The 121,896-nt window shown below is 43.1% G+C and overlaps 1 protein-coding gene across 1 annotated transcript; it reads right to left on the reverse strand.

Moving 5' to 3' along the window:
- Positions 1-8,318: 8,318 nt before the first annotated feature.
- On the reverse strand, positions 8,319-109,620 carry VCAN (versican). The gene is made up of 16 exons (XM_053969042.1): positions 109,510-109,620; positions 101,670-101,745; positions 96,563-96,934; positions 84,465-84,639; positions 83,789-83,916; positions 74,118-74,411; positions 60,714-63,626; positions 37,028-42,523; positions 34,771-34,884; positions 33,200-33,313; positions 25,422-25,580; positions 23,930-24,012; positions 11,070-11,214; positions 10,398-10,580; positions 9,454-9,594; positions 8,319-8,714 (listed from the first exon to the last, which is right to left on the reverse strand). Exons 2-15 carry the CDS (start codon positions 101,737-101,739, stop codon positions 9,464-9,466), a joined length of 10,377 nt encoding a protein of 3,458 aa, XP_053825017.1. The 5' UTR covers positions 101,740-101,745; positions 109,510-109,620; the 3' UTR covers positions 8,319-8,714; positions 9,454-9,463.
- Between the last annotated feature and the right edge of the window lie 12,276 nt (positions 109,621-121,896).

Here is a 121,896-nt window from a genome sequence, read left to right on the forward strand (position 1 = left end):
TTTCCTTCCTGGCCCTGATCCATGTCAGATCAGATTGCATAAAACTGGTAATGACATAAAGCTGGCATTGTAGCCAGCCAAAGCAATCCTTTCGACAGCAATATTAATTATCAGTGAACAAAAATGTATGCTACAGGTTTTGCAAGACGTCTCAAAATTAAATCTCATCTTGAAAACCTCCCAGGAATTAAAAGTCTCTTAAGTCTCTTGGGAATCTATCATCAACAAGAATAATATTTAATTCTCTGTAAAGATATAAAATATTTCTTCTGTTCAGGTATTTTTCTTCACCTTGAGATTTTGGGGGAAAAAAACCCTGATTAGTTTTCCTTTTTTCCTGAGGTTTTTGTCTCACTTTTGAATTTTCAGTAATTTCATTTTTTAAATAAATAATACAGGGAAGCAAAAAGGGTTTTTCACATTCAACTCCCTGAGTGAGAGTATGTCAGATGTTGGGCAGCTGCAGGAAGGGTACAAAACAGAGAGGTACAGCCTCTTAAAATGCAAAAAATTTCCATTCTGCTACTGTCACCCCACTGGTTGTTTCACCCAGAGGTGTTTTACCCTTGGGCACAGCTGTATGGGTATGATTTTTTTCCTCACGTGTGAAGTTGAAGATGTTGTAGTTGTGAATAAAATCCATGTTGTTCAATCCTTCCTGCAGTTTATCTCGTTCTTGAGTGTGGCTGAGGCTGATCTTGGAAGGACACATACCAACATCCACCGAAACTTAGCCCCAGAAAATGAGCTTTTCATAAAATTCCTTTAGCCTTCAGCTCCTCCTCACCTACTCATGATTCAGATATGTAATATATTAATAGATGCGTATGATCTGTTGATAAAGTTTGTGCTAAACTTGATGCTTTTCCCCATTTTTGAGGAAAGGCTGCAAAAAACACTTCCTTGTGCTTGAATTCTGTGATTTCACGGAACAGATTCCACAGAATCACTGAGGTTGGAAAATCCCTCCCAGCCCATGGAGCCCCAGCTGTGCCCCATCCCCACCTTGTCCCCAGCCCAGAGCTCTGAGTGCCACCTCCAGGAATTCCTGGGACACCCCCAGGGATGGGCACTCCAGCCCTCCCTGGGCAGTGCCAAGGCCTGAGCCCCCTTTCCATGGGGAAATTCCTGCTGCTGCCCACCCTGAGCCTGCCCTGGCCCAGCCTGAGGCCGTTCCCTCTCCTCCTGTCCCTGTTCCCTGGAGCACAGCTCGACCCCCCCGGCTGTCCCCTCCTGGCAGGAGCTGTGCAGAGCCACAAGGTCCCCCCGGAGCCTCCTTTGCTCCAGGCTGAGCCCCTTCCCAGCTCCCTCAGCCTCTCCTGGGGCTCCACTCCCTTCCCCAGCTCCGTTCCCTTCTCTGGCCACGCTCCAGCCCCTCCATTTGTTGTTGTGAGTGGCCCAGAGCTGCCCCCAGGATCTGATGTGGTCCTTTCAGTGTAGGAATTGTTCCTAATGCCTCACGCAAACCTTTTCTGAGTGGTGTAGGGTGTTGGAGCCCTGGCTGCTGAGAATTCCAGATTTTCTGTGCTGCCAGGCTCTGACCCCCAAGAGAACACTGCACTGACCTGAGGCCGTGGAGAAAGCTTCCAAAAGGGAATGACAGAACTGGGATTGTGGGTGTGGAGTTTGGATAGAAGTGTGTGATGTCACAGGGTGGGAAACTCAGAGTTTAAGGGTTTAGAATGCAGGAATAGATATAAAGCAAGATGGAGGTTTTGGGTCAGAGGCTGGTCCCTCTTCTTCACCTTCTTCTCCATGGGTTTGGGTGGTCTTGTGGAATTGGATAAAAAAGCCCCAATTGCGGGTATGGGTGGTTGGTTCTTGGCTTAAAAGTGAAAATAATTGAGGTGTCATTTCTTAATTGGACAGTAGAAGCCTTGTAGAGAGAGAGATGGGGCTCCATTTTTAGTTTGTTGAAGTGCTGCAGAACTCAGAGTCTGTGAGACTGTGACATAGATAAGGAATAACAAACATCCGAGTCCCAACACGAAACGTCGTCTCGCGATTTAATCCTAACCTTGGCAGAAAAGAAGGAAAAAACCCAGAAAAAGAAATGAGTTTCCCTCACCACAAAGTGCCAGCAGTGGGTTTGAGGGAAAAGGGGAGAAGAGGTCTGCATTAGACCTCGGTGCTGCTGTGCCCCAAGATCAAGGAACACACAGGAATAGCTCCCAAGGTGACCCCAAGGCACTCCACAACCTGTGCAGGTAGGTCAGACTCTTTGCTGTGCTTGCTCAGAGATGTGAAACTGGGCACTTCACATCCAAAATCAAGTGGGTATCTGTCCCTGGGTTTGGGGCCGATCTAGCTAGCCAGTATCCAGTACATTGCCAATTTCAAAAGACTTTTGTAGTCTAAACCCCAATTTTCTCCTTAACTTTCACATCTGGGGTCCCTTCTTCAGGAAGAATCTCTCACTCCACTCCCAAGAGCAGCATTAAGTGATGCTAGATGTGCAAAGCCATTATCTTTAGAAGACATTTCACTCTAGCAATATCACTTACTAATGATAGTTAATGTCACTTCAACTTGAAAAATCCCTGTGTTCACACGGCCTGTCATTTTAAACTCAAATGTTTGGATTTACAAGTGCAAGCAACTGCTTCTATCAATTTTCAAGGACTAAAGAGGGACAGGAAGTGTAGCCCACTTGAGCAAATATGGGCTAAAAGGTTTTGTCTTTAAAAAAGAGGTCCCGAAAGATTGAAGTAGATTTTTCTCTTAAAAAACACCTGTCATAATAGAGTGCAAACAAAACACATTTAAGCCACTTTATCAATCTCAAACTCAAATAGCATATGCTTTTTATCATATATAGATGCTCTACTGATGTGCATTTCCTGGGGATGTCACTGTCTGGTTGGTCTAAATTCATTGGCATAAATTCAAATTCCTGCCTAATACCAAACTTGCCCTGACTGATTTTCCATTTTCAAACCAATACCCACAAACTTTTCTTCCCATCACCCTTCCTGCATTTTCTTCGCTGCCCTCAGAACTCCCTTTCACAACAACATTATTTTCTGAAGATTTTCACCTTTCTTACTCTGCCTCCGTCAGCCTGGAAATGTTTTCCACAGGGAGTGAGCCAGGCTGAGGGCACGGGAAGGACGTGGGGGAGAAAATGAGTATTCCAAATGGTATCTCTTCCCTTAAATCCTCATCCACTGATCTGTGGGTGCTGGCAGAGCGCAAGGGGACAGAACTTTGCTCCAGATCCTCCTGCAGGGATAAGGGAGATGAGTTCTCTTTATAAACTGAAAGGGTGAGGAAACCAGCACAACCTGACGGGGCTCAGCCCCAGATTGGGGTGACCCCGGGAGGTGGAAAAGTCTCTCCTCCCACCCAGGCCTTCAAAGAAAGACTCAGCAGTCTTCATTTGTCCTGTCTCAAGGCAGTTTATTGTATGTTATCTGAAAGATTTTCTTCCTGAACTGCTGTGGTCCATTCAGCAGGTCAGACAGAGGCACACACACACACTGATGCTGTCTCTGACTCCCTCTGACTGCCCAAGGGCTGGTGCCATCTTTTATATCACACATTACCTATTAAATGTTTATAGTTTTTCCCCAATGCCTATCACCTATATTGAACAGTGGCTTTCTACTCTAAACCAATCTGTGAGTGCCAACATCACCAAGAACATGGGGAATAGGAAGGAGAAAGAAGGAGGACAGGGCACGCCCAAATCCCTCCATCTTAGAACCTCTGACCCCATGTACAAAACTCAGACCCCTCTGTACAAGGCCTAAACCCCCCTGTACAGCACTCAAAAATCCTACCTTTGACTTTGTGACTTCTTCTATTATAATATCTAAACTTTTGTGATTTCTTGTTCTCTGCAAGGTTGGTAAATTGTTCCATGGGTCAGATTCAAAACCACAGGGGTTTCCGGCTGCCTGCCAGGGTCTCAAATGCTTCTGACCTGGGCCAGGACATCCAAAAATGTCTGAGGGACACCTTGGGTTCCGACAACAACCTGTTCAGGTTGCTGGGGGGAAAACATCTTAATTTCTCCCAAAAGCAAAGGGGAAAGTGTGGCATTTCAGCCTTTTGCCATCAGCTGTTTTCAAGCTGCAAATATCAGCCCGGGTGCAGAAATTCACCAAAATCCACGTGTTTTGTTAGCAGAACACATGTTCCTGTGGAAATGCACTTTTGGGAGACACAGGGGATGTTACCCTGCCGTGTACTAAAAAAATCCATCTACTTTGGAATTTTTGGTCCTTGGTAAGACTTTTTGATCTTTGGTAATCCAAGATCCTTTCAACTCCTGGATTTTGGATCTTTGCTAAGGATTTCAGCACATCTGGAAGCTGCCCTGGTTTAAGCAGAGGTGGAAGAAGTTCCCTTTTAGGGGGAACCAAAGGGATTCCTCATCCAGCCAGCAAACAGTACCATCAGTAATATCTGGCGCTTCCTTCTCCTTTCCCAAGTTTATTAAAAATATCTATTTTAACAAAGTCATAATACTTGAGTGAGCCTAATGTTTGGTCCAGCTCTGAAAAGAGTAAACCAGGATCCTGCTGCCTTTTGCAATTAAATCTTCCCATCATCTGCTTAGAAAAGTCAGTTTTTTTCCTTTTTCCTCTTTTTATTTTTTTTCAAACCTGTGGAAGAACAGGGCCTTTAGTGAACACTCAGGTCTGCCACAGATCTTTTTGTGCAACCTGTGCCAAACCTCTGCTTTGCTCTTTTTCCCTACCAAGCAGGAACACTACGTGCAATTATCACCTCGAAGAAACACAGGACCCAAATTCCTGCCATTCTCCTGCTACCAGAGACAACCACGCCATTTATCCCCTTCCCTAAACTGATTTCCCTCCTGTCTCAAAGAGGAATTTTACTGCCACAGGGCTGCTCACCACTGCCTGATGTAACTTCCAGAGCTTAATCCCGGCAGCCTTGCTCCTTACACTGCTGCATCCATGCAGGACCACCAGCAGTGTTTGTCCTCCTTTTACTTTCTCCTCCAACCACCACAGAAATGGGATTAAGAAATGGCTGCTGGGCCATTTTCAGCTTCATTTCATTTGTCCCACCTTTTGGTGTCTGGAAATCTGGAGGCATTTTGGTACTGCCACGAATCCATTCCTGCCCCAGCAATGAATTCCTCACTCGTAGAACTCAAGGCTCTGCTTCCCTGTTTTATCAGCACTTACACAGTGACTGAGCCTCCACTGCACTAACAGCTGATGGCTTCCCCACCTGGAAATATTTATTTGCTATGGAAAACAAAATTTGCCATCACACTGCACTGTACAAGCCCTTAAGCTTCCTTCCAGGTCTGCTGCTGGAGGGCTGAAATGACACCCCTTCTTCTGGATGATGTTTCTGTCCTTACTTCTTTTCTCTGCCATGCTAACAGCTTTCTGTGGCCTTCAAGCTTTTGACAATGTTTCCTCCAAGCATTGTTTTCTCATCATTCATCAGGAAGAACAATGTGCTCATGGAGTCCTACACACATCACTGCTTAAAATCACTAACACAAGTTTTGTGTTTTCTCTGGAAAATAATGGATTTGCCTTTTTGCACCAGCTGTTTCAACTCCCATGGCCCAGGGATGGTCTCTGCTTGCGCTCAGGGCAGAGATCTCAAATACAGAAATGAAGAATTTTCTCTTATAAAGGGTGTCACATTGACCTTAACCACACCCACGTGGTGAACCTCAGTGTTCCTCCAGCCACTGCCCTGGCAAAGCAATTTCTGATGCCAAAGCAAATCCATTCCACTGGCAGCCCCCTGCCAGCCTGCTTGCATCCTGCTGGCCCCACTGCTGCAGTTCCAGAGACTTTGTGTTTTCTCCTACAGGGCTCCTCCATCCCCAGCCTCTGACAAGCTGGGGTGTCTCAGGAGATCCCGTTAAACCAAGGTTCTGCCGTCACGGAGATGTCTCCACCTAATTTCATGAGGCTGTGCATCTGTTAAGAGTGTGGCTGGAAAACTGGAATGTGTGCCCCAACCAGCACCTTCTCTTGCTGTTTGAGAAGGTCTCCCAAAGGAGTTGTCCTGGCTGATCTCTGCCCTGTGGGGTGCCAGCCTGTGGGGTGCACCCCAGGAATTCAAACACTGCTGGTGTCTGAAGGGAGAGGAGGATGCTCAGAGCAGCGCTGGGTACTCTGCAGAGACTGCCATGGGCACAAAAAAATGCAAAATCTGCATTCAGATCATAGAACCACACAATAGTTGGGGTTGAAAAGGACCTCAAAGCCCACCCAGTGCCACCCCAGCCACGGCAGGGACACCTCCCACTGTCCCAGGTGCTCCCAGCCCCAGTGTCCAACCTGTGTCCAATCCAGGGATCCAGGGGCAGCCCCAGCTGTGCCAGGGCCTGCCCACCCTGCCAGGGAACAATTCCTGACTGCCAATGTCCCACCCAGCCCTGCTCCCTCTCAGTTTGAAGCCATTTCCTTTTGTCCTGGCACTCCAGACCTTTGTGACGTCTCTGGTTTTTGTCTTCTATCCCTCCACTCCAACCCCAGCATTGTTCCCCAGAGCGGAGTTCAGGGATGCTCCAGGTGAAGGAATGATGGCATTTGTCATGGGAGCACCTTGGCTTCACAGCAGAGCCACCCCTGTGACACAGGTGAGTGCATTTTGCAGGGTGTGGGTACAGAAACATTCTGGAGTTTACATCAGTATTTGAAAAATTCTCCAGAGCTGAATAACTTATTATTCCCTGTCTAAATAAACAAGCATGGGTGACAGGTTTTTTTAGTGGTTTTTTTTTTGTTGTTTTTTTTTTTTTTTAATAAGGAATGTTGTCAGTCCTATTTTATTATGCGTAATAGAAGGAGGTGAAAAAAAAAATCAATATAAGCACTGCATCTAACCTAATTAAAACTACAATCACAATGTTATCTGAATGTCTTACAACATTGTTAAATCCAACAAGTAGACAAGAAAACAACAAATCTATGCAGGGTTTTTTTTTTATACATATGGTGAGAAAGTTTGCAAAGTGTTAAAATATATTTTCTGTTCTGTGTGTTTCTGGTACAAGGAAGTGATGTGTAGATTAGTGTATATTTATGAACAGAGCCTTGACTTTTACAAGCAATAATCGACTTCAAAACATACAATGTATATCTTAAAATATCCCCTAAAGCTGCTCATATAAAGTCAAATCCAGCACCTACTAAAGTTCAGCCAGCTGACTCTTTGACTCCAGTGGGCACTTGACCAAGCCCATGGTAATTGTGAAGTACCTGACAGTCTAGTTGTATTCATATGAAAAAAAATCACATTGCATAGATTTAAACAGGAAGACATGCAATAACAAGACAAGTCACAGTATAGCAAAACCTTGTTTCTTTGGTGAAACAGAAGCAGATATAAAAGTTACAAAGATTTTAGACTTCCATTCACAAAAAAAAAAAAAAAAACAAACCAAAAAAAAAAAAAAAAACCCAGACATTCACATTATACACTATACAAGATAATAATATAAATAGAGAAAAGTATTATGTGCATTGTTTGGGGGTGAGGGGTGGGGAACAGACCAGCCAACGCAAGGAGGTCCTGCCACAAGGGTGGGGAGCAGCCCCTGCCACTCCTCAGGGTCAGGGGATGTTGTCTGAACTCTGGTTTCAGCTGTGGCAAGGTCACCCCACGGGCAGCTCTGCCCTGTTGGCTGGGCTGGGTTTCAATTCTTCTCCTTTCCCTCTCAGTTTTTTTGTCCCCATCACCACCCCACGCGAACACAGAGGCGTAAACCTCGCGCCTGTGTGCGTTTTTCATGTCACTTTAAAAGGTACATCCTAAGGAACTTATTTTATTTTTCAGGGTGTTGTTTTTTGTTTTTTTTTTTTACCTGTTATTGTTATTTTTCCCTTTTTTAATTTTTTTCTTTTTTAATATTTTTTTTTTACTTTTTTTTTTTTTTCGTCCCGTGCCCAAAGGTGTGCAAGGCACTTTGCAGGAGCAACAGTCCTTTCCGTGGAGAGGCCGTTTCAAACGTCACCTCCTACACTCACTGTACACACCCAGGTCAGTGGTGGCACTGACCAGGGCAAGAAATCATCACAAGAAAACTCCTACGTACACACTGCACCAAACTACAACCTAGAACCAATCTGTGCACACACCTCTTTAGAGAAAGCCAAGATCCTGATTCTTCTGTGGGTCACGCACAGTTCTCACCCATCTAGCCGCCAACAAATTATCCTGTTTAGCAGGAATTTTTGTTCTCCGGGGGAAAAAGAGCAAGCTGAACTGAAAGATGGCTCCAAAAGTGGAGCTCAGGGGCTAATACTGCACTGGTGAGCTCTTTGAATCTTCTTTGTATGGGTAAAATAACATCCAATAAATTAAATCAGTATGGCTTACTTCATTTATTTATGTACGCTTCACAGCTGCAGCATTCATACACAAACATTCATTACTTTATAAAAAGATTAAAAAATGGTTATATATACAAAATTATTTACTTTTTTGATTTTTGTTTGTTTTCTACAAAAAAAAAAAAAAAAATCCCCCAAACACCAGGTCTGCCTCCATTTTAGAATGCAGAGACCTGTAATATAGACCTTGTGGTTAATATCATGAAAGTAATTTTTTTTCCTTGTTTCCTTTTTTTTCTCTTCTCTTCTCAAAAAAAAAAAAAAAAAAAGTGGCTCTGGTTGATAAAGTTAATGTATTAGCACTTGGAATTTTACAGGCTCTTCTTGTCTTACACAGCTCCTCCACACAGTCCTTTCTCACATGTGCTGAAGCTGGAATGGAGAGCAGAAAAAACGTTCCATATTACAGTCCCTAGTTCATGCTTCATGCCACTTTTATGTGCTCTGTCTAATCTTTTCATCTCATGGGACACAAACTGTACCTTGGGTGGGAATTGGCACAGCTCCCATTAAAAAAAAAAAAAAAAAGAAAAGTCATGTCACTTGTGTGTTTATCTTCACCTGATAATTGCAAATTTCAGTCAGTGAAGTCTTTATTTCAACCATTTCCAGCCTAGGTAAACAACACAGAAACAATGTCATAAATGACTAAAGACCTCTGAGGCCGTTCTAACCATAAATATGCCTGAAATTAGTGTGACTTTTCATTTTATATACAGGATTTTAAAAACAACACACAGTCAAACAACATTAAAATCATCTTATTTACATTTTCATTGGTGCTAAAATTGAGCTGCTTAAATATTGCAGAAGGCTGGTACATATCATAAAATGGTCCACACCGATGGCATATAGAAAACTAATAATCTTTATAGGCTGGAAATGGTTTCCTTTTATCCCCATAAGCACTTCTCCTCTTTTTTATTTATTTCTTAAATTTTCTGATAAAACACCGTAATTTTTTATTTTTTTTCCTTTTTTTTTTTTGCAAAACGGGTCGTGAATACTACAGTCCATAGTTTCAAAACGATTCGGTAATACTCCTATAAGTGATAGAAAAAGGCACAGAAAGTTATGACTTTGGCTGAAATGGTGGAAATCCCCAATTCACCATTTAGCTCTCAGCGCCTCGAGTCCTGCCACGTCCTGATCCAGCGGTGGTAGTGCTTGGAGGAGTTTAACGACGTCCCCTTGCCTGATGAGGAGTGCTTGTAGTAGTATTTCTTAGAGTAAGTCCTTTGGTATGTGGAGGCTGCAGGGAGAAGGGGGAAGGAAAAAGAAAAAAAGGGAGATTCATTGAAAATGGAGCTGCGAATGGGCTGGCTACACTTGCTACACTTCGTTTACCCTTGGTTAATTAAGAGTGTAAACAAATTAACTGGAGCTGTGGCAGTGTTACAGGCATACACACACAGCTGCAGAAAGAAACATTAGCATTACTGGGAACCTGTTGATTCCCTGATTTGCTACCTTCAAAATAATCTTAATGTTTTCTGCAGAATTGCTGGAGAAGCTTTAAGATTTTAGCGTTTGTGTTTTTCAAATCCTGTACTGGTCTGGGGTATAACTCTGAACTCCATATGAAGTGTTAGTTACTGTCTTCACGTTTTGGTCAGACAACACAACTCCTCTAGGCCTGAGGACAGTCTCCGGGCCTGAAAACAAATGGGGGGGGGTAAATTACTTCATTACCTGAAGCTGTAATTGGAGGATTAACCCCTGAAATGTAAATGAACCAAACTTATAATTGTCTGAAGAACTCGTGACCATTGTCCATTTTAGGTGTAGCCTCTGGGAGGCTTTTGACTGCCCAAGGTGTACCATTTGAAGGCCATTAGTAAATATCTACTCTTGTTCTCTTAATCTTGCCTAGCCCCTGGTTCTAGGCAGCCACTCCAAGGCATCAGTAAACAGAGAAGAGGAAAATTTCCATTCGTTTAATGGAATCTGTCCTGCCAGACCTGCTCCTCTCTTAAAACACACATTCATTACTTATTAATCTTAAATTAGCCCGCTGTTTCTGAGTTGCCAGTGGTTTGCTTTCAGAGAACTCACGATTCATGCAGGTAATTTTGGGCATATCCCATCGTCCGTTCCCCTGGCACCGGATGGTCGGGATGTGGCGCTGGATGAAGCCATCCTTGCAGTGGTATCTGATGAGGGAGTTGATCTCGTAACGAGGCTTCATCTTCCCAAAGGTCTTTGCATTTTCCACGACAGGAGGCTGGCCACAAGCCACTGGAAGGAAGAGAGAGCATCACCCAAAACTTCAGTTTGTGAGCCCAGTTTGAGCTGGGACTGGCCCCTGAGCCCTGGCCAAGGGAAGGTGACAAGGGGACCTCAGCTGGACTCCCAAGAGGAACATCCAGACAAGGACAGGGGGATCAGTCTGCCCTGTAGATCTCCTGTCTTGCAAACCAAAGCTAATAGTGTTGGAAATTGGAAAATGGCAGATATCGTGGTCAGTGTTGCCTTTTTGGTTCAAATTGTAAATGTAAATTCAAGCCAAAAAGGTGGCATACTCGCACAATGAAACCTGAAATCCAGTGAAGTTACTACAGGCGTTTAAGGAAGAAGTCCTTTTTCCAGGACTCTTCGTCTCATCCTCAGTGACAGTCTGTTAGAAAGCACTGAAAACTGATGGATCCATCAAGGTCCAAAGAACATGACAAAAAGTACTGAGTGGCAATTTAGCAAATTATGCTTTTGTCACTGCAAAGTTTGTACCTGTTCCTTTCTTGCAGGTATAAGTGAGGTGGTAGTTGCAGGGGACATCATTCCACTGCCCGTTCTCGTGCCAGATTATAACAACACAGTCTTCTCCAGCAGAAAAGAAGCTGTCTGGCTGGTTTGGCCTCCAGTTCTCATATTGCTGCAGAAAAGAGAAGCAAAACCATCATTCCCAGTGCTGGGAAATATTTACATTAACAAAAGAGCACATGATATCACCTGTGGCAAACAGCAATCTCAACTGTTTGATTCAGGCTGCTAAGCATGGACTAAACAAAGGTAGATTTATAATATCCTCCCACTATATTAAAGATTATCTCAAGGGGAAAAATATTCTAGTCTAACTTCTCATTTACTGTAAACTGATGTCAGGAGAACAAAACAAAGAGACACAAGCAAAACTGGATCCTAAATCTGTCGAAAACACTCTTTCCTCCATAAATATCATGAAGTAAAATGCAAGAAAATAGTGTAAATATCCCATGACCCTCATTAGAGCACATCTAATAATTACAGAGAGAAATTACAGACTAACTTCCCAGACTTGGATTATTTATGACACTGGATGATTTGAGTCAGTTAATGAAGTCATTCCACAAGATGACACGCAGAATTAGGTGCAACATAAGTGAGAGAGTCAGACTGTGGCCCCCAAAACCACTGGAGATTGGCATTTCTGCTAAAAATGCTAGGTGGCAGTCTGAGCCCAGACAGCAGCCTCTCGGCTTTAGAAATGGTGATTCAAATTCTGCCCTCTGTTGAAAAAACAGCCTCACACATCTAGGAAAATATATGAACGAAAGCAGAAAGTGCTTCTTCAAAATGCACTACATTTAGAAGTAGAAATATGGGTTTTGCTATGTGCAAAACAAACAAACAAAAACTCACAAAAGAACCTTCAAATGGCTGTGAAATACCAGCACAGCGTGTCATTTTCGGGTGAAAATTCGGGAGGATTCAGTCTGGTTTTACAATCAACCAGCAGGAAAAGTAGCAACACTTTTGTCAGACTGATTGAAACTTGTGCAGCAGTTCTTGTCATGGGACATACAGCCCCCTGTCCTGGCAGCCAGCAGAGGTGGAATAATCCCTCATTTTGCTCCCAAACAAAGCACAGGAATCTGAGATTTGCATAATGTTATGTCAAGAAAAGTGGGAGAATAGTTGAAAACCACTCCTAACGTTTTTCGCTGGGATTTCTGTTCTGCCACTCCAGGAAGAATTTAAGGAAGGGTAAAAATAGATATCTGTAAGAACTGGAATTCACATAAATGCCAGACATTAACGAGGCAGCTAGCCCCTTGTATGGGCAAAATGACACAGTTTCTACAGTGCTTATATTTTCCTCAGTGCTTACATCTTTCTGACTACAGCTGGCCCGTACAAATGTCATAAAAGTTTAGCTTTCTATTTTCTTAACTTTGTGAAATAACCCCTATTCACTGCCTGGGTGAACACATTTTAGAAATAAAGTTAACATACCCCACACAAGTAGTATTTACCTTACAATGAATCAAACTATGAAAGGAAAATGAGTTAAATACTTAACCTTTTCCTACCACGTGTCATCTTACCCATCATAGGATTTAATTATCCAGGCAATTTAACCAGCACAGTCTGAATAAATTTGTTATGCACTGAATTTATTACCTCTAATAAAACATCCCCCTTTTCAGCTGGAACTAAATTAACTCCATCTCAACTTTTCAGTGTTTAACAGTCCTAAATTACAGTGCACACCAACTAATTTACTCAAGTTTAGGATCCATTTGCTTTCAAGAACGTGTACATAGGTACAAAAATTAAAGAAAACTGTAAGGTTACTGGCAGAAAGTTTCGTCAATAATGTCCTGAGAGCCAGGGAAAGATTTCAACAAGCCTTGCAGCTGTTTCTTGTGGAAATAATACTGCAGAGCTGCTTGCTTCCATAGGGATGAGAGTGTGGGAATGAAGGATATTTAGTGGCTATTTGGGGGTGTGTGAGCTGGAGGTGCTCAGCAGCCTGCCAGCTCCCACCCTCAGCACACAGACTCCATATGCTCTTACGTGCCTTGCCAAAATGACTCCAAAATTTGTGTTTGCTTAGCTGGCAGGGCTGCAGTGTAGTGGCAAAGTATTACATCTAGGCCCTGTGGTTTGTTCAAGAATGTCTGATATCCTCCAGCATGACTTGCTGTTACCTCACATCTGATACCGTCATTGCACAGATTTATTTTGGCTGAGGAGCTCTGATTTTGCCTGGGTCTGGTGCCAGAATTGCTTAGCAGAGGAAGTTCCAGACTGCTGAATTGCTTTCTTAGGTCCCCACCCAGCCCCTCTGTAGTTTTCCAATTCCTTATTTAGACACTGATAATGGGACAATGATACAGGGAGATTCTCACAGTTTGAGTGGAATAGGCTACTAGACAAATAAACTAATATTTTGAATTTCTCTTATGGAATAGATCTTTGCTTGAGCATAGGCATGAATCTGGCTTCCACTGGTATGGATCTGGGTGATTGCACCATCTCCAGTAAAACCATATCAGCAAAAAATTAATGGGAAAAAACCTTTGGCAATGCTCTTAGCTGTATAATTCGTAAGACAAAACCTAAATAGAATCAAATACTTAGTGAATACATGGAAGAAAAGTTGATGTAAGGATTTTAGTCCTTATCAGAAATATTGACGCTGGGTGATTGCACAGAGCGACCTAAAAACCATCACTACTCTGTTTTTTAAGCAACATTACTACAACAGACATGATTTTTTTTTTTTTCCTCTGTATTAAAATGCAAAGCACTTCCAGAGTGTACACTTCTGGACATATAATCTTAATCATGTCCGAGACTCTAAATGTACTTCAGAGGAGGTTTGGCTGGCCACACTTCTCCTCCAGCTGAGAGGTGGCTGTGGAGAGGGAGGTCCAGAGCAATCACAGAATCTCAGCATGGTTTGGGTTGAAAGGAACCTTTAAAATCATCCAGTCCCACCCCCTGCCATGGGCAGGGACACCTTCCACCAGAACAGGCTGCTCCAAGCCCCGTCCCACTGATAGCAAAATCGGCTGAATTTTTTTGTTCTCTGTGCTATTTACCACAAGCCATCTTTGATCAAGCACAGACCTCAGGCTCAGGCAGACACCACTGCACCACCCACTCTGAAAAACTCTCAGTATCCTCAGTGGCAGGGTGGCTTTTTCCTCAAAAACCTGAGGTTTCTGTGTAGCCAGGTGACTGCAGGACCTAGCCTCAGGGACAGGGGTTTGGTGCCTGTACCTTCATTTGGTCTTGGGGGAGTCTGCCTGGCCATCGCTTCAGGATGAAAAGTGGAGTTTATACTCTTTGTGCTTTTAATTATACTGTAATAATTAGTTGATCTTACTTGTAATTTTTTGGTTTTATTGTTGAAATCAAAGCCTTCTCTGTCACACTGGATTTATTTGTTCTGGCTTTCTCTGCTATAAGGCCCTGAAAACTTTCCTTCAGAGAGTGGATGGTCCATGACTTAGAGCTGGAGCTGAGTTGGGATTCAGCTCTCCAGGCTTCCTACGTGGCACTAGATAATGCACTTGGCTGGCCATTCACAGCCCACAAAGCAGGGAAAAATCTATTCTCTTTCCTCACAGGAGGAGTTTGGATATGATGGCTTCAAAAGCCCATGAGGACATTTTATGAAGTTCCACATTTTTGGGGAGGATTTCCTTATATGGCCCTGCAAGAAACTCACAGCTGTGTTGGGTGGCAGGCCGACTTGTCACATAAAATGAGCTTAAAAAGCCAGGACTGTAGCAAGAGCTGTAAAGCAGAAAACATTATTAGCCAGTCACTAGCTATTCTCATTCAGATGGCTGCTAATTAAACAGAAGGAAGGGGCATAATCTTCCCATCACGGACGTGATCCCACCTCGTGGGAGATTTGTTATTTAAATTCTCAGATAAGCAGCCCTTCTTGACGGGCTCATTTCCTTACTAATGGGTAATCCACTCATCTCTTTCAGGTGCTTGCACTGCCCAGGTGGATCCAGGAGTATCTCAGCTTTGAGATACTCCTTTGGAAATTTCGGGCGTTCTTTGTTCTTTTATCTCCAAAATGCTCATCAAGTGCCTGAGATCAATCACTCGTATTTTGCATTCCAAAATAGCCAACAAGCATTGTGTTTAAGGAAGCACAATAAAAAAGTATTGATGCCAACAAAACTTTGCTCCTTGACCTCGGTATTGTGTAAAGGCCAATAATCTTCTGCACAGGACTGAATCTAGGAAATCATTTACTTGAAATACATCTATTTAGATTTACAGGTTAAGGCTTTTCCTTCTGGGGAAAGGAAACATGTTTTCAGCATGTTTAAATAAACTGTCTTTACAAATCTGTCTTGGCACTTTTTGGAGCTTGCTGTTGTGATTTTTATTTTCTTTCCTTCTGGCTACTTCCCTATCTGATTCCTCCTTAATGCAGGACTACTGAGGCAAATTAGAGAAAAAACAACAATGGAAGAGGTAGGGGCTGGCTGATTGGATACTTTCTGTGCCATTTCATCTGAAAGTGAAGCAACATTTCCTGCCTGGTATTTATCACTAAGCTGAAACCACCACTGCAAACCTTACTATCACCGCTTTCTTCTCCTGCCATAGCTCTGATAAGTACAGGAATACACTTTTTATTTTTTCAACACAATAGCAGACAAAGTCTTACGAATCTTTATCAGGAAAGGCCCTGAATGAGTCCCTCACTGTGGGGGTTGTTATAATTGGACAGCTTAAGTAAAAATTACATCTCACTTCCAGTGAGTCTAGGGAATTACTCAGTGGCTGAACTTCAACAAGATCAGCACGAGGTTACAATGAGCACATGCATCAGTCCAGGAAACCCTCATTTGGGACTGTGTAACAGCACTGATGCTGTTACAGGAGTTCCTTGGGAAGTTTAAGCAGGATTGCGTTTCTTTTCCATATTGAAAAAAAAAAAAATCAACCGGATTTCTGTGAAGATTTGGCAATGTATGAAATATTTCCAGTAAGATCACCTAGTATTTAAATGCATTTTTACATGGGAAAGACAATAAGTTACCTTACAGTGCAGGCTCTATTCCACTAAAATTCCCTCCACTCCTGCAGAGGATATTTCTGTTTAATTTTATGAAAGGAAGCAGACTGACAGAACTTACCAAAAGCATTCTTTAGATTAAAAACTCCATTCAGGGAGAGTTTAAGCACACACCCTGATTTAAAGCCATGGGTCATGCCTTAAGGGGGATGATCACAGGGAAGATCACATGGAGATTCATACAGATGCTAAAATAATTGCCTGAAGGAGGGACCAAGTGTGTGCATAAATCTTTGCTGGGAGAAACTCAAATCAATTTGAAGACAGCTCCTACATTTAAACCTATCTACAAGTATACACAAAAATCACATGTCATGATCCTGATTTTTTTTTTTTTTTTTTTTTTTTTAGGTTCTGGTTGAATGCCTTCCCTTTAGCTCCTAATCTGAGTTTTATTTGCATAGGATTTGGGAAACTGGCAGGGTTTGGACCAGGCAAGAACCCAACACTCCCCATGACTGAGTCACACTGTGAGCAAGACAAACTTCCAGGAGGAGCTTTGCTAAGTACTTCTGGGTTGGGTTTCTTGGTTAGAGGGAGATGGAATGTATTGAAAAACTTTTTTTAGTCCTGTGCAGCAGCTTGCAAAAAAAGAAAGGGACTCTGGAAAACATACATTCATGTGCATCTACCCACAAGAAGCGACTGCAGATTGAATAAGCAGGAAGAGCTCTGCAGAAAGAAATAATTTGGGAAAAGAAATGTAATTAATTGAAATTCAATCAGAGGAAAAAAGGCTACCTGATGAAATTGAAACATAAAAGCACCGTCAGCCCTATAGTTTTGGGAAGAAATGATTGTATGGTGGAGCAGATGACAAGCTCTGGGATGTTTTTAAAGCAATACCAGAGAATGACGATTTTTCCACGAGAAGCAGAAAAAAGTGGGAATGGTAATGAAACCCCACTAGGTGACGCTGTCTGCTTGCTCCAAAGCCCAGAGTTGCCCCAAAATTATAATTATTCAGAATTATAACTTTCATTAACTCTTTCAAAGCTAAATGAAGCCGTGGAATTTTACCTGCTCTTTACCATGTGTTGTTTTCATAATAACAGCTTTCATCACACCCTGTACGGTTCAATTTTGAGGGTATGCTGTGTGTGATGGGCTCTCAGAAGTCACTTTAGCAGCTGAGAAATCACGTTAAAAATGAGTGGCAAAGAAAGTAGGGTGGTAAGTGTTGGTTTGGTGTAATTCATGTTTGTTTTGGAGTCACACTGACATGTATATATATTAGCAGTGTGATGCAAATTGTGTGGGGTGTGATTTAATCTTTTTGTGCACAGCTACCAGGAGAGCCACTGAGTGGGGGCAGGGGGGGTGGGAAATAAAAAGAAAGAAAATCCTGCACTTTGTCAACAATTACTGCAGGTTTGAAGCTGTCCAAGAATTTTAGCCCAGAGTAACGAGTAATTTCAGCCCAGCAGTAACAAGTCTCTGAAGTAACTCCTGACCCCCCAGGTAAAAACAAGACAAAACCCCACTTTGTCCAAGAGGCCCTCGTTACGACATCCTGAACCAAAAATATGCCTGTCATTAATAACATTATATAGTTCTCCTCCATTTAAACGCGGGTCAAATGAGCATCTTAAAAAGAGGCCGTAATGACTGACTGCAGCACAGAACCAAAACATTTGGTAGGTTTAAAATCTCCTTCTCCAAGGATCCTGTGGGACATGGGCACAATGAGCTTTTTGTTTGCAGCTGACTGCAGCACTTTTTTAGTTTGTTTGCTTTACTTAACCCTCAGAGGCAGGCTCCTTCACTACAATACTCCATGCCTTTTGAAGGTTTTGGGGTTTTTTTGTGTGTGTGTGTGTGCTCAATGAAGTTACTCTTTCTGAGAGGAGTGCAGTTACAGATTTGCTCAAGTTAAAGCCTTCTGATTCACCGACCAATAAAGGAAGGAAAAGAGAGGGCTTTGTTTTTTGCCAGAATTAAGTTTCTGGGTTGTTTTCCTTCTTCTTCTTAATTTTTTTTTTTTAATTTTTTTTTTTTTATTTTAATGTAGCTACCTAAAACTGACAGCCTGAGGAACCAGCTTTGCAGAACACAAAGCATAAACGCCCCTGTGCTGAAGGGGAGGAAAAACCAAGGCAGGGTCTCTGTACAGCTTTAAAAGTGGCGATATTCCCCATCCCTTTCCTGGCTGGCAGCACTCTCCCAGTGACAGACAATCTGGCCACAGACGCTGGCCAGCTCCTTATTACAGCACTAATCTTATGTAATGGCAGTGAGCTCACCGCCCTACAAAGCACTAATTATCAGCAGCGTTTTCCAGGGGATGTGAAAAACCCCCCTCGTGGGGCGGGGGGCCCTGGGCACAGCCCCAAGTTGCTGTATGTGCTTAATCCATAACATGAATAGCTCCAAAGGGCTCCTTGTCTGCTGTGCCTGCTCACAAGGGTCCTTAGCAAACACAAAGGGGGAGCTGCCAAAAGCAACACCAGTTTTTTTTTTTTTTTTTTCTTTTTTTTTTCTTTTTTTTTTTTTCCTGTTTGGATGTGTGTGCTTTACAGCTGTAAAAGTTACCATTCACAGAGCTAAGTGAATTATTTAAATTAGATTTCGCTGGTGTATTTTCAAGCTTCCCCTTGTGTCCTCTCTCCCTTTGATCAATTATTAAATGCCTCAGCTGATAATGTTAAGTTTTGTTGTTCTGTAGTTTGTATTGCATCACATTTAAGGTATAAAAAGATCCAAGCAGGCAAATTCCTCTGCTCAAACAGTTGTGTGAGTGTTTGGGCCTTGCTTCCTTCTCCTGCAACACTGTGCTTTTTTCCCAAATGTGTTTGTTTTCACTGCTCAGGGCCTTATAGGTAACTGTGGGATGAAGATTGTCCTTGATACATACTTAAAAGTGTTCACTGTTGCAGAAATGCTGGGAGAAAAGCCTACAGTAAAGTGCAAGAACAATTTAGATTCTGTAATTTTCTAAATGTAAATAAAGACTACACGTAGCCATTTTCATTGCACATCAGAGGGAAAAAATAATGTTCTCCCACACCAAAGCCAACAGAACAGCCCTGTAACTACCCTGAGCAGAAGAAAAGCAGAGCTACCAAAACATGCTCTAAAAAAACACCGTATTATTCTCTCCTGCCTCTTGAATCTATCAATGTAATCATACCTGAAACGTCCTGAGCAGAAATTGGCTTGATTTTCAGGAAGTAATGACTAACAAAGCTCTAAAAGAGCCGGGGTGCTGCAAGTTCTCTGAACACACCTCAGGGGCTGCTCTCACCACCTTCACTTTCGGGACAAATCATCTGAAATCAGGGACCAGGCAGATTTGCCAAAGTTTGCAGCTCCCTGCTGGGTCCACGCAACCTCAGGTGATGCTCCCAGCCCGGTGTCAGTGGCCCCGGCTCTCACTGAACTTGCCCCACGTGTGAGGGTCTGGGTTTTCCGAAAGGACAACCACTTTTCATGCTGTGCTTAACACAGCTGCCAACAACCCCTTCCCCTTCACATAAAAAAAAAAAAGGTGTCGTCGTTTTTGCCCAAAAAATTGTTTCGTTGTGAGGCTCACTCATCGGCTCCAGAACATGAATTCCACCTCTCCAAACCAAGATAACCACTGAAAAGTTATTGCTTTCAAAAGCAGAAAAATAAATAAATAAGAGGAATTAAAAAAAAAAAAAAAAAAGAGAGAGAGAGCAGGGACATGATGTAGATAAGAAAAGATTGCTCCCTGCCACCCAGATACAGCACAGCAAATCAGAAAAAAGCAGATACTTGTGAGCAGCCACTGGATCCCACAGCTTACTGTAATTAAAGCCTATTTTATTCTGCTTATTGGACAATGTGCCCTAAGCCTGGCCAAGGAGCACTTTGAAGATAAGTTCTGGCCTCAGCCAAGAAGATCCCAAATTGTTTTTTAAAGAAAATACCAAAAAAAAAAAAAAAAAAAAAAAGGAAAGACAAACATAAGCAAATTCATTTGCCCCAAAAAATAAAAAATCCTGTAATGATAGAACAGTTACCTGAAAAACATTTTCTTTATGCAAAGTGCCACCTGAGCTGGCAATTAAACTGTAGGGCATGAGAGGTGGGACAAAACCACTTTTTTCAAGTAATTTTGCTTCTCTCAAGCCCAGTCTGTGTTTGGGTTGCAGTGGGTACAACAAGCTGAAAATGTGTGTTTTACCAGCAGATGGTGAGCCTTTATCTGCACAAGATTGTGCCATTTTGCCTGAAAGGCAGGAAACTGCTAACTAGTTTTGAATTAAAACCACTTTACAGTTAAGGAATAAACTTGCCAAATTCCTCTGAAGTCTCACCGATGATGATGCATCAGACATTTCAGTGAGGCAGATCAAAAAGCTTCCTCAAGGTCCCTGTTTAGGAGCAGAACCTCCAATACTGTGATTTAGGAGTGGGCCTGTTTCTATTTTATTAGGATAGTTTTTCTTGTCCTAAAAGTTGGGGTTTTGGTGGTTTTTTTTTTGGTTTTGTTTTGTTTGTTTTGTTTTGCTTGTTTGATTTTTTTTTATGGAAAACAGGCAGACTCAGGGTTTGGACAGAATATGGACAGAAGTCATGTGAGCCGAGAAGATCTAAACACTATTTCTTGCTTTCTCACTGAATTTGATTGTATTCACTTCGTTATTCAAGACACCAAGATTTTCCTCCAGGAGCTCTGAGAGCCAGAGCGTGAATTTACAAGATCACTTTTCATCTTTTCCAAAACTTGCTTACTGGCACCATTTTTCCAAGTTCAACATAAATTCCAGTTGAAGCACAAAAAACATGTGCACGGGAATACAGGGGTTTTGGGGTTCTTTTTCTGACTGCTGCTGCTGGGAAAAAACTGCTTCTTTGATGAATTGTTAACAGAGAATATTTTCTGTAGGGGTGAAAAAGGAAGAATTCCAAGGTATCAAAAGTGGCTAACTTAGTCCACTATTAGGCAATAAACAGTCTTTTTCAGAAGGGCTGAGAGCCTGTCAAAGCTACTTCAAGTTCAGTGTAGATTTCCCAGTAGGAACCTTAATTCTGTATTCTCATTTACATGCTTTGCCCAAATATCATGTTTAATGGTGGCTGGCTCCAGGCCTTACTTTAAAAAAATCTGGAAAAACACAACTTGACATGGGCTGAAAATGTCAAAAAAATTAATGATTTCCTTCCATTGAACCCATTGGTTGGAAAACATTTTAGGTGCAAATAAAGAAAAAAAAAAAAAAAAAGGTATTTTATCCCTTTTCCCAAAATTGCCAATAAAATATCTGGCAGGAGAGCTGCTGTCAGTGTGCTGCATATTTCTGTTGGTTTACTTGTGTTGGTGGGAAATGAGTACCAAAGTAATATAAACCTTTTTCTGTGTCTCCAGTAGTGGAGCCTGTGTTTCAAGCATTCCCAATTCCCAGTTCCAGGGGCTTGTTTTGGTTCAGAAGGAAAATTCATGTGAAAGAGAAACTTGTCACCCACAACACATCTTGATGTTGTTGTTCTTGTTGTTGTGAATTTGCCTTTTCTTTTAAGTACACGAAGCATCAGAACTGTTAGGGGTTTATTTTTAATCCACAAGACCTCATAAAGCCATGCAAGCATGATTTTTTGGATTGGACCAAGATGTTATTGGAAAAAATTCAAAGAAGTATCAGGATAAAGATGAATGTGCACCACTTGTAGCTGCACAATCACTCTTCTGATCGTATCTCCAAGAAAACTGATATCAGGGGAATCCCCAGCACACTTGACAAATTTTCCCCCGTGCCAGAAGTGTTGAATAGAATTGTGGATTGACCATATTTTCTTGGAGAGTGCATAGAGTTGGGAAAAAAATTTAGGAACAGCTGAATACACATGCACCCTGATACAAAAAACATGTCAAGGCTATTTAAATTTTGGCTATAGGCAAGAATCACCTCTAAACTCAGAAATTCAATTTAGAACCTGAGTGTTGGTGTAATAATGCTGATTTTTATGTTCACAAATTATGTTAATGCATTTAAAGCCATCACTAAATCTGCTTACCTGCACACATATAAAAGATGCAAATTTTCTACCTGCATAGTATTTAAATTCACTGCAATTTTAGAACATCATCAGGGAAATAGATTGGATACATATATTTAATTATGTTGTCATACCTATTAATTATTAGAGAAGTAATAAATCTCTGTAATAACAAGAGTGGTTAGAAAGTATGAGAAATAAGTTAAAAGCCAGAGAAAAAGGAACAAATGAGGCAGCTGCTCAGAACCATGGGATCCAGAAACCATATGGAATAAGTTATGAGGAAAATGTATTGAAGCAATGAACATAAATGATTTCAAGAGACACCTAAATTGTTTCCGAAGGAAGAGACAGAGGGAAGTTGTTAAAAATGAAAGAAAAATAAGGTGGGAAAAAAGATCAATCAAAGCAGAAATCTGTTGGACACATGCTACCATTCTGTTCCTAGAATATCTTAATTTCTTAAAATTGAAAATTACAGTAAAAATATCATGCCCATTTGGTCAGTAGCCTGAATTTAAAAAATAGGATCTCAGCTCCAATTTTAATTTCCTCAAATTCACAGAATCATAAAATGGTTTGGATTGGGAGGGACCATGGGCAGGGACACTTTCCACTAGGCCAGGGTGATTAATCAGTGGCACAACAACCCTGTTTTTGGAATATATAAGCATTATATGTTATCTTATATATATTTTTATTTTACACCTGGTGTCTGGGATCACCAGTGGGTGCCTTGGTACCACCCCAGATACCCTGAGCCACAAGAGAGGCAACAGAAAGCTTCACCACCATTCCCCACCCCTCTTTGCTGTCACTCTGCCTCACACAGCCATGTCCCCAAGAAATGTCTCATTTATAAACCATTTCAGAGCACTTTTAGGCTCTGGTTGTTTACATGAAGTGGCAGTAAGTGAAGCCTGCCTTGCCCCAGGTGTCTTTCTACACCAGCTGCAGCCACATGGTCTGCAGCAACAACAGGTGTGTCCAGATGCTCTCTGATCTAAAAGTTCACTACTGGAAGGGAAAATAATAACCAGTTTGGGCTTTTTCTTAATGTAATTTTCTTCACCGGGTGCTCAACAGCAAATAAATCACTTGTTCCTCCTACAAAAGAGATTATTTAAAATGGGGAGAAGTTTGATCATTTCCTATGTCCATCAGCTCTTTGATTTAGGTTCGTTGATGGTGGGTGAAGATGTTTTCCCTCTCCTTCTGCTGATTTTCCTTTTTGTTTTAAGTCAGGAGGTATCAAGAGCATCTTGAAATTTTATGGCTGAGTTATGGGTTACAGTCCTCCTGAACCAGCTAAGGACAGCTGCTGCAGAGCTGCCCCACGGAGCAGGCTCCAGAAATACTTGTGAGGCCCCTCTGTGCACCCCAGAGACCCGGCAAAGGCAAGAGCTTCAACGCCAGATCATCACCCAAAAATGCATCCTGGTCAGTGAGGAGAATTGCCACACACGGCCTTGAGCAAGGCAAGAAGATCACAAACCAGCCCCAGCAGAGACCCTTAAATTACCACAGTCTCAGCTTTTTGAGCATTTCTATTTGAAACCTTAGAGAGTTCCCACACATACAATAACAGGAACTAAGAACGAGACCTTAGAGCTAAACCACAAAATATTAGGTATCCCAAAATGAATTTACTGAGTGTTTTTTTGGGTCCATATTTAGTGACGGGGGGGTGCGGGTTGGCTGGTTTTTTTGTTTTGTTTTTAAATGCAGCTTCCCTCGTTGCTAGTGGGAATTTGATAAGCCACCAGAAAGAGAACGAGTGAGTGATTTCAACTCAAAGGCATCTTACCAGTGGGCTACCATCAGTCCAGCGGAAGTCACGCTCAAACATCTTGTCATTGAGGCCAATCCACTGGTAGTCATGGCCAATACCTAGGGAACCAGAAGGGCATTTTTACTAACCTTCCCATAAATGGAAGAGATTTCACCAAAGAAAATAATTTTATGCTGAGTGAATCAGACATCCCGTTCTTAAGATTCTTCTGCTCTTTGCGCTAAGACTGGTTTAGAGGCTCTTTTTCAGCTTTTTTGGTTTCAATTTGGGATGTGTATAAAAAAGCAGATTCTCATATAAGAGTTTTAAACTACCCTGTCTCTTCACTCCCAGTGATATCTACCAAGGCAAAGAGAATTAATTTCCTACCTGAGAGCATATGATGGGAAGAAAAGAAAAAAAATTAAAATCACATATTCTAATCCACATTTTTCAAGTTTTGGTTAAGCTGTGACCAGTGTTGTCTAAATTTTACAGTACAACGCAGTAGCTATTTCTTTATATGATATATGGTGGCACTGGCTTGATGTCATATGCGCAAAATACCTTAAGTCTGCAGAAAACAAAATGTTTCAAAAAGTTTCAATGCCATAACAAAAGATTTTGTTCTCATCCCTCTCCACAAAAAGTATTTTCTATTTAACAAATAGTGATATTAACTTGATAGTGATAGAGAACTTGTATTAACTGCAGAAGTAAACAATTTCAACACAAAGTGTGCCTTTATTTAACATTTTAAAGCATGTTTTAAGTTGGAGATGTAAAAGCTGAGTGGTCAGGAAGAGATCTCACCATCTCTGAACCCTCAACAATCTCTCTTGTTTAGAGTCACAAAATATGCTGAGCTGGATGGGACCCACAGGGATCATCAGTCCAGCCCCTTGCCCTGCACAGGCACCCCAACAATCCCACCCTGTACATCCCTGAGAGAATTTTCTAAATGTTTCTGGAGCTCTGGCAGCAAAGGCTTTGCCTTTGCTTCCTGGAGCAAAGGCTTCGCCTCAAATGCGCTTGAACAGAGCGCTGTATGTTTTAAATTTGTTAAATAGCTCTTTTGCAGAACCAAATCACCAATCATCAGACATTTTTCCAACACCACCCAGGCAAAATTAAAGGAAAATCCTTTCGTTTTATTCAGAAATCTAGAGCCCTGGGGCCTTGCTCATTCCCATGGGAGCCTGGGCAGCGCCCAGCACCCTCTGGGGGAAGAACCTTTCCCTAAAATCCAACCTAAAGCTGCCCTGACACAACTTCAGGCCATTCCCTCAGGTTCTGTCCCTGTCACAGGGAGCAGAGATCAGAGATGCCTCTCAGAGGCTGTTGGACACCACAATGAGGTCTGACCTCAGTCTCCTCTTCCCCATCTGAGCCGTCCAAGTGACCTCAGCTCCTGTCTAGACCCTTCCCCATCTCCACGCCCCTCCTTTGGACACTCCCTGACCCCTCCAGATCTCCCTGGTGTGGTGGCACCCGAGATGTGAGGCAGAGGAGCCCCGTGGACACGCACGGTTGACGAAGATCTGCTCCTCGTGGGACAGGATGCTGGTCAGGTGTGCTCCCTGCAGGCGGCACTCCCGCTCCGCCGTGTCCCACGTGCGCCGGTGCGCGAAGTACTTGTAGCACTGCCCCTGGAACTTGTGCCAGCCGTAGTCACAGGTCTCCGTGTCTGCAGAAAACAGGAAAAGCACATCCCTGTCAGCGCACAAAAAAACAGGAACATTTGGCCAATGCACCAAAACCAGGCATGTCTGATCAATGCACCAAAACCAGGAATGTTTGATCAACCAACCAAAACCAGGAATGTTTGATCAATCACCCAAAATCAGGCACATTTGGTCAATGGACTAAAATCAGGCACATTTGGTCAGTGCACCAAAACCAGGCACGTTTGGTCAACACACCAAAAACCAGGCACCTTTGGCCAGTGTACCAAAACCAGACATGTTTGATCATTCAACCCAAACCAGAAACATTTGGCCAATGCACCAAAACCAGACATGTTTGATCAATCAACCAAAACCAGGAATGTTTGGTCAGTGCACCAAAACCAGGCACATTTGGTCAATGGACCAAAATTAGGCACATCTGGTCAGTGCACCAAAACCAGGAATGTTTGGTCAACACACCAAAAACCAGGAACATTTGGCCAGTGTACCAAAACCAGACATGTTTGATCAATCAACCCAAAACCAGAAACGTTTGGCCAACGCACCAAAACCAGGAACGTTTGGTCAATGCACCAAAACCAGGCACCTTTGGCCAATGCACCAAAACCAGGCACATTTGGTCAATGGACCAAAATGAGACACATTTGATCAATGAAGCAAAATAAGGCACCTTTGGCCAATGTACCAAAACCAGACATGTTTGATCAATCAACCAAAACCAGGAATGTTTGGTCAATGCACCAAAACCAGGCACATTTGGTCAATGGACCAAAATTAGGCACATTTGGTCAGTGCACCAAAACCAGGAATATTTGGTCAACACACCAAAAACCAGGAACATTTGGCCAGTGTACCAAAACCAGACATGTTTGATCAATCAACCCAAACCAGAAACGTTTGGCCAATGCACCAAAACCAGGCATGTTTGATCAATGGACCAAAATGAAGCACATTTGGTCAGTGCACCAAAACCAGGAATGTTTGGTCAATGCACCAAAACCAAGCACGTTTGATTAATGCACCAAAATGAGACACATTTGATCAATGGAGCAAAATGAGGCACATTTGGTCAGTGCATCAAACCCAGGCATGCCAGTGGATTTTCTGTGGCTTCAAGAAAAAGCCATATCTGACAAGGTATGCAAAATCAAACACTCATCATGTGAACCTCATTTTCAGGTAGTTCTGCTTACCCGGTCTCAGTACACCCATCCTTGAGACCTCACCTTCAGGCAGTTCTGTTTACCCATTTCCAGCACAAACTGCAAGACTATTACTTATCTAAGACATATAACTGCAACTGGAAACTTTGTGGGTTTCCACTGATTGAATTAAGTTGAATCTGGGCAATTTCAGGAGGATATCTTCATCCACAACCCTGGATGGATGAAATGCCTGGGTGTTGGACTGCAGTGAACGTACATTTAATTAGTTTTCTGAGCCTGTATGTGGGGATGGAAATTTTCACTTGCAAGGACAAATGGTACTTCAAGTCACTGTACTAATTAAAGTTTGGAAGAGACTGGTAACTGAAAATTGTATGAAAGGAAATTATTGTGATTGTTCAGTCTGCAGAAGCAAAGCTCCAATATTATCTTTCTGAGCTCACGCCTCCAAATCCTCCCCCAAAGCCCATCTTCCTTGATGAAGTCAACTTTAGGCATTGATTTGTTAGGAGGTTTGCAAAGCTGAAGTACAAAGTAATGAAATTGCACTTTGTCTGTGCTTGCATGAGGCATGGTGCTGATAAGAATGCTTCAACAGAGAGGGTTCACATCAGCCACTATGTCCTTTCAGCTCAAAGAGAAATAAACACAGGCATTGGAACAGGAACAACCCGTGTATTTGACGTTAATTATTCTGTCAAGGTTAGGCAGCTGTAAACAGAATAGATGGCAAAAAAAACCCCAAGAGTTTCAGTTCCAAGTTTGGTTCTGCAGGGGTGAATTACAGGAAAAAAAAAATCAGCATTAATAAGATGGGCAAAACAAGTGTGATGTCTGAATGTGTGATGTCTGAGCTGTGCTTGAGGATGGGAAGGACCTGCCAGTGATAAGAGGGAGTTTTAGGGAGGAGTGGGAGAAACAACAGGGGTAAGGCGGGGAGTTTCGAGCCATGAGAGATGCAGTGGTATCATAAATGACATTTCAGCACAAGATTACAGAGTGTTTCAGCCACAGCCATCTCAGCATGGGATGGCTCACCCTGAGGGGCTTCAGGATGCTGAGGAACAGAAACACAAGGCCTGGCCTCCCCCACCCCACCAAGAATCAGCCACTTCCCACCAAATTTTATCAGGCCCCTGAGCAAAACGGGGTCTGGAGCCAACTGCTCCAGCCTTTCCAGAGTTATGGAGGTGTTCTGGGCTGGAAACTGGATTTTGCACTTTCAGTAAGTCAATGCAGTCAGTGGTCAATAACACGCTTTGGCTAAAAAAGGCTCTTTTTGCCTGAGTACAGAAACAGCCAATTATTGCACTACATGCCAAGGGCTGATGGCTGCAAATACCTTAACTAAGGGATTACTTAGGTTTGAGCTGCTACCACCACTTAAAAAACAGTTTTTCACAGTACAGGTTCTTAATTCACAGCAGGAAGAGGCCATTTCCATCCTGACACACCAAATTGTCTTATTTTTTGAAAAAACGGGTTTAAATCCCCCCCAACACAAACTAGATTTTACATGTACATAAATGGATTTCAAAGTGCAAACAAAATGTGGCTAAGCCATGTCAGAGGCTTATCAGAATTTCTCTGACACTAATAATGTAGTCATTGTCTTAGGAGTCTGATATCAAAATAGTTTCCCAAAAGTCATCAGTATTGACATAAATGTACCAAATGCAAAGACATAATCAAGTTTACACTGATTATGTCCCTTCTATTTTCAGGAAGTTGAACTGTAGAAAACTGCTTGTGCCTTGAGTCATCCCAGCTATGAAAAAAGGAATGTAATCTACATAACCAAATTGTTAGTTTTTTTATCTCTTCCCTCTTTGTATTCTGTGTGAGGTGCAGGCTGCAGACACAGCTTTAATCTCTGGCATCTAGGTAATTTTTAAAGTTTAGTCTGCCTTGGGCTTTCTAGAACATTTGTTAAACCACACAAGGCTGACTAACAGACCTATGTCCTTTGTGAAAGCACTTAAGATTTTATTATTTATCTTGTTCAGGGACTCCTTTGTCCCACAGGAAACAAGCCAGATAATAACAAGGAGCTGAGAAAAACGTGGCCAGAGAGGATTTCCAGGCTATTCTAATCAAACCTTCCCTGGCCTCTGCTAGGGAAGAAGTGAAGGATTTGAGAAAAGATCTGCTCAAAGGCACATTGGGCAGGTAAAGGGGCTTGAAAATAAAAAAACTGGGAGGATTGTGTTTACTAAGTTAGATATAATGGCCTGAGCATGAATTATAGCACAATTTCTCTTTTTACAGAACATCACACAGTTTCTTTTCTCAAGGCAAAAGGTGCCAAACACTAAAAAAGGAAAAAGTTAAGTACCTTCTGCACCTGTGTGTATCCCAAATCTTAAAAAAAAACCCAAAAAACAAAAAAAACCAAAACAAAAAAAAAAAAAAAACAACAACAACAACAACAAAAAAAAACACCACCCAAAACACAAAACAAACCCAAACTGATGGCTATAAAATACATGAAGTTTTTAGATGCTGGAAGAGAGGATTTTTTGTCTGGGGTTAAGGGAGTGGTTGGGGATTCTGGGGTTTGTTTTTTGAGGGATTTTGCTTTTGATGCTTGTTGGTGTTGGCATTTTTGGGGGTTGGTTTGGGTTTTCTTCGGAGGAGAGGTTGACAAGAAGAGGGGGAAAAAACATATAGGGGAAAGGAAGATCCGAGATGGTAGAGGATGAAAAATGCAAACCAGGCAAGTAAAACTGTGGAGACGGTTTCATCTTTGCAGAGCTTTGTCCTCAGTGTGCAACCCTTACTCAGTGATGAAAGCTGAAAGGGTGACAAAAAGGTAAAAGGGTTCCATATGGGTATAAATTTTCAGTGCCCTTACTGAACCAGTAGACACTAATTGCAGGTAAGTTTTCTGACCCAACCACGGTGAGCAGAGTAGGTGCAAGCACTTACTGAATGCAACACTTCACATTCATTGTGTACCCAGTCACAGACTTCTGTAACCTTATTCCAGCATGTGATGGAAGGACTGAAACACTGCTCACCATATTTATGGCGTTTTAAAACTTGTCAAGGGTTTATGACAATTTACAGGGGTTCCCAGTGGTGTGTGCAGGGAGTTACTCTCACAGCTTCTGTTCTCTGTAAGTGCAGTTGAACGTGTGTAACCACATCCCTTACCAGTGCATTAAAAACAGAGTTCTTGGTAGGTTTGATACATAGGGACTGTTTTTTCAATGCTACTGTCAATAGGTCCATTGTCTTTAAAGAAATTCCAGAAGAGGCTTAAAGGAAATAAAGATTGACACAGGTACCAGAACATAATGAGAGTCTTACTCAGCTGTGAATTTTATCAGTGACTGTCTGCCTTCAGCTAATGAGAAAATGCTGGAGGCCACTTAGCCCACACATCTCGAGGAGAAACCCATATCTCTAGTAAATATCAAAAATAATCCCTTTTCAGGTGCTAGATATCAGTAAGAGACCATCTGTTTCCAGAAAGCACCTTTTCCCTGAGCCATTCTCAACTACTTCAACCCCAACCAACCAAGCTCTGGGAACAAGGTGAATTAAATGAGACTGGAGTAATTGCAGACATTGAAACAATGAACTTGGGTTATAAGAGCACATGACTCCTGATAGGGTGGTTAAAACCCACAGTTGTTTTGTTTTCAGAACCTGGAAGAGAGCAGCTGGGTGAATTATCCCAAGGAGGCGCATTCTGTTACAAACACACATGTGCCATTTTTGCACACATGTCCAGCTGCAAGCAAGCCAAACCTTAGGCTTAAAGCATTCCTTGAGAGCAGGTAGACACCAGCTAGAGCAGAAAAAGGAGAAAAAGAAAAGGAAACTCTAGCCAGCCAAGGAAGGAAGAGGAAAATCCACAGAGGTGTTCATCCTGTTCTCATAAGAACTCACCCTTAAAACTGTGGTTCAAATTGCAAGTCTCTACCATTTCCTGAGAGTTGTCATAGGGGCTTTTCACAGAGGGATGACAATGGAAAGACTGATGGCTCTCCCAGAATAAAACTCACACCAAGATTTACTGTGATCTCCTGTCACTCTTTGGGAACGTGTCTTGGGGATATTTATGAATTTTTAAGGGGCGATGTTCAAATGTCAGAAAGTGACAAGCAGAATATGCATCTTTCCTTTGAAAAGAGGCAAAGGTGGTGGGCACAAGAGGATATTGTCCCTTTTAATCCCACCTGCACCAGAAGTGATACTGTCTTAACTGAGCTAACAATCTAGTCTAAAGGCAAACTTTTGAGGGAACTTTCAGCTGCACTATTTCTAACATCTGACAAATTCAGCTCGCTTCAGGAAGATGTTCCCGGGCTCAGATTGCTGAACTCTTTCCACCTGGCAAGAGGAAGGGCTGTCAGGGAGCCAGCTCCAGCTCCCTGAGTTTCAGGACTGATTTGCCTCAGCCTGGATTAGATCACCCAGGAGGTTCCTTTAACTTCACCACCTGCCAGAGCTCCCTGGCGTGCAGCTGTGCTGTCCCCTGGTCACGTCCCCTCCAAACGCTGACACAAGCATGATACCCCTGTCGAAGATCCCTTAGTCCAGAGCAGTCCCACGGGGGCATTTGGGTGAAATTCTGAGCTCTGCTTTTCCTTCTGCACCAGTGCAGTGGGTGCAGATGTGGTGACCTCCTACTCTGAGCCTCATTTCCAAAGGCAGTGCATGCTCCCTGCTCCCATTCCCTCCCACGGCACTTTGAATGCTCAGCACTGTGCCTAAGAAATCCCTTCAGCCTGTGGTTTTTTTTTTTTTTTTAAGCTTTCTGAAATGAATAGTATATTTGAAATTAAAAAAAAAAAAAAAAAGAAAAGAAGTAAAGAAGTAATGAAATATAATCTCGGTGTGCTGAGCTCCACCTTTCCTGTGGCACCAAGGTGCACATTCTGTCATCCTGGCTGGTCTTTAAATCTAGTGAGGTCAGGACTGATGCCTTGAAATAAAGCCTGCTTGCCAGACAACCATGTCTGAATCGCCAACACAGTTTTATTTTGTCTGGTGGAGTGGAAATTTGGCACTGAAACCTGTTCCCAAGTCCCAAACCACTGCAGGACTTTAAGTGGAGGAAATTTAAATTCCAAAACTGAGAGAGCACAGCTCTGGTTCTGATTGACAAACTAGGAAATGTTCCCATTAACCACCTAAAATGCACTCTCAGGTTGGTCATAAAAAGCAGCTTAAAGCTACCATGGCACTCAGAGCCACTCACTGCTATGGATTTGCTGGAATGAAGGGGAGGAGGAAGGGAGTGAGAACATTTATTTCTTTTGGTGTGAAAACATTGTCAATTTTTAATTTGGGAGGCAAGATTCAGAAAGCCTTCTCAAGTTACAAGGTTAGCCAGACTGCTGAAAAGGTTAAACAGTAAAAATGCTGGTGCTGATCAGCTCTTGAGATTTTTCATCTCTAACAAACCGATCTCTACAGGTTGAGCTGGAAGAGTTTGCAAACCACTCTTCACTGAAGCTGAGAAGCAAACATGAAAATACACAACATTAATTGAACAAATCCAAAGGTTTAGTTCATTCACCTGTGACCAAAATCATTCAGCTGAAGGAAAAGGAAAAAAATATTTTCATAAGTTTAGCAAGCACCATTTATTTTTCATTTCTTTTTCCCACGGAAATGCCTTCATTAATTTTATTGACAGAACAAATGTTGCTACCCTAGTCCTCCTCCCGCATATTGAGTAAGAATCTTGCACTGCAAATGTTTCCTGTAAATGCTGTGGAGTTTCTTGCAGGCAATTTTCTAACTACAGGCACTTCATTCAATCTTATCTCAGCTGTCCAGCTTAGAAAGCCTTTTACAATCTCCTTGTAATGATAATCCTGCACCTACTTTTCCTAAAATAATCCCAGAACAAATAATTTTGAAAATTGTAGGATGAAGCTGTCAAACCTCTGGTCTCCAGTGGAGGAATATGTAATCTGTCCTATTCACTGAAGTATTCCTGCATCTCACTGATGCTTTTTGGAGGTGATGGGTTCTGTCACACCACATGTAATTTTTTAAGAGAGAAACTCCACAAAGTAACACTGCTCCCACTCATTAAGCATCACTACAGTAATGAGAGAGCCTCGTTATGTGTCTTCCCAGCAGTTTAAGGCAGCATAAGCAAAACCTGAAAACTGTTGCTGAAAAGCAACACCTGAGAGCTGTTGTTTTGACACAGAAATTGCCCCATATATCAGTTTATATTTTGCACATGGCTTCCACTCATGTTAGCATGTGGATTGTACAAAGTGAGAGACGGGAAAAAGCCCTGAACCACAAGGCGGGGAAGTCTAATGAAAATTAGGAGCTCTCCTCACCACGAGTGTCTTCCCGCAGATTTTTGTTGGTTTCTTCCACCTTCTCATCTTTAGGAGGCCTTGCCCTGTTACTTCCAGAAGGATTTTGGGCTGGAAATGAGTGTCCAGCAGCACAGGTGAGGGAACAGCCCTTACCTTGCTCACAGAGAGCCCCGATGTAGCTGGGCAGGCACAGGCAGGTGAAGGTGTTGAGGCTGTCAATGCACGTGGCTCCGTTCCGGCACGGGTTGGACTGGCACTCATCGATATCTGCAGCAGAAAATAAAAGTGGTTTCATCACCCACCCAACTCCCAGGAGGGAAATGCTCTGCAGCCTTAGTCAGGCTGGTGACTGGGACCAGTTCAGAGCAGAAGGAGGAAGTATTGCAAAAGATCCCAGTGGTGGCTGTGTGGATGAGAAAGAGGAATGCCATGCAGCCTTCTCCTGGTGGAAAAATCTGACTTGTGTGTGTGGCCCCGGCACAACAAAAATTCCCATTAACCACCAGGGACCTCGAATATCTTCACGAAACTCAAATATTGGAAATCTTATCATGTAGCATTAAACAGACTGCTAATTTCAGTCTGCAGAGCAGCAGGCTCTGGAGTCTCCTTGGTTTGCATTTCTCATTTCTTTCTTGTCTAATCTTATAGAGATAAGGACAAAACATCATAGCACTCATGGTCTTGCACAGTAAACAAATAACGTGTCTGTCCCTGCCTCCTCTAGCTGCTAAAATACCTTGTCTTCACCTTCTAAATTGGAGCACAACTTCATTCTATGTAATTATTTTCAGCACGGGTTGCTTTTGCACAGGTTATAAACTAGTGTGTCTTTTCATAAAGATTATCTTAAGTTTCCTAAAGAATGCTTTTCCTCTGAAACAATATAAACTTCAACACAGACTTTGCAAACATCTCCATTCAAAAATGAACTGCTGGTTGTGGTTCACTCATTAAAAAATAAGAGAGAAGCTGGACATATCTACAAACAAACCAACATCCAACTAGGAATAATTGCTGCATCATGTAGAAGGCTTAAAAATATATATATATTTCTATTTTAATATATGCTCTGATCAAATTTTATGCTAGGTCTTACTTGTTCCAGTCATTTCATCATACTTTGGCTGGCTTTCTGGAAGGAAAATTGGTTATTCTGAACCACATAGGTGACTCTTTTGAAATCTACAGTTACAGGAGGTGCAAAGATGTCACAGGCAACTAGAAGAGGTTCCTCAGCTGAAATTGTTACCAAAATACTAATTTGTACCAAAGATGCATATGATTATGATAATGTCTAAAATTTCCTGCAAAAATTTTCAAGTTTTTGTTCAGTTCTCACCTTCCCATTCACAGTTTGGAATATTTTATCTTACCAACCTTTCAAGTAACTATGGGAAGCTCTTAGGGAAGTATCCCAAATATTAATGTCTATTTTTTTTAAAAATTTGGTGTGTTTTTGAATTCAGTGCTGTAGAATCCAGCTCCTGCAGTTCATTTACAGTTCCCTTAACCCCTGTGTGTGGGCACCAATCTGTGCACTTTATGGGGAGAGGGAAAAGAGGAGAGACAACGGGGAACTCTCCATTTCATTGCCCCAAAGTCAGGCCTCGGTGTAGGATTTTCCAAATGTCCATGCAGCCTTCAGCCTTAAAGCACACCAGATCTCTACGTACAAGAGCTTTAAATTCGAGTTCATCAGCAGCCAGATGGCACCAGTTTACCTAATTCACACTGCTCCCCGTTGAAACCTGGCAGGCAGGTACAGATGTAGAAGGAACCACGTGGGTAGCAGGTACCACCATTGAGGCAGGGGCTGCTCTTGCACGGGTCTTGGCCTGTTGAACAAGTAGGAAAAGGAATTTGACACCCAGGTTTCAAGGAAATGGTGTATTTTTGATTTCTCAGGAGGAAAAAAAAAAAAAAATCTTTCTTCGTTGCTGCATTGGTGGTGCAGGCTTTACTGTAGCTACAGGAACTCTATTAACATACTCAACTCAAATCAAAATAAGATTTATAAAACAGAAAAGCTGGTCTTCAGGCATCACTACTTTCAACTTTAACAACAATATGGCATTTACTATGAACAACGTAAATTACTCTTGGAATTACTTTTTTTTTTCACAGCAATTTGTACTATATTTGGCAGTCATGATACTCTGTTGAGGATTTAGTTTGCATGACATGGCAATTAATTATAGCTGAAAACAGTTAAACATATGCAAAATGAATGGAAAATGCTTTTTTCTTGAACAGGGTTAGTTTATGCAGAATGACAGGGTACACAGAACATACTGACTGGCTGCTTATATTCAATCAATCAACCCCCACAAAGTCTTATTTCTTTTCTCACATGTGTGCTTCCCACCTGCCTTCCTTAAAAATACATTTAAAGAATACAAACAAAGGCTCTGAATACATTTGACTCTGGACTGAACATTAAGATAAAAACTTACCTGCTGTGAAATCCTCAGTTGTTACAGGAGTTAGTGTTTAAATACCATTTGCTTGAAGAGCTTTATGCCTTCCAGTGATGTTTATTTCCACTGAGTTTAGATACCTGCATATTTGCATTTGATTTCATGCCTAGGAGCAGTCACTCACACAGACAAATACACACTAAACCATTTCTAAGATTTAGTTTCTCACAGTGAGAGGGAAATCCTGAAGACAGCCCTTCTGATATGCAAAAATAAAGCCCTGGCTTTGAAAACTTACAAAATGAATAAAAGAGCTCTGTAAATCAGAGGATCAGAGGCAAAAGAAACATTAAGATTTTTTGGTCATGTTTTCCCAAAACAATCTGACTAGGATTTATGACCAAAAAAAAAAAAAAAGAAAAAAAAAAGAAAAAAAGAAAAAAATATATATTTTACTCTTGCAAAGTCTTCTTACAGTACCAAGTTCCCTGTCTAGGCATGGGAATGCAGAAGGTCCAGCCTCCAGAAGAAAATCCTATGTGCACAAGTTTAGGATTGTAATTAAGTAATTAAGGTTTTCACTTTGGAGGTTTTGGAAAGGATCTGATCCCATCCATTTAATAGGGTGCTTGTTTTAGGACTGCTTCACTGAAAGTCACAAATGTGGGGCTCTGTTAGGCACTTTAATGGTGGATTTGGTGTGTTTGCTGTCTGCTTGCCCTTCTACAGACTGGATATTTCCACAGTAAACATTTTCAAATTGCCAGCTGGATTATTTGAGGAAAAATAATAGCAAACCTATAAAATCAGACCAGTCCAGTTCTTTCCTCAGCTGTATCTAGACAAAATATGATTTGAAGTGATACTACTGGCATCATCCACGTATTTGATGAAATGGTTCCTGATACCATCATGGAAAAAAAAAATACTGTGGCAAATGATGTCTAACAAAAAGGTCTGTAATTTTTAAGATACTAACAGTGCATCAACCACTTAAAGCTGCAGACAGGCTGAAAAGAAAGTCTTGTTTTCTCTTGTGTTGAAAGCTATCTCGTAGGTCAAGAGAAGTTCATTTTTATGGAAAATTCTGATCCTAAAATGTGCACTGTTGCTTTCTAAGTCAACTGCATGATGTTATGTTAAAAACAAGCCTTCATAGAAACCAAATGTGTAAGAACTATCACCACGCTCACAAGAAAAACCATCAGATAAAATGATCTGCTGGAAATTGGCAAATTAAATCACCCCAGCTGATTTCCCTACCACAACCAGTGTTACCTTCCTGTCTTTTAGAACTGGCTGGTTACCTCCAGTCTGATCCAGAGCTCCACGATGCAAACACCGATGGAAAGTCACCGGGCTTGGGTTTTTTGGCACCCTCCCCATCCTCTTCCACTTTGTAGGGGCCACAACCAGGCTGATTTCTCAGCCGGAGGGTGACGAGGTCCGTTGTCATTTCACGCGGAGCTCTGATTGCCACACCTCTCACCAGAGCCCAGGCAACACCTCCACAAGTACCACAACACACATAACACGACAGGGATCACATTTGGGAAGTTACCTGGAATTTGCACTGCCGTGCCTTCAACTGAACCCACACTGGTGCCAATCACGAAATCTGATCCGTTCGTGACTTCCGGAAGGGAAAATGATGAAGTCACGGCTTCCACAGTGTTTGGCTCCTCAGAGCTCAGTGTTGATGGCTCGTTTTGGTAGGGACTGTTTCCAGGGGCAGTGCTGTATGTTGCAATGTTAGAAGAGATGGTTGTGATCTCCCCCTGACCAAACAAAGCCGCCTGTGTTTCTGTGCCTCCATCCAAAAGCTGGGAAGGCGAGGTTAGCATTGTAACTGCTTCCTGGCCAGGTTTAAATCCTTCACTTTCAATGCTCTTGGGTGAGTCTGAAACAGTTGTGGACACGAGCCAGGGGTTCTGTCTCCCAGTAGTCCTGTCTTCCTCTTGGCGGGGATTATTGACTCTCCCTGAGGAAGCTTCGACTTCTGTTGTGCTGACTTTTGGAATATCTGTGCTCACTCTTTCTCCAAAATTCAGAAAAGCAGTAGGCAAGACACGTATTGATGGAGAATCTCCAGAAATAGCAGCTTCTTCCTCACCAGCTAAATCAGTTGCAGGGGTTTCTGTCTCCTCTGTCCCAGCTGTTAGAAACCTACCAAACTGAGGAGTGCTTTCCGTGCTTGTGCTGTCTGAAAGAGGCTCAGGAGAAAGCTCCAGCAGAGAGGACTCTGTTGTGTCAAAAAGGTCAGTAGTGGGTGGTTTATATGTTGCTGTAATATCAGAACTAACCTCTTTGAAGATTCCTCCTGATGAATGATTGGACTGATGTGAATCCCTTGATGATGATGATGATGTGCTCGTAATGATTACCTCAGGGTACTCAGATACTCTGTTTACCAAACGAACAGTTACTGAGGATTTAGGAGTTTGAGGTACAGAATAAAAACTCGCTGGATCTGTTTCCTCATACTCTGCTGATGCTGATTTTGTGTTGGTGTACACCGTGGGACGATTCCCTGCGCCCTTGGTAGGTGGCACAGCTGTCAGCTGGGATGTAGGCTGTGTGGTGACAACACTCAACTCAAGCTTGCCAGTTGTCAAAGCCTTTTCTGGCTCACCAGTTGCAAGTGGTGTGAGGGAAGGAACCACAGGCTGATTATCAGCCAGCTCTTCTTGGCCCATCCCAGAAAAGCCAGAAATTGTTTCACTTTGATCTGCTATTACTTGGTTGTTTGCTGAAGTACTTGGCTCATAGGTGTCTTCTGTGGGGCTGGTTACAGCAGGTTTAGACTCATGAGGCACCTGAGGGCTCGCCAGGGATGGCACTGTAGGAAGGAAAATGCCCAGTTCAGAGAGTTCCATGGTGGTAACAGTTTCTGTTGCAAAATTCATGTCATTGCCTGAACCAAAATCCATGTCACCTGAGGTTGGTTGGTGCCCAGAAGTCACCAACTCTCTACTTGGCGGACTGGAAGTAGTCAGAGGAAGATTATCACCAGATCCAAGTGTCTTTTCTTTGGCTATGGAAAACCTGGGAGTAGAATAATATTTCTCCCCTTCAGCTGTCATGCTATCATCATAGCCATATGTTGACTGAGTAACAGGATTTGGCATTGTCTGCACACTTATTATATCCTCAGGCATTGATTTAGAGTGATCCATGTCTATAATGGTTGTTTCTTCTGGCGGGGTTTGCAGTCGTTCTTCAATCAGGGTAATGTCACCATAAACAGAAACGTTCAATATAACACTTCTTTTGTCACCAATCATGGGAATAATTTTTTCATATAACCCAGTGTCGCTTGTTAGTTCCTCTGATGAAGCTGGCTTTGGATGAGCAGCAGATGGATTTGCCAAAACCTCTGTTTCTTCTGTAAAGAGGGAGACTAGTCCTGTGATTGCAGTCTGTGACCCATCTCTCGGTGCCTCTGTGGTCATAACTTTGGGATAAACAAGTTCAGGAACACTGGATGAAACATTTAGTTCTACTTTGGATATGGTGGGTATTGAGAAATGGGTAAACATAGCAGGGGAAGATGAATCTGAAACACCAACCCAGCCAGATCCTTCCCCAGAGCTCTCAGGTAATACTCTGCCTGGCGTTTTTGTCGTTGATGTTACAAGAGATTCCTCTGTTTCAGAACTGGGAGTTCCATTCAGTATAACAGATACAGGAGTTGTGCCACCTTTAATCAGAAAATGTGAATTTTCCTCTTGAGAAATAGCTTTAGAAGTGGGTCTTGTCTTATCTGTTTCATTCTCTCCGCTCCTATAGTCAGTTTCCTTTTCCTGTGGTTCTTCATTTGCAACAAAATAATGTGTGGTGTCTTCAATCTCTTTAGAGATGAAGCTCTTGGAGCTGTCTTCTGCTAAAGCTGAGGAACTGGGGAACGTGGAGGTGGGGAATGGGTCTCCAGTTTCCGGCAGCAGCTCAGCTACAGCACTTGTGACTTCTTCATTAACGTCAACGCTTGCTGGAGTGGCTCCTCGCTCAAAGTCTTGTGTCATGTCAGTGGAAAGTTCAGGCCCCAAGTCTGCAGGGTGAGAAGTTTCAGGGCTTGAGGTATTCTCGATTTTTTGGACAACAAATGGCACTACAGAAGGAAGAACAGCAAGGTCGTCTCCTGACCCCTGTCCTGAAAACAGGGGATCACCAATGGGCTCGTTACTTGACAGATTTTCTTCCTTAGGTGTCAGGAATGTTCTGGGAATATCTTTTGTAGGGAAAATGTTTTGCACCAGCTCTTCCTCTTGTTCTATAACTGTGACTGGAGAGCTTATGTATTTCCTTTCAACTGTTACAGGCTCAGTTACTCTGTCATCATTAAATGGCAAAAGTATTTTTTTAACAGGCTCAGTTTCTAATTCCTTTTCTTCCAGATAAGGACTGAGGGTTGGAACATTTAAAAATCCCAGGTGTTCATGGCTAGTCTGTGTACTTTTAAAGAATGGATCTGTTGTTGTTTCTTCAGAAGATTCCGTAGCTTTTGGTGAAATTCCACTCGGCGTCTCTTCCCCAGAATGTATCTCTTCCATCAAAGGAATCTTCGTAGAAAAACTTCTCACTGTCAGCTCATCAACAGTTTTCTCCTCAGTTCTCACATCCCCTGCAGTCCCCACGGAGGTTACCTCCTGTTCAGAAGTTGTGACCTGCTCATCAGGATCTGTAGTGAAGGCAAGATCCAGAGGTGCTGTGCTGACAGCTTGTCTGTCATCCTTTTCCCACGTTTCTCGTCTCCCAGTAGGGACAACTGCTGTTCCTGCTAATGGTCCAGTGGATGAGTCCGGTTCTCCAGATCCCTGGTCAGTAATTGAGAAATGACCTCCAAGTATTTCTTCCGTAGGTCCATTAGACATAAGTTTTGTGGTGCTGCTGTCATCTTTGAATTCTTCTCCAGAGCCATGCTCAATCAGGAAGATCTTGCCCAAGGAGGCAGTTGAGGAACCAAATTTTGCATCTTTGCTTCCTGTAGATTCAGCTATTGCTCTTATACTGCCAGTACCATGTGTCACCAAGCCCTCATGAGGGTTGTTACTGACCACAGATCCTGGAGATGATGGGGCCTCACCCATTTCTGAATCTCCAGTTTCAATTCCTGGTGCAATGTGAGATGTTATCTCTTTTATGGAACCAGATATTATGTCAGAGGGAGCTGTGTAGGTTGGTTTTGTTTCCATTTTTGGTTCTCCTGGGTTTTTGGTACTAAACATATCCAGGGACATCTGACTTTCTACTCCAGACCCTTCTGTGAAGCTCTCTGGCCCAGTACTCATAACTGTTACTGCAGATTCCTCTGTTCTTGCAAGTTTTTCATATTCTGTTGTTGCATCCTTTGGTGAAGCATCATCTGTGCTGTAAATTTTTCCTTCATACATTTCTGTTTGTGTTTCAGTGACAGTTCTTAACGGGACTGAAGTCACAGTAGCAGACTCAACGATAAAATCTATGTCTCCAGAACCTGGATCAATAAATGGGGAGCCAATACTTACCACTTTGCTTGTGGAACCCCCTGAAAATATGTCTGCTGGCTCTTCTGCTGATCCTTCATTTACAAAAAGCTTCTTCTCCCTCAAGAGAGGAATGGTGGTGACCTTTTTGATTTCAGAATTTACAGTACCTGGTACTGTTTTTCTGAGTGGCTCTTGACTTACAGTTCTGACTTCACTTGTAGTGCTCCCAAGTTCATTCAAATCCAAATTTTCCTCTGTAGCAGTAGCTGAATTTTGGTGACCTGCATAAACAGTGGTGTGTATTTCTTTTTCATCATCGATACTCTTTTCAGTTACAGGAGAACTGGCAAACGCTTTTTCCGTAATTAGCTCAGACACAGAGTTGGTGGCAGCAGTTACTTGAGGACTTTGATCAAAAGCAGAATAAGGAGTACTTATGGCTCTGGGCAAAGCAGAGGTGATTCCTGAATCAGTTACAGAAAATTCTCTCAGCAGTGCTGTGCCGGAGCCCAAAGAAATGTCTTGCATTGAAAGTGTTTCTGTTACTGCTATTTCCTCTGTCACAGCTGAAGTTACAGTGATGCTATCCTTCACATCTCCAGAGCCTTCCAGAACCATAAAAGAAGCAGCACTCATCTCAGGCTTTGCTGTATGACTTGTTTCCAGAATGTTTTCAACAGGGGAATTTGCATTAAGTTTAAGAGTTGTTTTATAATGGTTTCCTGGAGCAGGGGTTGCCTTTTCTGAAATAAGGTCAGTTACAACGTTGTCTACCGTAGCAGGAATAAAAACTGCCTCCAGAGAAGCAGTTACAGCAGAACTTTCCACAGTAAATGCATCAGGAGAAGACGTTATACCAGAACTTTTTTCATCATCTTCCTTTCTTGACCCTGTCACAACTTCTAAGACCGAAGTGGACAGATCAGATTCAGTGGAGCCATCTCCAGAGGATTCACTAGGAATCAAAAACAGGTTTTTGTTATCTTTAGTAGAGCTCTCCTCAGTTCCCTGCCATGTCACGGTCTCTCTACTGTTTTGCAGAGACTGCTCGTGTGAAGAAGTCGTGGCTATTGATTTATCTGTTGTAACAACTTCAGACTCCCCACTATAGACAGGTTCTAACATTGCAGCCCCTGAAGTCGGTTGTGTGACCTCAAACGCCCCTATTACTTCTCCAGCTTTGCTTGGTTGCATAGTACCAGAAGCTTCAGATTCATTAATTATAAATGTGTTTGTCTCGTTGATTTGAGAAAAGGTTACATTTTTGGAATGTGCAACGCTTTCGATTTGGTCACTCCTCGCTTCCTCAGCTTTTGTGCTCTTAGGTGCACTCGTAACTTGCTGCTTCCCATTGATGAACTGCAAAGCTGGAGGAGTTGTAACATCAGTAGTATTTTCACAGTCTTCGTCTTCTTCAAACTCTGCATAGTTTGGAAAGAAAGGATCCAGTATTATATATTCAGACGAATCCTGCACAGAGTCTGAAGTACAGGGTTCGGTCTGAGCTGACTCTGCATCAATGTGGGTTTCATCTATTGCATGAGGAAGCATGTGGCGATTGAACAGATCCAAAAATTCATTCACCGGGTGATCTGCAAGAAAAAGAGAGCTTTTCATAATCCCTAAGTAACAGTACACACACGAAGTACAAGCAATCCATCGGAGGAAAACAAAACAAAACAAAACAAAACCAAAAAAATCTGAAATTCAACAATTTGTTGCAAACTCAGTGTGTTTTTCTGTTGACACAAAGTTAAACTCTGCCATGGGGTGTGTCTTTCTAGTTGGAGCCTCTCTGCATATTGAACACATTGATTATTCAGTACTGTTGACTGCCACGTGCCCTTGGTCCCAAACCCATCCCTGAGTTACCTTCTCCTACATTTTCAGCAAAGATGAGGAATGGACAAGATGGATTTTTCAGACCAACCTGCTGCAACTGCTTCCAGAGATTTAGACACTAACTAATCTCCACCAATAACTGAACCTAGACAAAGCTAAGCAAAGCAAAGTCTGAAATAAAATAAGACGTAAAAAAACTCCCTCTGCATCTCCCTTTTCCTTTTAGTGTAGAGTAATTCAAATTAGTAGGAACACCACAACATCTTCATCAATCACTCTTCACTAGACTTGGACCCTAGGTCAGCGAATAAAGTCTTGCTTTACAAAGTTGTTGCTTTTGGAATTTTAAAGCATTATGCAGCAAATAAGAAAAAATATCACAGATTCAAAGGTCAACTCCCACTCAGAGGGTAACATGACTGAAGTCCAGTAATTTTCTTCTGTTTACCACTAACTCTGAAATATTTACATACTCCTACAGGTTGCAAACCTCTCACAGTTTTTTCCTAGGTGGCCAGGCAGATAAAGAGGAAGAAAGAAGATTAAGAAGGCAAGACTTTAGCTGCAGAAAGCCGCATGAATTCCTCCAAGATTTAGGATCCCAAATTCCATAGACATTTTTTAAACTTGCCCTTTCAGCACAAACATTACTTCGAGCCTTCTGTTCCAGACAATAGAAGCTATCCCAATTAAAATGAAATTAAAAAAGAAAAAAAAAAAAAAAAAAAAAAAAAGAGGCTACAACTGACTCAGAAAAAAAGCCCCATATTTCAAGCTTGGCCAACTGCCAACTGACTTGAAATTGGAAACCGTGGGCTGAAATCCTACTGCATGAGTGTTTCTTTCTTCTGGATCCATGTTTATAACCATTTTGGCCAGAGGGGATTACTTTCTTGCTGGTACAAACTGGAATGGCCAATGGAGCTTTGCCCACATCTGCCAGGAGAGGATCTGAACCAATTAACAGGACTCCTGCCTTAGAGCACTGTCAGCAACCACTGCTTCCTGAAAAAATATCTGCACTACGTGACACAGATCAACTCTTAAATCAAATCTTCCTCACTAAAACTATCTACAAGTCATAAACTAAACTATCTAAGTCATAAAACAATGAGAACTTGAGGTAAAGCACTTCATCAATCTGAAATAATTCCCCTACCTATGAAGACCATTTAACCTCTGTGACTACTGAGCCCTCAGAGACAGAGTCACCAGGTGATCATTCTGGAAAAGAATGTATTCAATCAAATTAAACTGACACAAAGCACTACGAAAGGTTTGTGATTCTTTGGCCTAGGCTGGCTTGTGTGTGCAAATTGACTTCAATTTGGTTTTGAAAAGGTCACTGCAACTCCATTGAGAATTAATGTTCTAATATCTCATGCTGTGTTTACAGCTAAACTCATGAAGTATTACTGGATCTCAGCTTTGCTAAAGCTCCAGATGAAGAATACAGAGAATAAATCACCTTCAGCATTGTTTATTTCAACTACAATGTCAAGTTTGTACAACACTAAGCTCAGGGCTCCCAGTGCAACCAAAAAAAAAGGTTGTTTTTAACCTTGTGCCTGCTTGGCTGTTGTACATTGCCCAGAGAAATCTGGTGTTTACCATGTGCTATGACAGCTCTATTAGATGGCTACAGAACTGAGATTTCTTCTCTCTCCCTCATGTGAGCTTGTTGGGAGTTATTTTATGCAATGCTTGTAAAGAATGAATACTTTTCTCCAGTAAATTAGAAATATTTAGAAAGGCTGCCCAATGCAGCAGAAGAATAAATTTTCTGTAGTCATTTACTTGAGCTCTTCCAGATCTCCCTTTCAAATTTTGTGAAAAGCAGGAATCTGGTAATCTCTCCAAGACTGGCAGCATGACTTTGAGGAGCATGTGTAATAACAATCCTTTCAGAATCCATGAATTTCAGCAAAAGGCCACCCTGAGAAATACACATACTGAGAAACCATGTCTTCATAAAAGCAGAAGTTTCAACTGAGACTGAATTTCACACCTTCCTTTCAAATCTGTGCATGCAGAAACCCATGGGAATTCAGTCAGTGAGAGAGGAATGGCAAGACACAGCTGAGAGTTTGTGATTTTTTGGTAAATTCAGTATAAAATAACTGCACCCACACACAGAACCAGAGAACCACACACAGAAATTTGAATGGCCAGGAAGGACGCCCTGTGCTGCGTGAACAGCTGAAGGAGGGATGTGCACGAACAACCTGGTATGCCATAAAGATTAATTATGATTTCACACACAGCAATTAAGACTGTGAAACAAAGCATGCAGCTTTGCACAGAAATTCTACATTAAAAAAAAAAAAAATAAAGTCTGGATGGGACTGGATGGGCTGTAATTTGTAGGAGGGCACCATGACTAACAAGTCCTGACCAACAGTGCAGAATTTTTGCAGCAGTGCACACCTGGGCGTCCCTCAAATTCGTAGCTCACACTAAGTCATTGATGGTGGGCAATAAATTTAGTGAACAACGTCTGTTCCAAATTCACCTAGAAGACAAATACAAATTCTTAGACATGCAGAGATGTCTATCAGACCCTGCTTTTACTTTGTTAGCTTTTTCAAGATCCCACTTGCCACAACAATCCACATAAAAGAACCTTAGCAAAAGGTATGATATTTCTGATAATAAACTTTCAGGAGGCTCTTTCATTAAATAATAAGTGTCTTTGGTTTTGGTTTTTTTTTTTTTTTTTTAATGCTTTGTTGGTTTTTTTTCAAAGAAGAAAATAACGAGCTTTTCAGGAGATAGTAAAGAATGTCATTTATTGGGGTTTTTATTTTTTGTTTTTAATTAGAAATTCTTTTCCTTCCTACAGGTTTGATTATTCTGTGTTAGCATTCAGGTTGCTCATGGTTAAGAGCAATGAAAAATACTCCATAACCCCTGAGATGGCAAATAATCTACGTAATGATGTAGCTCACACACCCTTGTCAACTGGGTATAAGACACTGGGATGAACACCTACCATAAAATATAGATACTAGAGAAATAATTAATATACAAGAAAAAGCCTTTATCTGTTGAACTGGTTTGTTAGACCCTGAGGGCAGGAGCACAGACACTTGAATTAGTTTTAAACTGCCCAGATGCCACTGAGTTATGCTGCCCCTGCTTATTTCAGACCCATTCCTGCTGCAGGTGAACGCATACAGACCAAAGACTACTAAAAAAGAGATGAAACCAGGACTTTAAAGGGAAGGAGTTTGCTTATCAATAGCTCACGGAAAACAAGCCAAATGGAGCCCTTTTTCAAAGAGGTGCTTTGTTATTCTGGCTCCAAGTGAAGGAAAGTGAAAACAAGTAGCTAAAAAGGAGAAAAAGCCAAGGGTTGTCAGCTCAGAGTGCCAACCCAAACAAGTCCTGGGAGAGATTTATCAGCAAAGCCTCTCTTGGAGGGAAGTGATGAGGTATGCACTGGAATGGAGATGGAAAAGATAGGTATATCCAGCCTGGAGTGTTTCTTAATCCATTGAATACAACTAGATGTTCTAAACGACCTGCAAGGAGCAGGCATCTATCTCAGTAGCAGTTCTTATATGCAAGAAATGGAAATCCCCCTGGCTACAGGGTGATTTTAGCCTGCTACTGCACATAACCACAGAGCCACGGACCAAGGTGTCATTAATTCTCAAGTTACAGCCCTTCCAATCCATCACGGCTGGTTCCAAACCCACGTCAGTTTTTCAGTGGGTCAAACAGAAAAGTTGCCTCCCTGTTAGTGGTGCACGAGATAACATCTGCACACATCCAAAAAAACGTGTAACGTGCAGCAATATTTCTTTTTATGGGAAGACTTTTAATAGTCTACAAAGAGCTTTTCCAAGACTATCTTTGAGGGGGCAGGCAGTAAAAAGCATTTTCTCTCTCAAAATCCATCAGATAAGCATCTGAAGGAGAACTAATAGGGAATTAAATAGAAAATATATTGTGATGTTTTCCAAACTTTCGAAACACTAAATATTTCATTTAGAAGACTTATGGTTTTGTGAAGTTCCTTTCAAAATTGAGCTCTTAACATCTAATCTGGCATCCTGCAGATAATGGAATTTCACACTTCTGCAATTTGTCCACTTATTTCTTCACAGCCACTGCTCAGTTTTTTGTGAGCAGTAGTGCAGTTCAGTCTTTTGTAGAAGGACTAGAGGTCTGATAAAGCCATGAGACTTACATAAAATGTTCTGTGAGCTTTAAATCAGGCCCAATATTTTGACAAGAATACAGCTAAATAGGAAATTAAAAAAAGATATTTTAGTTAGAAGTCTAAAACCATTTTGGAGTCTTTTTTTTGAAAGTAGTTCACTGCATAATGGGACACTAACAAAAAATCCTTACCGTTCACCATCAAGAGCCCATAACCACGAGACAGGTTTGCATGAAAAATCACGAGTCTGCATTAGTCAAATTATTTCCTGCACTTGATAAGCATAACCCTTTTGGGGTTGGCTTCAATAGAGTTTTATCAAGATTAGAATGTTACTGTTGGAGGGAGCACAGAGGAGGCTCCAGGATGAGCAGAGGGATGCAGCAGCTCTGCTGGCAGGAAAGGCTGGCACGGCTGCCATTGCTCAGCCGGGCAGGAGAAGCTTTGGGCTGAGCTCAGCGTGGCCTTGCAGGGCCTGAAGGGGCTGCAGCAAAGATGGAGAGAGACAATTGCCAAGGGCTGCAGGGACAGCACACAGGGAATGGCTCCCACTGCCACAGGGCAGGGCTGGATGGGACATTGGCAGTCAGGAATTGTTCCCTGGCAGGGTGGGCAGGCCCTGGCACAGCTGGGGCTGCCCCTGGATCCCTGGCAGTGCCCAAGGCCAGGCTGGAGCACCTGGGGCTGGGAGCACCTGGGACACTGGGAGGTGTCCCTGCCGTGGCAGGCTGGGCTTTAACTCCATCCCAACCCAAACCATTCAATTTTCTATGGTTCTATGAAGGCATTGTTAAAACACATGTATGGCTTCAATGAGCTGTTTCAAAACCCCTGCGCATTTCTGGGATGTTCTTGGTGGGATCACAAAGGTTACCCACCAGAGAGAGCCCATGGACAGGTAAAATCCACACTCTGCTTCACCTGGAAAACAACAAGGAGTCCTCAAAGCAGGAGAGAGTGGAGATGGTTCAAGCCCTCTGAAAAAACAGTGAAGCCTCACACCCAGTTTTGGGAGAGGCTCTAGGATGAGGAAAGACTTAAACCACCTTTATGTCACGCCCTGACTCCCCTAAACCTCAGCTCTGCCAGGAACCTGATCTGCAGTCTGCGTGGATTTGAGCAGCTTTATGACCATAGCTTGCTGAAACTCTTACAGCAAGAAAAAAAAAAATCCAAAACCCCAACCAATTCCACAGGAATGTGTCAGTTTCATTGAATATATTCTGTTTTAAAAGCATGCTGAGGAAATAAAAAAAGGATTTTAAAAGCTGTCCCCAATACAAAAAAAAAAAAAAATAATTCAAATCTTTCTATTAAGTAGGGTGTTCTTTCCCCTTAGGATACTATATTCAAATTGGGACAAAACCATTCAATTTTACAGAAATAAATCTGATAACATCTTTTGGACTGATTTGTCTCACAGAAGAGGTTTGATTTTGTTGGGGTTTTTTTAAACGTATATTGTTCTTTTCATTAAATTTAAAAAAAAAAAAACAAATAAAATATTTTGAAAAACAGATATTTCCTGGTGAACCAAAATTCCAAGTGTCAGCCTTTGGAATATGCAATTCCTCTAAATTGTGCCATCTTGTAGTATCATTATCCCACCTAAGCATGGTCAAAGTGCAACAGTGCTCCAGGCATACCCCTTCTCCTCTTCAGGAAAAAGTAGGAATACTGCCAAGGAGCTGGTCTAAGGCATTAAAGACATATGGCTACTATTATATACACCTAAGCCAAAAAAATTTAAAAAACCCAAAAAAAGTCCAGGAATAATTAAATTTTTGATGCTTTTAATCCTTCTACCTCACATTAACATGAGTAGTATACATGACAGGGTCTAGTAAAATCCAGGTCTTGATTACTGTTCACTCTAAATAAACAGAAGGTTTTATTTAGTTTACTTTAAAATGTTTCCCAGCTGGACATATATATTTCTAAAATTTTGTTAACTTTGGCTCCCTGTAAAAATCCTTGAGGATGCAGGGCAGGTTTTAATAATTTGAGGCTTGGATTGTTTGGGTTTTTTTTTAACCTTCTAAATTTTATCAAAATTTATGTTTTGTTATTGCTCTGAGAGTCAAAGGAGATCATTACATTACACACATATATATAAATTTACCTTGCATAAAAGTCTCAACTATTCAGGTAAACATCTGGAAGAAAGTAATTGTAAGGAGTGACTTTTGCACAGCTGGCTGGGTAGGAGTTGAAAGTGATTCAAGGTGGGTGGTCAGTCTTGCCTACTGAAATTCACTTATCCAGTCCGTCTGCTTTACCATATTTGGGGGTTTTCATGCAAAATCCATGAGTATCACTTTCTGGCATGTTCCTGCCCTGCAGCCTTTTTACAGACAGGACCCCAGGCTGGAGCTGCTGGCCATAGCCAGAGGCACCTGTGGAAAGTGGATGTCACTTAGGTGGACATCTGCTCTGCAGAGGGCTCTGGGCTCACTCAGCCCTGCCAAACTCCAAAGCAGCAGACAGGATGATGCAGAAACCATGTCAGAAAGAAAGGAACTGTTTTATTATTATAAAGGCATATCACGGAGCCCTCCGGCAGTTCCTGGTGTTTCCTTTGTTCTTCTCCCCCACCCGACAATAAATTTGTTAAAAAGAAGCAGACTGAGTGAAATGTCAAGTTGTTAAAAATGGCAGCTTTGCCGTGTCGAGGCTGAGCCCCAGCACGGGCAGGGTACAGCTCCCTGGATAATGCCTGGATATTTGTCATGCAACATTCTGAGGGCAGTCATTCCCACTTCCTTTCTGCTCCAATATGTCACTAACAAAACATGACTCCAGCCCGTGGTGCCTCCTCCTGAGCAGTCCTGGGCGTGAGCATCCTTCCAACAACAACATCTCTCTCACTGCCTACAGAGAAGACAATTCTAAAGCTCTGCAGGGCTAAACAACCCAAACCCAAACAACTGCCGCGCAATAAATCATTTTCCTCCAGATGGAACCCAAAACAAAGCAAGGAGTCAGACTATATCTGACTTAGCTGGTGTGTCTGGGTGTGCGTAGAGGGAAGTCCAACTCTGCAGGAAAAGTTGGTTGGGAAAGAGCAACTGCTCACCAGAATGACTTCATCCATTATTTCATGCGTGATATTCCATGACATGAGGTGGAAAGACTGAGATGAATGAATTTTGGCCTTTCCTGTCCCCCTTCACCATCATCCCCTTCGTTACATTTACATCCTGCTAACTGGGAGACCCTCAAAAGTTTCTGCCATGACACAGCTGGCACAAGAAAGAACCAGTTCTGGCCCTACCAATATGGGGAGAGAGCGTCCCCTCCCCGAAGAATCAGAAATTGACTTACCACAACATAAATTTGGGCAAAAGTCTTAGTAACTACACTTAGAATCTCAAAGCATATGCCCACCCTTTGACTGCACCTGTGGCTGCTCAGGGCTGAAAGGAATATTCTTTCCCCTCTTCCTTTTTCCAGTAATACCGAACCACTTGGCATTAGGTAAAAAAAAAACTTTACAGTAGAGTCCTTAATGTGGCAGTTTGGGGAAAAAAATAGATTGACATCATATTATTTTAGGAGTAATAAAGGTTGGTTCATGTACAAGGCATGTACTAAATTTTTCTTTCTTGATTTGTCCCATGAGAGGAATTTTATGTGGCAAAAATAAAGCCAAAAAATATTTTACAGTTCAAGTTCTAAAACAGACAGTGCTGTAGAAAAAGGGGAGGGAAGGAAGGAAGGAGGGAAGGAAGGAGGGAAGGAAGGAGGGAAGGAAGGAGGGAAGGAAGGAGGGAGGGAGGGAGGGAGGGAGGGAGGGAGGGAGGGAAGGAAGGAAGGAAGGAAGGAAGGAAGGAAGGAAGGAAGGAAGGAAGGAAGGAAGGAAGGAAGGAAGGAAGGAAGGAAGGAAGGAAGGAAGGAAGGAAGGAAGGAAGGAAGGAAGGAAGGAAGAAGGAAGGAAGGAAGGAAGGAAGGAAGGAAGGAAGGAAGGAAGGAAGGAAGGAAGGAAGGAAGGAAGGAAGGAAGGAAGGAAGGAGGAAGGAAGGAAGGAAGGAAGGAAGGAAGGAAGGAAGGAAGGAAGGAAGGAAGGAAGGAAGGAAGGAAGGAAGGAAGGAAGGAAGGAAGGAAGGAAGGAAGGAAGGAAGGAAGGAAGGAAGGAAGGAAGGAAGGAAGGAAGGAAGGAAGGAAGGAAGGAAGGAAGGAAGGAAGGAAGGAAGGAAGGAAGGAAGGAAGGAAGGAAGGAAGGAAGGAAGGAAGGAAGGAAGGAAGGAAGGAAGGAAGGAAGGAAGGAAGGAAGGAAGGAAGGAAGGAAGGAAGGAAGGAAGGAAGGAAGGAAGGAAGGAAGGAAGGAAGGAAGGAAGGAAGGAAGGAAGGAAGGAAGGAAGGAAGGAAGGAAGGAAGGAAGGAAGGAAGGAAGGAAGGAAGGAAGGAAGGAAGGAAGGAAGGAAGGAAGGAAGGAAGGAAGGAAGGAAGGAAGGAAGGAAGGAAGGAAGGAAGGAAGGAAGGAAGGAAGGAAGGAAGGAAGGAAGGAAGGAAGGGACTTTTTTTTCTAAGAACTGAAGCTATGATGACAATTACCCCACCTGCTGTACCACAAAAAGCTCTTTTTACAGCTATCTGAAGAAGTTCATTCCACTTATCGTGATGATTTTCTGGCATTTTATCTCCTGCTATTTCTCATGCATTTTTTCAAGTATCTCATAAGCACACTTTTAATTTAATGCCTGCACATTCTGTATCTGCAGTCCCTGCTCTTTTGGGACATTATTTTGAGCTATTAGTCATGTGGCAACACACAAGCTTTTTCCCATGATAAATATTATTTTTAAGTTTCATTTTTCCTCATTGAAATATGACTAAAATTTTATTTGGGGCAAATCAGTTTCTGGGGGAAATCTGCACCTTTCTGCATGAGCAAAATTAATTTAGTTGCTAGAGAAGTGGCAGTGATAGCTCAAGGTACTGCAGTGTCTTCATAACTTCTTAAATGCAAGTGAGTTTTAGAATACATAATTAGGGGGATTACATAGCTAGATAATTACATATGTGGCTTTTTGCATATGTGCATATGTGGATTTTTGCATATAGTTCTGAGTTTTGTACTTTGCAAATATTACTCAGAAGATTCAGAGGGGATTCTGCAAAACTTTAATTGATTATTCTCAGTATCATCCTTTACTTCTGGAAAAAAAAAAACCTGAAAATTTAAAATATTTATCTAAAGGGGTTAATAAAATTGTTTTGGTTATAAAACACCTGAAGCAGCCTAGGGATAAACCAGAGGATGTCAGTTAAATCAGTATAAGTCTGTAAGCTCTCCTCTGCTGCAGCTGGAGTGACACAAATGTGTCTCTCTACCAGACACAATTTCAAACAGTGCCTACAGAACATGAGTGTTTGTTTAACCATAGAATCACATAATTTTTTTCTTTCAGTAGCATTTTTTTGTCTCAATTTTCTTTTCTGCTTTGTTCTGTTTTCCCCTGGAAAAAACTGGAACATTTGTTCTGGAAAAATACTAATTTGTTTTTAGAAACACTTGGGGTTTTTTTGGAAAAGACACTTCTGTTGGACAGTGCTTGAGAACAAAGGTTTTAAACCAACTACAGCTAAAAATAGATGCCTTGCTGTGGTAATGTTACTCCACCACTAAAAATCAGCAAAGGGAGACATATTTTTGGCTGTAAGCTACTGCCACAAACTCCATCCTGTGCTAAGATGGTAATATTGCTGCAGAATTAGTTCACTCCTGACAGGGTCTGTATGTAGTCAGAATAAATTGAATAAAAAAAAAAAAGTCAAGAAGTCAAGCAATTTGCCTAAAGTGTGAACAAATACTTGTCTGAAGAACATTTTGAGTTAATCCTTGATCCTGTCAGTAGGACCAAGTGTCCACAGCATTTCCCAAGGACTCATGAATTTAACAATTCAATATTTAACCAGACATGTGACTGGAAACTCACTACAAGCCAGAGTAGTGAATATATAAGTAAGCCCAGAATCATTTCACTCACCACTTTCAAGAAAAAAAAAAAAGCAATGGTTTAGAAAAAAATCCCACAACGAAATACAATCAAAAATCTCAGTGCTACTCCGTGTACATATAGGCACATTCTTTGCTGCTATTTTGGCAAAAAAAACCCCAAAAAATTACATCAAATATGTGGAAATTCCTTTTCTAATGCCAAAAAACCTCCCACTGAAACTATGGGATTCCTGCTTGATGAGGTGCTACGTGTAAAATCCAAGAGTATGGTTTGAAGTTAAAAACTATTATTTCTTGTTCACTCTTGGAGCTAATGATGGGTATCAAAAAGGCAATGAAGTATAGCAGAGGTGATACCTAGGCAGGCAGGGACTACTGGAAAACACTCCTGATCAGGAATGAAATTCCAACTGCTTTTCTCCTCCTCAGGAAGTAGAAAGTTTTCATACTGAGTTCTCCTCATTTAAGAAAAGCAGTAATAGGCTTGTCAGAAAAGTCCTAAAGAACTGACCTTTTTTTGGAAGAAAAAATTAGTCTGTAAAGAAAGATTGATAACTTCAGCAACGTGTTCCCAGAGACAACACAAAATAGGCACCAGCCACTCTGCACACATCCTCACTTGTGGCAGGAAAATATTCTGAAAGACACCAGTGGGTATTTTGTATACTATTAATCAAATTTATCACTTAATTACTTCAAAAAACGAAGAAGATTTAAAAAAACTGACTGGATTAGCAAGGATTAATCCACTCATTAAACTGAGCAAAAAAAAAAAAGACCATTGAAAATTCCATACTAAAAAAGTTGCAATCTGGACACATTCAGAAAACTTTGTTACAGAAAAACACTTTCCTGAAAAAAATTAAGTCATATTGCATCACCATGTAAAAGACAGCTCATCTTGTCTGCAGTAAGACTTTTTAAAGCTTTCTCCACATGTAAACAAAACCTCTAAAAGGATTCCTGTTCTTCACAACAGAAGTATGAAAAACTACATTGTACCTATGAATAAAATTCCTTCATTTCTCTCATGAATAAACAAAGAGCTGTAAGAAAGCTGGAAATGTGTAATCCCTATGTCTAGATCTGAGACGTCTCCTTGGATACAATGCAAAAACAGCAGGGAATGTGTAGGCATCCTCTGAGCAGTATTTAATGTGAGGGCACTGTTCCTTGTATCTATGGAAGTCTAGAAAGGAATGTGGAAAGAGAAATTATTGTCCTATAATAAGTCTTTCTTCAGGAAGAGCCAGCAATAGTGGCCTAAAGACCATTTGTTAATTCAGTTTTAGCTTCTTGTGAAAATTTCTAAGTGTCAAGTTTCAGCTCTGTTGGATATGGAGTTGGTGGGGTTGGTTTGTTTTTGTTTTGAGAAAAGGAGAAGTGCACAAAAAAAGCTTGAATTTATTAAAATTACTTTGTTATTAGTTTTGCTTTCATATAAGGCATCACTGCTGTTCTATTTTAAATACAATTGATATGAGATGGTGTATAACCTATTCTAAAAAGCCCTCCACATCACCATTTTTGCTTAAAAAAAAAAAAAAAAAAAAAAAAAAAAAAAAAAAAAAAAAAAAAAAAAAAAACTAGTATTCTAATATAGAAAACCCCCAACTGGTTTAGTTAAACAACAGATCTACCGGTTTGGAATGAACTCAAATGTGTTCTGAAGAAAAATAATCACCAAATTATACAATGACCCAGAATCTGCAAAGTGTTATGAAGACATTGCGATACCTACTATCCCCACATCCCCACCACAGTTCTGCTCTCAATCACCCCATTGGAATTACTGTGGTGTAATTACACTGGGGAAGATGATATCAGGATCTGGCCACCTTACTCAGGGTTTAACACTTCAGTCACTCCAGGCACAGGAAGAACGTGGCTGCCTCTGCAGCAGGTTTTATGAATAATACAGAGAGTTTGGTCATTCAGGATGTGAAAATTACTCCATTCAGACCTGCTTCCCTGGGAAATGAAGTTTAGAACATGACAATTGATAAGGAGACAAGCCCAGCCCTCCATAAAGGAAGGCAAAAAAAAAAAAAAAAAGAAAAAAAAAGGAGATTTTGCATTTAATAAGGTGAGAAATTTGTAATTTCTCCTGCCCATGTGAGGCCACTTTTGCTGTTGCCTCAAGATCCCACAAGAAATTAATTCAGGTCAGCCTATCTGCAAGGCAGCAGCTTTCCTTACAGTAAACCTTGGTTTGAAATAGGTTCTATAAAGAAACCATGGCTTTCAGTAGCATGTACCCTTCATTTGTGGAAAAAACAAATGGTGATTTCAGCACACAAAAGGCAAAGTCTCTTCCCCTTCAGCAGAAGTCTCTCTAACACAATAAACAGCAAAACAGGCACACCAAAAATTGCACGTAGCACGTGTGTGTATACCACAAGTAACGGTGTCCAGAGAGATTTATTTGCCAGCGAGCACAAATAAAACATCTTAAAGGAGAACAATGTGGGTGCAGACGAAGAGAGAGATGCAAACCTGGACGCTGCAAACTTTTAGGCTGTCTCTTGCAATGCCCGGAAGAGGCAGAGTGAGGCTTGCTGATCCTGTCCCTCCTCTGCTCTGGTCATCCCAACACCCCCAGCCCCTGGGGCAGAGCCAGCACCTTCCCTCCCTGCACAGCACCAGCACATTCCCACTCTCCCACGCAGACACCCCCCTCAGGAGTTACCAAAAACGGGGGCTGAACAAGGGGACGTGGTCACTCCCTGCGACTGAGCAGAGGAATAAAAGTATCAAGGGATAAGTGTCAGGAAGAAAAAAGACCTATTCAGGCTAAAGACAATGCTGGCAAGAATAAACACGGGTATAAACTGGCCAAGGAGCAATTCAGGCTAGATATTAGAATCAGGCTTAAACAGAGCCATGACGATCTTTGACAGCCCTCCAGAAGGAGCTGTGAAGACAAGAAGATTAAATGAATTTTAAGGCAAGGCCTAAGATGGACCTGAAAAGACTCTATTCTGCCTCCTTTGTTAAGGTTTATGACTATGACTCATTACCATGCTGCATTTCATTCAAATTTCACATGCCCTCTCACACTGCTAAGACAGAAATATGCATGTCAGAGAATTACATGTTGAAACACAAAGGTTTGTAACCTCTTTCCATAAAATTCCACATCCACGAAGCACAAGTTCCTGCAATTTTGTTCTCTTCAAAGCTGGAGGGGACAAGAAACCAGACAGAGCTGGTGTGAGTCCCAGGGTCCAACAAACACTTTGAAACGTATTCAGTAAATAAAGACTTTTAAATGTCTCCAAAAAACACAGGTGTGCAAATTACTCCTGATTCAGACAGGAGTTATGTTTCTAGCATCCCTTCAACCACTGTTAAACAACACCCCCACAAGCATTTTTCAGCTCATAAAAGCTTTATGAGCTGAAAAGTTCCTTCAGGTTTGGATTTTTTTTTTTTTTTCCCCTTTCCCAGCTGCTGAACCATGACCTGCCAGCCAGCACCAGCAGCAGCCCTCACCACTAGGAAACATCAGAGCTGTGAGGGCATAACAGGGCACAGAGTGGCAAATTCCGCATCCTCATGGAGAAAAACAAAATCCTCTGTCCCATCTGATGCCTTGGGAAGCCGTGCATGTAGTAACACCTCACACTGCTGGGGTATTTGGCTTCCTCACTCTCATGATTCCAAGGGAAAAGCTCCTGGTTCCACTCCAGTGGATGAAGGTCCCAGGCTCCTTCCTGAAACGCACCCTTTTTGTAGCATAAAAATGGATGTTTCCTCATGTGTGAGGATATTTTTCTCATTAATTGAAACACCTCCCTGAGATCTGCCCATGGGCTGTCAGAAAAAACAAGTCTTATTACCCAGATTAATTTGTGCACCTGCCTCACGTTTGCCCACATGGGAGTGTGTGGATTGTTTTTACATTTTCTCAATGAAAACTGCTGTATTCCTACACAAATAAACAGCTTTATCTGTCAGCTCTGTGTTCTTTCTTATCAGCCCTAGAACACGTCCTCCAGAATTCAAATTGAGCTTGACCTTCCACCAGGCCTCCAAATTACTTCTGTTTCCATGCCTTGTTTTGTTGTTGTTTTTTTTTTTTTATCTAAAAGAAAACTTCCTTTGTGAGGGCTTTCATTGACTGCAAGCATGCATTTTAAAAGGTAGGAGTAAAGCTATTTAACTCTAGGATAAGAAAATCAGTCCTCTAGGAGAACCTTCTCCTGGTCTAATAAATGTAAAGTCTTAGAAATGATAATATTTAATAGCACCTTCCAGTAACTGTACTACTTCATATTAAGAGGGATGTGTGTATGACACAGAAAAATATCTTTGCCTCTTTATTTAACTGAATTTAACTCCACACCTTTCGAGTGCAGCTTCAGCCTGCAGTAATAATGAGGAATAATACCCCCTGAAATTCCATACATCCATAACAGATTCCATATATCAACAGCACATTCCAGCCCAAAGGCTTCAAAGCTCTTCAGAGAAGTTGGTGCCAGTCTGGTGAGGGTTTGAGAGGGAGGAGAAAGGCACAAGGAATCCTTCCTGCCTCTCCTTCCACCTGTGCTTGGCCACAGGTGAGCTCACCTGAGCCAGGGCTGCTCCCACCACCACAGCCTCTCTGTCCTGCTGGATGGAAACTGCTAAAAATATCTCAAAATCTCAAGAAATTACACATTTAGCACAGACCTTCTCCTCCACGTGGAATGTAAAACGCTGCTCCTGCCTAACAAAGCCTAATGGCACCTCCATGGAGCACTTAAATATTATTGTGCCCACGCTGTGGATGGCAAATGGAGCTGCAGGGAGCAATATTCAGCTGTGTAATAGCAAGGTTTTTATTGTAATTGAGTGATAGGAAACAAAACATGGTGCTGAATTTCTGCTGAGCCCTGCCTCACTGTTAAACTGTTGCTTCTGGCAAAAGCTGAATAACAAGGAGGTGAAGAATGAGGGGGAAAGAATAATCTCATAAATAGTTCCAGGACTTCTGCAAAACACAAAAAGGAAAATACATTCGTTTATAGACAATGCCATCTATATATAAGCTCTCATTATAATTCCTATTTGAAACTGTTATTTCTTGAAGGGCTTTGGTAAGCAAGCTGTCCTTTCTTAGGACAGCTTTCTTTGGCACTCTTGACTTGAAAATCAGTGAAGGCCTTTGTTTATAACCCTCACCCTTAACTTCATCTAAAAATGCTAAACTATGTTACCTTGAAAACATGCCAAAGGAGGAGAAAAACCTTTGTTTTATCAGAGATGTAATGATGCAAACTGCATTTACAGTTTCGGATCAGCTAAGAATAAAAAGCCAGAGGTACAGTTTATGTAGTTCTTTATGATAGTGGATCAATTCTCAAATAAGGGGTGATAGAATAGGAAGTTAAACTACATCCTAGCAAAAGGCATATGTTGGTAGTATTTGCCAAATTCATTCTTCTTCATTACTCCCTATAGGCATTTTCTTCAGCACAAAGAAAAGTTTATGGACTAAGGAACAATGAGGGGAAACTGGGACTGACAGGATTTTTCAGATGTTGTCTTTCGTTTCTGTAGCAATAAAAGAAATAAATCCAAGCCCTCACAGAGAATAAATCTTTGGCAGTTCTAACTGAATTTGGGGAAGTAGGTAGAGGGTGCCTTTAGTCTGTGGACAGCTAAGTGGAGGAATTCCCACTGCCAGGGCCTGAAAACAGAAAAATGAAGAAAACTCCTTTTTAAAATTGCTCTAGACACATACGGCTCTCTGTGTTTAAAGAGAACACAATGCCATATGAAGAATTTAATAATATTTCAAGACAATAAACTTTTTTTTTCTCTCCTCACAGACTAAATAATTCTTAAAGGCAGATTTCTAAGGATTTATAAGTTTTTGTCTGCTTACAAACACCCTGACACATATGCACATCTATACCTGGGAAATGCATGCACAGCTTTGAAAGTTTGTGAAGATGAAGAAGACAAACCCTGAAGAAAATTTGTCCCAAAGACCTGATCACCCAAAGCAGAGTGAGAGCAGCTATGAAGAGCATCTGCACACTCTGTCCTTCACATAATCCATTTTGAACCAAATCCTAATTTAATGAAACACAGCACCCACACTAATCTGGAAAAAAAAAAATGTAAAATGAGGCTCTTCTCTATGTATATGTAGAGAAATCCTACCTCCACACCCTTTCAAACCATCCTACTTCTTTCCATCACCTGGAACATGCAGCTGCCCAGCACAACCCATCCTCCTGTAGGAAATAAACTGTAGCAAAACTCAAAAATCTAATAGGAAAAAAAAAGGTCACTATCACCTAGTCCAGCTACTCATTATTAAGTAAAATTAAGTGAATTTCCACAGGTAAAAAAGGGTTTAATATGTGGTTAAATCTTGCCTTCAGAAATTACCCTTCTGCTCTGACTTACTGGACTTGTATCATTTAATGGAGACTCTCAAGGCAGTGGTAACATATAAAGACAAAATAATGGTAATATACCACAGAAGCAAAAGTTTCAGAACTATCATTTTCTGAAATAGAAGGCTAAGCTACTATTGCTATAACTTGTGCAGATTTGCATCCTGTAAACATAAAGCAGGATAATAAGCACAATGTGAAAAAAGATTCCAAGCCAAGGTATTACATGTCCAAACAGGATATGGCACATCTCAAGGAAAAAGGCACTACTGGTTTTTGATTTTTTGAGTGGAACCCTACCAAGAACAAACCTGACAAAACCATCCAAAAGACTCCCATAAATTATGAATTCTGCTGGATGAGTTCTTCAGAGGCACGGAGGTTATGGCCAAGAACCAAAGAGAAAACAGTTTCTGACAAGACCATTCAAAAGACATGCATGTAGTTAAGGTATATACCAAAAAAAAAATCCATTTTTTACTGTGTTCCTTCAAAAAAAATAAAATAATTATTATGCAACCATAAGTCAATTAAACACAATAAAACATTGGACCTAACAGAAATTTTGTGCTTTGTACTGCTTGTCAGTTCTTTTACTTTTTCTTTTAAAATATAATGTTTTACCTGACATCTTAAATAATAGTCAGTTGACAGGATTCTTTCATGCACACCCTTCAACATTTGCATTATGGAGACATATTCATCATCAACCCCAACAGTTCATTGCTGCTTTAGAAGTTTCTGTTCTGGATACCCATGGAATTGAAGCTACATACACATGTACAGAACCATCAGCTAAAAAATGTGGCAGAATTAAATATTGCATCAATTTGCACCGCATATTCCCTAAGATGGATTTTAAAAATGCTATGATGTGCTACAAAAAAAGAAAAAGAAAAAAAGCCCATTCCTCCAAGTCACAGGAGGCAGTCGAGTGCTTTAACCATTTTTTAGCTGACTACACTGTACATGGCATTGTTAATTGCTACAGACCAATGGAATGTTAAAATAATCTGGTGCTTCGTTTAGGACTAGTAATGCATGGAATGGAAGCTGTGAAATTAAAATGCTTGTTTCACAGACAGCTGGAGTTAAATTGGTGACTTGACAACATTAAAAATGAAAACTGGACTGTAGCCATCATGACTTTTAAAAAGAAATAAAACAGTTTCATATTAATTCTTACGTAGAAATCATTCTTACCACACAGCATATAAAAAATACATTTCTGAGGGGCTTTTAACGGACAGAAAAATAGACCTACCAATATTCAGTAAGCTGCTGTCTAGACAAAACTGGTACTTTGAATCCTTCAGTGATCCAAGAAACATCTCCAGCATATTCTAAAGCACACCTGTTTGCCACGACAAACTGTCCACTCTGATGGACTGCGGGTCTAAAAGGCAAAATCTTACCTGTGTCATTGCCTGTGATTTGAATAACATACAATCTTATGTCATTATCAGGGTGTGAAGTAGAAGGAGACACCTCCTGAGGTTGCAAGGCCTCTGTGGCCTCCCTCACTTGGGGTGGAGCAGTAGGTCGTGCCACTGCCGTGGCAGTTGAGGCTGTGAAATATTCCTTATCGATTTCTGGCTCCAGCATCTTTCCTGGCAGATCATCCTCAGCAGTGGCTTTGCTGGGAGAAACAGATTCATCAATTATGATGATGTCATGGCTTGTTACCTCCTCTTCTTCCCCGGGGAGGATGCGTGGGGACTTTTGAGTGACAAAAGGCTGGGTTGCAGATGTAGGCTGAATTTTGTCTACAGCACCAAGGGAAGGTGTTGTCATGCTGCTGAGAATTGTTGCTTTATCTGTTGCAGTAGCTGCAAATACAGCTGGCCTGGTTTCCTCAGGTTCTCTAGTCATTCCTGAACCTTCCGTAGCCTGGCTTGGAGAAGCTCCCAGAGTCAGGTCAGTAAGGCTTTCCACAGTGGAATGTCCTGCTGGCATTGTATGGGAGGGTGGCACAGAATCCCAGCTCACTGCATCATCTTCCTCCCTGGTGGGGGCTCCTGGGCTGTCCTGTGTCTTTGCTTCGGTTCCAGCAGTTATGGGAATCACCTCAGTGACCTCCTCATCCTGATCAGGAGCAGTTCCAGCTGTTGGAGTCACCGTGAGGTGCAACCAGGTGCTGGTTTCCTCAGGTGCCACAACTCCTCCATGGTCTGTGAACGTCACTGCAGGCACAGGTGCCTCTGTGGCCGGGTAAATCTCCTCATAAGCTGAGCCTGTCTCATCCTGAACTGCTGTTTGGGGCCATTCAGATCCTGGTGACACCTCTGGTTCATGTGTGTGGGCAGATGTCACAGAAAGCGTGGCAGTCCTTGGTTCCAAACCTTGGTCCAGTGTGGAGAGTTCTGGGAACACCTTGCTATGTTTTGCAGTTGTTTCTGTTGCTTCTGTATGAAAGACATCATCAAAAGGAGTCTGATCAGTAATTGTCATATCTCTAGTGACCTCACTCTCTACAGTAACTGGAACTAGGGAAGCATCATACTCCTTCTGTGGAACTGCAGTATCTACCTTTGTTACACCTGTAAATTTAATAGTTCCCTTTGTCCCTGATGTCTCATCTCCTTCATGCTCAGTTACCCCCACAGCTGTGGGCACAGCACTTGGCAATACAGTTACACTTGAGGAGCTAAAAACCCCTATGGTTGCACTACTTTCTTCCACTGGTATTTTGGATACTGTGGTCATTTCCAAATCCGAGGAGCTGCTGGTGTGGGATACACCTGTAGTGTCTCTACTCTGACCAAAATCAGCTGATACCATTTCTTCATCCCTTGTGGTCTCTGCTGGCTCCCTGCTTGTCTCAGCTGCATCTGTGGCTGCTGAAATTGGAGCTCCTGGATGCACTGTGGATTCTACCATGTGCCCTGGAGATGATGTGGGCTCCATTCCAGAGAAGCCATCCTCTGTAGCTAACTCAATCACTCTTCCAGTGTGAGATGACTCTTCTGTCATATACCCTTCCTCTTTATCTGTTGGCAGCCACGTGCCAGAACCTGGAGGGCCCTGTGTGATCTTCTCCCTTGCAGAACATCCCTCAGATTCGGCAGCAACACACGGAGGAATGGCAGCTGTGGAATGAGGGACCTCCACATCTGCTGTCCTCATTTCTGGCTGGTTTGTTTCCTCCTGCTCCTCTAAGACAGCTGATGCTTCTGTCTGCTGGGATGAGGGGATCAGAGACACGGTGCCTTCCCCAAAGCTTGGCAAGGCATCGGTGCTTCCTGAGATGGCCCCAGACTCTGTTTGATCAGCAGCTGACACAGAAAAGGATACAGGTGTTCCAGATGCCACGGTGGGCTGCACATCCCTCAGGTCCTCTCTGCTCCCTTGAGCTGAGGCCTCGCTGTCAAACGCTGTCGCAGAGCTAAATTTAACCCAGGGCGTTGACTCTTTCACTGCAGAAAACTGTCCAGTGGTTACTGCTTGCTCATCTAAGAGTGTCTCTGATGCAGCAGGCACTTCTGATCCTGGGGCATGACCAGTAGCCACCCCAGAATCTGTGCCAGGCACAGCGGCGTGCATGCTCTCACTGCCCTCCCTCTCTGCAGACTCATCAGTGAGCCAAGCTTTAGGGATTACCACAGTTGTGAGTTTCTCGTCAGATTTTGCCTCCATTGATTTTTTTGTGGGGTGGGCACTGTGAGACACATTCTGTTTTGTTAGTGAATCTGAAGTCCCTGTCCTGGCAGCCTCTCTCCGAGAAGTCTGTAAAAAGCTATCTGTAGCTGTCCTCAGAGGGCCCACTTCTATTTGCTCAGTCTGATTATCAGCATCATGCCCTTGTGCATTTCCCGTTTCAGCATCTTCCCAAAAACCAGCGGAACTCTTAGCTACAGCTGTGCTATCCTGAAAAATTACAGAGGTCAAGAAAGCGTCCTCAATGCTTTCAGACCTACCTTGTTCCTCGGGCAACTCTGCCTCAGAGTAAGTGTGATCCAGTTCCAAATCTGGGGCCGTGGTGTCTGTTAGCCTGGGTGAGACACCGTATTCAGTCCTTCCCAGTGGGTCATAAGTGAATGTTTTGCCGTCAGTGACAGTCTGAGGTAGAAGGGTGGTTAAGGGAATGTTCTCCATGAGCACCTCCATCTCCCTTTTCTCCTCAGCCACGTCAGTAGTCATTTCTGCGTCTTCTTCAGACTCTGGGGTTGTTTCCTCCAAAGAAACTGCTTGGGTGGCAGGCACTTCAGTGAGCGGAGTCTCAGAGATGGGAGGCTCGAGAGGAGCTCCAGCAGGCGACGATTTCACGCTGTCCGTTCTCAGGGCTGTCACAGGCTCGACGGTCGGAGGCTCTGTTGTGACTTTTTTAGCTTTAAAAAAAAAAAAAAAAAAGGCAAAACAAAGAAAGGTACAGTCAGTACACGAGCTACTCTGGTTCATTAGTTTGAACATTCCCAACAAAAACTAAATGCCACGCTGAAAAATAAGTGCAAATTTCAAAGGCTTTAGGCAGTTCTTTGGAGCGTTGAATGACATGCAACAAAACACTGTAAAGCTGCAGAACGCCTAACTTAAAGTCAGATGAAGTGAAAAAAAATGGCAATATTCATCATATTTGTGGTTTATATAATTATCCCTAGAAGTCCTTGTGTCACATGAGTGACCATCAGCCTGCCAGGTACTGATCTGGGGACATAAAAGTTTATTTCAAGATAAATAAATGAGGAGAGCCATAAGTTTTTTCTTCAAAGCTTGATGCAGATGTATAAAGGGAGTGAAATAATGCTTTAGTTTATTTTCAGCACATAATTACAAACTGCAAAAAGGAATCCTCACTGCAGTAGAGTGTGCTCAAGCAGCAGGATGGAGCATGCCACCAGAAAACACTGCTGCTGCCCTGCCTTTAAATTATGCTGGGAGAAATTTATTGTCGGGAAAGGTGAGAATGTTGAATCCGGAAGATCATAAACTTAATACTACTAAAATGATGTTGATCTTTTGAAAACACTTCAAAGATGCACATCTGAAACTCCTCCATACACAGAAATGCTTCCATGGGAGTGCTGAACATGCAAAGGCAAAGTGCTGAACCCTCTTGATGATGGGAAAGGTGAGGGAGTTGCTATCCTAGATGAACAGGAGGCACAAAGAAAGGTCCTTCCAGTGAGCCAAATAGTGATGTTTTAAACAACGTGGTGGCCTTGCTGCTTGTCTACTCCTTTTAGCCCACATTTCCATGCCATCTGAGGAGGAAATGTGTGCTAACACTGCAAGGTGTGTCAGCAGATTTTAAATTCCTGGAAAAAGTGAGTGCTCAGAAAAGAGGTTTTCCTCAGGAAAAGCCCAGGTTGGAACCATCTTCCCTTCTGCCAGTTTTGCCAGGTCAGTAATCTTCAGAAGGACAATGGGAACAGATGGGTGGAAGATGTGAATGTCTTAAACCCATGTAAACTGCTAAGTGACTGAGAGTCAAAAGCCTTATAAAGATGCAAATACAGAGCAAAATACAGCTTTTAAATCACACTAAGCATACAAAGAATGTATTGAAGGTCTGAGCTTATGAGGACTCACTGTTTACCAGACAGACATGACTACATCTAGAACTTCTTGCAAAATAAAATCCTGGTTATCTAGTAATAGTTCAAATAACTCTCTTCCCCTTGCACAGAGAAATCAAAACAGTTACATTATTTTACAGTTTATACTCAAGCATAAGCAACATGCAAGCACAAATCAGGCTTTTTCACATACCCATGGCTAATTGGGTGCCCCTTTGATAGCTGCTGGTATGAATTCTGCATGTGCTACTCAGGGTCACACAAATATTTGTTCAGTTTCACACACTCAGCTTTGAAAATGCCACCTTTGCAAGAGACCTGTTTGGTTCACCCTGGAGCAGGAGGGACTGGTCAGAGGATGACTGCTCAACATCTCTAGAAGAACACTTTGGAATTACAGAGTAGGAAAATGAGGTAAAAGGGTTTATATTTCAGCTTTCCTGAGCGAGAAGTGAAAGTGAAAAGGAAATTGTGAGGGCAAGAAAATATGACGTCGCTATGTTTAGAAGTGGTGTTGTTCTTTGCCAGCAGAAAAAAAAAGGAGCAGATTTTTTTCCCTACTACAAATCAAAATTTTTTGTGGCTTTAGCTACATATATATTTTTTTTAATTTATTTATTTATTTTAAGTTAAAATGCTTTTTCCTCCCCTCTCTGCTTGCACGGGGCTGGTTTAAACCACACAAGTTTTGCTTCACGGCTTGGGAAAAGAAGGATGCACACAAGTGGTGTGCACTGCTGAGTGGTAGCTGTTGAATCTCTACCAAAGAATTCATCAGTTTTCCTCAACAGCTATTTTTTATCAATCTCTGCCTTCTAATCACAGGATGAGTTTCCTTAATGTGGATGGAATTGGTTTTGCAGCCAACACAAACACTCACTCAGGCCCCAGCTGCCATACTTTGAGTGACCATCAGGATCACCCTCTGAATAAATATGAAAACGTTAATACCCTCTAACAGAGCTAGACAAAAATGAGGGAAATGTGGGTAAACTTTTTAAATCTGTGGGAAAAAAAAAGGTAAGTTTATTTCATCGCTGCTGGGAAATCGTGTTCACTTACTCACAACCACTTACGCAGCTTCCAGATTTCCAAGAAATGCTTGGAAGTCCCAAGAGCTCACATATTTATGCCTGGGATGTAGATATTTATTATTCATGACTTATTATCTGCTAATGACTTGACAGAATAGGTACACATTTGTTATGTCAACCTGAAAAAACACCAAGCATATTTGGTTTGCTTATATTAATAACTGAATCAATAAATATTATCTTTATAGAGTGTTATAAGTAGTAGAGCCCATATTTTTTAAGAGTTTATTGATAAACAGCCAGATCTTCTCCTATGGAAATTGCGTGAAATTCAGCTCTGGTTAAAATCAACCAGAATGACTCTAAAGTCACTTTGTCAAAACAATTATATGCAAGTTTTTTTCACTCACATCATTCAGGAGTGCTAACTTATTTGAGTGGATAAAAAAAAACCTGACAGCTCTTCTTCAATGAGAAATATATCCATGTTTTTTGGTTTTTTTTGGTTTGGTTTTTTTTTTTTTTTTTTTCTGTGTGAAAAGAAAAAATGAATAAACAAAGGGAAGGTTGCTTTTTTAATAGACACCAGTTTGAGCTGTCCTCCACTCCACCCAGATGTTTTGCATTACTGTACTCCTTGCATCATGCATGCAATATGCTATCTCCTTTGTCCTCCTTCTGGTACAGGACATGAGACAGATTTTCCTAATAAAATGCATGAACATATTAGCAGCAAGAAAGCAAATTATCTCACCAACAGCTGCTCATATCAAAGACTATCTATTTTTTTGTTTGTTTGTTTTAATCGATTCCTTCTACATTGAACAACATGCATGAAGTTGTTTTTGGAAGGGCTATATGACTTTGTAGAGATGCTATACTTTTTCAGTCCCTATTTATTTCTTTTATGCTTTTACCCTACAGCATTTTCTTCTTTTTCTTTTCCACCATGACTTAAACAAGGGTTCAAAATTGTGGAGCAATATTGAAACTTACTATTTTTTCAAGGAAACCAAACTGCACAACTTCAGACATGGTTTAACTTTGCAATTACCAGATAAGAATTTTAGTATGCTCTGTGCTGTTTAATTTGGGATTAGTGTACTTATGTATACACTAATACTAATTAGTATTAGTGTACTTTATGGAGGAGAAATGCTTATTTTAAAATTTATATATATTATAATTTATATACTTGATTTTTCCACATTACCAGATATACCCATGTACCTAACACGAACCACTTGAGCAATTTTTCTGCACTCAGAAATAATGTTTATCTGTTTACATTTAGGTATGTACCTAAGAACCTGGAAGGACATAGACCCTATAGACAGAGATTGCTTTGAGTCATTGCTAACAGCCAAAACAACAAAAATTTTCTTTAAGTTGGAACAAAAGTTGGAAATAGTGAATTCTTTCTGTGAATTGCAGCCAAAATAAATTATTACAAAATATAAATAATGTTGAGACACTCAAAATTAATGTTTGAAATCTTCGTGCCCAATTTGAGCATGATGCCAATGCAGAGAGCTGCTTTGCTTAATTTTTACATATTTTTATATGATAATTTGTTAAGTTTCTTCTTGGTGTCTCTTCCTTCCCTGCTACCAACCCTGGCAGAGAGGACATCACTGAATGTTCCCCTGAGTCCAAAAGTTTTTGCCAGCTGGAGTTTAAACTACTGGCAGAGCCTTCCAAGCTGAACAAGTCTAATATTAAGAACAGATAAAAAAAAAAAAAAAAGAAAAAAAACTGAAGAAAAAAAAAATTGGAGTCACAGACTGAGCAAGAAGCCTCTGCTCATGGCACTGATCCAGTACCTGCTCATTCACGCCTTTCCAGAAGCCGTGGTGCACAGGGGATGTGGGAGTTTGTTCATAAATAATGAGACTTTTGGTAGCAGAATTCAAAATCTGACCATGCAGCTGTAAGAATTTCTCTGTAACTCCAGGTGCATACTCCCACTCATCTACACTCTACTTTGACGTCAAAATCAAAAGCCAAATGTAATGAGAAAAATGTGAAAATTTAAGTGCAGGATCCATTCGTGCTTACAAAGCATGTGCCGTATCAGAGAAAACTTTAAATTTCTTTAAAAAGACCCAGATTCTTAAAAAAGACCCAGAAATTTGAAAGCTATCGGGCTGTCTTATTTGCAAGAAAACCTTATAATGAAAAGTTTTGCATCCTCTTCACATCACTGCCCAAAGTCTTTTCTTCCAGCTAACAAAACAGGAGAGGCAGCAGCGCGTTTAGCTCTGCGAACACAAACACTCCTAAGTAAAACCACTTGCTATTTCATAACTTCTGAAGTCAGATGGTTGAAGGGGGAAAGATATGTTATCTCCTGGTTTCCCCACATGCAAGTGTAGTTCTGTGAACAAATTATAACCTGCCAATCTATCCACAAAAGAACAATAGCAAAAAGCATTTCTCTTTCCACATTATTTATTATGAAACTGCCAAAGAGGACAAAAAAAAAAAAAATCAGCAAACCTCTTTAGTCAGCTCTTCCTAATTAAATTTGTAACCCAGCACCAAATAAAAGCAATAATCTTTGCTTTGAGACCGCAAAAAACAATTGAAGAAGAAAAAGGGCCAAGATTGTCACTTGAGTAAGAACGGACAGCAGAATTCCTGGTGCTCTGCTCCCCACACCTGGTGTGAAAGGGGGGAAATCACCCTTGTGTGCCATGGGTGATGCTCAGACCCCACAGCAGTAATGGAGCAAAGGTGACAAAGAGCAAAATCAATTCATGTTTTCTGCTCTTGGACACTTAAACGGGTGGACCTTCCACTTCTTCACATTGCTGCTCCTCACCCTATCCTTGTTACCTGACCTATCCAGTGACCTGAGGCAATGAGAGGAAAATGCCTCCAACTGTGTCTTCTTCTCTCTCCTCTCTCCCTCTGGCCACAATATTCGCACTTAGAGGTTGTTCTTAAAGGACCCAGATTTGAATCACTCATGCAAATGCAAGTTCACTTGCTCAGGCAAAAGAAGCATCTCCTCCCCAGCACTCCATGGTGCTCCAAACAGCTGCTCCTCATATACCAGTCAGGTTGATAAATCTCTGCTCCTACTTTACGCATCATTTGAAAGGTTGAGCTGCCCCCAGCCACCACATCCTCCCCCTCCTTCTCAGGGTGAGATACTGCTGAGATGAACAGCATGGGCTGGTTTGGAGTGGATTGAGGTCTTCTTGCAGTTTTCAGCATGGCCTAACTGAGCTCTCAAGCCCCTGAGGAAGAGTGGGGTGAGGACGCTGCAAGGAGTGGTCGGTGTGCTGGTCACCATGAGCCCAGCAGAGAAAGGCAGAGATTTACTACAGCCACACCTGGGCCAAGAAATTACCAGGGATCTCTGCAGCTGTGGGGGACTTGACAAACGGCGTATCTGAGAGAAGAACATAAATCTACTTTCCTAGGAAAATAATAAAAAGGCTGGAGCATGGTTGTCTGGGGGTGATCTCTTTGCACAGCTTCACCTTCACAGAGAGGTGGCCTGAGCAGAGCCAGCAGCCCTGCACACCCTGTGGTCAGTGCCCTGACTTTGGGATCCTCTCCTGCCCAAAGGCATTTCCCCATTCTGATACTGGACTCTGAAATGTTGGAGCACACTGCCCAGCACCGTGCTTCTTTGGAGATAAATTTCTTTTTAGGGTTTTTTTTTCTTTTTCCCTTCAGGCTGGCAATTTTGCTCCTCGTGCGTCACCACGCCCTATGTCTTCATTATTCTGCGTCCATTCCCAAAGTGATCAAGAAATCCACAGATCTCCCGTAACACAGCCCCTGACATCAGGCTGGAAATAATTCCCTCATCCAGGAAATAGCTGGGACACGCAGCTACCGACGGTTGCTGTGGAGAAGGACAGAGCTGCCCAGCTATTATTCAAGGTTTCCCAAGCTAAGTCACATGCAGCAGAAGGGGAAGACGAAGCTTTTCCTGCCAGCTTCTGAGCTGTGCCTAGCAGTCTTTATCCTCCCTGCTGCCGGACAAGAGGAGCACTGTGGATGCTTCCTGAGGCTGAGCCTGCCGTCGTGGTGTAGGACGCCTCAAAGCTCCGTGGAGGTCATAATTTCCTATATTTCTCCTACCAAGTAGCGCTGTGATTTTGAGCTTTAGATGGATGAAGCATCAAAGCAAGAGGCCCTCAGCCCCAAGCAGTGGCAGACTTGGATCCGCTCTCGACGGGCTGCATTGAAACAATCAAATGGACTCCATTCCTGAAGAACACACATGGCAACACCACCCCAGAACTGGAATTTTCCAATCTCCAGCTAAAATTAAGCCGCGATGCCAAACCAAAGTGGTATAACAAAAGAGAAGCAATAAAGGTGCATGAAACAAAGTCAAAATGAGAGAGGAAAATGGGAAAGGGAATGGGCAAATCCAGAGCGAAACAGTCAACACGTGTTTTGAGTCAAAGTAAAAAATGTTTTGCTGAAAGATTTGCCAAAACCAATACAGGTCTATGAAAGAATTCAGCTTTAATATATCAATGTTTCTCAGAATAAAGGGGATTTATGTTTCAAAAAATCCAACCACTCTTGTGTACAGAACTCATCAAGTTCAGCTTTGTTGCAGGTATGTAAGTTAAAAACCTGGATGCATTTTGATTAGTGCTTTTTTGGAGTGCAATTTGTTCTACAGGTGCTGTGGTATAAAAAGGTCCATCAAAAGTCAGCTGAAGTCTATGACAAGATTTCTACAAAGTCCTATGAATTAGGCCTGGAGAGACTGGGAAGCTGAAGTACAAGATTAAGTAAATCCCCTATAGCTCTTTGAAATAACTAATTCTTAAATATGTATCTATTAAAAAGATACATTTTAAATTATAGTTATCATTTTCTTAATGATGAAATGTTTTCATCTCTTACAAATTAGCATAAATGCACAGAAACAGCTGTTCTATTTTCTTTTTTTAATTTAAACACATTAATATAAGTCCTATATGTTAACACTTGAAAAACTTTCCCTCTGATGAAACCCTTTCAGGCCCAATTAGATACATGATTAGGTATCTCTCAGAGAAAAAAGAAAAAAAAGAAAAAAAGAAAGAAAGAAAAGGTCTGGCAAAAGCCTTGGAGCACACAGATAATGTTTCAGAAACTTAGACCCATGTGGTTTTTGAAGAGTGAAAAGCACTTGTGATCAAAGGGGAGAAAGTTTCATGGGTTTTTAACAAGGCTTTTTGATTTTAAATCATGTATTATTAGTCTGGGCCACTCTTATTTTCATAAAGTCAAGACACTTAACACAATGTAATTTTGTATCCATAACACTGCTGAAGTTAAAATCCTGAACTTAACTGTACTTTAAAAGTTGTCCAGGTTGGCTGCTCCGCTGAAACTAGTGAATATAATTTTCAAATTGAATTTACTCCCTGTGTTTTTCATGCATTTCAATGAATATGATTCCTCTTTAAAAGCAAGCAAAATGCTCAAAATACGGATTGAGGTTTCTAAAGACACAAATTAAAAGTAACATTTTGAGATTTTCCAGCAGAGAGACTCATAATCACGAAACAGGAGTGAGGAGCCTGAGCAGGGATGAGGAAGGAGATATCCCCTTACTCAAATTTGCCAGAATTTGGCAGAATTTGTCTTTGTGAAGACTGAAACAGCTTGAATAAGCACAGAGGTGCTGTGGCGAGGCTGCAGGTCCAGGTGAGGAGGGAGAAACACCCATGGGGTGTGAGACACACAGTGAGAGCTGTGAGCAGGGGGCTGGGGTTACACTGAGAGCCCAGGTCCCGGGCAGGAGAGTTTTGTTGTCAGGCACTGTGGGAATCATCGTGAGAGCTTAATGCCAGCCCCAAAACAGGCAGAGCTGGGGGAACAACAGATTTTGTGGTGGACTGAAACTTTGAAACTGAGATAATGGGAAATTTCGGAAGAAAGTTCCAGGCAAAGGATGATTTGAAACAAAGGGCTTAAATTCAAGCCTTCTGCTCTCATGCAGAGCCTTTTTTTTTTTTTTTTTTATCCTCTCCCTTTTTCTGCCCCAAAGAAGGGACTGGCTCCAAGGCCCCAGTGGGAGAGAGTGACTCACTCTAAAGCCACTGCACCAGGCAGCTGCTTGAGATGTGGAGGACCAGGATGCTGGGCAGGGAGTCTCATTACTCACCACTCGCATAAATCATTTTTAGCAAAAGCAGTGAGGAGCCACAGCTGGTTCCTGTGAGATCCCAAGCACCTTCTGAGAGGGAGAGAGAGCTTTCAGTAACTTCTGAAATTTGTGGCACCCTGAAGGAGGGTACAGCATGACACCCCTGCATTTCCCTGCACACAGGCAGATGCATCTGGCAAAACCTGAGTCCTCTAGCCAGCAGTGTTTAATTAATTCTGATATTCTGTTGTTTGTAATTAAAAGTGCTGGAGAGCTGTTCAGCCTCCACCAAGTTGTTTTGGCTCTGTTTAGTCTTCTTTTCTCTTGTAAAAAGTTTGATTGTCCTGAACTGTCTATTCCTGGGCTGCAAAGTGATGAAATATTTATTCTTTATATACCAAGGGCAAGACTTTGCAGGAAAAGCCTTTATATAAAAGGCAACAACCCAGTACCAATCAAGGTCACTTTTAGAACAAATGGTATGCCACCACAAACCGTGCTAACTAAAACTTCTGGAAAGAACATTGTAAAGGCACATCTTGCTTGAAAGTAGCGAAATTCACAAAAACAAACAGCAGGTTGGAATTTGTCCTAACTAAAGACTAGATTACAGGCAAAATGTTCAGTTCTTACCCCAGTCTTTTAGAGGGACTTATGAAATACACCCTCATTAAAGTCTTTTTTATCCACAACACTTTAAACAGGTCATAAACAATTTGGAGTAGGAACAGAAGGAGTGATATGACAAAATGCTTCTCTGCAGATTCGAGCACAGACTCCTGAACTTAAGTCCTTTTTCTGTAACCACTTCCATTAGGACTATTTCCACATGCAAAGTTTTGGAACATCATACCCACAAACTATAAAGGAAAATTAAAACAACAAATCAACAGTGTCTGAGAACAGCCAGACCATAATGTTGCAGCAGATGTCGGGATTTGTTCTCAAAGGGTAAGATTTGCTCATAAATGGGTTCTTCAGTGCCTGAGCTGGAAAGATCTGCAGCTGCAGTAAGTTCATCATCCACAAAAATGGGGACAGTACAAACTGCACATTTCAAGTAGTTCTGAGTTACAGTCACTGGACTGAGTCCAAAAAACCTAAATATTCATGGTTAATGACCAAGTTCTGAACTTTTAACACAACGTTAATGTCAGTCATGCTCTTTGCAACAAGGAACTTCCTGGGACAGAGAGGCCTGCAGGGAAATAGTTGAGCTGTCCAGCCCCCCCTGTGCTGAGGCTGCAAGTCTCAGGGAAGCAGGATATTCAGCTGGGAAGCTGGTGAACTTTTTGAGACAACATGAACCTTTTCAAGGAGAGGCTGCACCATAATAGCAGAGCCTGGCAGCTGGCACTGAAGACAGATGAGCTTACAGGGCAATATTTGACCCCAAAAGAAAGCTGACAGGTGTGGATCACATCTGGTTTAGATTGGTGAAGTCTACCATGTGAATGTGGCAAACACTTGAAGTGCCTGTGAAAATACCAGGAGGGAAACAAGCAGCAGTAAGAAAGGCCATTTAGAACACCCACTGGCCCATGAAACACCGAGTAAGAAAGAGAAAGAAAGTGATGGGACAATGTTCCTGGGATCCAGAGATAGCCCCCAGATTACTGGCATCTGAGAGACCTGAAAGTGGTCAGCGCTGTACACAGCGCGTGAACAGCTTCTCTTGCTGCCATCATCGGAGACAGAATATCCACTCTTGTCCACCTTTAGGACATTTATCACGGAACAACAGAATAGATGTGGTTGGAAAGGACCCCCAGAGATCACCTAGTCCAGCCCCCTGCCAAGGCAGAGTCACCTGGAGGAGGTGACATGCCCAGGTGGGCTTTGAATGTCTGTCTTGTGTCCACTGACAGGATGCAAAGACACCAAGGTGTGCTCAGGCACCAAAATATGGAGCACCCACAGACTCACGGTCAAACCACAGCTCAGGCTGAAATCTTACCTTAAAACTCTGCCTGTCTTCACCTGCCAATGCTACTTTAAGACATTGACAAAGTTACTTTAAGACAACAATGTTTTAGTTTCTAAAAACCCGCGCAAGCCGCAAGAACCGCAACAAAACGCGCGACAAAGGAACCGCTTCTCGCGGCAAGCATGCTGCAAATCACCACCGAGAAAGGAAAAACAATAAATGCTTACGTTCATAGCAGTAGGCATCGAACTTGCTATCGGGGTAAGGGAAGCCTGTTTGGTTCTCATAGCGATACAGGGTTCTCACCCCGAGTAAACCCCCGCCGCACTGGGGCCGCGCCACGGAGGCCGGGTACCGGACGCTGCCGTCCGCCAGCCACCCGTAGTCACACTGGTCAAAGCCGTTCCTCCAGGCCACGTAGAGGTTCCCCACGGAAGCCAGGACACCTCCTCGCTCCTCACACAGCTCCCTAGCTTCCTCGAAGGTGAACTTCTGGGGGGCTGAGACGTGGACCACTTCATCTGCAGGAGGAAACAAACAAAAAAAACAAAAAAAAAAGTAACAAAGGCTGAGTAGCGCGTTCCACCATCAATCAATTCCAGAGTCCTACAAGGTTGGGGACTTTTTCCCAAAACACGAGTATTTTTTTCCTTAAAGAGAAAAATAATCAGATAGCTGTAAACCAAATGTTCCAGGCCTGAACTTGAAGGTTAAACTGCCACAAAGCAGGAGCATTTATAAGCAAACTTTCTGCCATCAAGTACACTGTGGCTGGACACTGAGTCCCTTCCTTGGTCTCTAGCAGAGGTAACAGCAGCCCTGAGGCTCCACTGTGACCTCCTCTGTGAGGATCTACTCTAACCCCAGTTAGAGTAGAGTTTGCAGCTCAACTGAGTTAATTAAATCCATTCCATCAGAATTTACTGTTTCCATAAAGCAAATCTTCTACTTCTGCAAGCCCCCTACCTGGCTCTTTTAGGCATTGCTAGAATCTCTCTTCAAATACTCAAAAAACAGGAAATGTTCTTCACCAGCTGCTCTAGAGCAGCATCTAATGTTGCATTTCCATCAGTCTTCCTCTTGTCCCATTTGGAAACAAAGGTGAGGAAATGCACAAGACATGTTGCATGCACAAAGCCCTCTTTGTGTGGAGAAGCTGAATTAGTCTAGAATGTTGATAGTATAGTTCAGCTTCCAAGGAATAACAGTTTGTAGGCAATAGCCATCCAGTTGGACACTAAAACAAAGCAAATAGCACGTCTAATATTTTGCTTCCAAGGTAAATCACCATTGTGCAGTTGTCTTGGTTGCCTCATTCACACAAACACCCTAAAGAAAAGTCAAGCCTCTCATGTTCATGTCCTGGGAATGAGGCAGTAAACTGATCCTTTTCCACTTTTTCCTTAGACTTCAAATGAAACCAGCCAGACCTAAAATGAGGTGCTGGTGTTCCAACCAGCAGCACAAATTCAAAATATTTGTTGCAAGACAGCGATGCCCTCCCTCAGCCACAGCAGGTCAGGACACAACAGCCACTGTTGCAGGAAAACACTTGCTTTTCCACACTAGCCATGCAATCTGTCTTACCCCTGCACAGGTCTGAAGGGAGCACAGAAAAATGCAGACAGAAACTACATCACCCCGAGCACTTTCATTCAGATCAATATTACACTTGTTTGGGGCCTGAAAGGAATGCAAGTGTGAAAGGAGGCAAGGTGCCAGGTTTCTTTTTCCTCCTAGGTAGAGGCTCTGATTTGTTATTACAGCTGTAGCACCAAACCCATAGTGTAACTTGCTTTATGCACATTGTGTGCAGCTCCCAGCTTGGAGAAAGAGGGACAGAGCGTGTCTATTGGAGAGGGACACAGATAAGGGAAGCAAAGAGCCATTTGTCCTCAGAATGGCTCACTCAGCTCTTCAGACCACAGAGAAAATGAACATTTTTTGTTACATCCTTCTGCATCTGCCCGCCAGCTCTGCTGCCATGTCCAGAGTGATGGGTGCAGTTATCCCACAGCCCCGTCCCAAAAGCAGCACCATGGAACAGGGGTGCAAAGAAAGGCCTCTCCAGAGCAGCCCTCTCTGCCCTGAGGACTGTTCACTGATCCTCTGACAGCAGCCATGGTGCATATGAAAACTAGTAGTTAAAATGCAATTTAATTGCAATTATACAGCAGATATCAGTCCAGTTAGATGAGGAAGTGAAAAAAGTGAAGAAGAACGATGAATTTTTGTGACTTCCGTAAACAAAAAACTAATTGCAGACAATCCCACAACATTTCTTGTGAGGGAAACTCATAGAATACACAGGAAAATGGGTAAACAGTGCAAAAGTACTAGAAAAGCAATTTCTCCATCAAGTGATTTGGATCACTGGCTCCAAATGGAGCTTGTATTAAATGGAGCATACATTAAATGATGTAAATGGAGCATCATTATAGTTAGTGCTATTTATTCCTCTGAGCTGTCATCTGCACTCAGTTAAGGCAGAGATACTTAGTGAGGGGTTAAGTCTTGGTGTAAGAGTTCAAAATGCAGGGCTCTTCTTCAAGAGAGGTCACTTTGCAGAGAACTGACTTACCCAAGCTGCACTTTCTATGCAGAAGTCTGCCTCAAATTTGCCTTGGAGTATGGCTGTATCTGCAACAGTGATAATCCTGCACACTTAAAAGATGAGTGTCATACCTTTCTCTGCACTGAATATATTCTACTGACCCCACATGGGATAATTTTGTTCATCTGTTAAAATCAGCTGCTGTCAAACAGACGTGATCTTTGTCAAGGACTGTTTTACCAAAAAACCAAACCAAACCAATTTTTAAAAAAGGGAAAAAAAAAAAAAAAAAAAACCCACATATATTTAAGGAAAAACACATCTTAACCAAAACAGTCCAATAAGTGAAATCCAAATTGGTACAAGAATTTGTGACAATAACCTCAAAAAGAAGGCAAAAAGGCAGCAGGGCAATAAGCAAAATTCCACCATATACCAAGTAAATGTGCATTTATTTCAGGAATGCTAATGATAAGATAAAGGGCAAAGATGTTAAAACATGTCATCTTGTAATTGCTCTAGTTTGAGAGTATTTTTCTATAATTCCACAATTCTTATTTTTAAAAAATAGGGCAAAAGTCATATTGCAAATAGCAGTAATTTACTCTAGGAGCTATGACTCCTCCATTTGTCTCTCCAGTTTGAAAATAGATTAAAATTCTCTGTGATTAAACGTACACTTAATGTGCTTAATAATTGTTGTGACAAAATGTGAAAAACGAAGAAAGAGTTTAATAAAGGCCTTGCTTGATACATGAATCCAGAAACACTTTAAAGTTTGTTCTGCTTCTGCAAGCTTCTCAAACCACCTAACAAAAAAAAAAAAATTAAGTATGGAGGTTTTCCTGGGGTTTCTTGATCTCATTCACTTCTAGCATATGGCTGAAACATCCCAACTCCTTCAAAGTATTAAAGAGAAAAGGACTCAAGTCTCGCACAGAAACTTCTAAAAAGCAAGAAAAGTAATTCTGAAGTTAATGAAATGTATTTAATCCATGCAGTCTCTACAATTTACTCCTGTTTCTGAAAGCACAACAGCTTCCATATTTAACAGGAGGACAGACCCCAGCACGCTCTTACAGTGTTTTTATTAAGATGACTGGAAGCCCCTCAATTTCCCAGCCAAAACCCTGAAAAGAAGGAAATTAAGAGGGAAAACTCATCTGCTCGACAAACAAATGACATAGCCACCAACACCAGGCAGGGCAAATTCAATTCTGTGTGTGTTAAACAGCCACGTGCATGGTTTTTATAGCTGGAGCACACCCTGAGTAACCCAGCAATACTCTGCAGGCAAAGCCCAGGGCTTAGGCCAGCAGATGAAGAAAAACTGGTTCTGCAGTACCAGGGGGTGGGGTGCAGAACGTGACAGTGTTTAGGCTGCAGACAATAATGTAATGTGTGTTATTGCTGGCTCCTGCTCCAAACCAAGCTTCAGGCTGATGGAGCAGCCTCAGCGGTCACTGCACTCCAAGAATCCCTAGGATTTTCCTCTTACATGTGTTTGTTTTGCTTGGTCAAAAGAGATACCTGATGAAAGTCAGGCTTTTTCCATCTTTTTACAAAATACAGGGGCAGATGAAGAAGTCAGATTTTTTTCTCTTGAAGACAAAAGCTGATTCACCTGCAATCCCTGAGGAAAAAGTTTTAAGTTCTACAAGAATCAGTTCTACAAATCTTATCAGCTGATTTTATAGCAAGTTTCACTGCTTTGATTCACTTTCTCTCCTCAGGACATGTCTGGGTGAGCTGGGCACACTGGTAGATGTGAATGTCATGAATCACACAACTTGAAAGCAAGGTGGGAAGAAGGGCAGGCTAGAACCAAAGCCACACACAGCCTGTGTTGACTGGGGTGGTGCTGGGTTGATGTTTGGACTTAATGATCTCAAAATTCTTCTTACCCAGACTTAATGATTCTATGATTATTACTGTCCCATCTAGAATCTGGTGCTCACGAGCTTTACCTCATGGTCAGGTGCTCAGATTCTACAACCTTCACAGTCCTCCAAAGCCAGGCATTAGAAAATGCACAGGGATATTAATTATATGAAAAGTTAATCATTCCCATAGGAGGAAATGCTTAACTCTCACAATTAAACAAAGCAAACCAAAACAAAACAGAACAAAACAAAAAAAAACACGCAAAACAAAAAAGACCAAAAAAACACAAAAAAACAAACAAAAAAAAAACCAAACAAACAAAAAAAACAACCAAAAAAAAAAACCAAAAAAAAAAAAAAAAAAAAAAAACCAAAAAAAAACCCAAAGCCAAGACAAAACCTTTCCAGTACCTTTTCATTTTAGTTCCACTGTGATAGTTTTGTTTGGGGAGAAGAAACACTATCTCCCACTAAGAATTTGGGAGCTCCCTTTTTTTTTTTTTTTGTTTTTTTCAGCATAATGTACGCATGGTGAACTCCAGACTTATTCATTTGTTTCTGAGAGTTGGAACCCACCAAGTTTATCAAACAGAGATGTCTTTTGGGAGTGTTAGAGCTCCTGGATTCTGTGACTACAGCTGCAGATCAGGGTACCCCAGAGTCAGAGACAAAAGCTGGCTAATAGTGACAAAATCACATCTTTTCTGAGGTTATACAGAGCATTCTAAGGGCATTTTCTCACATGCACCTGTAACCTGTGGTTGCTGCCCCTCACCTGGACACAGCCAGCGGGTCAAAACCCAAGCAGTCGTGAGGCACTGCCATCACAACTTTCTTTTCCTCAAAACTGTTCAAAACTTCATTCCTAGGACATGGTCAAGTGTGCAAAGAAGCAGGAATACCATGACCCTAACACATTTACCCTCATGCCTTCAGGACCAAGAGCTTCCAGATCCCCCTCCTCTCTTTCTCTGCTGCTCAGGGCTGGTTCTCTGACTCACCAGGGTAATAAAGAGGTGTCACTAATTTAACAATGTCACTAATTACCAAAACCACTCTGCAGGGCTGGAAAAACACAAACATCAGCAGCTTGGTTCAACTTTAAAGCAGGAGTCTGGACAAGATGAAGAAGTCTTTTTCTCTTGCATGTCAGAACAAGTCAGTTGATTCCTTTTGATGCACAGCAGCAATGATTTAACTAAACTTTCCTGAATGTCTTGGGTCTATTCTGTGCAGACCTGTTGGCTGAACAGGAATCCTCTTGAGAACTTAACCCTGCATGATGTCACATAATCCAAGGCTGGGTAAGTGTCCAGTGTAATGGAAAGGATCATAATTCTACCACAGGCCCTGAACTAGAGAAAAAAACATTATTTTCTCTGTGTCCCAGTTTTGAAACCTAATCTAGCTGTTGCTCCAGAATCAGAATAGACCCCAAATAAAACCTTTAGCTGCCCAAAACACAGAAGAAACTTCTCACCTGAGGCCACATTTTAGACTAAGACTCCTTTAATTATGACTTTCTCATTCACAGAAATTTCCATGACAACAGCAAAACTGCATGAGAGTAGGTGGAAAGTATTCAAAGGACATCTGGTTTTGGTTTTCATCCTTCTTCCCTGCGCTCACTGTGGGGGGGGGGTGGTGCATGGAAGGAGGGCTGTACAGTCTTCCCCACAGACACCCCAAAAATAACCCTGTTAGCGTGAGGGCCCCATCTGCACGTGGTGGGGGCTTGTCAGGCATCCACGGGCTCTGATGGGTTCTGGCCAGGAGACAATCCTCATTGGGGTGGTTTGTGCTTTGGCTCAGCACAAAGACACTCCACCGCTGGGGCTTTGGTGGTGGCTCTATCTCCATCTCTGACACCACAGCGCTGCCAAATTAACCGCACACTGCTTGTCTGAAGAATTCAAACTCTTCCTCACCCACCACACATCTCCATCCGAGGGATTACACCACAGGAGACACCCCTTCAGCTGGTGGGATCCTCACCCAAACCTTTGCAGCTCAATCACTTTAAAATCTTTACTCATAAATCACTTCCTGCAGTTAAAAGTACCCTAAACGTTTCTGTTAGTGCTTGGTACACTGAAATAAGTGATGAAATATGAGGAATGTGAAACAGTTTGTAATAAAACATCCTGGCTCGTACCTTTTTAATGATACTTTGACTCCAGGTTCTCATTTTTAACTCCAGGAGCTCAGAAACTTTCAATCCTTCCCACAGTTATTCTTCTGACTGTCGCAACAAAACTCATACTATTTAAATTAGAATTGTGCAGTCTTTAATCACTCTGGCTTTCCTCAGAACAAGGAAATGGCAAGAGTTAGCCTAGATAACTGGTTTCAATTTAAGCTAATAGTTTGTGATTTAAGGAGAAATCCATGTCTCTGGCTAACTTCCTGATTCCACATGGCCAAAAAGGAATAAAATCGAGATGGAGTTGCTCCTACAAATCCTCAGTGCAAATACCCAAATTAGTACTGCAAATTCAATGCACATTTATTTTAAAATGTATTGCAAGAATTCCCACCACCATTTATGGCCTTCTGGGGTGACACACCAACAGCAGCCAACAGACCAATAAGTGTTCAATGACTTCCATGGTGACATCCTCATTATAGCCCAAATTTTGATATCATTAGTCAGGCTTGTGCCATGAATAGTCATTCCACTGAGACAGACCCTCCAAATAAGGACCTCTTTAGTGCAAGCAATTCTAATAGATTTGGCATTGAATCAGGGCAGGGTACACAGATATGAGCTTTAAAATTCACATGGAAAAAGTTTGCATTTGAGCACACCCTAAGTGCCATGGATTCATTTTGCTGTGAATTAAGTCATGAGCTAAAGGTCACACCTTGCAGGATCAACCTTTGGGGAACAGGGCCATCAGAAATGTGGCACAATTTTAGCTCTTGATCCGTAAGTTTCCTACCAACACAGCAATCTAGTTTAGTTCAACCTTCCAATAACCCCACTGACATTCTAAATTTCCATCTTATCTGTGTGGGTGAGTTTTTCTGAAGTATAAACTCATAGGTGCTGTGTACTGTCTAACAAGCTCCTCCTCACTCAAAATTAACCTCTGTCCTAACAGAAACTGCTCCTGTTACACAGACAAAGCCACCTTGGCTCCTCAGCCCCACCTGGAAAAGGGAGTCTGGCTCAGAGGCTCAAGTTTCTGTGAAGGCACCAAGGAATGGTTTATCCTGCACAATGTGGCACCGTGTCTTCCTAGCACGTGCCTGTTTCTCCTCATCCAAACAGAGTAATTTAACTCCTCTGCATGTCAGCAGAACCGACCTATACTGTTTCTATGCCCTGTACCCATAAACTCCTCCTGGAGGTCGTAGAAGTTGTCACACTCCACATCCTGAGAGAATGAGAAAAATAATAAAAGCCCCCTCACATACACACAAAAACCAACAAACAAGAAAACCAACCAACCAAAAATACCCAAACCAAAATAAAACAAACAAAAGGAAACCAAACCAAACCAAACCAAACCAAACAAAACAAACAAAAAAAAAATCAAAAAAAAAAGCAATAACAACAAAAGGGAAAAGTTGGAGAGTCCCTTTGGCTAACTATTATAATAATCTGACATTTAAACTTGTTCAAAATAATGAATGCAATATAATGAACCAAATCTCTGCAATATTGTGCTCTAGCTTACACATTCATTAAAATCTGGATGTTTCATATGCAAGCAGTCACCACAATGCAGCTGACAGGCCACAGTGGTGGGACAGAAGTGTAGATGCATCCCGAGAAGAAACCAGGTCATAAACCTTGGCAAATGACATTTTATAACAAAGAAGGACCAATTAATGTCCATGAGAAATTGAGGACCTGCGCATTTTCATCCATGAGGACTGCACAGTCACTGCAGCCTCTTTGAACTCACAACAGTCTGGTTCCAGGTTGTTCCAAGCAGAGACCATCAGCCTCAGTGAGAAATGCTTCAGTTTTGACTTAAGTTCTATTATTGAAAGTTTAGTGATAAATTTTGACCCTGAGAAACTGCTGGCTCACATGCACCCGGGACAATCTGCTCTGTATTAGTCACACTTCTCTGTTCTCGAAGAGGGAAAAGAGCGAGAGATTGCTCTTCACCCAAGAATTATACACATTACGTTTTTGACTACACCTTCTTTTTGTAAGCTAGGAAAGACACAAACTGAATTTAAAAACATTGATTTAGAGGAGATTCAAAATCCAATCCCATCAATGACTGATGGAGGATCAAATGTCATGAATTGTAGATGTTCACACGTGCTGCTCACTGACAGATATAAACAGGACATAACTAAAATTAAGACCATGAAAAGCACTAACAATATTCTGTCACTTAGTTTTCAAGTTCAAGTTACAAATTCTCAAGCATATGTGTTTTCTAGAGGCTTTGCAATACCTGTGCTGCTTGTATTGCATAGATCTCCAAGTTGTCTAGGACATATGTTCAGCTACTAAAAATAAAACAGTTACTGATTTCAGTAACTAAAATCTCTCTGAGTCACCAGCAGGAGAAAAATTTGCATGACCTAATCTATATCTTATCTAAAACAGATTACAAACAAACACTGAGCACCTGCATTTTGCAATTGCTTTTTAAAAGTATATGTACACCTATAAAGGCAGGCTAGCTCAGAGCCAAGGCTAATTTATTGTTCTGCTGACTTTAAGAGCACTAAATGAAATGTGTAACAGCCAAGGACCATCCCTGAGGATGTTTGGTTAGGAGTTATCAGGGTTTTTTTTAGAAAGGAACTGTGGAACTGGCATGGAATAAAAACCTGTCAAACAGAAGCAGTGTGACACTCTCAAGGCACTGTAGTAAGTGGAGAATTTACTTTAGTGCTGGTTGCAAAGTATCTGTGTAATAATTTTACTAAACTATGCCCAGAAACTACAAAGTTTTTTCTCGTTTGTTTCTTTCTGAATCTGAGATGACCCATTATTAAAAAGATACTATTAAACATAGATGGCAATTCAATATCTGTCTAATTCTATGCCATGGACATATAAAAAGACTTAATTGCATACTTTATGAACTGTAATACAGTTAGCACATATACTACATCTATCTTTGTATATACTTATATATAGCATACATAGTTTCTCAAACATTAAATGCATTTCTTTGAAAATACTTTTATATAATATTCAAAAAATAAGACACTTCAACAGCAATTTTTGTGAGATCTACTGCACTAACTATAGGCAGCTTGAACCCTGACTGCCTCTTTGTAGACTCCACACTGGCCTTTAATTAGGACCTGCAAGACCACAAACTGCATTTGTGGTCCCTCCATTTGGCAATTCCCTTCAGATCCACAGCAGCCAAAACCTATTTTAAGCGGAATTTTCTCCCTCTCTGCTCTTCCACATTAGGCTCCCCAGCCACTTTTTAAGCCTTGCAGTGCACTTCCAGGCTCTGCAGACCCATCTCACCTTCCATGTGCTCCACGTAGCAATAAACATCGTAAGTCTCGTTAGGGAAGCGGCGCCCGTACGTCCTGACTCCTTTCTTTCCCATCTTATCTCCAAAGCAGCCAACTCTTGGATGTCTAATTGGATACCTGGAAACGCAGAAAATTTATCGTTATGACGCCTTAAGTTTTAAGCTTTCATGTTTTTTAAACCCTGCACTGCTTTGGGGTATAACTCTAAGCTCCACACACAGTGTCGGTTGCTGTCTTCACGTTTTGGACAGACAAAACAATTCCTCTGGGCCTGAAACTCAAGGACACCCAACTGCCTCAGGCCCCAAAACTATAAACAAAAGTGAATTGCGGGGGAGCAAACTGGGGGTGAATGACTTCATCACCTGGAGCTGGAATTGGAGGATGAACCCCTGAAATGCAAATGGACCAAACTTATAACTGTGGGAAAAACTCGTGACCATTGTCCACCTTGGGTGCAGCCTCTGAGAGACTTCTGACTGCCCAAGATGCACCTTTTGATTGCCTTTAATAAACACCCACTTTATTATCTTAATTTTGTCCACCCTCTGTTCTAGGCAGCCACTCCAAGGCATCAATTAGGGCAAAACAACAGTTTAGGTCTGCACAGGCCAGGCACACAAATTTTGGGTTAAAAACGTGAAGGGGCATTTTGAAAGCCTCACCTGACAGTCTGGTCAGACACCCAGCCAGCATCACACTGCTCAAACCCATCCTCGTAGGCTGCTTTCAGCTGCTCTGGGCTGGCCATGACGGCGCCGTTGTCCCGGCAGGTCTGGTGGGCCTGTGTGAAATTCAGCGTGTACCTGCTCGTGGCGGCCCGGTAGTGAAACACAACACCTGGAAGGCCAAAAAAAAAAACCATCAGTGGCACATTTTGGGTTCTTCCTGCAGCCATCTCCACTCTGTAACCCAAAGAAACCCCATCAGTGGCACATTTTGGGTTGTTTCTGCAGCCATCACCACTCTGTAACCCAAAAAAACCCCATCAGTGGCACATTTTGGGCTCTTTCTGCAGCCATCACCACTCTGTAACCCAAAAAAAAAAACCCATCATTTTGGGTTGTTTCTGCAGCCATCACCACTCTGTAACCCAAAAAAAAAAACCATCATTTTGGGTTGTTTCTGCAGCCATCACCACTCTGTAACCCAAAAAAAAAAACCATCATTTTGGGTTGTTTCTGCAGCCATCACCACTCTGTAACCCAAAAAAAAAAACCCATCATTTTGGGTTGTTTCTGCAGCCATCACCACTCTGTAACCCAAAAAAAAAACCATCAGTGGCACATTTTGGGTTGTTTCTGCAGCCATCACCACTCTGTAACCCAAAAAAAAAAAAACCATCAGTGGCACATTTTGGGTTGTTTCTGCAGCCATTTCCACTCTGTAACCCTAAAAAACCCCATCAGTGGCACATTTTGGGTTGTTTCTGCAGTCATCACCACTCTGTAACCCAAAAAAAAAACCCCATCAGTGGCACATTTTGGGCTCTTTCTGCAGCCACCACCACTCTGTAACCCAAAAAAACCCTATCAGTGGGACATTTTGGGTTCTTTCTGCAGCCATCACCACTCTGTAACCCAAAAAAAAACCCATCAGTGGCACATTTTGGGTTCTTCCTGCAGCCATCACCACTCTGTAACCCAAAAAAAAAACACATCAGTGGCACATTTTGGGTTGTTTCTGCAGCCATTGCCACTCTGTAACCCCAAAAAAAACCCCATCAGTGGCACATTTTGGGCTCTTTCTGCAGCCATCACCACTCTGTAACCCAAAAAAAAAAAACCATCAGTGGCACATTTTGGGTTGTTTCTGCAGCCATCACCACTCTGTAACCCAAAAAAAAAAAAACCATCAGTGGCACATTTTGGGTTGTTTCTGCAGCCATCTCCACTCTGTAACCCAAAAATAAAAACCATCAGTGGCACATTTTGGGTTGTTTCTGCAGCCATCACCACTCTGTAACCCAAAAAAAAAAAACCATCAGTGGCACATTTTGGGTTGTTTCTGCAGCCATTTCCACTCTGTAACCCTAAAAAACCCCATCAGTGGCACATTTTGGGTTGTTTCTGCAGTCATCACCACTCTGTAACCCAAAAAAAAAACCCCATCAGTGGCACATTTTGGGCTCTTTCTGCAGCCACCACCACTCTGTAACCCAAAAAAACCCCATCAGTGGGACATTTTGGGTTCTTTCTGCAGCCATCACCACTCTGTAACCCAAAAAAAAACCCATCAGTGGCACATTTTGGGTTCTTCCTGCAGCCATCACCACTCTGTAACCCAAAAAAAAAACACATCAGTGGCACATTTTGGGCTCTTTCTGCAGCCACCACCACTCTGTAACCCAAAAAAACCCCATCAGTGGCACATTTTGGGTTGTTTCTGCAGCCATCACCACTCTGTAACCCAAAAAAAAAACACATCAGTGGCACATTTTGGGCTCTTTCTGCAGCCATCACCACTCTGTAACCCAAAAAAACCCCATCAGTGGCACATTTTGGGTTGTTTCTGCAGCCATCACCACTCTGTAACCCAAAAAAAAACCCCATCAGTGGCACATTTTGGGTTGTTTCTGCAGCCATTGCCACTCTGTAACCCAAAAAAACCCCATCAGTGGCACATTTTGGGTTGTTTCTGCAGCCATTGCCACTCTGTAACCTCACCTAGGTGTTGTCACAATGCTGAAAACAGGTGGGTAGAATGAAAAATAGTACAAAAATGTGAGATAATACAGCATAAATTGTGTTCTCCCTCTAGTGGCTGCTACCAGTAATGACAAAACACCCCCAAAAATGTGTTTTTTTGGAAGCGTATTTTCTAATCAATGATGGGCCTGGTGTCCATTTCTACACATCAAAGACCACTAAAAAATATATCATTTATCACTATATGGATTTTGGTCAATTTTCCGTAGCCATATTTTCCTGCACGCACCACAAATGGTACAAACCAAACAAAGCATAATTTCATTTGGGGTTTTTCTGGTTCTGACAAAGACCTTGACAATTTCAGCAGCTTCTGGAGCACGTCAGACCTTTGGAGAGGGAGGCCTGGTGTGAAGATGGTTTTGCTTAAAGCAGGATCTGTCTAGAAGCCACATTCTGTTTCCTACACACACACAATTCCCACTGAATCTGACAGCAGCTAGAACAAACCATAAAGGGCACTGAAGTGGCAGAAAACACCCATCCCACCTTCCAAAATCATTTCCCCCTGTTACCACTGTCTTTTACAGTTTAGCATCAAAGGCATGTCCTTTGCAATACCTAATTGCACTCTAAAATCCTCAGAAGTGTTTCAACACCATAAAATATCCAGAGAATAGAAACAATACAAAACAAAACAAGCCTCTAAGCCATTAAATGTTCCTTTTCTCTGATGGTTTTACTGGAGTACTTCATGATGAGGAAACAGCATACTGTAATATAGTTTGGGAAAATGGTAATATTGTAGCAATGACTAATTTTACAAGTCATTGCTATTAGAGCATTGTTGAAAGATAAAGTGTGCTAGTTCACAAACAAATAGAAAAACAGGTCACTTAGCAAATTGGTGATGCAAGAATTTCCAACTTTTTTAGAAATCCTTTTCTCATGCAAATTCAGTAAAGTCTTGCCAGTCATCAAAAAGCTGCATACGGCCAAGAGAAGAGAGTACACATTTTTCTTCTTGTCATGATTGACTAAGAAATTAATACAGAAAATATTTTCTGAAAACTACTCAGCCATCAGATGTCTTTTTTTTTTCCTCTATCAAAGCCACTCACAGAGAAACAGGAAATAAAAGAGGAAAGGCTGGGAATCCCCATATTTCATCATTTAATAGGGAGTCACACACCAGCTGCAGCCACTAACTGGAAGCTTGCAGACCACCAGCATCCCCATAAAATGCTTTTCAGAACTGACAAAACCCATCACTGTTGCAAGCAACAGTGTAATTTCAGCTTCAAATGGATCCAAGTGTTTTTTGGCAAAAGTGACAAGCGAAGAATACACCCCGGAAAATTATGGCTGTGTTTGTATCAATACATTGAACTGTCCATTGAATGCCTGAAATTCAGTCATTAAGGGTGTTAAATTGTTAGGTTATTTCACAGCATTATTTGGCTCAGGCCCCACAACACTCTTCCAAACAATTTCTGGGCAGATTTCAAGAACAAGCAGAGAACAGGGACAGCTTCCAAAGGGCATCTTCATCCTCAGCTGGGAGCCAAAGGAGTGTTCAGTGTGGATGGGGGACACCCTGCTCCCCACAGCCTCACACCCCAGAACACAGAGTTAGCCAACATCAGCATTTAAACCTTAAAACCACAAAAAAATATTATCTGGAGATTTATAATTTTTTTTTTTAACATGCGTTATGCATAAAAATATTTATTCTAATATATTCGGAATTTAGTAGCAGTGGTTGAAACTGTGAGCAGAACACCTGCTGGTGTAAATGAGGATTGCTATATTAGTAGCACAGTAGTAAATAAGAACAGGATTTCAGGTGGCCTGCTTGGTGTTCTGGATCTAGAATTTAAAAATGGGCAACTTTTACAGAGCTCCCAACAGAAGCAAGATAAAATATTTACCCTGTTTCACAACTATGAACCCATAATAATATTCACAAGCTGTGCATCTGGCTTTACTATTTATTATGTTTGAATGTATACAAACATTTTAAAACATTTTTTATATTATGGCATTTCTGTAATAAAGCATATTTGATGCTGAATCAGAAAAGTCCAATTACACGAAGCAATTTGTTAATTCAGTGTGTTGTTTTAATCCTATTTAAAATGTATTTCGTGTGAATTTAGATTGTCTCTTTTTTATAAATATTTTCCGAAATTGCTTAAGTCATAGTATAGGACTTCAAACTGGGCACAGGAGTTTCTGTTCCTCAGTGCAGCCACCAAAGGTTTGTTCCCTTAGAGGGCATGGCAACATATTGCTCTAAAGCTGTAATTTGTTTTTTAAAGCTTCCTGCTACTTAAACATGAGTGCATTTTCCACAACCAGCTATTTCACCGCTCATTCCTTCCTTTTTTTTTTTTTTTTTTTTTTTTTCTCCATGCTGGAAGCACCACTGCCCATGTGACACCTGAACAAGGCACGACTAAAGAGTTAAAGTCCCAGCCAATTTAAAGTGGATTTCGCCGAGGCAAAGAAGAAGCCTTTGGTCATTTGTAAATCCTGGAAAGGAACTCGGGGAATGCTTTGTTCTCCTCGCCCTGATCCACAAGGTAAACTTCACCTATTCTCAGAGCTGGAGGCTCCTCCATTTCCAGCGAGGAGCTAATGGACATGAAAGAGCCTCCGAGATGAATGGGAAGGAGGACTCACTATGCATAAGCCTGTGCAACAGCTGCAATAATTAGAAGACCCCTGGGGCTAAGAAGATTAAAGTGCAGGACTTTCATTGTTTCAGTTAGACAGAGAGAGGAGGGGGGAAAACCATTGTCCCGGTCTTTGCACTTTAAAACATTTGTAAAGGATTTTTTTCCCCCTCCTTTGTCTATTTCCTCCCCGAAAGAAAAGGCAAGAAAGGAGTTGTCCTTGGAACAAATAAAGCAACTGGAAAACAGACTACAGCGGTATAATGTTGTCACTGAACATCTGGCAAACAAAGTCAGTGTAATTACAGGAAGGAGTAGCAGCAGGAAAGAGCACTCATAGGAAAGCAATTTGTAGCATCCAAAATTCACTTCTGTCAGAGCAAGGGTGAACGTCTTTTCGTCGTTTATCTCATGTCTTAGACCAGAAAATAAAAATTTGAAGCATTTAATTTTTAACGAACAAGGGTTCCCGTGGGTAAGAGCCTGGTTCCGTGGTTACAACCCTTTGGGTTGCAGCTTTTTTGCGTATCATGCATCAAAACCCTGTGGAACTGCAGGGGAAGCTAGTTTATTAGCTCCCGGTATGGCTAATAAATTATAGTTCACTTTCACTAGTGAGTTCACGCTGCTGCCTCATGCAGTGTTGGATGTGGCAGCATAAAGCCTGAACCTCAGAGGTTGCCTCACACAGCAAACACCTAAAGGGAAAAGATTGTGATGGCAGTGCCTGTTATCCTGTTAATTTTTGTCTTCAGACCTTGGACACTGTGGTGCAGACCCCCTAAATAACCCGCAGCCCAGTGCCAGAGCTACCACACAGTTCAGATCATAGCTCAGATCCTCCCTGGGCTTAACGCAGAAGGCAATTTCCATTACAAATAAACCCCAAAAATATGGGTTACAGGGCCGAGCACTGTATGAAAGGAAGGAATAGGGCAGCATTTTCAGTTCTCTGCGTGAATAATTTGTTTGTGTCTCTCTCTCTAGGCTTTGCACCCATCTTCTGACCCCCGTCTTGGGCTTTGGCAACCTGAGAAGAAGAGGCTCGCCTTGCCAAACGCCTCAGGGAAATCACGGTGGGGAGGGAAGGTGCCTTCCCCCCTGCCCTGCCACGGACAGACACCCCTGCACCAGCTCACACTTCGCTCCCCTGTGCAGGACGCTTGTGCCCACCCTCACAGCACACAGGTGGAGGGGCACAGGGACTCTGAACAGCTCCAGATAATGAGAGGAGGGATCAATGCTGAGCTTCACCTGTGCTTTTTTTCCTTTTGTTTCTCTCCCACCACAGCTGCTGCATCCAGCCCGAGGCAGAACTGAGCCAACCTGTCCACCCAGAGGCCGCCAAACTCTTCAAGAGGGACACAGCAGCTTGGTCAGGACATTTCCTTCCCTCTTCCTGGCACGCTTTGCAGGTAGACCCTGGGTTTTTACCACCCAGAAATAAATTTCCCTCTGCCATCCTTTGATTCTCCATGCCAACTGTGCTCTTCCCTTGCCAGGAAGATTCCTCGGGATCCATTAGGCGGGAGAGTAAAAAACGAGCTGAAAAATGCAGCAGCCCATGACAATTTACACGGAAGTTCAACATCAAGAGGTGGTAAGGTTTCAAGACAGGTAAGTCCTGAAAAAAGAGCAGGTAAAAGCACCTCTTCAAATGCCTACTTAAGAGATAAAGAAGGGGATTTCTGCTGCAGAGAGAATAGATCAATTGGGTTGTCAGCACACAATCGCTGAGTGGCAGCGTTCCCACATCGGAAGCAACTTTCATTTATTATCATTATAATGCTTGAAGGAAAGACAAGTTTGCATAAAAAAAAATGAAAATGTGAATTACCATCTACTGCTGCCTCCCTAATTCTTGTTTCTTTTCATTAACAAGATCAGTATCTTAAGCCTGGGATTGTCTTTACAGGCTTTAAAAAGAAAACACACAAAAAAAATTGGAAGGAAAAAAAGTCTTTCAGATTTGCAGCAGAATCAAACAGAAACTGAGAAAATTAGGCCCATGAAAAGAGTGAATTCCCAAAATATCAGATAGAAAAGAATAAAGTGCTCTCACTTTTGGCAAAAAAAATATTCACTGAGGAGATATAACAAAAGAGTAAGTAAACTAGAAGGATCCCATTTGCCACTTTGATCCCTTTAAATCCAATTATCTCCAAGGAAGAGAACAAAAAATCAGCTCAAATGAAGGGTTTGTTCAGACTTCTGAATATTGAATACATTGGGTGATACATGTTCTTCTTAATTGCCCAATATCAGAGCACCACACAAAACAAGTATTTCACTAAATATTCAGAAATGTTCAGAATGAAAAGTACCATGTCATTTCATTTCTGGGTTAGATTTTTACAAGGTAGCTCAAAGGCATTTTATAAAAGTGGACTTCGTTACAACTAGAGAGAAGGAGTAAATGTGAACACAGAAAGGTACTTTCTGTACCTTATAAAAAGCAATACTTTTTATAAAATCCTTTCTGGAATTTTATGTGTGAAACACACCCAAGGTAGATTTGCCTAAAGGTTACAAGTTGAGTCTAAAAGAGTCATCTACAAATCTTCCTAACTGGTGACCAGGAATATTTTAATACAGAGAGCTTACCTCACCCAGGAATATCCAAAAGCTGAGAGGCCAAGGACTCCCAGTGTGAGACAGTTTGAATTGTGGGCTCAGTAACAGCAAGAAAGGTTAGAAGAAAAGCAAAAAAACACTGTAGAGATATGAAATTACAGAATCTGACAAAGGAAGAGTTGCTCCTGAGACAAAGGGAAAATTTTGGAAGAACATGCACAGAGGGCAGAGAAGAAAACACGTGGATGCAAAAATTAGTATGAATGACTTGTTCTGCATATCCAGGATTGGACTTGGATGTTCCTAGTGGGTCCCTTCCAGCTCAAAATATTCTAAGATTCTTCTTTCCTCTCCTTGTGAGAAGCTGAAGCATCTAACACTGCCATGCTGTTAGATCCAGTTTGAACACAAAATATCCCTGTCTGGGAGGTCAGTGTCATTATAGCAGCAACCAGGGTGTCAGGAAAGCATTCTCCATGATTAATAACAGGAAAGGGGGTATCCAGTGTGAGGAAAATGCCCCTCCAGTGATCCTGCAGAGCTGCCTGCCCCAAGGACAGCCCTGCAGGCCTGAATATTGAATAAGGCAGGCACCTGGCTGCCCCAAACTTCCTGCATGGGCTAAAATTGTTTCCCTTCTCCCTCTTACACCCTCACCAAGTGCAAAACGCAAAACAGTAACCCTGACCTCAGGGGTGAAGTATGGAGAGCACCTGGCCCCTGTGGATGGGTGTTCCCTGCTGGGTTTGGGCACAAGGCTCAGCACTAACGTGGAGATTTGCAATGCCAAAGGAAAAAAACTGGATCAAGTAACCCAACAGTGTCATGTTCCTCCTACACTTTGCTGTGACTTTCCCAGATCCCCAGGGCTGTGCACAGAGAGCCAACCCAGCCAGAACACAACTGCTCACACCCCTAGAACTAAACGAGCCAATTCAGGTTTTTTTGCTCTAAGATGAGACATTTAAACAGATATTCAGATCAACATATTTGATCTCTGTTTGATGCACACACAGCCAAGCACTGCTCAGCAGATAAAAGATCCCATGTGAACTCACAGTGTCTTGATGATGTCTCTGAGACAGAATCATGAAATGGTTTGGGATGGAAGGGACCTTAAAGATCATCTATTTCCAAATATAGGCAGCAATTGATACCCAAGTAGCTGGCATCATTAATTCCTACAACCAAGGCAAAGGAAGGCCAACAGAATTACATCAATTTCCAAGATCCTGTCATTGTTTAGAAAACTGTAATCCATCAAAGAAGGTGAAATGCATAATGGATCTAGCAGAAATATGGACTCCAGAGACAAAGGCAATGTGTGTGTTGAAATGTGTCTTCCCAGTGAATGATAACTAAGATAACCAGCTGTGGTTAAGTGGTGGCTTAACCAGGAGTCCACCCATGGATAATTAAAATCTACAGACATTCAAAAAAACAAATGGGAAAAACCAAACCCATATCTGTTCAGGATAGAATAACGAAAGTCTTTGTGTGGGTAATTCCATGGGTGACAGGTCTCTGACAGCAACAAGGTAAGTGTTTAAGTTTGCTTTTTGATATCAGCTGCTTTCTTTGGAATGGGACTCTGGGACAGCCAGATCTTTTGTCTGAACAGTCTGTTGCTAATAACATATGAATCTGACTTCAGAAGTTCATCTGGCATCTAAAACAGCAAATCAACTGGATATTTGCACACAAGCTATCAAATTTGTCTGTTGTGATAGATAAACAGAAAAAAAAAAATAGGTTCACAGTTACAACTTTTGTACAGTCTTGGGCTTGAGACCCAGCCAAAAGAAACAATTAGGCATTAGAAGTTCTACTTTCAATGACTAATATCCACTATTCAGCTCAACCTGGGAAAATTTGTATGCTACTGAGAAAATTATCCTTCCACTTTTCATTCACAACATATTCCATCACTGGTAAAATACATTCATTTGATGCACAGTGTGTTCAATAGTAGTTTTGTATTCCCAGCATACCTCCAGGAGAGAAATGGCAATTACAGTAATTTTATTCAAGTTATCTTTCCCAGCTATCTATTATGCTACAAAGGTTAATTTGAAAAACAAGCAGGCCAGCTTATCTTCCTGGCTTCATTGATGCTGCATTATGCTTTTTGTTTGAAAGTTTAAAATTAACAAATAGAGACCCTGAAAATACCTAGAAAAAAAGCCCTGAATTGGTTTAAAAATACCCAAAGAAGTATTAAAAAAAAAAAAAAAAAAAAAAAAAAAAAAACCATAAATTCATCTTAATGGCAAAGGAGAAATTACATCTGTTTCAGCAGAGCTCTGCTGAAAAGTTTTGGCCTACTTAATTTGTGCATAAAAGGAGCAGAATAAAAGAACTGGTGATAATTTTACCAGAGCTCCAGCAGCCCCAGCTCCACCCAGGAGAGCTGACCAAAGCACAGTGCTGAACCAGGCTATCTCTCAGCTCTGGAATTAGCTCAGTTAATGCGGAAATATCTCCCTGCACCCCAGTCAGGACAGGATGAACAAATTGGGAGAACAGTCTCCTCAAATGCTGTCACTTTGGGGTGCAGGTTCAAAAAGAAACAGCAGAGGAAATTTGTATTTTGGGACTAATGTTTTTTTCGTTTATTAATAAAAGCTGAAATCACAAGAAACCATAAAGAATAGAGCAGAAGATTTGAGCAACAACATTCACATGAAGCTCTTATGGGTCTAATAAATGCCATTTGTTTACATAATGGAGAAAACTGAGAATGGATGGCACAAATGACGGTCTAGCAAACCAATTTTCCACTTGGATCAAGACTTAGCTTTTTTCCTCTCCTGAAAATCTGACATTAAAGCACTCATGGAAAAGAACAGTTGCAGAAAGAAAATGGAGTCTGTGAAGTTTTCATTGAGGTAAAATCATAAATCTAATCACTTCAACACTTTGCAGGGTTTTTGCAGGAGCAGCAACTACAAAAGCTACAGTAACACCATAAATCATCTGATATTTTATTGTCATAAACATCTGCAGCTCCTGGATATAGATGTGTAGTCAAGGGAACACTTGAAAAGGGGTAAGGAATGCCAGGTACACTCGTTATGAAAAGTAATGTTCAAACCAGGATTTCTTTTGCTTTTATCATTAGGACCTAACAGTTTATGAAGTTATGCAGACATTAATGGCTATACTGATTTATTGTACTTCCAAATTAAGGCCACACCTTCAAATCCTTTCATTGAATCAACTCCAACAGACTGTTCACATTAGGTTAGGCAGATTGGAAGAACAATACAGTATTAAGTTCACCAAAAAAGCCTTAGCCAAAGCCATGATTTCCAGCAGCAGATACGAATGTTTGCTTTGGGATTCATTCACCTGAGTAAATACTGAACTCCCAAAAAACACCGAGCTACAAAGGAGTGTGCAAGGCAGGGCCCAAAGCAAGGCTCCCACGAGAACAATCTCCTCAAATGGTTCCTACGAGGGGATCCATCCACACAGCTCAGTGTTGTTCTAAGCACAGGCAGAAACCTGGGTCCAGAACGTGCCTGTGCCTGGCACAGAGCCTGGGTTAATGCCCTGCCTTTCAGCACAGCCTGTTAGGTCAGGCTCAGTGCCAGCCCGATGGGCTCTGGAGCAGTCTCTGTGCTCTCTCCACAAGTGGGTTCCGAGGGGAGGAGCACCCACACATCACATGCAGCTTTGGCCACTCACTCTTTTGCTGTGCTTAAACCCACGGAGCACTCCAGGCTGGGACAGAGGGGCTGGAAAGCTGGGACAGGCCCTGGGGGTGCTGTGACAGCAGCTGGACACGAGCCCAGGCGTGCCCAGGTGGCCAAGAGGCCGATGGCCCCTGGGCTGTGCCAGCCACAGGGCACTGACTGCTCCTGTGCTGGGCACTGCTGAGGGACCACATCAGATCCTGGGGGCAGCTCTGGGCCACTCACAACAACAAATGGAGGGGCTGGAGCGTGGCCAGAGAAGGGAACGGAGCTGGGGAAGGGAATGGAGCCCCAGGAGAGGCTGAGGGAGCTGGGAAGGGGCTCAGCCTGGAGCAAAGGAGGCTCCGGGGGGACCTTGTGGCTCTGCACAGCTCCTGCCAGGAGGGGACAGCCGGGGGGGGTCGGGCTGTGCTCCAGGGAACAGGGACAGGAGGAGAGGGAACGGCCTCAGGCTGGGCCAGGGCAGGCTCAGGGTGTACATCAGGCAATGATGAACTTCACTGAAAGGGTGGTCAGACATTGAAACACACTTTCCAGGGAAGTGGGGGTGTCATCATCCCTAGGAGAGTTCCAAAAATGCTTGAATATAGCATTTGGGGACCTGAGTTAGTAGTGAACATAGCAGTGCTGGGTTAATTCTTTGACTTGATAATCTTAGATGTCTTCTCCAATGTCAACAGCTCTGAAACACCTGTCTCTTCTGTCTCTCAACACATAGACTTCTCCCTCTCAAAATTTTGGAGGCTATTTCCTAATACAGACAGCAAGCAAACTGTTATCACTGCCTGCTCCACATTTAGCAAACACCTCCCTACTTCTTTTCTTCTCACAGGTGAGTTTTCCTTCTGCCCATCCAAAATTTATTACTGGGCAAAAAGAAGCACTTCCTTCATGCTTGATGATCCTTCCCCAGAAAGAGTGGCTCCCACTTTTGGTGGCATAGTTTGGGACATCAAGACAGGCCAACCACAGCTTCAGTGGCTTCTTTTCATTCTAAATTTTCACCCTTTCCGTTACGATGGAAAGTTGCTTCTTTTCACCCTACTCAGAGGGGGAATCGCTGAAGACACTCCCGTAAATCCTCTCTAGTTCTGTGTTAATTACCAAGTTTCGCTGCTTTAACTGGAATCACTGCTGGCTAGGAATGAAACAGACAAATCCTTACCCTCAACAGCCAGAGAGACGATGCCCTGCGTGTCCTCCACTCCGTACATGACGTCGCAGCGATAGACCCCGGCGTCGCTGGCGCGCAGCTTGGAGAAGGTCAGCGAGGCATCCCCGGTCTCCTCGGAATGGCTGGGGACAGACACCCTGTCCTTGTAGCTCTGGCCTATTTTGATGTTGCCATTTTGGGCCACCAGGACCGTGGTTTCCTTGGCGTCCTTCCCGCTTTTGTCCAGTTCCACCTTGGACCATTTGATCCGGAGGTACTCGGCGGCGTAGCTGGAGGATATGGTGGGTGTGGTTGAAAAGAAGCATGGCAGGACTGAAGTTCCAGAGAGAGATCCCTTGACCAGGGTTTTTTTTTCTGCTTTGACTAGAAAAAGGAGAGAGAGCAACGAGAGAGTAAGGAGAAATCACATTACTGCAACAGCAAAATCAGAAACAAACATATTTCATTGTTAAATAATGGTTCACCAATGCAAAGCCTGAAATCCATGAACCTTAGCCGATTTGTAACAGGACTGGGGAGTACAAGCTGAAAAAGAGTTTGTATCAATCTTGGTACCTCTTAGGCTGATGATGCAGCACATTTCTCTTTGGGAAAATTTCATTCTGACTTATTTTCTCCATTTGTCATGGTCACCAAGTAATTAACTCTTGGAAACTGGTCTGAAATTTTAGGTGACAGATGAACTGTAAGAGCTGTTTCTTCAATTCACAGGAGGAAGACCACTCAGAGTGAAAAATTATGAATTACCTCAGTGGTCAAAACCTTGAATGCAGGGGAGATGCTGGAGTTCACACCTTGCCTCACTTCACAGCAGCTGTTCTTGTCCTCAGAAGGAAACACAGCCCATGGCTTTGCACCCCTGTCACCCCTGACCCCACTGTTCTCTCAGGGGTTAAATCTTTTTATTGCACACGTGCTGAAACAAAAGCCTTTCCAGTGAGAGTCTCCCAAATAGTCACTCTTTCAAAGTCGTTTCCTTGTAGCCTCAGGGCCTTTAACACATCACAGAAATGAAATATTTCAGGATGTAAAAGCAAAGGAAGAAGTAAAGCACGCAGAAAGTCCCTACTTGGCTCAGACTTGACATGATCAGGACTTTTATCATTTTTTATGTCATCTCCAGCTGCAAACATTTCACAGCGAAATGCTTCCATCTGACAATATCCTGAGGGGGAAGTTGACTACTGTTCATCCAAGCTGCACGCTGCAACTGAAGAGAGGGTTTCTGATGGATTTGCCTTTTTTATGTGATGTTATTTCATCACACATAATGGCTTAATGAAGATTAAAAGCTGATGCACAACAGTAACTATTTTACCTCTTTCACAGTCCTTCACTAACATTTTTGAAAGGTAGAACATGGTCATCACTATTTTGAAGGGAGCTGGGATTTATAAAGTTTAGAAATATAACAATAATAGCCATCGACAGAGTGGTACATGAAACAGGAGACACCAGCACATGAAAATTATCTTTTTATCTATGATAAAAAATATAATCTCTCCATAAAGAGTAGAAGATTGGAGGTTGGGATGGAAGGGTGGACAGAGGGAGAGAACTAAAGAAGAGGAGCAAAAAGGAAAGAGAAAAAAAAAAGGGGGGGAATAAAAAAATTTAAAAAAAGAAGAAAGAAAACAGAAAAAAAGAAACAGGGGAAAAAAGGAAAATGGACGAAAAAAGGAAAGTTGCTCATTAACCTGATTATTTTTAACAGAGACAGATGATTTTCCACAGGACAAAGTCTTAATGGTATTATCTAAACAGGTTCAATACAAGCGTCATCAGTTTAATGCCCAAGCATTTTAATAATAAAGTACTAGCCAGAAAAACAGATAAATGGACTGACAGGGAAGACACAGAATTCTGAATGGAAGTTCTCAGGTCCTTTCCATCCATGCCTACCAAACTAGAATTCCTTGGATGCACAACTCAGATAGAGTCAAGATGATGGTATCAAAACTGATGAAACCAGAGATCTTTTTTATTGCCTTTATTTTCTTGAAACTTCAGAGTTGGAGCGGTTGGAGATAAAGAAACAGAATGAATTCTCACTTCTATCAGTTGTGATGGAATTACTGCCAAATTGCACAGGTGGGAGATTAAAATCAGTCTCAAAATATTTAGAATTTATGATGATCTCTTGTCATCTATACACCTTACAGGAACTTTCTTCTTAATTGAAGAATGACTAAATTATAATTATACTGACTGACAGAACTTTAATAAACTTTGTAAGAACACTGTATACGATTATGAGTGATCTGGAATATCAGCGCTGAACCCTGAGGAAATTTCCTCCCTTTAAAATTTGTGTCTTCACATCAGCCAGCTGGAAGCTTTGGCAAACAACACATATCATCCTGATATGAAAACTAGATCCAGCCCAAACTGTGCTACTTCCCAGAACAGAAGATTCTGTGTAGCTGCAGTTCTGCCCGACTTTAGAAAGCATTATATCATACTTTATAAAAAACTATTTGTTGTGGCAAGGTGAGGGAAGGAGGAGAAGACAAGAAGGAGAAAAAAGGAAAAAGAGGAAGAGGAGAAGGAGAAAGGAGGAAGAGGAAGTTTTTCCCTACAGAAAAAGAAAATATTTGGCTAACATAAAAGAAGATTAAGTGATGTTCCTGCACAGTTCCAAAAAGCTTGATTTCTTGCAGCACTCCAAATTAGTCTAGCAGAATTTACTGACCAATGCAGAAACTATCAGTATCTCATATTAATCCATATAACCCTTTTTTTTTCCCCTCCTTTAGCATTTTTGCTAAGCTTATATTCCATATCAGCCCCTATCAATGGGATGTGATAGACCAATGACACATAGCTGGATGTCTTCCTTTTGAGGTGGGAAGAAAGGAATTCTTGCTTGAGAACGAAGTATCTTTCTCCAAAATGTGTACACTTGATCTGTGGTAAATGTTACAAAATTCTTAAAGTAGGAGTCTAGGTAATTTTTTAAAAGGACAGAATTCAGCCCTTCTGTATCACATTAACCACAATGACCAGGCCAATGGGTCTGCAGTGGACAAGGAGTCTGAAGAACAGAGTGCCCTGCATGGTGTGACACTGCTTAGAGGAGAGAATTTGCCATATAATTGAGTTTAGCTGAACAGAATGTTGCTACTGACTATGCAGACAAATCCCACATGCTTAAAGAATAAAATATTCTATTTATTTTTAGCTAAATTTATGAGAAAGAAAAAAAAAAAAAAAGAAAAATGTTGCATCTCATTTTTCAGTTCATCAACAACCTGCTGGGACATATGGTATATTGCCCTGTCTAGCAGCAGAAATAAAAAGGATCAGTGAAATTGTGTGTTTTGTCAATCCAGCTACTAGCACTGAGCCTAGGAGAAGCCTTTTCATTAAACACCAGTCTTTTAGCGAAGATAATAATGAATTAAAATGAGCGAAACTTGTAGGAAACACTGAAAGGTAATGGACTGAGACCCAACAATAACCTGAGTTCTTTACTAGGTGGTCTGGGGTCTGAGCAAGCAGAATAAGAGAAGGACACACAGGGTGATGAAGAATTAATTTTATAGGCTGCAAGACACTCACAAGGAGCCAGGCAAATCTCAGCTGCAGAACTCAACATAACACCACAAATGGCCACCCAAAACAGGTGGGAAAAACTCCAGTGCTGATTATAACCATGAAGTCCAGCTTGTAAACCACAATAGTGATAAGCTGGGAATTCATGTTTCATAAAACATTTAAAGGCTTCAATTTTAAATCCAAACTAAGGATTCAAAAATAAAAGGTTGAAACATAAGATGTCTATCTTTCCAAATGCTGAGATAAGTTTTATTTTTAGAGTGCTTTTAAACAAAAGCCATACATATAAAGATTGTGTGCAGTCTTCTAACATTCATTCTCGAAAATATTATTGCACCGACTTTTCTATAAAAGATAAGGATATGAGTTGATCCCACAGATTCTTTGGGATCATGAATTAGATCAATTCATGAAAAAGGAAAATTTCTTCATCCTTGTCCTCCTCACCATGGCCATAGTTTGAAAATGGTTAAGACTCTGTAGGCCAAAAGAATGGCCCCTGACTTAAAAAGTAAACCCCGTAAAGTTCACAGTGTGTTCTAGGAACATCAGGGTCTTTCTCAATTTCTTAAAAAAAAATTTGGGCAAATAAGGATGGGTCACAACCTGACCTACATTCCAAAGAATGGGACATTCTTTGGAATCTCCCAAGAACCAAAAATCTCACTCTGGAGATAAATTACATTTATGATGTAATGAAAGGTGGAGTAAGTGAGAGGACATGTAAAGATGCCATCCCACATTCTACTACTCCAAGGATCCATGGACTCCTACCCACTTAGAGTGCTGCCCTCTCAATCACTGTATCCCTGAATTCTGCATTTGTGCAATGCAGTGAGTCAGGTCTGTGGTCTGATCCATACCTTTCTTCCTTATAGCCAATCTAAATCTATTATCCTTTTTTTTTTTAATTGGTTCCACTAATGGACCAGTCCTTTTATTGATCATTGAGGACTACCTAAACATGTTACTAGCAATAGTGTTCCAGCTAGGTAGGAAAAAAAAAAAAAAAAAGTAGTAAATTTGATTTTCCCAGAGGCTGAAATCAGTTTGAGGAGTACCTGGAAAGAACAGGAAAAGAAAATAAAGAAAAATCTTGCTTTTAGACTTGGGAAAGCTGCTTTCCCAATTTTGTGAGTCTAAAGCAGCTGTTGGGATATTTTCCATTCTGAAGGCCTGACCTAAACTTTCAAATAACCAGGGCAACCACACATGGATACATACTTCAGTTTTAGCATGTAATCACCAAGAGAGGCAGTAAGAGCTCCTTTCCACCCAAACCTGCAGCTGCCCTAACACCTCCTTACTCGAGACCCCAGCAGCCAAGGGGTCCAGCCCCAGCTTAGCTCATGGCAGCCCAAGCACAACAGAAATAAATCATTAATGCCTTGAGGAGGACACAGAAACAAAATTAGTGACATGGCACAGGCAAAGAAAGACTGTTTCCTGAGTTTGGGCTGTTTCTTCAGTCCTGTGAAATGCCCTACCGATTAGACCACTAAATTAATTTAAATGAAATGTTCTATGTACAGAAACTTACCTTTAGGTAGCATATATGTTATAACTAACGTAGAGTACATCCATAAGATACTTTTTATACTTAACAACATCTTGACCTAGAAATGAAGAACAAAGGAGTAAGTGGTTAGTATTGCACTGTGTCCTTAGCAAATGTTGTAGCTCAGCACATCAATATTTGTCACTGCTATCAGAAGCAGTGCCCTGCTTTCAGGGCATCTCCATTTAGCAATTTATGGTGGAGATTTGTTACAATAACCATGTGTCTTCATGGAATACAGATTTAAAATGGGTTTCAGGTTGTTGAGTCGTGAGTGATGCTCTGACATGTCAGTTCCCTCTCACTTTCCTTTTACAGGCTCCACCTTCCAACAGCTGGAAAGCTCTTCACATGTATCATATATACTCAACAATAAATTGCATGTTCACAACATTATTTCTCATTTTTCGTTTCTGTTCATAGTTACACATGTTGAACCTGTAAATATCCCCAAAGTTGCAAAAGCATTGCAAGACACACGAACACCAATGACTGCAAAGGGTTTATAAATAATCCCTCATCCATACAGTTACATGTATATGCTACGAACACCCCAACATAAGAAATTACTTTCAGCAGCAATTCGTCAAAAAAATTTTATCACTACCTTGATTTTCCTGATATTGCTGCAAAATCTGCTACCTGAGCTCTTCACTTGGACAAGCAACCAAGCTGACAGTTTTTTTTCCTGTTCAAGAGAGCTTGCAGTTGAACTGCCTTAAGGATCAGTGGAGAGATTTAATAGATATGTACCTCTCTGTGTTATAACTACGGAACCTGCACTGCACATGTGTACTGTGTGAAACTTCCACTTTTAAAAACTCCACAGGCTGCACTGAACGTGACAGCGAAGACAACGTGGAGAGGCAACTTCAGAAAACTCCTGGTGACGTGTTCAACCTCAGGACGGTTCTCTCCGCAGCTCACAGCTGCAGCCCAAACTCCACAGGAGTCTGTGTGAACTGGCACACATCCTGTAACGTCTGAGCAGCACGGGAAAGACGCAAAACATCTCCAACCAAGCCTTTCCAGTGAGGCAAGTTAAAAATTCCCACCCAACAGCGCTGAAAACCCCAGAGCCTTTCATTCCCTCTACATGGATGGCCAGAGCCAGCTGGTTGCACTGGGAAACATGTGCTACAACCTATTCCCTGGGCGTGGAGGGGGAAATGCAGCTGCTTTCCACACAGCAGGCTGCACGCTGCCAAGGACGCCCCATCTCTGCTGCAGCCACTCAGGACAGCTGAGTGAGTGTAGAGTGTGATATCACTTATTTTGCAACGTGGACTTCATGGAATTTGCACTTTTCACAACTGAGTCCCAAACTAGAACCAGGACTTCATTCAGTTTAAGCCCTACATGCCATAAAACTTCTTCTGAAGACCCTAACACCTACCCCCAATACCACTCAGCCAGACTTTTATCTCCTCCTACATTTACACAAACAAAGCTGCATGTGAACAAAACAAAAGTGACTTTTTATTATCTAACTTTACAATTCTATACTGTGCCCTGGTGCAAACTCCCTGTAGAAGGCTGTTGTGAGTGAGGAGGTTGCACAAGATCAGAGCTGCAGACATCCAAATCCTTTGAATGCAATGGATCAGCTGTGAAATACAGAGTCACATGCTTGCTCAGATAAACACTTAAATCCTCATTATTACACAACAATTAAAAGAAAAAGTGATGTCAGTCTGAGCCTACAGATGTGCAGAAGGACCTTCAAGCAACCCTTGTATCCCAAAAATGCTGGAAGCCTCAAGCACCAAAACCACTCTGGTGAAGTTCCTTTGGTAACACAAGAGCTCTGATGAGAGCATGAGAAGAAGACTGACTGGAAGAATTCTCCACCTTCCAAGGTGCTGAGGGAAGGACCTGCCTGCCAGACAAAGCTCTGGCCCCTGTGAGAGCTGAGTGGCTCCAGACCTTCTGAGAAGTTCTGCCCACATGTGCTCCCATGCGTCACACGCTGGCTGCATCCACAGCGAAGCCAAGGTCCAGAACAGTATGTTTACAAGTTTAGCTCTCCATGTTTACCCACAAGTTTTATCCCCCTCCTTCCCCTAAAGGCAACCTTGCCTTTTGGGACCAGAATCAAGGGAATCAAAGAAACCTGACAAGAAAAAGAACAAAATATTTTCTTTTTCCCAACAATGAGGGTGTCGTACCTAAACAGAGCTGGTTGTATTTTGCACCTGGCCCAATTCCCTGGCTCTGACCTGGCATACCTGGGTGCCTGGCACGTGTCAGTGGAAACCTGTTGCCCTTGGAAGTTCATTGCAATTGCTGTCATAACACAACTGCTTCCATGTTTGGTAAGAACACAAACCCTGCTGCTATGCTTCCAGTCACCAAACACACAGGGACAGATGAAAACAGGCAACTGTGGAAGGGCAATTTTCAAGGAATCCATGGGAACAGAAGAGAACATTCCCGGATGCGATGGCTCCTAGCCTTTTACTGAGTAGGGCAGGAATTACACCTGCTGCACCAAGGGCTTGCCTAGCTCCAAAAAATTACACTGTTTGAGCACAAAGCTTAATATGAGACTCTTGCCAAAAATCCCTACCTGACTCTTGGAAAACCACCTCCTGACTTTTTATAAAATCTTCTTTATCCTGAAATGCTCACTCAAGCAATGAAAACCCCGGGGAGAATGGTCTGATTTTCAGCCCTAAGGGTCAGGAGTGTGACTCCCACACAACTCCTCACACCTGAGGGTTGCTTTTCACTCTCCAGGCCTTGGTGGGGTCCCATAAACACTCCTGGTTTGCCCAGTGCAGCTCCACTCCAGCTGCCAGAATTAAAAAATTACTCCTGCCACCCTCTCCAGACATGCAGACCATAACAGCAGCTCCTTGCTCAGCCCCACAGGGCAGCCTGACTCAGGAGGAAAGAGAGCTCTGCAGACCTGGTGCCAGAAATCCTCCTCAGGACCCACAGGTGAGGCAGAGGTTGCTGCTTACACCTCACCCCGGTTCCCGCCCGCGTTTCCAGGCTCTTGGATGTGATTGCTCCTGACTCCTGCCCTTCTGCTGGCAGAGGCTGCAGCGGACTGTGCCCTCACAGAGCTAAATCCCTGCTCTAAAACAGGTTTGTGTTTCCCATTCCCGCACTCTACAGTTCACAGAAGTTTGCTGTCTGGCTGCTGTACTGTCCCTAAGTCCACTGCAATTAGCCAAAATCCATCTAACTACTCCTTTTTCCACAGGATTTTTTTTTTCCCCCCCTTGGTGTCACTACATCCATAGTAAAAGAAATCCATAACACGGTGAGCAAATCTTGCCAACTCAAGCTGCAAGACTTGAGTAAGTGTTTAATTTCCACCTTCTGCTAAAAAAGTACCTCACTTGACGTGACCAAACTTGGGTTGCCTGCTGGCTGGTTTCCAACTGGGCTAATCCATTTCATTAGGAGCTACTACAGGCAGATGGATCTACAGTAGGAATTCGTGTTACATTTCTGAATGGGATGCAGCCTTGAGTGCAGCGTCTTCTAACCCATAGATGCAACACTCCTGGAAAAGCTTCACATCTTTAAAAACCAGCAGTAGGGGTTCTCTCTGTGGGGAAAGAGCACGGCTCCTTTTTTTTGCATGCGCTGCGACCTTCCCTTACTACAGCAAAAACTCATAGGAGCAGTAAGTTCTGACCAAATTCCAGCTTGTGTTTAGTTTGCAGTGTAAGCTTGATGTCACACCAATGCTATTTTAATTTAACCAGATGAGAGAACATCATGTCTCTCTTTCTGTTGAAAACTTCAGGTTCAGAGAGTGAATTGTCCTGGTGTGGAAGAGACTAAAGCTTACAATCCAAAAATACTCCTGGTTTCTCAAAACCTGCAACTTCTCAGGTCACACTGAGGCCGGTCCTGCTGTAGACATGCTCTACAGCTGCATTGTGAAATCTGGATATGTTCCTTAAACACGTACAAAGCAGCCTCTGCCCATCTGACCCTCATAGTGAAAGTCAGAATGACATAAAAGATTAAAAGGAAAAAAAAAAAAAAAAAAAAAAAGAGGGTGGGACCCAGCAGAACCCCGCACTAAAGAGAAGGAAGGCTGCTCATTCTAATGGGTAAAACAGTAAATTACAGTTTCCAGTGGAACCCCAAAAAGCTGGAAATGACCAATCGCAGTCATAGCACATCCCTTCCTACCTTCCAAGCTCTGAAAGCTTCAAAGGTGCCATCCCTCCTCAAAGGCACACATTCTGCACTTTCTTTTATTTCTGCAGTCTTTTGATCCTGGTACTGTTAATTGCTGCCAGGTACCCACCTCACCATCAGCGCTGCCTAATTAACTTAGCCAGCCTCACCACCTCCCTGCCACGTCATGAATTAGCCCACTGTGCATCAGCCTCCACCTGATTCACCAGTGGCCCCTGCTTGGCCCGTTATCCCTTGGGAAAACCTTCCCAATGCCTCGGAGAAGGTCTTTGTGGTGTCTGCATCACCTCCTCCTCACCACCTCCAGCAGCTGTTGAGGGGGGAACTCCTCCAGGCTGAGTTCCTTGCGGTGCTGCCTGCAGGCTGGAGCGCAGACAGGAGCAGTGACCAGAGCACGGCGTGTTCCGGCGCTCCTGGCTGCCCCGGGACATCCCTCACAGCCCCCGCGCTTGTACGCCAGGAGCAGCTCCAGGCTCTGGGACAGCCGCGCAGAGACACCGCGGAAAGCTGCCAGAGGCAGCGCGTGGAGGAGCAATGAGCACACCCCGCTCCTTCTGCATCATCCCAGCTCCACCTTGTCGCCCCTGCCTTCCAGAAACATTGAATATCCCAGGCTGGACACACACTAAGCCCAGCTCCTAGCCCTGCATAGGACACTCTGACAAGCCTGACCCATGCCCAGAAACACTGACCTCTGTCAGGCTTGGTTCCAGGAGAGCTGAGGGCCTCTCCTGCCCACCTCTCTTAAGCGCCCACACTGCTGAAGGGAAGCAAGAGGTGGAAATTATGGCACTCGTGGCACCCACAGGCGTAACCCTGCACTGCCATCGTGGGAGCCCCCTGTGCGCTCCAACAGGGGCTCCTCAGCACTTCTTGGGCTTCACCCGGTGTCACTGCTGGGCACAAGGATGGCTGTGGGTGCCCTCAGCTCGCTCTGCCATCCCCACAGCCCCGGTCCCACGTCACGCCTCGAGCCCAGGCACAGAGGGGCTGCCCAGAGTCGGAAACGTGCCAGTCCCACTCCACAGTCCATCGGGCACTGCCTCCTCCTGTGCCACAGCACCACAGACTCACAGAATGGTTTGGGTTGGAAGGGGCCTTAAATATCACCCATTGCCACCCCAGCCACGGCAGGGACATCTCCCACTGTCCCAGGCTGCTCCCAGCCCCAGTGTCCAACCTGTGTCCAATCCAGGGATCCAGGGGCACCCCAGCTGTGCCAGGGCCTGCCCACCCTGCCAGGGAACAATTCCTAATTCCCAATCTCCCATCCAGCCCTGCCCTCTGAACAATGCCACCTGTGCCAGCCTTTCCTGCCAGCAGAGCTGCTCCATCCCTCTGCTCATCCTGGAGCCTCCTCTGGACCCACTTCTTGTGCAGAAGACTCCCAGGGTTGACGGAACAGCGGAGTCAGCGGCTTTTATCGAGGGGGTGTCGCGTACTTTAAGCCATTTCATTGCGGCGGTGATCTGCGATGGGGTTCGGCCTTTTTCTCCCCTCACGGGGACGGGCCCGGAGCCCTCTGGCGGGAAACCGGCGGCCGCGGGAGCTGCCATGCCGCCGCTCGCCGCCCGGGGGCGCCGCGGCGCCGCCGCGCCCGCCCCGTTCCTCGACAGCGGCCGCGCCCCCGGGGCCGGCACCGGGCCCACGACCCCAAGCCTGGGCCGAGCCCTCGGCCCCGGAACGGTACCGAGCCCGCCACCCCAAAACCGGCACTCAACGCGGAGACCCCCCCCCCCGCCTTCCCTCAAAGCCCAGCCCTGCCACAGGCTCCCCCCGCCCCGGGCAGCGCGGGACCGCGCCCGCCCCGTCCCGGGCTCGCCCCGCCGAGCCTCGCTCGCTCCCTGTGGGGGGAGGAAACTTCCCCTTTCGCTCGAAAAGCCGAAAAAAGAGAAAAGGATTAGATAGAAAAGGCACGGGAATAAAGGCGATCCCTGGAGCCGCCCAACATTTACGCCTCTCCCATCCCGGATGGGTTTTGGGTTTGCTTTTTTTTTTTTTTTTTGCCGAGCGTTTCGACGCTCACGCCTCAATTAGCAAAAAAAAAAAAAAAAGGGAAAGAAAAGGGGAGGGGAGGGTGGAGGGAGGAGGAGAAAAAGGGGGAAAGGGGAAGGAAAGGGGGGAAAAAAGGGAGGGAAAGGGAAAAAAGGGGAAGGGAGGAAAAGGGAGGGACGGGGCAAGAAGGGGAAAAGGGAGGCAAAAGCGTGTAGGCAAAAGGAAGAAAGAGGAGGGGGGAGGAAACAAAAAGAAGGGAAAAGGGGGTAAAGAGAGAAGAAAACGGGGAAAGGAAAGGAAAGAGGGGAAAAGGGGAGGAAGGGAAAGAAGGAGAAAAAGGAGGAAGGAAGAGGATGGGGGGGAAAGGGAGAAAAGAGGAGGGAAGCGGGTGATAAGAAGTGAGAAGGGGAAAAGTAAAAAAAAAAAAAAAAAAAAAAAAAAAAAAAAAAAAAAAAGCCATGGGGGCTTAATCCCGAGAGCCGGTGCAGGGAGGGAGGGAGAAGGGGTGGCCGGGAGGACGTGACCAGGGGGACAATGAGGGCCGGCCCCCGCCCGCTGCCCGCCGCCCCTTTGTGTGGGGACGGTGCCGGGGGCCGGCGGAGGCTGCCCGCGGTCCCGCTGCCGTCCCCGCACACAAACACACCCACACACACACACACACACCCGCTCCTTCCCGCCGTCGGAACTCCCTGCTTGCCCTCCACCGCGCTCTGACTTTTCCTTTTGTAACACAAAGGCGAAATCCCTGGCAGCGGAGGGGGGGGGGGGGGGGGGGGGGGGAAGGCAAAGCCCGTGCCCCAGAAAGTGGACGTGGGTGTAAGAGGGGGCGTTTTGCTCCACTGACCTTGCGATCCTCCTCCTCCTCCTCCTCCTCCTCCTCACCCACTGCCCCCCTTTCCGCAGAGAAAATGTGGTTCGGGGCACGCCGCTCTCCGGCTCCTCTGGAGAGATGCTGAGCACCTTCAGAGGCGCTCTGCCCTGCGAGCAGCTTTCCAGGAACATCAGGGGAACGGATTGGAGAAGAAAAGGGAAGGGAAAAAAAAAAAAAAAAAAAAAAAAAAAAAAAAGAAAAGGGATGTGGGGAGCACACAGGAGCGGAGGACACAGAGCCCAGCGGTAGAAAACTGGTGGCCGGGGGGGGAAAAGGTCCGTTCTCGTCGCTCCTGCCACACGGGCGCTTTGTGTACCTAGCACCCGTAAGGAGCAGCTTCCTCCCGTCTCCCTCCGGAGCCCCGTCGCACGCCAAGGTGCGGCTCTACCTTCCCAACCATCCAAACCACCAGCACCGAACACTCTTCTCAGGGCTCCCACCCCAAAGTCTTCTATTCCCTAGTTTTCTTTGTTCTCCTCTTTGCACCGGTTTTTTTCTTCTCTTTTTTTTTTTTTTTTTTTCTTGATGGGTTCCCGAGCATCCCTCCTTCTCTTCTTCCCCCGCGTGTCGTTGAACTTACCCCAGGTTGTTTAAATTCACCAATCATCGCTATTCCCTCCCGCTTAAGATTTGCGGTTCAAACTCTTTGTTGGTGCAAGCAGTAAAACAATTGTTTTAAATCTTAGACTAGGTGTTCGCTGGCAGTCATATCATAGAAAGGGGGGGGGGGAAGGAAAAAAAAAAAAAAAACCACTAAAAACCAACCCGCAATAAAAGAGTTATAGTTACCTTAAAAGGTAGCGTATTGCAGAGATAGCAAAAAATCACAACGTGGTGGCTGGGCTAGTCCAGAGATCCCAGTGGCCGCATGAAAGAGTAAATCCCCTCGTTAGTGCTGGAAGGAGCCGGTGGTTCCGGGCTCTCCCCTTGCGCCGGAGCTCGGTGTCCCTCCCTTCGCTCGCTTCCCGCCGGCGAGCACCTGACTCCGAGCCGCGGAGCCGGGACCGAGCTGTGGGCAAAAGGGAGCGAGCCTGCAAGTTCAAATGCGAGCCTCAGCCACCCATCATTATTATATCGTTGTACCGTCAGCGCTGCAGAGGAGGGGCGCTGGCTCGGGGAGAGGAGGGTTCACAAGCTCTGCGAGAGCCTCCTTGCAATTTCCAAAGCTCCCGCAGCTGCTGGGCGCAGGAGAGCCCCCAGCGCCTGCCCACGCCGAGCGGGGCCCCCCCGCCCCCGGCCCGGCCCGGCCGCCCCCCTCGGGGCTCCCTCCGGCCCCCAGACCCGGAGCGGGGACCCGCAGCCCGGTGCGGCGGGACGGTCCCTCCGAGCTCGCCCGGAGCCCTCCGGAGAGGGGCAGGCGGGTGCGAGAGGCGCATTGTTCCCCAATTAGACAATTAACCGGGAAGAGAATGGAGAGACCTCCTCCACCCTGGCTCCCGAAGCCGGTTGAAATGGGGAAAGTGACTGGGACCGAAATGCCTTTTTCCCCTTTGCCTCCCCAGTCTCAGCGGAGGTTGCAATGAAAGAATAAATTGGTGCTGGTTCCAAACTTCCCCTGCCGATGCCAATTCACAGGCAGCCTCACATCGGCAGCCGCCCGAGCCAAGCTTCTCCACCCATGCATCTCCAGCCACTTTCTTTTTCTTTTTTTCCCCTCTTTTTTTTTTTTTAAGATTAGTCTCAGCATTTGCTGTCCAAACCTCTCAGAGATGAAGTCATAAGTGGAACTCTAAACCACCCTTTTACAAAAGGGATGTTCACTAGTTAATGAGGGGTCTGGTGTGCTCTCCGAGCAGCCTTCATCCCAAAATGCACCTATCTCAGTATGTGGGAAACATTTAAGGCACCCTCACCAAGCACAAAATGCTGGCAAGAGCAGTTCCTCTGGCGTGCTCCCTCTCAGAGAAGCAGAAGCCAGAAGTCCCCCTCCTCCAGGAAGGTGTAAAGCTGGAGCCAGAAAAGAAAAGCCTGGAGAAATAGGTGTGTCTGATTGCACTGCTCTGGGCACGTTTTTGGCAGCCCCAGGTACGAACGCTAGGAAGAGGCAGAAGGAGTTTTCCTTCAGCTCCTCTCGCTGTGTTACAGTTCCAGCTGCTACGTCCCCAGAGTTACACTGACAGAGGATTTCAGACAAGCCCAAAGCCCTTGTTTCCAAAGACAGACCTCGGTGCCAAGTTGGAGGGGCGGGAGGTGGAAGAGATGACAGCCAAGCAGGGAGAAATGGAGACCTGGAGGCTTAAGCCAGATCAGCTTTTGTGTGAGCTGCGGCCTGGGTGAACGGAGCTGGAGCGCCGGCTGAAAAACCTTATCTCGGCTTGTGCAGAGCTCGTTTGTTTTTCCTCCTTGCACGGAGTAAATACACAATTGCTTACTTGGGATGCTGAAGAGAGGCTTCTCTCCCGCCACTGCCGCCTCCCAGCAGCACCAGTGCCCCCAGTTCCTCGTGCCTGGGTCAGACCCTGCACGGTGCATGTGCCCCCTGGGCACTGCCACACCTAAACACGCCGGACCTGCCCCACGCTGGGACGAGGTTTCTCAATCCTTGAAACTTTCTGAATCCTTGAAATCCTTGAAATCATGCGTCAGAAGGGTTGACAACACTCTGTTTTCAAACAGGCGCTATAAACAGTTGTGGGCACTTTTTTTTTTTTTTTCTTTTTGAGGGTGTTTGATGCAAATTCACACAGAGGCTTTGCAGTTCCTGTTTTTGGTAGCCTTGCCTGCCTCGCCAGTGTCACTGCTGAGGCAGTGCACACTTCCTCTGCAGAGTGCTCTGATGAAAGGAGGATACTGACGTTGAATCCCTCCCACAGTGGTTCAAACAAGCCTCTTCTGCCCCCCCCCAGATGTAAGGGGGTTGGGTGAGACACATGGTGAGGGCACTGTTCCCTCTCCCCACACAATCTCAGCCTTCCCAGGCTGCAGACAAACCCTCTGAAGTCATATGTGTAAGGCAGGAATCTCTCTGGCCCACTCCTTTTTCTAGGCGAAGAGGTGGGAGACCATCCTGCTGCCATCCCAACCTCTGGAAAGGAGAGCAGGACGTCCCACATGGCACTGGCTATCTCCCTTTGTCCAGACCACCCTCCAGGACAAACAAGGAGCTTCTAAATGACCGGGCACCACAGTCAAGCTGCCCCTCCAGCCTTCAGTGGCCCCAACTTCCCAGCTTCACCTGTTCCTACTCCGCTCCCTGCCTTGGCTTCAGGCGGGAGGGGTGACAATTCAGCAGAGCAGGAGCCACTTCTGCAGCCCTGAGCTTGCTTCCTCATCACCCCGTGACCCTTGCCCACTGGAAACTGAGCAGCTGCTCCTGGCAAAGGATGGGAAGAGAAGAGGGTGACACCGCTGCCCCTGCTGTGGAGCATCCTCTCGCAGCTCTGTCTGCAGCAGCACAGCTCCACGAGGGGAAGCTGCAGGTTTCTGCGCTGTGCTGGCGTCCAGCTGAAGCACTGGCCACCCCTCCAGGGGATGGGGAGGTCCTGAGTCTGGCCAGAATTCTGAACAGGGAGTAGGGCCAGGGGGTAGCGCAGCTCTCTGCCCTACGAGCACCAGCAAGAAGCAACCAGTAGTTACAGCCCGGGGCTAAGCAGCCTCGGGTCGGCTCGCTGCTGGCACCTCTTTTTTCTTTCTCTCGATGGGAAAGAAAATAGATAATTCCTTTAAAGAGAAAAGACCCTTCCCCGCCCCGCTCCCCTGTCCTTTCGCACCCCTCCGGCTGCCGGAGCTCTGATGGGAACCGGCCGGCCAAAGCCGCTCGGTCTCGGCGCTGGGAGGAAAGCGGAGGATGCAGAACCCACCCCCTTCCCCCTCCTCCCCAGCCCCCTCCCCGCCTTCCTCCTGCTCCTCCTCCTCCTCCTCTTCCTCCTCTCCGCCCGGCGCGGAGCTCCCGGAGCCCCCGCGGAGCCTCGGGGCCCCGGGGCCGGAGGCGCGGAGCTTTCCCCTTCCTCACCCTCCCGGCGGCGGGGCCGCAAGGAGAGGAGGCGGGCGGGGGGCTCCGCGCTCCCCTCCCTGCCCTTCCCGCGGTGGGATGGAGGTTTCTGGGCACGGGGGAGGCTTTGGGGCTGGCCAGACAAAGGCACGGGCGGAGGTGGTGGCAGGGCTCCTGCGGGGCTGGGAAGGGAGGGATGAGGAACTCCTCCTGGGCATCCCCAGCCCGCCCGGGAGAGAAAACCCCGGAGGAAGGAGGGTGTGTTACACCGGAGACCCTCGGGGCTTTTCGGGATGACTGGGGAAAGTGAGGAGCGGATCAAGCTGGAAAAAAAAAAAAAACAAAAAAAAACAGACCGCTGCAGCCCCCTCGGTGTTTTCATCTCATTTTATTTAACCCTCCCCACCTTCCCCGGGAGCCAAGCTTTCTGCACTGAACCAAAAAACTGTCCAGATAGGGGATCTCCTTTCCTCCTCTTGGAGACCACGCAAACTGCCTCCATGGGTTATGTCAGGGGCTTGAAACATTGTCTGATTTACTGTGAATGTCAGATACTTTTCTTTGTAAATATTTCAGGCATAGCAGAAACAGTAAACCTTTGCTCAGGCTGCCAAAGTCTCCCATGACAAATCATTGTTTTCAGATGTTCGGATTTGTGTGAGAAAACCCAACAAAAGGGAAAATGTTTAGGCTTTGTCTCCATCCTAAAGCAATATCACTTGGAAAAAAAAAAATAATCCCCCCAGCTATGTCGTAGTCCAGAGATAAAGAAGAATACTATTTTCATTACACACTTCTTAAGCACAGGTTTTATGTTACTGACTCAACAATGATTATCATTTTAAATGTGAAACACAGGCCCTAAATGGTTCTTTATGAGAAACCATTGTTTTCAAATATCTGAAATTAATTAGACCATGGCTACAGTCAATGTGCAAATATCAAACTGAACATCTGTGGAAAAAAAGCGCTTCCCATCACTTGAAAGAATATTGTGGGTCTGAAACACAGTCTCTCAAGGAAAATCTAATTTGTCTGGCATAGGTTCTCTTGAGCTATCTTTTGTGGCTTCACAATCACCTTTTCTTTGTCTCTTCTATGCTTTTTTCCCCCTCCTGAGCTGCTGTGTGTGAAAAAAAACTTTACGTAAGAGCAAAGGAAATAATTCATGTAGTTTTCATGTCAGCAGCACCAAGGATGGTTCGAGCAAAATCAAAGATCCTTTCAAAGTTATTCCACCTGGTCAGTGGTTCTGAAGGTCCAGCTTCCCACTCCCATCTACTTGCAAAGGGCTGTGCCATGGCAGCTGTGCTGAAAATGAGTCCATTGCCCCAATTTGCCTCTCAAAGGTACAGATATGTAGGCTGCTTCCTTACTCTGGAGTGATTCAGTTATCTTAGCCCCAATGTGTTTTCAGAGACCACAAAATCTCCCGAAACAATAGACTTTTTGCAAGTCCTCGGATTCCACATTTAAGAAAAGCTTTTTTTTCCCCCCCAGTACTTTTCTTTCCTATGCTTCAAGTGAAATATGTTTTCAGAGGCAAATTAAAACTCTCCAAAGGAGTCAGGCTTAGCAGCAGTGGTAACCATAGTGTACACAACCGCTTTCTCAAACAAAACACTTGATGGCTTATGTCAATGTTTCTTTTGTGGCAAAACCCTTCTCCACCTATTTTTACTCCATATTTCTTCAGCAGAGGGGAGAGCACTCAGCTACGAAAAACCATGAATAGAGTATTTCATTTGGTAGGAGAACAAGCCACAATTGATGGTTAGGTATTATTTCTGCATTAAATGTAATGATGCAGACACGGCACTATCTGCACTGAGATAGTCGGTTTCCAGGACAGGATTTATCAGGAGAAGGTCCAGGCTTTCAGCAGCACTGGATGATGATGGCAAAGGCAATGATGTTTTCCTCCTGTGTTCTGATGCTGCCTTCTGTTCTGACTCAGTGTTTCTGCCTTGACTCCAAGGACAAGGGGTCAGACTGGGATGTTTTATGTTTCCACGGCTAATCCCCCCAAAAGCTGTGTCAGGAAGCTGGTGGTTTTTGGTTCTGGCTGGTGTAAGTGTCAGGCTGTGTCTCCAGGTCAGGCTGAAAGAGCAGCCTGCTTCCCACAGCTGGGTCTGGCTCCTCAGAGAATGGCTGCTTTGTGATTTTGGGGAGGAGTGGGCAGTGTGGGCAGGTCACCACCAAGGTCCTTCTCAGGGCTGATCCTTGCGAGGACCAAATGCAGCACAAGGCGAGAAAGGGGGAAAGAAACTAAGAAATTTATCAGTACAGGGTGGCCTGAGCCATAGTCAAGTGTTGTGCTAATCCGTGCTGTCCTGGACTTCCTCTGATAAACTCCATCCTGGGCATGCATTATTTTTGTTTTGATAACTTCGTGGCTGCATCATAAACTTGAGTGCAGAAGCAATCCTGAATAATCAAATGTGGGTTTGTTCTCTTGCTGTTACCAAAAGAAATGAGTCTTTCATACTCTTTTTTTTGTTTTGTTTTGTTTTGTTTTTTATTTTTCTTCATGATACGAAGGTACCACCATTGTGCAAAGAATAAACTCGCTGGGTCTGGTTCCACACTGATAGGGCAAACTCTTGAAATGGATTAAGAGAGATTTTCTTAACTAATCTCTTCTTCCTGGGCCTTCTCATCCTTGGCTAAAGCAATAACAAACATTTGCAATGTGATTAATCCAAAACCTACTGAAGTCCCTGGAAAGATCCTGCTAACTCCACAAGTCAGTCAACAGTTTCTTCTCCTTGGCTGTGTGTGAAGGGGAAGCAAAGAAAATAAATAGATCAAGGACACCCTAAAAAGTGGAGGAAAGAGGGAGTTTAGGGTTTTTCCTTCCCCCCCCCCCCCCACCCCCCCACCATGCTGGAAAATCTCTGCTTTTCTTTCGGGACTCCTTTTTGTTGATTGAAATAGGAAGGTGGAAATCTTGGTGGCTGTTGGCAGGCAAGGAATGATGAAAACATCCATGTCTACAGGAAGAGTCATAGCCCACCTTGAGTAAAGGAGAGTAAATTTGAGTTGAAAGATCTGATCCTGCCCTGGCATCTCACAACTTTTGATTGGTTCCCAGACATGTCCAAGATAATACCTGTCATAATGCCATTTAAAACAAACAAACAAAATAATATATAAACAACAACAACAAAAAAAATGGGCTGGGGATGTCTGCAAATATGTCTTGGCACAATTTATAACACTCTTTGGGTTGCTGCAAACATTTGCCCCCCCAAAAAAACTTTTCACTTCCTACGAAGGAAATGGCAGCTTTTTGTTCAATGGGGAAAGAATGGGTATGAAAGCAGAGAGAAAAATTCAGTCCCTCTCTGTTGAAAACTACCCTACTTTGTTGAATATTCTCTGCTTTTTAATGATTTTTTTTTTTTTTTTTAGTCTCAACTAAGGAAATGTAGCATTCTTGAAATTTGATTGAGTTTTACACAGAACATGAATCGTGGTGGGAACAGAGAAAAGTTTGGGAAGAGGAAGTAACTTTGCCCTGAAGACCTAAACACCAAATAAAAACAACCAGAGACAGGAAAAAAAAAAAAATTGATTTGCCAAATAATCATATTGTTTGTGAGGAAGATGGGCTCAGTGCTTTGGGAAGCCCAGGACTGTCAATGAGTGAGAACTGATTTGTGATGTACACCAAGAGCTTCAAGCTCCATGTTCTCCCCACACCATTCCCAGATCTCTGCTGTAACTCAGTCTTGGCTGCCATCAAGAGTTTCTCACCGAGTTTTGGTGAGACACATGCCATTTTTATCCTCTGTCTGCTAAAGGAAGGATAAAAAGAAGTGTTTCTGGTGTCCAGACATTCAGTGAAAGGTTTTCTCTGTTGCAGCAAGTGGGGTCTCCCAGGATGAGGGAGAATGGGAACAATGTTAGCATTCATTGCATTGGCTGTAGGAGATTAAAAAAATGCCCTTTTTAGTATAAAGTCAGACAGAAATACCATAAACTTCGTGAGATTTTTTTTCCACGCTAATGCAAGTGGACCTACTCTTGCTGTGAGTGCAATGGAGGGGTTCTCCCATGGAGGGGGCTGAGCACAGCCCTTCAGCACTGTAGTCCAGAAGCTTTGGACATTTCCATGCCCACAAGTGCTCAGAGAGCAGCCTCTGGTATCTCTTTGGGGTGGTGAGTCTGCAGATGGGGCTGGTGACCGAGCAGATAAGGGGCTCTCACGCTGGGGGCACGAGGTCTCCCCGAGGCTCTGCAAAAGATGCTGCCATATGGAAGTTCTGTGATGGCTGCTGGTCCTTCCCAATGGTCCTGTGAGCCAAGAAACCATAAATATGGGTAACACCACCTGCCTGGTGCTTGATTTTGAAGGGTGAGAGGGGGTCCAGGTCTGCTCAGACAGGGAGGTGATGTATTTCTTTTCCTTGTCGTTGGCCTTGGCTACCTCCTTGCACAGGAAGGAGCTGTTTGATCACCCTCTTATCTTTTTCTCCTCCTGGCTCAGATGCAGCAGGGATAGGGGAAGCTGTTTCAGAAGCAGCTGAAATGTTTCTACTGGGACCAGCACTAATGGTGCCCAGCAGCATGTCCTGTTTCACAGCTTCAGCGCCACCAGCACCGCAGGATATCTCTTTTTTTTTTTTTTTTTTTTTTTTTTTTTTGTGCCCAGTGAACAAACAGCTTTGCCATTTCAAGATGGTTATGACCAAGCTGCTACAACAAAGCTCTCTGAAGCACAACAACCTCCCTCTGTTCCATTCAGCAAGACCCAGGACAGTCCAAGAAGAGAGAGGATCTCCCCGCCACACTCCAGGGAAGCAGCTTGGCATGGGAGGATCTTCCTTCTTCTGTGCATGAAAGCAAAACAGGGAATTTGAGGAGCCTTTGGCACAGCAGAGACAGGGAATGGACCTGGCAGAAGGAGCTACCCAGGCAGAGGAAAAGGGGGTTGAGGAACAGCAAGATGCCATGAAAACAAGGGAAACCAGGGGACAACTACAGCCGAGGGAGGACGAGTGTCAAAACAAACTCCACACAGCAACAAAAGGCAGGGGGAAAATAAGTGTTTATTTTTCTCCCTGTTTGCTTTTTAATGAAAGTAGGCAGGCGAGCGTTTGGGGGCTGTTAGCATTTCTTGCTGACCTGCAGCTGGCGCATTTTTCACCCACTTCTGTCAGAATTTATTTGAGTTTGGTACTGAACGCTGATCAGACTTTGCCCCTTGCTTTACTTAGGCTCGCAATTGCTTATACAGCAAACACTCTCTGCTAGGGTTCTCATTAATCCACTCCTTTGTTGAGGTTTCCTAGAGGAATTCCTATTTGGTAAACCAAACAGAATTAAAAGGAATGCATCTGCACCGGGGATATCCATCTTGGGTCTCTGGGACCTATTGTCCCGGCCAAATTAGACTAGGAGGCCTCTTGTGTTTGCCCGGAGCCGTGATTCCCACTGGCAACTTGAAAAACCATTAATAGGCTGCGTTACTCGGGAGTTTTTGGCAGGTTTGGGGCACCCCTGGCAGCGCGGGATGCGGATGCAGGGTGTGGGATGTGGGATGCAGGATGAGGGATGCGCTCCCGCGGCGGCGCGCTCCTTTCCACTAGGTGGCACTTCCCATCCTACAAATTACAGTAATTAACGCACGCCTGCTGCCGCTAATGAGCATAATGAACATCGCCCGCTCTGCTCCATCGGCTACGGGGCACGGAACCTGATGCACAATATTTTTTTTTTAAAGGCGCGAAGGATTGGTGAATATTCTCTGTATCAACTTCTTATCTTCTCACCCCTTTCCTTTCATTTTTTTTTTTTTTCTTTAAGATGCTCTGTGCCTCACAATTATTTCTTTGCCTCTATTAGAATTTCTTAGCCTCCTACACGTGTGTAAAGTTGGGTTCTTTCCTCTAGACATAGTGCTTGTTACAGAAAACAGATAATTTTTTGCTCCCATTTCATTCCCTCTTTGTTGCCTTGGTATCAGACACCACCACTGTGACACGAAAAAAAGACAAGACAGGAAAGCCAGTTTGGGTCTTCCAGCTACTCCTCTCACAGCAGCCACAGAGAAAATCTAGAAACAAGTGAAAACTTCACAGTTCAGTCTAAGAAAATGTACGCTTTCTTTATTAAAAAAAAAAAAAAAAAAAAAAAAAAAAAAAAATAGACCCAGGTTTTTTCTGTGGATTATGTGACACTTCACCTTGCACTTTAGGTTTCTATAAAACCCAGTTTAGGTCAAACTGATATTTTGGCAGAAAACCAGGCATAACTAAGAGCTTCATATAGTTTCCATCTGAAAACATAAATCAAGCAGCAGGCTCAAAGGACAGCCCAGCCAAGGTTTGCTGAACCCCACAGCCCCAGACAGTGAGGCTTTCAGTGGATGTAGTCTGATACGCAGTTTTGGCTATGATATGTAGATATGTAGTTTGTTTGTTTTGCAAAGCATCTGGGCACGAGGAGGGGAGGAAAGATAAGTGAAATGTGGCTTTTTCCAGGCCCAGGAAACACCCCTGGCTCCCCAGTTGCTGGTGAACAGTGTGCTCTTTTACACAGCCCCGAGTGGCTCAGCGGAAGCATGTGGGATGCAAATGGGAAAAGGGCATGAGAGGGGATTTTTTAGTTCTTTTTCCCCCTTTTTTTTTTTTTAAAGTGTGCACTACTGTGTTTATACTTTATCATCTGTGATGCAACCAGCTATCCACTCCTACCTGCACAGTCCCATTGCCCCTTTCACTTTTTAGACATCCATGCATCTTTGCTAGCTCCATTTTTTTTTTGTGTGGTTTTTTTTTTTGTGCAATTGTATCTTTCGACTTTGCAACACTTGAATTTGCCAAGCCTTGCATGCTTTTTGTGCCCAGCCCTTTTCCTCCGTGTTTAGCTGTCTTAGATATTCTCGTGCTGTCACATGAGGATTGAGACCTTTGTTTTCAGAGCAGGGTCTTGTATGATTTTCTGTTGGGTGCCTTGAGATGCTCAGTTTCACAGAGATGTTTGTGTGTTTCTTAATAAAGAAACGGAACGGGATCATTTCCCACTTGTGGAACCATTTAATAAATTCTCACAGGCTTAAAGCAACACAAAGAGAGGCTTGAAAAATTCCTCTCAGGTTTTGCTCATTTTGCTGCGATTTTGTTTTCCCTGCTCTGAAAGTCTGAGTGGTTCCTAGCGAAGCCCTCCACGCAGTGTAACCTCTGCTCCCTTGCAATCATTTCACTCTGATTCACAGAAGCTTGGATTGTTCCTGCCCCCGAGTATCCCCCCAGGATTAATGCCTGTTAAAACTTCCTAACATATTCCAGCCCATTCTGCTGCTTTCAGCATCTCACTGAGGACTTTCACTGCGCCACTTTGTACTGCAGGTCCGGTGCCTTATTAGCAAACACTAATTATGTCACGGGAGCCACGCTCTGCAATAATGGCCTTATATGCAGCCCAGGTGTGCAAGAAATAAAAAAAAAAAAAAAAAAAAAAAAAAAAGCTTGGTGCAAAATGCTGGGTGGATAAACGGTGAGGGCATTTTTATACCCTACAATAGTTGAAAGCTGGAGAGAAAAAGCGAGTTCCAGATTGTGAGTGTGGGGCTGAAACCGAGGGCTCTGACACTGGCGAGGGCCCTGGGAAGGGTTCTGGGTCTGAAGACTTGGATTTGTTTGTGGTTGTGCTTTTTCAAGCAGTGGGATGCTGCATGCCTGAGAGGCCTGTAGGGATGCAGAACTGCATCAGCGGACCCTCTGGAGAGGTGCTGTGGGGCCAGTGAAGGTCCTGGAGCCCCGTCAGTCCTTGTAAAACCTGCTGCCCTTGTCAGCAGCAGCTGTAGAAACCCTTCCAGGGAGCTTTGCTTCTCCGTGCAGGGTTTGCCCGGCACCTTCACTTCATACACGTCTTCCTTGAACGTGCAACACCCCTGCTTCCTGCCAGGGCCTCTCCTTCTCTTGGGCAAGCCCTCCTTCTATTTCGACTCAAAAGCTGAGAAAACCCTGGCTTTTGGGCAGAGCTTGAGGCCCCCACACACGCCCAACCCCTCGCGGTACCTGCGGGCGCTGATGGAGAGCAGGACCCGAGGTCTTGTCAGCATCTGCTCCCACAGGGTGGTTCCCCAAATTCCCCCAGCGGGCTGATTGTGTCCGAGAGGCACTCAGCAGCACTGACCCTGCCTCTGGAACCGTAATCAGCACGAGGGGCACTGAGCCCTGGGTGCTAATACCCCTGCTGGTGTCTGCTCCACGAGCCTTGCCCCCGCTAATTGAATTAAGCAACTGTGAAACCGAGGAGAGGGGAGGCTTGAGCAGGGCAAGCAGAGGAAGGAGAGATTTGCACTTTCGTTGCCTTGTGCTAAAAATGTTTGTTTTGACACAAGGGCGGGGTTAATTCCGCCTCAGCAAAGAAAGCTAAGCACAATAAAGCTCTTCTCTTAGGTGGGAAGGTTGAGGAAGTCTTCAAAGTGTTGCGCAGATAATAAAGATAAATTTAGGAGATAGCTTAAAAATTCCCCCTAAGATATAAAGTAATAATAAGCTGTTCACTATCGTTTGGGTGACAATTAAAATGCCTGTGGGATATATAAGTGTCATCCATGGGAGCTCCTGTTCTGCTGTTGGAATGTATTCATTACCCAGTGAATCCTTGGGTGCTGAAAAGCTACAAAAATACTCACTGACTTTTAGGAATGATAAGTCAACCTTCATAACAGGGGTAGAAATACCTTTCTCGAACACTTTGACATAATTTTTGCATAAGAGTTAATGGCTCGTGCAGAAAAGCGACAGCAAAGTTTTAAATCAAGGAAAAAAATTGATTATTTCTTATATTCTTCAGTATTCATTGGTTCATAGGAGGGTGCTCCCTCTACTACTGTCAAGGAGCCATCAAAGCCTTAACTTCAATTTTTCTCATTTCCCAAGAAACCAAAGGGATTCCTAAGATTAAATTTGCAATTTTTTGCCTGTGGGATGTGTGTGTGTAACCACACAGTTAGAACTTACACTTTTACCACATTTTCACTGTTTTCCTTGCTGCCATATTGGTTATTATTAGATTTTATTATTAGACTTTATTATTAAACTTTAGCATTAGACTGTAGTATTAGAACAGCCTAATTCTTTAAAAGAAGAAAACATTGGAGGTATTTTTATCTCTTGTTTCTTTTTAGAACATATATATATATAAATATATATATATATAGGTCTTAATCCAAAGCGTTTTGAATTTTCTCAGGAGTCTTCCACCGACTTTGAAGAGCTTTAAGCTCT

Source organism: Vidua chalybeata, chromosome Z, assembly GCF_026979565.1.
Source record: "Vidua chalybeata isolate OUT-0048 chromosome Z, bVidCha1 merged haplotype, whole genome shotgun sequence".
Taxonomy (NCBI): Eukaryota; Metazoa; Chordata; class Aves; order Passeriformes; family Viduidae; genus Vidua; species Vidua chalybeata.

What these genes read in the sequence shown, in the direction of transcription:
- VCAN (XM_053969042.1), bottom strand. Translation starts at nt 101,739, where the DNA reads ATGTTGTTAAGTATAAAAAGTATCTTATGGATGTACTCTACGTTAGTT. An exon ending in CGTCTCTCTGGCTGTTGAGG is followed by an intron (nt 84,640 to 96,562) that starts GTAAGGATTTGT and finishes TTGGCCTTCCAG; the next exon opens with GTGTTGTGTTTCACTACCGG. An exon ending in TACCTGCAAGAAAGGAACAG is followed by an intron (nt 10,581 to 11,069) that starts GTACAAACTTTG and finishes TCTTCCTTCCAG; the next exon opens with TGGCTTGTGGCCAGCCTCCT.